General features: G+C 35.9%; 2 protein-coding genes across 4 annotated transcripts; one reads left to right on the top strand and one right to left on the bottom strand.

Moving 5' to 3' along the window:
* The first annotated feature begins 48,439 nt into the window (after positions 1-48,439).
* On the top strand, positions 48,440-50,536 carry LOC124631011 (probable DNA replication complex GINS protein PSF2). The gene is made up of 3 exons (XM_047165096.1): positions 48,440-48,803; positions 49,188-49,458; positions 50,316-50,536. Exons 1-3 carry the CDS (start codon positions 48,559-48,561, stop codon positions 50,394-50,396), a joined length of 597 nt encoding a protein of 198 aa, XP_047021052.1. The 5' UTR covers positions 48,440-48,558; the 3' UTR covers positions 50,397-50,536.
* A 999-nt stretch (positions 50,537-51,535) lies between these two features.
* LOC124631009 (TNF receptor-associated factor 4) lies at positions 51,536-136,713 on the bottom strand. 3 transcript variants are annotated; one of them, XM_047165094.1, is made up of 8 exons: positions 136,371-136,713; positions 123,246-123,297; positions 57,144-57,248; positions 56,438-56,599; positions 55,862-56,011; positions 55,268-55,444; positions 54,760-55,020; positions 51,536-53,976 (listed from the first exon to the last, which is right to left on the bottom strand). In XM_047165094.1, exons 1-8 carry the CDS (start codon positions 136,403-136,405, stop codon positions 53,623-53,625), a joined length of 1,296 nt encoding a protein of 431 aa, XP_047021050.1. In that variant the 5' UTR covers positions 136,406-136,713; the 3' UTR covers positions 51,536-53,622. The 3 variants fall into 3 exon arrangements, with proteins under 3 accessions (XP_047021050.1, XP_047021049.1, XP_047021051.1); XM_047165093.1 differs by lacking the exons at positions 123,246-123,297; positions 136,371-136,713 and adding an exon at positions 82,688-82,992; XM_047165095.1 differs by lacking the exons at positions 123,246-123,297; positions 136,371-136,713 and adding an exon at positions 57,522-57,622.
* Between the last annotated feature and the right edge of the window lie 7,466 nt (positions 136,714-144,179).

Genomic DNA, 144,179 nt, shown 5'->3' with positions numbered 1-144,179 from the left:
TTCTCTGTAAGAGGAGGTTTGTGATCTATATTTTTTTAACGATGGCAAAAAACTTCAAATGACCCCTCCCGCTGTGGGTTAACAGTGTTAAGAGTGTGTCAGACTTTTACTGACAAAAATAGTAGGCCTTTTATGTACCAGGGCCGCGGTAACTAAGAGGTCTGTGATCTGCAGTGGGACGATAAAAAGGCTGATAACGCTCAAGGTCTTAAGTTACAGGTGCAAGGGTCAATTATAAGGTTAAGTAGCGTTTGGTCCGTGAATGGGTCATCCACTACAAGTAGCAGCAGTTTAATTAGGTGTGACACAATGTGTTGCGGTTGCATCGGACTCCTAAACTTGCTGTGTTACACGACAAGTATGTTTGTTGCATAGTCTGAGCGAAAAGGTTATTGGTTACACATTTCGGTGTTTATTTTGGTCACTGACCCCCGCACTCAAACTGATGACTGGTGATTGGTCAATCAAAGAAAGTGGGAAGGTAAGGTAAGTAACAGTCGCAAGAGTTGTGCTATCTTTAAGTTGTAAGTCCGTGGATGGGTGACCATCTATGTCATAATGAACTCTTCTGTGTTCTGGAAGCATATGCATATTAAATTGATATGTCCTGTTTTCAAATCACAAAAGAAATGGCTTTCCAAAGATATGAATAGTTGAAAGCAAAGAGAGAAGGTAGGTAAAAGTTACCTTTGCAAAAAAATTTGGATCTCCAAAATTTTACTCTAATTTTTATGAGATTTTTTTGTTAATTACATGACATTCACCTAAAACCACTTCGTCGCCCCCTAATTTGTGTTGTCACCTCATTACACACTAAGACACGCTGGGGACATAAAGACTGGTGTCCACTAACGTGGTTATAAAAAGGGCAACAGTGCTCCATTAGTGACGTCACGGGCTCGGCCGCTCTCGATCAATTTGTGCGAAATCGCCCGCGCGAAGTGTTTTTTAATTAATTTTATGAGTGAATTTCGTTGCAGGACAATGTTGCGTGGAGTTGCTTTTTGTAGTTTTTTTTCGTGATGTCGTAGATGTTGGAGGTTTTTAGGCAAGTTAACTTATGGTTACATCCTAATTCGTTTATTTGATCGCCTGACGTAAAGCAGATTATTAAGGTTATTAATTATATGTATTGATTTTGATTTGATTATCCATAGCTTCTGCAACTGCATGTGTATATATTTCTTGAATAAATAAAGTTAATAAACAAGATAGCTACCACAGATTTTAACAATAATTAATTTATTTTCCACTCTCATCATAATTTTGTAAAGCAACAATAGCTACTCCTTAAACAAGCTTATTTCACCTGCAACTTTTAACAATAAACCAACCATAATTTTACACTTACAACCCAAAAATTCCCACCCAAAAAAATCACCAAACAACTCCATTGATCTCCTATCCGTCGTACAATGTCGTCGTGAACGCACTAATTCAATACGGCCGACGTAAGCCATTTGCGTTCGCGCTTGACGCATCGCCCGTGAAAAAATCAATTACGATTTTTTGATAGCTACGCTGACCGGCGGAGTGGTGTGGCGTCGGCTTTATGTTTTGGGTAGTTTTGCCTTACAAAAAAAACTGCTTTGTTGTAAGGATTTGGTTATAAACAAAGTAGTGAAAATTATGTAATTAAATTACATAATATTTTGTTTTTAATATTTATCCGATTTGTAATTAGGTATGTCGATGACCGCAACATTGCGTTTGCTTCCTTATTTTTTTTTAAATTTAAGAAAAACTGAGGGGAATGTTTAAATATTTATTTGGTTATTGCTTTTTTTCTATCTTTCTACCAATAAAATATGCCATATATATATCTTTGAGAGTTTTATAAATATAATAAAATAAGTTGGTAATTTTCCCACAAAATTCATTATTTTTTCTTTATAAGATCCTGCCAGTTATGTTTTTTCCCACAAATTTAAGCATTTACCTAATTATATTTTACCTGATTTCTATATTTAAATGCTTGTAAAAGGCTAAAGAAGTGACATGAATTACTTGATTTTAATAACCCTTCAACAAAAATATCCAAGCCTTTTCCACACCCCCTAACCCTCTGACTGGCCAGTGTATTTTCAATAACACTACTCTGTCAGGCGACAGTTGACACTTCAATTCGCTTCAATCTAAAATGTTGCCGTCACTGCCCCCGGGGCAATGAAGTGCCCCGACAAATATTTTTGGTTATTTTTTTTAAATATTGCACCTTTAAGTTTGATGGAATTTTTCAAAGGGCTTTACAGAAATAAGGGTCAATTATTGTCTTAAATAAGAGCGTTGCATGAAAATGTTAAGTTGGGTTTAGTTAGGCACCTGATACATAAAAATTTTGATATTAGATTAAGGATATTCATGCTAAAAACTAAAAGTGGGAAAAAAATTGCTAAGCAAAATAAATGCTAAAACTATAATGAAAATTTTACTGTTAATGAAAATATTTAAAAAATGAAAATAAAATTTTATCTTTAGTTTCCAAAGCATACATAATTATTATGTTACTGTACGTTTTATAATTCACCTACTGGTACATTGTTTAAGATTAGTTACAACCCCCAAAATTACAGGTAAAAAACCCACCAGAACCCAATCCCATCATCACTCGATAACAAAAACGATATCACTAAATCAATACTGCAATACCACCGTCAATTACAAACGCATACGACAATATATCGTGCGCCAGCGCATTAGGCGCACCTGCGTAGCGTTGATTTATGAAGCGAGTGCACACGCTAAATAAGTCGCTTGAGTTAGGGTGCGTCCACATCTGGCGAATGCGCCGCGAATGCGCAGCACGCGAGCCGATCGCGAGCTGTCCGCGAGCTGCGCGCGTGCATTTTTGTTCGTGCGCCGCTTCTGCGCCGCCCGCGCGCAGCTCGCGCGCGACCTAAGCGCCGCACGCGAGCGGCGCGCAGGCGGCGCGCGACGTCTGACATCTTCGATAGTACTGAGCCAATATACGGAACTGTAAGGGCGAGAACTGATTGCGCGCAGATCGCGCGCCGCTCGCGCGCCGCTCGCGCGCTCTATACGAGCCTTGCGTGAGTTGCGCTAAAGAGGCGCACCGAACTATTGCAGTGACTGCACGCGCGCAGCTCGCGGACAGCTCGCGATCGGCTCGCGTGCTGCGCATTCGCGGCGCATTCGCCAGATGTGGACGCACCCTTAGATGAAGATTATGAGAATAGGGGCCTGGATTCGATGATCGTCTGTTGTTTGTTTGTGTGTACCAATTTTGAAGGTAAGTAATGTGTTAGGGCCTTTTTTTTTAACGACTTCAAAAATTATAGCAGTTAGCAGCGGTGAGGGAGTGTCAGACTCTTACTGACTAAAAACCGTCGTGTTCCGTCATAGGCCTTTTATGTGCCAGGACCGCGGTATCTCTTTCGAACAACCCGCAGCATGTGTTAGGGCCTTGGGGGTAATTTTTGAATCCATTCAGCTTATGCCCAAGCACCATCCAATGGTATAAACAACATACATAGTTATTTAATACATAGTCCACGTATGTCGAGAAAAAGTTAGCAAAGCCCAGATTTAAGTAAGAAGCATGAGAAATGTGTAAAAAACTCTGTATGTACGTTTATGTAGGTATATTTTAACTGCTTAACCAATAAAGAATGATATACTTATAGAGATTGAAAAAAACCTTGGGTATATTTACAGCATTATTTTATCTGATGACTGTGAGTATCACGGAATAATCTTGTATAACTTCGCCTTGTTATAGGAACTAGTTTCAAAACGGACACAAACGAAACCGCACCTAAGAACTAGTTATGACAATCTCAAAATCAGCCTTCAAACTCCCATTAAAGTGTATTAAACGTTCATCAATATATTAATACAGTTGGTAATCACAAACTCGTGTCGGCTCGGCGCGTCTCGCCCACAAATTAATTCTCTTAGTCCTGGAAGTCGCATCACCTGGACCTCAGCCCGCCCTATATTTCTCATGACCTTGATATAGGGTACTGGATGTGGCAAGAGGTTCTACATTATTTTTTTCGAGACCTTTTACTAGGCTACTAGGCTAGGCTTTAATGTAAAATGGCTTCTTAATCATTGAAGTGTTGGGTACCTACCAACTACATTTTTAATATCGACCTTTAATAAAAATAAAATAAAACATAAATGATCGAATTAAGATCACCTTCTAAAGAAAGTTTTTTAAAATTAATTTTATAAAATGTAAAAATATTTTGGAATAGTAACTACGTGGGGAAATATTTTTTTTGGCCCCAAACGGTAGTCATCTGTAGACAAAAACAGTACAACAAAATACGAACTTTTGTTTTTCAAACTGGTCACACCGAGTCAGACAGTGAGAAGTCCACAATATTGGCAATAAGCCGAGAAACTACTTAGCAACTTGTTAGTAACCAAAGAAAATATTACAAGTATGAAAGATCCCCACTTTGTCTCCCATGCTATGTGTCAGACAAATATAAAGTTTTATTTTTTTCGGAACATCAGCATTCCTTACTCGCAAATTCGACAAGACTAATTTATTCTTTCCATATTGAGTATCATACTTATATTCTTATACATATTTAGTTATTTACAAATACAGAATAGCAAGGCTTGCAAAGCTGAGCAGGTAATTTCCAATCGGTCATCATCTCCCGAGCCTTTTCCCAACTATGTTGAGGTCGGCTTCCAGTCTAACCGCTGAGCTTCAGCTGAGTACCAGTGTTTTACAAGGAGCGACTGTCTATCTGACCTCCTCAACCCAATTGCCTGGGCAACCCAGTACCCCTTCTTTGGAACTTCCAAAAATTCCAAGAACTTCCAACTTGGAGACTTTTTTTATTTTTATAGACGTCTTAAAAACTGAGACAATAATGTAGAAATAAAGACCTACCATACAAATTCCTAGTACTTATTCGAAAATACGTATAGCCTCCATTACCAGCTTAGGGTAAATGGTCGGTTAATCTGTCTGGGAGTTCCAGTTAACCACTTGGTCGTAGTTCATTGGTTAAGTGATCGTCATCAATAATTGCTGACACCGCCGGCATGTGAACACTGTCGCTTATTAGAGGAGGAACTCACTTGATCTGTTGCGATAATATGTCGGTTAATACTTTAATTGTAAGGTTCTTTTGTGGTGTAAGACTACGTTTTGTTAGAAAAATTTGCAGTGTTAGCCTTTTTTTTCCGACGTCAAAAATCATCAAATGACCCCTCCCGCTGTGGGTTAGCAGCGGTGAGGGAGTGTCAGACTCTTACTGACTAAAAACCGTCGTGTTCCGTCATAGGCCTTTTATGTACCAGGGCCGCGGTATCTCTTTCGAACAACCCGCAAATTCGACCTCCCTGTAACTAAAATCTATTTTATTTACGCATATCAAATTTCTAGTATCTGTTGAGACCCCCTCACTTATCTAAAATACAAAATTTCATTAATATACCTATTGTAGTTGTAGTTTTAATAGATAATTAAATACTTGATTCATGCGTTTAGTAGGTTTATAACAAGGTGTGTGAAAACTTGCCAAGTAACATCATTAAAAAGTAACTATTTTTAACTGAGGTATGTGTATGGAACTTGGTACTTATTCAGATCTCACTTCTTTTATAGGCGAAGCATTCCCATATTATCGAACTTGGCAGTCTTTCACATTTTTGTTTTGGGTGGTATTATTGACAGCTCGTGTTTGAGAAATATAACTTTAACTGAGGGTAGAAAGAAAAAAATCGTCCTTCATGTATTTTTTAAATTAGATTGCAGCTGTAACTAAGATAAAATCTATGACAATGCGATTTTTGTTTTAAAATAACTCACTAATGACGATTAATTTGTTTTTTGCCGATAATTTATTTGACATTACATTAATAAAATCAATTGTTTTAACAGATGTGAATGTAAAGGGTAAAGGAGTATCGATTTCTTGCAAGTTTATTATAATTTCACAAATACATAGAAGGTAACATTCTCAGTACATTGTAATTACGTCATTTAATTAATTAATGACGCGATATTGTCGAACTGTTGCAATATATTTGCATACACGCCGAATGCATTGTGGGTAGTGATGCTCCTTTTATATTCCTTTAGGTATATTCCAGTGTAAATAAGGTATTCTTGAGCTATGTAACAGCTTTTTTGGGTGATCTATAGCGTAATGTTGGCGTGTCAGACCAAAGTAAAAACTCGCGGCAACTGAAGGCTGCAGGATATATTGATCATTTCGAAAAAATAATTAAAATATTATTTACCATGGTAGATTTTTTCCTTTAGAACACCCGAAAGCCTTTAGTAAAGGGCTTAAGAAGCTACCTGTTTTTACGTCAGCTTTATAAAATATTTTTAGGAAGTTGTTATTTTGTAAAGGTGCAATTCCTCAGCGATCGCGATTTAACTAATTTAAAAAATACAGTTCTACCCACATTTCCTGTTCACACATCCCATCACTAAAACAAGAACGTAACACTAAATATCTAGCGGTTTTAATTTATTATCAAACTTGAGCACTTTGTCGCTTGCACATGGAAGCCAAGTTTCGATACACAGGGACCATAAATTGATAAGATTATGTGCATTCGGACTTTGATTTACGAACTACAATAGATAATTGGGACGAGTTTTAGAATTTACTGCACAATAGGTTTACGTTAGAAGTTCGGGGTCCCTCGTAGATGCATATATTATCGTATTAGGAATGACCAAGGGAGATTGTGGTCGCTATATCATGTTATTTATTTTATATAGCAACATTATTATTTGCTGCATAATGCTGAGTAATTTTGATTACTGCCTTAAATGTACCGGTTTCGATTGCAGATTTGTTGCATTTGTATTGGCATTTGTAGCAGACTGGGTTACAAAACAGTACTCAAAGATAGACAGGTATTTTACACACATTAGGTGAAAATTAATTTCACCCGATTATTGCAATATAAATGCAATAACATCAAGGCCATCATATCATAGAAAAAATATTGAAATATTCACGTTTCACACAGTACCTATAACAATGCTTATCAGACATTTGGTGCCAATCTTTTTCAATTAAATATTGCTTCTTGCCTGGCCATATTATTCAGGACCTTTTTTAAAAGCAATTCGGAAATACATATTCACGATTCTCATACTGCTTGTACCTATCACCATCAAACACATACCATACACACAACATACCATATGTATAGCAGGCCATATTTAACGCTTATTACCGCGGAGTATCGCGTACCCACGTGGGACAGTGAGCGTCAACGTGGTTGTTTATGATGCAGGTAATTATAGCTCGCCTCCACTGTACGAGGTTGCTCGGGTTGTCTGATAAATATGGGGTTGATTGCAGTCGAGGGTTGGTCATTTTGATTACCATTTACGCAACGAAAGTGTAAAAAAAAATTACAGCAGTTTGTTTGGAAAAAATCAACGTCGAGGTGTTGATGCAGTAATAATTTGTCTATGTTATAAATCAAGTTTGATCTCTCTTACTCTTAAAATATCATAGTGAAACTATGACATATCGTATGGGAACTAGAAGTTAGTAACTTTAGTGAATTGTAGCTAATCGAATATTCAAAAGACAGGGTCAATTTAATAAAAAAAAGAAAAAACATAATATTACAAAATATTTACATAATAGGTATATGTAGTAAGAAAAACCTACTCAAAAATGTTAAGATGAATGATTGCCAATTCTTGATAAATCTGCAAACTACGACCAACTGACATACTGATCAATGGTACTGCTTCTGTGAAAGTAACCCCTTACCCTGCAATGGGTCACTTGCTTGAGAGACTTAACCTTACCCTCTACAGTTGCTATTAATTGCACCAAGAAGGGTGACCATAGTTTTAAGTGGACATACATGTTTTACCTAATCAATTGTGTCCATTTCTGTCCACTTTGTGTCAACTACCCCAAAGATACAGTCTACTGTGGTCCTACTATTAATGTGTCTGTAATTAGGAGTTCAGGTCAGTCCGGACTATTAGTCATAGTGACACACCCTAGTGTCAATTGTCACTGAGTGGGTTTTTGTTTGGCGATCTTTGGCTTTAGATCTTGTGACATTATTTCAATCAATTACTGTAAAACAGGATGATTTTGATTAGAAAAATACCCGAAACTGTTGCGAATATTATAAATACGAATGTGTTTACATTTATTTTTTTTTCAGTTTTTATATAAATTGGATCAATTGGAATGAAGCTAGAAATTGAGGTGGATGTTTTGACTAATTTTACTTTATTTGTAGTTACTTTCTCTTGTTTGGGTGCCAGCAGTAGCTTTTTGGAATGCAGACGATGCCGCAAGAAACAGATGATCCGATGAAGGAAACATTTCATAGAGTGACAGAGAGCACTCACGAGACAGTTATACACTACATTCATCAATTCATTCTGAAAATAAAAAAAAAAACACTAGGTGAGTACCTACATTATTACCCGACTGCCAAAGAAGGAGGGTAATGTTTTTCGAGTGTATGTAAGTATGTATGTATGTCTGTTCCTTTGTGACCTCCTGTAGCCTAAACGGCTTGATGGATTTTGATGTATGAGGTATCGTTAGATTTGTCTTGATTACGGGAGTGTCATAGGATACATTTTATCCTAAAAGTCCCACGGGATATTTTTTCTAAATTTCCCTTTAAAAAAATATGTATGCGGTATCATTAGATTCATTTCAATCACGGGAGTAATAATTAATATAGGATACGTTTTTTCTCAAAATTCCCACGGGAACATGTTAATTCTGCGTCAACGCAAAGCAACTCATGCGTTAGCAAGCAAAAAGATAGGGCGTGGCCTGGCATGCGGCGCGCGGCGCGGTGCGGAGGGGGATATGCTCGAGTATACAGCCCGAATGCGGGCACACGCATAAGGGCACACGTCGTTGACGGTCTTCAGCAGTAATGACTCACCTAATTCTTTTTCTTCTTCACTACCAACAGTCCAGATTGGCGGTAAATTTATGTTGCGGAGTAACATCACTCGTAATCTAAAGCCAAATGTCGTCGAAATAATTTAAAATGGTACTTACATATACATAGTCTTCTACATCTACAACATTTTCGTTAAATAAAAACAGCTAAAAAGTTATAAATAAAAGAATTATTATTAAAAAAACAAAATACCCGACTGCACACTAAAAAAAGAGTAAAACAAGCCCCACAATAATATTTAATTTATAAATATTGATGGAAAGCATCGCAGGCGGGGACCACCTTGACCGCCACCAACGAAAATTCTGCTAAATGGTGCACAACCGAAATGACTATAAATAAGCCTCTGTTGGTCCCCGCCTGCGATGCTTTCCATCAATATTTATAAATTAAATATTATTGTGGGGCTTGTTTTACTCTTTTTTTAGTGTGCAGTCGGGTATTTTGTTTTTTTAATAATAATTCTTTTTTTTCATACACACACACTATAAATAGACACGCTTTTAGTGAGAGATAAGGGTGTCCATCTCTGCTGTCAGTGGTGGACAGGGGCCGGCCGCCGCGTCACCAGTAATCCTGACGAGACTTTTGACGTCGCAAAATGTCGCTGATATGTCGTGACGGGATAAGTCCTTGTGACTTTTGGAAATCACGTAAAGAAAATCGTGTTTGTGTGTTCTCGTTTTGTTTGGTATTTTGAAAGTAAAAAAAAAAAACTTTTTTTTTTAATTGGTGTGATTAAAGAGCTCAAAAATACAAAATATTGAGTGCCCGATAAAGTATTTAAAAACTTATAAAATTAAATTAAACGAACTTATCGTTACTGATTCCTTTCTTACAAATGCTTCAGAACATCCCATTAAATATTAATTTAAAAGAACAGTGTGCCACACACAGATGACACCAACACGCAAACTTACAGTCGGTGGTTAAAAAATACCAATAAAAAACGTCTTTCCAACACAAAAGCTGACTCACCAAAATCAGCCAACAATTAATCACTAAACGTTAATTTTTGCTACTTCCAATGAGCACTAGCCACGATATTAATCTAACGCCTAACACACTAACACGACACGGGTAAGGGTGACCATTCTTCATTAGCACAAAGGAGTCAGCCTTTTGTCTCCACTCCATTCATTCGCGATTGTTCACTACTGAGTGAGGAGTGAGGTGACTTATTCTGGACGCTTGTTTTGATAGCTGTTGGATGTTAATTTGTGGCTATATAAAAATAAAATATTTAGATTTTATTTTTATAATTGTAGTACCACTTGCCAATACCACCAATAGGACTGTTATAACAACAGATAAGTCATAGTTCCTTAAAAAAATACTCATCGTGAGCACTTTTACTGTCAAAAATATGAATTTTATTTTTTCAAGAAATCATTCAGCTATACTGTCAAAAACAAACTGTTATGTAAACCAATTACTCTTAATTTAAATAATGCAAATACGTTTCTTTTAATACAAATGAGTAGTGCAATGTCAAAATAATAACATATATCCACAGGAAATTTCACCAAATCTTACACTTAAAAGAAATCACTACACAATTTAGTCCAACAAAACACTTCACATTACGAAATCAGCCACCATCCACGAAAGAAACGGCCAAACCCACATCAAACTGCCAGAATACGGCCGCTGACGTCCAGACGTGATCCCTGTCAACAAATCCACAATACAAGCTGACTCGTTGTCACCCCAGTTCAACAATGCTGTGATTAATGGCTTCTCCTTGTATTTTACTATCGGACGCTTCGATTCAAATTCAGTTCACTTGTGGATTTTTGGGGACAGATGCTGCTGTAAAGGACCAATGTTGATAGACTAACTGACCGTGCCGTCTGGTTTTATTGCTGAAAACTTCAAAAAAATTTCAGAGCCATTTTTCGTCTTCCTTTTTTTTTCTCTATACGTTCTGATCTTATACTACGTCAAGACGATGCGGTTAAGAATCATGAAATAAAGTTTGTTTTGTAAGAAAAAACAGGTGAAGGTATTGTCTATTGTTAATACAGGTATTCCTTTCAAATCCAGACAATCAATTCAATTAAACTGTGTACTTTGAGTGTGAGCCCAACTTGCTATTAAACGGAGCAAGTGACAAAACAAACTTAGCGCCGTGAGTTGGCTCAGACCGCCTTAAACTGGTTTACGTCGGTTTGAACCGGTTTATACTGGTTAGGCTCGATTTAAACTTGCTGTAAAGTTATTTCATGTGAATATGATGTAAGAAATGCGTTTTCATAACTTTTTGGTGTGAAGAAAACAGTTTCATCTGTTTTTGAAAAATAAGCATTTATAATGGATTTTATATTCTAACTAGTGTATTAAATATTTAAGTGTCCATACGTACGTTTAACAGTATTGCAGTATAAGCCGATCCCACCCAAAACAAAAATGTGAAAGACTGCCAAGTTCGATAATATGGGAATGCTTCGCCTATAAAAGAAGTGAGATCTGAATAAGTACCAAGTTCCATACACATACCTCAGTTAAAAATAGTTACTTTTTAATGATGTTACTTGGCAAGTTTTCATACACCGTTATAAACCTAATAAACGCAGTGAATCAAGTATTTAATTTTCTATTAAAACTTGCCAAGTAACATCATTAAAAAGCAACTATTTTTAACTGAGGTATGTGTATGGAACTTGGTACTTATTCAGATCTCACTTCTTTTATAGGCGAAGCATTCCCATATTATCGAACTTGGCAGTCTTTCACATTTTTGTTTTGGGTGGGATTTCATTTATTTTTGTAAGGTTGTTTATTTTTATTTTTTCTTATGATGAAGTTAGTTAAAGAAATGTCTCATTTATACTATCTTTTAGATTTTTTTATATGCACTATGTTTCTTACAAAGAAATGAACTAGATTAAATAAATGGACTAGATTTACCAACTGACTGACATGACATGTTATCATATATTATGTTCGTGTATCAAAGTTACACATTCGTTATTTTCGAAAGTGATTCACACTTGGCCGTTTTCAGATTTTTACTTTACTTTGACTAAATACAAACCTTTGTACCATTTGAAGATATATTATATAAATATAGATAAATTTAGTAGTTTTAGTTCCTTAGGGGTATAAATTTACACCGGGTATAAAACACCTTCATTATTTTGAAACCGACTCACACTTGGCCATTTTCAGATTTTTCCCTTTACCTTGACATAAAGACCTACCTCCATGCCAAATTTCAAGTCAATACGACCATTGGAAGTGGTCTAGGTTTTTGATGAGTGAGTCAGTGAATCAGTCAGTCAGTGAGTGTATAGTAAAAATAGCTATTTTCTGACGTCAATATCTCAAGACCTACAATAGGTATATTAATGAAATTTTGTATTTTAGATAAGTGAGGGGGTCTCAACAGATACTAGAAATTTGATATGCATAAATAAAATAAATTTTGAGTTACAGGGGGGTCGAATTTGGCCCGAAATGGTTCGTGTAATATAACCCACGGCCGGTGTGTCGCTTTTTTTGCTCGAACTTGGCGGACACACTGCCGTGTGTCTAGATATGCTACTAAAAAACTAATGATCACTCTTAGAATGGCATGTTTAGGCTATTTTTTATTTAGGTACATACGATATGCATCCTTCAAGACGCGGGGGAAACTGCTAGTACCATCGTCCAGGTTTCCACTCATATACAACAACTATTTACTGTTACCGTCTCAAAATTAACTCCCATATCCACAGAATCTTCGATAAACTCCAATACAGACCCAGCTGCACTTAACACCACTTTATGTAGTCCAACGCCTGTCTATCTGGTACATCGAACTTTGCAAAGCAACAAAGATACCTGCGATGCAATGGGCCGCGGCTAACATGGGGCATTAAGCCCGCGGCGGCAATCTTTACCGAGGGACATTCGAATACATTTGGGGACATTCGGTGACATTTGGGACTGTACAGTGGTATTTGGGTAAAGGGTTCGGTGATGGGTTTTTAGTGAAGGTGGTGTTATAATAAGTCTTTTAGAACCTCAAGATGGATATTAAATGCAAAATAATACATATTTTTGGGGAAAAACCTCAAAGTTTTGAATAGTACGAAGAAAATTAGGATTTGCGGAAATTGTTTTCATGAACCTAGTAAAAGTCTAAAATAAGTTGCTTTATACTTATTTTGAAGCAGATATGAGCCTTCAAAACCCTAAAACTCGTGGTCCGATTACTTTTTTACCCCCAAAAAACTTCCAAAAACCGCGAAACACACTCATCACTTCAACCAATTACCCACAAAAGGGCAGCGCAATAACCGGAATCCATTAACAAATCGTTTACAGACAACACGACAAGTGGCACGGCGCGTGTACCGCAAAGCAAGCATGACAGAACAAAGTTTGTGAACCGGATTGCGCCGGTTCCGGGCGGATTAAACCGGTTCGTGCCGGCGCGCGGCGGTTAGAGGTAGTTAGTCAGGTGAGATCTGAGGCGCGCCGTGGGCTTACTATCGAATTATTGTCTTTGTGCAACTAGGCGTTTTGTATGCCAACGGAATTTGTTTTTAGGAACACTTTAGGTTTCTGTTGCAGTTTTGGGGGTTTGATTGTTGCGGATTTTAGTTTTAGTTTGAAACTTGAATTAAATTACAAAGATGCTGTTTTCTAATTATAAAGTTGTAAGTACTCTTAATGCAACATAATATCATAATCTTATTTTATTTATTGAAAAGCAGTACCCATCTTGAAGGTTCTTACTAGAACTTTTGTCTTAATTTACTACGCAATTAACCATTTTTGTTTTGTTTTACAATCTTTCCTATCTAGATAATATTTCCATCAAATCCAAACCACACGAATGCAGTAACATCCCAAGCCCACCAAAGACTCAATTGTCATTGCTCAATGGTGTCCAAGAGAGATTAGACCGTTCTAAGACAGAGATCTCGATGACATCAATCTATGTAAACAGGCGCAACACAGCTCTTAAATCAATAGGTCTTTGTGCAGGTACTTGGAAGACCATCGGAGGCTGTTTGATTTAATATAATGGGTATGTGGGAACATTAGACGATCAATTGGCCATCAATTGTGCGGTTAATTTGCAATAAATACGCGGTAATCCGCTCGCTTGTCTGGGATGGATTTGACAATGTTATTGCATGATTGGTGCTGGATTATGGTGGTTATGGTGTTTTTGAAAAAAGTGGGGGGATAATTGGTGTGGGTTTTTCATTGAGTAATTAATACAACTGTTGGCTTTATCGTGGCTACGTCTTACTATTTGGGTTTGTTTTCCGAAAACTATAACTGTACGTCCTGGTTCTCGTTTCTGATTCAGATGGTAATTTTTGTTGGACTTTAAGCACTTTACAAAATTACCATTCAATATTTATTTGCTTTAAAATAATTAGAATAATTATTACACTATGTATGTTATTTATTTTGAAGAATAAGAAATTTTAGGTAATATGTATTTGCAATACAGAGAGAATGATCATCAGAGGAAATTGATGTTATTTTGATACTTTACACCCAATCCAAAAAACAGCGAAATAACTTGAATTAAAAAACCCCCTCAAAAACAAATTAAACCACCCAATTTTTCGCCATAAAATAAAACGGTCCAATTAATTGATTACCGCTAATTCTGTTCTGCAAGCGAGTACAAATTGCCCAGCTATATCTCAAGGCGACAACATCCTATCAATAAGGCCAGTGGTCCCGGCTTCGTCTTGCCACGCAGGCCGGTAAATTGAACCGCCCGATTTACGAGCCACTGCAAGACGTATTAATTTACAATAGTCAGTGAGATGTGCTTTCAGGCCTTACAGTGTACGAGTTGATGTGTCATTGCAGTTTTTGCAAGGGAGGTATAATTGCAATTTTTAATATTTTAAAGACGAATTTCTAATGTCAGAGCCGACAATACCACTCCAAATATTACTTAAAATGAAAAAAAATAATTTAATTTACATCCACTCGATGAAAAAATAATTCTTATCCACGTATGAAGGTGGTCAAATATAAATAACTAAGGGTAAAAGGCAATTGAGACAAGGTAACTAAACTGTAGTCTCTCAAAGAGTTCGCAAATACAAATTAAACATAAAAATAACAATTCAACCCCTAAATATAAAATTAAGACCACAACAATAACACTAAACAACGAACTTACAAACGTACCAACAAACCTTAAGCTAGTATTACTCACAACAACTTGTTTGGCATTAATTTCCATACATATACCTCTATAGTATGTATGTTGTACGCGTCGGTACGAGCTCGCCATGTTCGAGTCCCCGGCCGGACATATTTAAGCTATTTTATTTATTTTGAGATACAAAAGGCCTTATCGGCGGATATATAGCTTAACCGGGTGTTCAGACTTGGGGACTGCATTTTGTAATTTTTGAAAACATGCGTTAGTTATAAAGTCAGAATATTCAACAAAAATATTTTTGAAAAAATTGAAGTAAAGCTGTTGAAAAAGATATAATAATTATTTAAAAAATGTTTTACAGAGAATGGTTAAAGAATTAAAAGTCTCAATTTAAATGTTTGTTTTTCTTAATTGTTTTGATTTCTTAATTTAAATGAAAAATTATGAAATCAAAACAATTTTTTTTTTCTCAAAGTTTATATACAACTTTTACAATTAGCAAGTATGCAGTGAAAAAATAACATACGGCATACAAAGAAACTCCAATATTAACACAACAAAAAACACCAAAAATATTCCTCACTCCCCCAATCCGAACATCGGGACCCAACTGACATTCTCTCAATAAACAAGGCTTCTCATACTACCCCCGTTATCTGACTTTGATGGGACGGTCGGCGGGTAGTTTTAAAACGTGCACAAACACCGGTAGTTGTAAATAATTATGGGCTTTTGTAGTTTTTGGACGCGATTATGCGTAATGACCGGTCGCGTACATTTTGAGATAGTTAACCTACGTTTATTTACGCGGTCGAGTTTTGTTCTGTAGCTATTTTGTTTTGTTGTAATCTATTTGTTTGTTTGTGTTTTTGGTTCATTTGAATAATTTTGGTGGTTGTTTTTTGTTTGATGATAAAGATGAAGGTATCGTGAATTTTAATAGTTTAACAGATGTGTTAGTTTTTGACTAGAGGTAGATTTTATATTAGCTCCAGTAAAATGAGCAATTCCTATCTCCAGTAGGTTATTAAAATAGTCTGTTATCACTTTTGCATAATATACATTCATATAAAATGGATTTGTGCTTGACACTGGATTTAATCAATTCAAAAAAAAATCTAAAATATTAGAACCTTAACTATTCTGGTACATAAAATGACCTGTCAACGTTAGAACGAAAATAATAAAACTGAAATAATGCTAAGAAACACAGGCATTATTAATACAAGCAGTGGGCAGAAGTAACGACATGCACTTGCTACGCCGTAGCAGACGGCCGGAACCGTAGCTCGTAGCTTTGCTACGATCTCGATCAGTTCAAATTATTGTTACAGCTGCTTTATGTAGCAATCTGGTCATTTGTTAATAATTCTTACTGCATTACATTTTTCAATAACGTAAATATTTTATGTAAATACAGAATAATTTGATGTACACAATAAAAGGCTAGGAATGGATCAGTTAAAAAATATTGTTGGTGTTTTACATGGAAGTACAGTACACAAAATGTATGCCAAGACACCTATACTACCTATGTACTTGAAAAACATTTAGTTACGGACTTCGGGAATTTGTGGCTTTTAGTTGCATGTTATTTTTTATCCATGTTATAATGTATTTTATGAACAATATATTCAGCTACAAACTTTTTACAATCCGATAAAATAAGATCAAAGTCAAACCAAAATATTACCAAAAAAAAATGAAATCTATCCAAAAAACCCCTCATACTACATCAGGCTACCCCTAAGGACAGTCCATACTTCGATACGAAAGGCTATAACATAAACATAGGGGTACACTATTAAAACTTGGACTCGTTTTGTAAGCCAAAATATTATACGGACTACCTTCCTTCTATCTGCGGGGGTAGGGCTGCCAGAAACATTTACATTTTTATTTCAACATATACAAGATATGTTCGTGAAATGTTATCTCGTTTCAAATAGTTTTTCGTCAGTTTATAGCCGGTTGGCAGTTGGGATTGGAAAATGCGTTTGCTGCAAGTTTGTACTTAATTGTATTTTGGGTTTGTTTGTGTGATTATATTTTGTAAAGATGCGGTACTAAAGTTATACTCACCATCATAAACATCTTAGAGAAGTAAGTAGAATCCGGTAGTATCTCCACAATACCTATTTGAGAAACATATCGTCTTACAAAGTGAAGGCTGCAAGCAGAAATGGTACCAGTCAAAATACGATTTTTAGCACAGGTTATGAGATTTATTTACTTGGGTTGCCAATTATGTATTACATTGTGTTTATGATGACTTAAATGTCACTTGAGGAGGGGTTCGTGCAAACAATCTTTTATTCTTAAACATCGGTTTACGCATATTTTTAACAATTCTTGCCGGCCTTTAAGACTCAAGCGTTTAGCAATTTTTTTTAATAATTTATGCTTCTTTCCAACATTAAATAAATATATTGGACAGCAACGGTTCTTATAGCACCACAGCACTATGACAATACTTTGAAAATAAAGCCTTTTTACATACATACACCGAGCACTAACCACATACCCAGACCACCTTTCTCCGTCCGAAGCAGCCCTGGCCAGTAGTCCGGCAGTCCGGCTGCTGTCTCATAAACATGCTCCCGTATCAGCGCGTAATCTACCGGATTTGTCGATCAGGCCCGCTATCCACTGGCCAGATTTGTAAGGGGCTTTCGTGCCGATACGCCACATACATTTTGCTTTTCTTCTGCACTGTTTATGCTGTTGGTTCGTCATTTGTTTTGCTTTTTTATTGGCCTTGATTGGGGTTGGTCTTGATGGAATTGCAAGGTTGAAGTTTGGAGGTATTGATTTATGTTGTTATTAATTTTTGTGTAGATACCTAATATTTACTAGCAATATTTACCGGGGAGATGAAATGGCAAAAGCTATAGACAAAAATTGTACGCTTTAAATTGATTGTAGATTTATTTACGCGCAAAATATTATTTTGTCAAAGGTCGTTGTTTTTTTTAATCTTTTTGAAAGAACGTTCGTAACATTATGTCCAAAATATTATAATAAATTAATGTCAAAACTTGAAAACCTATCTTGGTGTAATTCTTTAGTCGGAAAAAGTATTTTCAACCATATTGGCCATATGGTTACCATGATCTTAGAACTTAATTTATTTAATAAAGAACTTAATTTTATCACTACTTTACTTTACTAAGTACAATCTAAGAAACCAGCCCCAAATCCGACCTACAAAATCAAAAGAGAAATATTCAGGTTTCTAAATATATCTGATCTCATATCTAGAGCGTGGTGAATATTTATGAGTATTGGCTCGGGCGCGATGGCGCGAGAGTAATCAGATCGACGCCGTCCGAACAATTAGTTACACTTTTGATAGACTATTTGAATATCAGCTGTAGAAAATGGTGTATTTTGTAAGTAAATACATTTTATTTTATGTGACATCTTGCCATGATTGCTCATCTCGGTAATAAATAATATCTAGTAAGCAAATGTGCATAAAATCTTTTATGGTCTCAGTTTTCTGCATAACATTGTTTTCCAAATTAGTTCAATCCATTGGCCATGATAACTTGTAGAACTACCTAAAAATATCCATAATATAATATGGTAGAAAATAAATAATTATAACCAAACTTTACCCCAATCCAACACCCTGTTTGCGAAACATCACACCAATACCAATTAAAGGCCGCAGCAATAACAATAAAAATAAAAAACTTTAATAAACAATGAAAGGCGACGCTACCAGCGAATTCGCCAAAACACGGCTCGGCTATAACTGCCCTTAACTCGCTATAATTACGGTCATTTGGTGTCATCTTGCCCTTAACGAGATCATCAACACAGCATTATGTTGAGCTACGAAGATTTGTGAGCGTTAGAAGGAGGTTTTGTATTGTTTTTAGTTTGCAAAGTTTGCATTGAATATTTGTAGGAAAACTAAATATTAAATTACTTGGCAGTTTTAAATGGACAGGGTTGCTGGACATAGTTGTGTCAAACATGTTGAATTAATATATTACTTACTACAATATTTATTTTTTTAATATGTTGTAAGCATACTTTCATTCTTGCTGATGTGTCGTGTGGTCGTGTATGTTTGTGTGTGTGTGTATATCGTGTATGCAATTCCTTGTCTCAAAGTGCCCAAAATAATATGTAAGCAGGCAAACATGGTGAATAGATATATTCTATTATATATCAGTTTTCTTTACACAGTGTGGCTTACTTCAAATTGTCTTAACAATTTTCTCGAACAACTCTTTACTGGATTTTTTAAATATTTTTTTTGTGTCACCTCCACTTTTTCTAGGATCCCTCATCATAATAAAGCTTCAAACTATAAATAATATTTTAAATTAATGCTAACGCTGGTTCACCTAAATGCCGGGTAGACGATATAACTCAAGGCAAGCGACGCGAACTGGTTAATGTACGAATTTGCCGGAATATTTGCCCTTATTTATTATGATTACCCGGGTAAAGGTGTGATCGATAAGTAGTGCGTCGATTTATTGTTGCGGTTGAAGTGTTGAATGTATAGCTGTGGTTGAAGGGTACGTCATAGTGGGATAAGCAGAATGGCCCATAAATGGCAATTTGTAAGCATTCAATTATATCAGAAACTTCAGAGTTGGTTCGCGAACTAATCTTAGGAACTGCAACACCACATACCCATTTGAAAAAGTCGATAAGTAATCGAGCAATAAGAAGAATATTTATTTATCTGCCGAATTAAAATCGTTCTTTAAATAAGTTGAATGTATGATTTTGCAACAATTAGAACTTTCAGTTTGTTTGCATATTGCATCCACTACTCGTATTTATTTAGTGTGCCGGAATCTTAAAGACAGTTTACAATGTTTAAATACATTTTCCTTACCATTAATAAAAATGATAAATATTCATTTTTATAAAATACCATCAATGAATCGACTCGGCAATCGAACCCACACACCTCACAACCAAAATTACCTCAACCCCCCACTAACCAAATCAAACTAACGAAAGCTCAACCCTCAAATGCTAATAGCAAATCAAACAGAACCGCGGGTACAACCGACCCAACCCCCCAACTTGAGTTATTTGCCCAAGTTATCGGCCCACCGTTTATCACTAAAATGTCACATTTAATAATAATTAATGATAATTGCCTTCTAGCTTACGACAAAGGCGATCGGGCGATTCACATAAGTTATTTCAGTTTAACTTAGAGAACACTTGGAATTTGAGTAGAGAACTGTATCTTCTGTAGTTCGGTGTAAGTGTTGGATAGGGGGTGGAGTGGAGTCGCATTTATTTGGAACTAAAGTAGTTTCGATTATAATTTGTTTGTGCGTGCTTCGGAAAAGGCTTGTGACGGTTTTCTTTTACTTTCTAAGGTATTGTTGCAAAAAAGTAGTAGCAATCATAAGAAATTAGTACGTCAAGAAACTCAACAATTTAACAGAAAATTTTAAGATAAAGTAACATGTATGATCTTAGAGGCAATATACTGTACATAGCTTAAATATATACTTGTGTGTGTGTTTACGATTAAGCACACAACAAGTGTGCTTCACGTGTATTAGGAAACGTGTGTTTTATTTATTAGTTTTTCCCTGCTGAAAGAAAACTCATCCAAATTGGTTTATCCGCTTAAGAGATACATGGCTACAGACAGACACACATAGTCGTCAAACTTAACCTCTCTTTTTCTCTCTGTATCTTGGGGTTACAAAATGAAATTCACGCACTGCGACTCCACCCCACTCCTCGTTCGAACTAGTATTCTTAATCACTTAGCATTGGTAAACGTTCTCGCGACAAGGTAAACAATATGAAGGCTGCAAGTTGAACTATAACTCTTGTTACGTATTAAGTTCTAGGCAAACGCTGCATTGTTTGAGAAGCTGACCGGCACACTGGTGAGCTGTGAGGCTTATTGTATAGCGATGTATCGCTGTTTTGGGCTTCATTTTATTGTTAGTAGGTATATAGGTGTAATATGTAAAAGGTTGGCAGCTATGTATTTTGGTAGGTTTCTCCAAAAAATATCCTCAGAAATAAGCAAAGATTGAGTCTTAAAACGTATATTTTCTGCACCCTGTTACTTTAGACTAGTTATAGCTGGAAAATCGCCACCTTCAGGTGTTGTCCGCCTAAAACTCTTGACAAACTTGTAGCCCATATAATTATTAGAAAGCTTATAAATGATCAAGCGGAAAAAAACGCTTTTTATATTGACAAACAGCATAGAACTTTTTAAAGCTATCTGTGCTATTATTATAAGGCTGAAGAGTTTTTTTGTTCGTTTGCGTTCGTTTTAGTGCTAAGTAGCCCATTTGTTGAAGAAGCCTGTAAGCTATTTTTTAGTGAGTTCGTGCAGACGTTAAGTTTTAAGCTAAAAAAAATTGCTTAACACATTGTCCAATTACCTCCACCATCACATCACCACTTAACTCCCTATCATCTTAACAGCAAAAACAAACGCACCTCTTTAATTCCCAAACGCTAGCAGCTCAAGGGTTAATCGATTAAACTCGATCAGAAGTCCCCCTCGATATTAGCTGGATGTTTCTCATTGTCCCAACAAGTTACCGAATGAAATTTGTTCCAAAACTCGGATGCTAACGATTGCGAATGATAAAGATCGAAGTTAGACAACTGGTTTAGAAGTGGCAGGTTTGGTTTATCTAGGAAGACAATATTTTAATAGGGAATTTGTCTTCTTGTATGATAAAGTTTAATGCGAGAATTACTGCTGTTTAAATAAAGAATGAAAATTGTATAATTTTTAAGTTGTTCATCCATCCTCCGAGCCTTTTTCCCAACTATGTTGGGGTCGGCTTCGTAGCGGATGTTGCTTTTCAAAATAACACTACAACTTTCAATCGAGACGTGGTTATTTTTGTTTCATTTATACAGAATGACATTAAAGTACACAATGCAGAATGATGAAAGGCAAGAGTTTTAAGGGCTATTTGTCTGTAAATATTTAACTTCAAAAAGTGCCGATTTTCAGTTTACTTTAAATAAACTACTGTTTTATCCTATCTTTTAATGAATACTCCAAAAAAATAATTGCAACAACCCATAGTTATCCCAAAAAACTGCAAGTCCAATGTGCCAACTCTAAATATTGCTAAGTCTATAGTTGTCAGTCGCGAGGTGTATCGGCGATCTCTTTGTTGGTCGCTCATATCGCGACTGGATTAACTGGGACTATTCGATACCTGCTAAAATAAGGACAACATTGATATTTATCAAACTGGATGAGACTGGTTTAACCCACGTCCAAGGAGAACCACTTTCTACAGTTGGACAAAAAACAGCCTACGTCCTTTCTCGGACCCTTTCTGTGAACCACATTTTATTTCATTCGGTTCAAAACTTCTAGCTTGAAAGTCTGACCAGACGGAGATAATATATTACTTTCGCATTACCTGGCTGTTTCCCGCGGTTTCACCAGTGTCTCAGGTAGCGGTATGTACCTGGATAGTACAACATAATATGTCACCTATGGATAGTGTAGGTTTCTAACAGTGAAATATTATTTTTAATGTTTTCAGTAGCCTTTAGGAGAAACAATTAAAACAATTCATTCTTGTTATTTTACTTAGGTAAGAAGAACCGAAAAATTTCAGTGCATTATTCCGTATGTTTTCCTCCCAATTTCAAAGCTTCCCTTCCAAATTCTCTAGCTCCATCATTATTGGCATTTTGGGCCTTTTAATATGAGATCGACGAAGTTATTAAGATTTTATCATCACACCTTGTACTGAGGTGAATAAATGAGTTCTCTTGCTTAACAAACTTGTATCTACAATGCTTTGTGTTGCTGAAATTTGTTCAGATTAAGATAACGTTGATATTGAGTCGCTTTTGATTAAGTTTTGTGAATCTGCTGATTGTATTTTGGATTACGTTTTTGTGTCAGGTTTGTAGCAGCAATAATGGGTCCCTTTTTGACGATTTTTTGAATATCTTGATCGGTTTATGTTAACTCTTACATGTGTTCAAAAACTACGTGTTAAGTCGACTATTGAAAAGATTATCGACATAAAATCACATCTTTTATTCGTGAATAGCACTAATTTACACACTCATTTCCTATTTGGGCACATTTTTTCTAATCTATTTATTGCTTCTGACAAGTACAAAAATTGACAATTCAATACTGGATCACAAACTCAGAAGGGGTAGTAGCTTTTCCACACCCGGATTTTCTTTGAATTTTCCCGCACCTAGAAAAACTGAGTTTAAAATCTGCAAATAGCACATACGATACGATTACAGAGTCTTAAGTTATTAACAATTAAAATGAAGTGTTTATAGTTTATATCTCCTTTCAGTTCGCAATTATTAAATTCAAGTCTTTCTAATATTTAAATTCGTCTGTAAAACTTAAAATTTCTTTCTAAATTCAGTGCTAATAATCTAAAGATGTACAAAAGGTACAGTAACAAGCTTCGTTAGAGTGAGGGTAGTATTACAAACGGACGCGCGTTTACATTTCGTTGTTTAATTAAACAGTAATTAGTTACCGATTAACAAGTGTTCGTGTACCAAATAATGCTGGGTTGCTAGAGTGGAGAAATGCCCTTTGTTTTAGGTGAATTAGTTTTTACTTTTGATTATTAGAAAGGTACAAATTAATGGGGAAAATATAAATACTTACTTAGACAAGCGCTTTAGATTACATTATTAATTAATATTTTTAATTTTTACTTGTTAATGTATTCATAATTGGTCTAATGTTTTTAAATTTAGATGAGGTGATGGAGACAGCAGCCTCAGACATTTAGACATGAGGACAACAGGATGTAACATCGAATATATCACTAGCAGGAATTAATAAGACTCCACTGTTTAGGATTAAGGCACTCATTTTCCAATAAACTATCAAAATACGTATGCAGTATAGGTACCCATCAAATATACTTTACCAAACCAACAAACTTTCATAAATTCCACCAAAAAAAAAAACTCTTTATCAAAAAACCAAAAGATTATCCAGTAATTTCCCCGAATATTTCTTACAACAAATTAAAACTTCCCCGGGAGCCGATCGTCTTAAGGCTGGCAACACCGAAGCTACTTGTTTTGCGTACCCCGGCGCTCTTCGACAAATGAGGTGATCGCGCCCTGCTACAAATTGGCCACATTAATATAGACAGGGTTGGAGGAGGTTCGAAGGGAAACGGTGCAGTGTTTTATTTGTAAGTTTTTTGTATGGGAAGAAAATTGGTGAGAGTTGATGTGAAATTGAATGTTTTTTTTTCTTTATTTATTCGTAACTAATTAGTAACTATTTATTAATTTTTGTGGTGGCTCTGAAAGTACTGTTCCGATTTGATAAGCTCTTTGAGAAACTACACTAAAAACGATGAAAATTCTAGTAATTTGATAAGTTACTGGCTGGAGAAGACTTAAGCACTGTGTACCATCCATGATTTCTGGATTTGAGCACCATGTATGAACCAAAAAGTATGTTACAATAGATAACTGATATTTAAGCTGGTTTGTTTTTCACAATTTTATGCATAAAATGGACAACAACTATCATATTACTCAACCAATGTTAGGAATAAATATTTTAATCTTCCCCTTTATCTATTTAAAAGTTTCCCATCAACTAGTCGTATGGACTGTAATGTGTAGGATGCCTGTGTCGATTCGGTAACGGAGCCTGTCGAACGCTCGTCTCGCAAGCGCGCCAAGCGTCGCCTCGGGGTGCAGTGCCGAAGCAGACGAGGAAAATTGTCGCAGTGGAGTTTAAAATAGTAAAAATTACTGTTATAATAGACGCGCAGGTTGCTAAAGCCACATTTAATGTAATTTGTATTTCTTGAAATACAAAAAAAGCAAAAGTTACCTTATGCTATTTTCGTTTGGAAGATCGAAAGGACGGAGCAAATACTGACCAGCAATGTACGGGTGCTTAAAACGATTATGTTGCTTGAAAAACTTCATAATTTCTTGGCTAGTTCTCAAAAAAAAACGTTATCATCTAACTCAAATATTACCTACAAAGAAATACCACAAAACTGCGCCACTCCACCGCGCGCCCCCGTCAATAAGTGCCGAAGTGATATCGGTTTAATTCGCGCGTCTTGACGCGAGCCGAGGTCGAGGTGAGCCGGAATGTTAATTAAACAGACTGATCGCCTGTGTACGCCATTTCTCTGCGGAAACACTCCGGCGAAAGAATGATAGGTGAGGGAATTGGGATGTCGAAGACGCCGTTCGATTCGGCGAAAACGCTGATGTCTTTGACTTGGTTGCGTTTGTTTTTCTTGGGTTTGGTATATTTTAGGTGTATGTTATGTGTGGGTAAATTAAGAGATATTTATAATTTTTGGCTAAAGCTAATTGAGTGTAACCCTCATTGATCACAATCTAAAATCTTTTGAAGACAACAAAAGTGCCACGTTGACGTATCAAGTAAAATATGAGTCCGATAAGCGTAGGTACACTGTACAGGTGCCTGTACACTGTACAGGTAAGCTTCTGCTTCAACGATTAGAAGAAAAACAGATATAACGACAAATTAAAATCACTATCCTCAATTTCCATTAAACACCAGAAACCAATACCCAACAAACAAAGAAATTCCCATTGCACTCAAAAAAAAATCATCAAGTCAATAATACTCAGTCCCAATTACGTTCGGCAATACTAAAAGGCAACAAAAGGATAGCAATAGCAATGGCGATACACAACAGTCTCTATCGTGGACGAGACAATGCAAAAAGGCGCTAATTTCCCGAAACGAAAAAGTGGTAACGATTATGCGTTCCAGCTACGTTTGTCTCGCGATAACGTGCGCTTACAATTAGCTGGGACGGCGTTGTGCTAGAATGGGAATTTAGAAATTGTAATGGGAATTTAGTAAAATGTTAATGGGAATATGAAAATATTTAGGTAATGTACGTAAGTATATTTGTCCAGGACCTTGCTTCAAGAATAATAAGGTTGTTCAAAGTTTTGATAACACGAGATTTTCTGAACTATGTGTGAAGTTTTCCCGGAATTTATATTATGTACCAATGACAAGCAATGAAGAAGTTCATAGATCTTGTTCCACAAAAGTGGTACATAATTTCATGGAGCACAAAAATCAGGTCTCCTTTTTGCCCCGTAGGTAGAAAAAAAACTAGATTAGTGGTAAATGAATAAAAAGATAACTTTTTAATTTTACTTTTAAATATTTTGAGATGTAATAGCAACAAAGTGCATACTCCCATCCTCTTTCGCAATTAGACGTGAGGCGACTATAATCGTTAATGTTTAGCACCGGTCACATATTTCTGTACCTTTGCAAATGCACCCTCCGTCTAGCACCTCGCCGACCAATCAGAGCGCGCCTTTATTGTAACGTTACTAGCTTTGATAGAACGTTCCTTTTTTAAGATTTTCAAATTGGAATGTTTCGTTTGGTTTTTCTTGTGTGTGTGGGTGGTGTTCGATTTTTAAATACTTCGGCAGAGTAACTTGTAACTAAAAAATCAATACTATTCGGTTTTAAATTGCGTTTCACAAAATAAGTAACAAAAGCCATCTTTCTTTTAAAAACAGAGAGTAAACCAAACCACGTAGGTATTAACCGTCGTACCACACAAACTTTTAAACGTCTGTTAAACACTTATCGTCGTCCACCAACAAGGTGGACAGACGACCTTATAAAGGTCGCCGGAAGACGCTGGATGCAGGTCGCCTCCAACAGGTATCTGTGGAGATCTAAGGGGGAGGCCTATGTTCAGCAGTGGACGTCCTATGGCTGAGATGATGATGATGATGATGATGAAACACTTATCTAAAAAAATGTCAGATTATGTCGTTGAAATAGGGTCCGTTTTACAGCCACACTTTTTTAGACAGGTGTTCAACAGAAGTTTAAGTTTTTGTAGTAAGGCCTTAAGAGTTTTGCGTAAAATTCCGCTTGAAAATCACCAAAATAAATTGATAGATACATAACAATGTTTTATACAGCCATCAATCAGGCCTAAAATCCATGTTTTACAACCTCATTTCACTTCCACAAGTCAAGTTTAAGAAAATCACAGATTCCACAATCAAAACAGAAGGAAGCATACGATTTTTCCTCAATATTTTAATTATTCGCGGCAATATAAGCAATATTTACGTAGCTAGCCTAATTAACAGCGGCACATATGGACTCGGCTGATTTCTCTGGGGCTCGCCTACCGTTTCATGGAGACTCCCTAGCCCTTTTATTTGTTAGGCCACGAAGAAAGCATATTGTGTAATGAAAATACGCTTTTTTTTAAAGAGTATACTATCGTCAAACTAGGGTAAATAATATTAAGGCTTGTAACTCTATTCAAATATATTTTAGTCTGTTAAAAACCACAAATGTGTTTTAATAGATGGACCTTATTGCTATTAAAATAAGTTCAAATAAATATTTTTTCTTCTTTTAGTTAAAGGTTTTGCTAAGAATGGCGACCTTTATTTTGATCGCTAGCCGGGATCATTGATACTTACGTACTTTATCTCTGCTTTACACTTAAAAATTTAAAACTAAAAATAGTTCCTGTGGCTGCAATACTGACTGGATTTGGTTTTTATTGGAATTCGTTGAAGAATACCTTAAATTATGTGATGAGATTGATGGAGGCCTATGTCCAGCAGTGGACTACGATAGGCTGATGATGATGATGATGATGATGTGATGAGATTTAATTTGATTAGGTATGATACACCCGATATAACATTATATTATTTCCTTGACTATTTTTCGATTATTTCCATGTAATACCAAATATTAATTCTTTTTGGTCAATTAAGAACTTTAATTATTGTGAAGAAGGAAAAAGGTTCATAGGTAAATTATTTATAAGAAAGTTGATATCAAAATAACGTTGGTTTCGTGGCCCGGTTAACACAAACTAACTTTTCTCAGCCAAATAAAATATACAAAACTTAGCATTTTGTGGGTAAAATAAACAAAATATTCGACTTATATTTGCGTCAATATAATAGAATCAAATAAAATAATATTATTCCCCTTCTTAACATAACAAACAAGCAATGGTTTGATTACATTTTTACATTGTGAAAGCAAACAACTGCTTCTAATTCTTGAACCTACTATATCAACTTTTAGTCACAAATAAGCATTTACAATTTGCTCATAACGTTCTTTACATGTATCAGGAACTAATAATTTCTTTCTTATTGCCTCATTGGGCTATGAATCGCTTAAAATTCTACCAACAGTAAAAAGCATTCTACCTCTTAGCCTCGTAACATAAAGCCACGCCCCTTTACACTTGCGAGCACAATTTTAAACGCCATCGTGGTCCAATTAATCCAGCGTCTTCAGATATGTTCAATTAGGTTTTCATATCGTGCGCCGTGATTTCTCTTAGGAGCCACAGCCTTCAAACTTATGTGAGTGGGTGAGAAAAATTACAGCTCATGTAATTTTGCTGTTTTCTTTCACATGGGTAGGTCGATATTTTTATTTTTTATTTCCAAACATGTACATAGTTGTGCATCTTTCTTTGTTAATTGAATTCAAAGTTTAATGTTTAAGATTAATAAAAACAATCTGGATTAAAAAAACATAATTCGTTACATAATCTGACGAGTAACAAAAGAAATAATAATCTAGTCCCACGGTGGGCGCCAAAAAGGGAAGCCCTTAATATTCATGCTTCGTGAAAAGTTGAAGAAATCACCGCGGGACCTCATCAAATTATAACTTGAGTAAGCCATGGCCTCTGTGCCAATAATAAGATACTTTGTTAAATGAAGACCTTAGAACTAATCAATAAATTAATACTGCAATAAATTCTCAGAACTAGTGCAATGCGAAAGTACATAAATAAACGTAGCTCTATATCAAAGCCATCGAGGTTCCCTGACATTCTAGTAATCAAACTATTGGCAGAACGACCGGCGCCGTCGACCGCTCGAGGCCAACTGACAAACTTTTAATTTCTTCACCGCAGACATTGACGTTCGATTGCGATTGGCGGGAAAGTTACATTGCACAGATAACGCCAACTTTCGAATATAGAAGGTAGAAATGTAAAATGGATGCGTTCGTATTGGAGTTTTGAAGTGTATTAAATAAATCGGTTCGGTTTTTACGAGGTCAAAGTTTTCCGATTTCTAACATCCGTAAAGGTTTGAAATTGGAGTTTGTTTATTTTTAGTATCCTTTATTTATTTTATCCATCAATAGCTGCCAATTAATTTTGTTTAAAAATAACTCATTTTACATTTGTATTAAGTAGCACCCATCTTTAAATTAGTAACTGCAAAAATAATTGTAGTCTCACAGCAAAGGAGAATGAGCGTTTTGGTCTACCTCTCCTCTAGCATTAAGTGATACATCAATAGCAAGCTCATTTTATGTTAAGGGTTTTCTTATTGGTGCTACTGTCATTTGTTAATATTAAGGGAGTTAGGTTAGTACGTGTTCAATAAAATAATAACTAAACCTAAAATCTGCTCCAAGTTACAAAGTCAAGTTGCATTAAAATTTGGACTTGTGAATTGGGTTATAGTGGACAGTTTGCATGCTTGTCTGTTGGAAAGTTTCATCAAGTACAGAGCTGTAAAAGTAATATTGATTAACTAGAAACAAGAAAAGCAAAAGCACTCTTATATATTCCTCCTATGTACTCCTGTTATGTACTCTCTTATGTACTCTCTTATGTACTCCTCTTATATACACTCTTGTGTACTATCTTATATACTCTTTTATGTAATCTCCTATGTACTCTATTATGTCTATTATGTATTATGTATTCTCTTATGTACTCCTCTTATATACTCTCTTATGTACTCCTCTTATATACACTCTTATCTACTTCTCTTATGTACCCTCTTATGTACTCCTCTTATGTACTCTCTTTTGTACTCCTCTTATGTACTCTCTTATGTACTCCTCTTATATACTCTCTTATGTACTCCTCTTATTTACTCTCTTATGTACTCTCTTATGTACTCTCTTATGTACTCTCTTATGTACTCTCTTATGTACTCTCTTATGTACTCCTCGTATGTACTCTCTTATGTACTCCTCTTATGTACTCTCTTATATACACTCTTATGTACTCCTCTTATGTACTCTCCTATATACTCTCTTATGTACTCCTCTTATGTACTCTCTTTTGTACTCTCTTGTGTACTCCTCGTATGTACTCCTCTTATGTACTCTCCTATATACTCTCTTATGTACTCCTCTTATGTACTCTCTTATGTACTATCTTATGTACTCTCTTATGTACTCCTCTTATGTACTCTCTTATATACTCTCTTATGTACTTCTACCACTTCACTGTCCACGATGCAGACACAATAGTTAAACAATCGGTGTGTATGACATGTGACTCATGGGACAGGGAAGTTATTAAAGTTACATAAAAGCAACTTTTCTCCCAAAATGGAGACGCAATCAAGGAGAAAAAAAACAATGTCAGTTATTAGCCGGGTCAGCGGATCGCACTAATGACGCATGTCGGATTGCTAAACAATGTTTTAATGTGAAACACCCTTACGCAGATGGCACGGGTTATTTGCTTAGGACAACCAAACTGCCGACCGTTTAGCGACCGACCCGTCAGCGGACTGAGTTGTGAGGTATAAGCTGTAGCGAGAGCGATTTTGGTGGTTGTGTCTTTAGACTTGTGATAAGAATCGTAGGATCTATAGTATTATTTATTACATTTGGCATCGCTTGCTCGATTCACGATGGTGTAAGCCCCGCAAGTCCAACTTCACATGCCCGGTTAAAACGTAGCCTTTCGCAAATCGGCTTGAAGTTATTTAGGTTTTTACACTAAAGGAATTTTTTGGTTATTGACTTGCATGGGTATAGTGAAAGAGGATAAAGGATGGATTGTGAGGAAGACAATACGGCTAGAATAAATGTTAATGAATGGAAGAATAAAAGTTAGAAAATAAAATTGTGAAAAGTGCACGATGAGAACACAAGTTGTCCTTCGCACGAGTTGAAGGACCTTCTTTCAGCAAGTTAGTCATCGTCATCTACCTAATAGATGCCGCCGTTCTTATATTTTCAGCTTCAGTAAAGTATATTTTTGAGTATCAATTTATTTTGTTATTGATTTATGCATTAGTGCCTCTTTTTACTTGAAAACACATATTTGGCTATAGAACGGTGACAAGTCTAGTTAAAACAAATGAAATAAAAACTTTACCACCCGCTAGCACACTATAACTCACACCACCCATATACAGGCTGATACAGGTGCGAGATTAAATGGCCGCCGTGTATACAGGGTGTTCATTACGATATTGCTGTGAGTACAACGAATATTGCGAGCGGTTTTTATTAGGAATGTCATAACGTTTTACTTTTTGTGATGAGAATTGAAAATGTGTTTGATCTGCCGCTGTAGGGACACAATGTCATTGTTTATCACCCTGTATGTTTGTTAGCGATGATTTTAAAGGATACGTTAATTTGTTTCGATTTGTTTTCTGATGGAGAGCTTTAATTTGAATCGTGATTATGGGTTATCGGTGACAGTTTAGCTGATTGTTGTTTTTTTTTTTGGTATTTTGGTTTTGAAGGAATCTTGAGTTATGTATATAGTTTTTTTTATAAAAAAGCTTGTCTGCCTTGGTGCATTGTTCATTTGTAAAGATCGTTCCTTTTATTACGAAAATGGTAGAACATTATTTTCTGGCCACTACTGGGGCTACTTTCTCAATCTCAAGAACTAGTGGCCCAATTAGAAAAATCATATTAGATAGCCCATTAGCAGAGGAAGACTATGGGCTACTTTTTATCTCGATGCAGAAAATAGTTCCCACGGTACATGGTGGAAACTGATGAAACAGCTAGTTTCCTTATAATAACAAAAAAATAGAAGGTACAACACTGATTCCTAATCCCATATTTACCCACCGAAATACGTACCAGATAGGTGATCATCCGATATTAATTTAGTAAACTAGGGTAACACAATATCTGTCGTTACGGCGTGAAATCCGGACGGCCAGTAAACAACTGGATGGGAACCGTTACCCACTATTATTGTCGTTTATAGTAGGTATAAGGTTTTTTGTGTTAGTACCCGAATTTTGTTTGGCGTTATAGTTGTAATATGGACCTTATCTTGGTAATAATAACCTAGTTAGTCCAATTTCAACTAGTTGTTTTAAGAAAACTAACGTAATATTTTGATTGGTTTACTTGGACCTGATTTGTTTATTAACCAAATTACGTTCGTATTCAAGGAATAGTTAAATGCTAGATTTTGATAAAAACAGGATAGGAATATATATCATTAGCGCTTCCACAGAAGTTAAGAAGTAAGTGTTCGATGTTTCACTTGTCACGACTTATTCTTAAGACACTCAGATAATGATAACTAAGATAAGTCAATTTACTTTTCAAAAAATTGGACTGTCTAGAATCTGCACATTTATTTAGCAACCCTTATCCCTCCCCATCACCACCTTAATTTGAACGACACCATCACCCATCACCAATCACCAGACATAATTATGAGCAACACAAACAAGCCATAAACTGAACAGGCCTGTATGATGACCGTTCACTGCACATCTATTAACCGTAACAGGTGGACGGAACGACGCATATGATATACTGTTATATTTATGTTCGTATGTTCGTTCTGCACTAACTCAAGAACGTAGTGCATCGATTTTGCGATCGCCGCTTGTTTCGGGAACATCGCAGCAATTTATTGGCAATACGTGCTTTATTATTGATAGTGGAGACATGTTTTGAATTTTTGGGTTGTTTTGAATATTTTTGGGTGTGTGGTTTTTAATTTGTGTACAGGTGTTAATTTGGATTGAATAAAAAAGGAAAAAATATGAATCTTGAGAGGAAAAGTAACAGCCGCACGGGTCTAACGCCTGGCTTGCCTGTATTTTGGAAAAGGCTAGGCAGATAATGATGAGGCAGTCATGTAGTGTCGCGTAAAAATACGTAAAGTTGAAGCGACAGGTTTAATATAGCTTCTACCGACAAAAATATCAACTGATTACTCCATCTAAAAGTTCAGAGCAGAAAAAGAAAAGCTTATCAAGCAACACATCACAACCAAATTAAATACACATCAAAAACCGCCAATACACAATAAAAACCCCACAATTATTTTCAATCTCAATAAACTGAACAATAATCCAAAAATATTTACAAAACGATATTAAAAGCCAATTCAGAAACACAAAAACGGTAACATTAACAAAAATGACAAAGACACAGTCGTTTAGAGTGGGTTTCCACTAAAATTTTAATTAAATATATCGAAACAAAATCATAAATATGGCGGGACGTAAATTCGTACCTTTATTAAAGCCATTAGGAGGGTACCGGAGTATTTCTACTTCAGATGATTGGAGAACTGTAACGGCGTAAGTACGTGGGTGTAGCTTTTTAATTGTTTAAAAATAGTCTCAATATTAGGTATATGAAAAAATATTTGGAAGTTATTTATTGTATTATTTTATTCTGGGGAAAGTTAGACCATCTAGAACTTTAACCGGGTATTTACTAGAAAATAATAGTACTCAATGATATTTAATTTAAAACATATTGTAAACGTCTGTACGTACATGTTTTAAATAGCATCGAGCATCAATAAGAAATTACATTAAATTGTAAATTTTCTGTACTTGAAAAAACAGTTTGCTACTCAAATCGCAAAAGATTAGATGCTTATTCAAAAGAGAAGCTGTAATTATTTTACTTATGTGCAGCCGTAAAATCTAGTTAATTCATTGAAGTCAGTAATTTTTCAAGGATTGTCATCTGAAGTTGCCTGCATTTTCATTTCAACGTTTTTTTTTTTCTAGGTTTATATTACCATTTATTTTTCACTCATGTTGTTTTTCGACTTACACCATTATTCTTCCAGGCACATCATATTCGTGTTTCCTCGCGACCGCCGTCCCTCCGGCCCTCAGTAATTCGCGAGAGGGACTTTTGGTCAATACAATTAAGGGAGGGCAAGATTTCACACGTACAATTTGAATTTTAAACAATAGTTTGTCATATAAATTTAATTTTATGCCCGTCGTGTTTGTGTGTATAGGGTGATGTGGGGAGATGTACATAGATTATAGTTGATTTTGGTTAAGCTATTGAATAGGTATTGTAGGCAATGTGGATAACTGAATGTATGACTGTACCTTTGTATTGATCTACTTCAGTGAGATACAGATCTCGGGAAGGAATGAACTTAACTCAAGACACTTGCCTTACTTGAAATCGAACCTGCACAATTATTATATCTGAAAGGTTGATTTTCTGACCACAAGGTCACCATGACTAATTTCTTCGACACTTCTAATATTCAGACAAAAGTTACCTTATCTACAGCCATAAAATAGAACAACAAACACGTGTACCATAACGAACATCCTGTATAATAACCTCGACTATAACCGAAATAAATTGTCGTTTAAAACTAGGGATGGACGAGGGTTTAAGCAATTAACTCGTGTAGCCGTTAAGAATAAAACATTCGGATTTGGTCCGACACCGTCACTATGGTTGCTTTCCAAACTATGGACGTAACTTTTCACTGTTTAGGCTTTGATGTCGGTTACACTGTTTCTGTTAGCAGTCGGTTAGTGTCGTGTTCAATGGTCAACTTTGAAAAAAAGTTACTAAACGAATGATGTAACTGTTTGTTAAAAAAATAATTTACAATTTGAGTTGCCGTGGTGTAAGTGAAAACGCGCAAAATGGTGTCTTATGTATAAAAGATATCAAAATTTATATATATATGTTTTGAAATTTCTACTTATTTCTGAAAATAAAATTGTGTTACACCTCCTATACCTACAGTACCAGATCAAGGTTTAACATTTTAATATTCCTAACGAAAGTTAACATGACAGTATCACCCGCCTCGGAACGGTTGTTACTCCACCAGTTAACGGCTTTTATAGCTTGTACAAAACGAGTATAGCCACAAAATACTAATTCTCCTTTCTCAAAATGTATCAAACTTTTCTAATTACTGTAAATGTGATGTCCCCGCGAGTTTTTGCGATTGCAATATCGTCAAAGTATGAGCGTCTGGTTAGTTCGTAACGGTACGGTAGACGATATATCTGCAGTCTTTATTTTGTATTAAATTAGGGAAAAAATTGTATTTTTAAAACTGCCGTAGACACTGATTTTAAAGAATAGTTTGAAAGATTTGCTCGACGTGTCGTCTAATTTTGGAGTCAAGTATAGAAGTCAATAGTCAAAGATTTTTGGTTCAATTATACCTAGGTACAGGTGCTTACGAAACATTCAAAGCTAGATGATGCAATTACTGGTAGATTACATAGTACGATTAATAAGATCAACAGCTACCCATGAAGAGGTTTCCTGTACTAAATATTGCCATATTTCTGGAGTATTCCCTATATTCTACGATCACTGATTACAATACCAAATAAGTTCATAACTAAGTCCCCAAATTAAGACAAAAGCGTATCTCCCAAACGGGAAAACCGTTCCGAAAATCAGAATGACCAAAATTAATTCAATAAACAACATCACAACATATGCAACGTTGGACAATAATTCGCACGCGTGTATCGGAACGGTCGTGTGACCCGCAAGATGGCGGACCGACGACCTTTTGGCGGGAATCGGTGCTGCCATGTCCATGATTTTTTCTGAAAGAGATAATTTCTTTTTTAGTACTAATATATTGTGGTATTATGTATATTTTTATAATTTAATAAGAAGTAATTTTGTGACTTGGTTTAATATCTCATTAATTTCGTTATATAAGAAAGTAGCGCAAGGTAACTTTAAACAGATCAAATAATTGTTTTTCCTTGTCCTAAGGAATTCAAAAAGAAATGTTAATTCCCAAATCGATACTACTAATGCACTAATTAAATTCGAATTCCTAAATATATTAATCCGACATTTTACATCTGAGAGGTAGCAACCCCAACAGAAAATCGGGAAGCGCTTCCTAATGGCGTCTTTTTACGCTACCTGCCTGCTAATTAGAAATTAGGAGCCTAATGTGTAGGACTTTAGTTACAGCCTCTATTATTATTGCCGAATCCTATTAACCAATGTTTTTGTCTTTTTCTACTTATTTGATTATTTTGGTGACTAACGTTAATGGGGGACCGGGTCATTTCTGAAGAGATTAAGGGCCAAATAAAAGTGATTAAAGGTTATTGAGCTTTTTTGATTAGACTAGCCTTTTTAATGGGTGGTTTTATTTATTGTTAGCTATTTTGGCAGTTGCAGATGAATAGACAGGCTACCAATACTTATTTTTAGAATTAAATGGGCATATAATTTGAGGTTATAAGACCAGTGCAAATTGAATTTGTCAAAATTAGAAAACATTCTTCTTCCACCCTTTGTCTCCCATAACTGAGTACATAAACGAGCCACATTTATTAACAAAACAGTGCCTTTTAAGCACAATACTGTTAATATCAAACAAAAATAAACAACACAAAACAGTGGCCTAATTAGATCACCTATGAATATAGCGCAAGATGGCGCCGCGTTACCGCCATCTGTCGGTTGTAAAACGAATTTATTTATACATCTAATTGCTCCGTACAGCGAATATGCCACGCGTATGCACTTAATACCTTTAATATTACGCTTAAAACGCTATTCTGCTTTAAACAAGGATTATTTTGAATATTGTCATCAAGTTTTATTGGCGGAATGATTGCAGTGGCATCTGTAATTTTGGATGTATTTTTAATATTTTACGTTTGTCGATGCTAAAAAACTGTTGTATTAGTATGCTGTTAACATTATAGTACTATTCAATTTAAATGTAGTTTCCGGTCTATTTCAATTATGTATAACGTTGCCCAAAATTGTACAGCGACTTTTCTTTTATGATGAACTTACTAAAAATAAAAGTACCTTTCATCTACTTTCAGTACAAATCCTTCCATGTCGTACAAATGAAACAACTTTTAATATAAAACAGGATGATCACACAGTTTAGCTACCTCACGTCAGTAAGTCTAATGTCTTCGTAATCTATCCCACCATACCCCAACCGTGGGGTTCCGTGGGGTTGGGGGCCGTGGGCATAACCGACGCTAATTATGTTCAACGCGGCAACTCGGATTTGCATGCCACTAAATCTGGGTTTCTGAGATTTACTCGAGGACATAAGGACATATTTCTTTAAAAAGAATTGCGATTTAAATCCCCCCCTGTTTTAGGGTACGGTTGTGATGTGAAGTAAGCTTTTAAATGTTCTGTCTTTAGAATAATTGCTGTAACTTTAGAGGTTAGGTAAAAGTTTTAAGAAGTAAGAAATACTTATTGATAAACAATAAGTCAAGTAAAAACTGTTTCAGGCTTTATCTGCTTTTGAAGAAAACAAAGTGATAGGTATTTTTTGCTGAATATTTAATGGTCTTAAGGAAATTACAACTAGGTATGATTAACTTAATAGTGCTGAATATCATAGTCATGAATTTCATCTCTCACATTAACAGTATTTGAGCAGTAGCATTTTTATTTGGGAAAAGAAGCTTATTTACAAAGAAAAACTTTTAAAATATGACACAAACACTAACAAAAAGGAGCGTTACGACCGTCAAGATGAGACGTTGGCAAACCAAAGGGGGAAGCTGGGGTAACTCGCGCAAAACTATAAATTCCAGTTTAATTACCCCCGGGCAGCGTCACATCATGGATTCCGACAGTTTTATGACGATTTACGGCACATTTCGACGCCGGGACTGGCCCGCTTAGGGATTTCCACCGGCCACCCAAGCAAGACCTTCCCAACCCCCTCTGCGGCGTACAAATAGTTGGGAACCGGGGGAATCGTCGGGATATATGAGGGCTCTTCCAAAACTGGTCGGTATTCGTCACCTTTTACACAGCCGGGGGGTTTTAAGGCTTCCAGTTCTTTATGGTAATGAAATCTGAGCAGGGTGACGTGGCGAGGTGATGGCTGCGAGAGTTTTTGTTGTGCCTCCCCCCCTCTTTATTTATTGTGCGTTTGGGGTGCGGAAGTTTTGGTCGAAGTTTGTCGAATAGAATGTGTTCTGTGCGGTGTTGATGATATTGAGAGAAGGAATTGTTTTTGTTCATTTCTATTTGGGAAAAAGGTACAATAGGTTCGGTATCAGCGGCAATAAACAGATGGGCCGGTTCGGTGATTTGTGAAAACGAGTTAGACTTTCGTTTGTCTGTTTTTGTTGAAGACTATGACGTAATGAAGATGTTACTCAGATGTTTGCGTCATCGCTTTATTCGGCTATTCTTAATATTTTATCCTAAAAATATATTGGATAAAAGATTTTTGACACAAGTTGATGCTTACAGTTCTTTCGGTAGTATTTGTACCTTACTTTGGTATTTTAAAACTTTTTTAACACACATCTCGAGCCAAAGAAATTTATTTTATTATCAGTACTGCCAAACCAAATTGCTGACCAAAAATAATAAACCAAATCTTTAGTAAACGTCAGCCAAACAAAGTAACTCCTCACGAAGACAAAACGAAAAACCCAATACAAAAGAGATCCATATAGAAAAGAGAAAAATAATTGTCATTCCCAACACAATCCAGTCGGGATCATAACAGTTTAACAGGCAATTTTATTTGTCGATACAAAACGTAAGCTAACGAGACTTTATAAGCAATAAACGTACAGACAGACGTTTTGGTGTGACATAAAATCAAATCAACAGTTATCCTGCGAGCCTACATCACAATCGGGCTTAATCGCGTATGTGACAAGTTAGCTTGTACGAGCAAGCGACCAGTGTGTGCTGAACTCCGATAACTTCGCATTTGTATCCCGCGAGCTCCCTTTTGCTTGATGCGAGGGGGGAATGGGGGCTGTAGGGAAATTTGTCGGTTTGTAACGCGCTCAGCGCTCGCTCCGGCCCGATATCGCCTTGAGTGACGGACAAGTATGCATTCAAATGGGTTACTTTGGCCCCCTTCTCCCCTTTATAAACATCGTGGCTAGATCCTCCTCCAATTTGGTACAGAATTTGTTGTGGAATGTCGAATGCTTTTTGAGGGTTAAATTGCATTTAATTTGCAATAAACAACGCGACTGTTTTGATGTACATTTAAATGTTTGTTAAACGATTTTTAGAGTGTTTATAGGTTTAGTGCTTTTGCTGAATATTCGCTTGATTATTTTAGTGCTGGCTTTTCTAAAATGATTTAAATGAAAAGTTTAAATTGTGTATTATTTTCCAAAACTGTTGGCAAGGTTAAAGTAAATTGATCATAAGGCATAATTTGTGATTTGCACAATTTTGCAAACATATATTCTATCGCTTTTTCAACGAATGATACCGCCACAAATTAGCTTATAAAAGCATATCTAAACAAAAGCCTTCTACCAATATTCTTAGACATATTTTCCTCAGAAATGAAGCCCACGTTATAATCGAAAACAATATCCATCTCCCTTCAATCCATAAAATGATATTAGGAGATAAATCACTGACGAATGCACCTCGCGCCCCAATATAATGCACAGACGTACAGACACACAATATATGTGACGTACCCTATGGGGTAGGCTGGGTAATAAAAACTGTAACTCGTCAGCTACGGGAAGGCTGAACGATTTATGATGTTTGTAGGTGCTGGGCGATTGGGGATAAAAGGTGTTTTGTTAGGCGAATATTATAGTGGCTTGCTGTGGTTTCACCCACGTAAACTACTTCGTTCACCCGGGCAGAAAGTATCCTATAGCTAACAGTGTCTAAACTGTCAATAACATGTGTTTCTATTTTGCTTATAACTTTATATGTTACACAATAATTAATTTTTATTCACAATATTATCGGCCCAATCTACATATATTTTGTGTTAATAATAAAAAATCTTGTCCTTTTAGTTTTCAGGTTAATATGAATCTAAATTGGGTAAAAGGTACCTACTATAAATATGTAATACAGAGTTTGAACATCACCCTTGAGAAATAACACCATCAATTCCCCATAGACTTATAAACTGCACCGTCTGCACTCACAAACACCATGATATCCTTAGCAGTAATATTCTAATGTTTTTAATGCGTATTATGGGTTTTTATGGGACATTTTATTGGTAATGGGGTCTTACTTCAGAGCTGTTGGGGGTAGTTTCTATATACGTGGAAAAATTACGAAAATATTGAACTGCATGACTTATATTTTATTAATCATATTCTTACAAAGAATGATAATGGAGTTGACTTTATCAAGATAAAATATATCGTACAGGAAGACATCGGCTACGCCGTAGTACGGCCTGCTACGGACTACGCGGCTACAATTGTGTTCTGACATTGCATTGAGTTTGAGTTCGAGTATTTTTAACTTAAAGGCAGAACTAGACAAATAACATCAAAGTCATATAAACTACCACTTTTATATATTTTAGGCAAGCATATTTTATATTAACTTCTACCAACTAAATAGACATACATTTAGCATGCACTCAAGGCTATGTTCTGCAGAAAAATAACACAAAACAAAAGAAAAACAAAGCATTTTAATATGACCACAATATCATGAGATCCTTATTTATAATAGCAATAACGTGTTCAATAATGACGGAGTCGCGTCTAGCCAGTGTTAGTCGGCCTCTGCTGGAGGAAGATATTGTTAGAAAACATCGAAAGGGGTGTTGCAGAAAAGATGATTATGAATTTTGCTATTTATCGAATCTAAATGTAAATAGGTATACATTTAGTTCCTGAAGACTTTATATGTGTGCAATCATCTAAACACACAAACTTTGACAATTATAATATAAGCAAAGTATACTTTTTCGGTAGTTACCTCAAACACAGAACCCAACATCTTTCTCCCAACACAGCTCATCTTACACCAGTGCACCGAGAGATTTATCCGAGGGTCACCAGTTCGGTTCCCGGTCACGTCCGCGTGTCCATCACAAGTGATACGATTATTTGCCCCGATGACGCTGTCCGACACCGTCCGTCCCTGTTGGGTTCCGTATAAATATAAGAATGGATGTTGTGGTGACCTGGTGATTAGAACTATCTCAACTAGGTATCTCAATTAGAAGTATCTCAAGTGTGCGGTTTTGATTCCAGGTAAGGCAAGTAACAATGTGACTTTCAAGATTTTCTGTGCATATTTAATTTTGCAAAACTTAATGCACATTAAAACTAATTTTATGTATACAGCTCAAAACTAACAAAGTGCATCAAAAAATTATACTTCATAAATCTTAGAAACCAGTGTCTGAGAATAACTGAAGAAAAAATCTTGAGGAAACCTGAATCGCCAATCCGCTTTGAGCAATTAAGCGTGGTTATTTACTACTTATTATAACAATTATGCTTTGTACCATGTTTTACAAAATAAAGTATCTTTATCTTTATATCAACACTTATTCTTTCTCTGTATGAGAAGAGGCTTGTACCATGCAGTGAGATAAATAAAAAGGCGGTTGATGATTGAAATTCATGGAAACTGCAGTTTTATTAAATCTTAAACCACAAACGAACTTACAGCTGGAAAAATTCAACAAAGTGGTTTTTCCTAGAAAATAATAAAGTCGTTTCTGGGTATTTAATGACAATACACAAGAGTAACTTTTTCTTTTAGAGCTCTACCTCACTGGGACGCCATGGCGACGTCGCCAGCGGCACAGGTCTGGCTACTTCTGGCATCCAAATGTCGCCAAGTCGAGTGGCCATGGGGCGTCTCGACAGTCAATTCTTTACGTCGTCGCTGAAGAAATTGCACGCTGACTGGCGACCACATTGGCGACTGTGTGAGGGAGGTGCGCTTTACCGTGTTCATTATACTGGCAACTGTGGCCACGTCGCCAAGCTGCCACGGTAGCCAGAAGCCACGTAGGGAGCTGTAGCTCGTGGCCACGCCTCCAATTCGGCGACGTTGCCAAACCGTCGCCAAGTGAGTTAGGTTCCATACATTTCAATACTAACTGCTTGGATACGTAGCCGGCGACGTCGCCATTGGCGTCCTAATGAGGCAGGGCTCTTAGACTCAATTTCATGGAATCGGTGAATCAAAGTCCCATACAAGTTTTTGCGACTTAAAATACAGCTGGTGAATTAAATTGTTTTTTTTTTTTAAGACAGAAATTACCCTTTTGAGATCACATCTCAAAAGTCACCACACGGGACTTTTTAAGAAAAGGTGTCTTTCTTATCGTTGAAATTAACATAAGATTTTCGTGTAATTTTCACCCAAATAAGAATTTCCATGGTGATTCATAATTTTTTCATTTCACGAAAAAACATATTATCCGGACAACGTTCACAAAAAACATTAAAAAACAAAAATCACCCAAACCGAAAGACAATAAAACCTCCTTCATTACATTAATAACACTATTATTGGGTAAGTAAGAAAAACTTGAGCCATTAGCCACCCTCGACTTGCCATGGCTTCTGTAACGGGTCATATCGCGAACAGCTCAAGCTGCACGACGTTACTCATAGGGGAACTTTCAAGTTTTTGATAAGCGAGTAAAGGGTTAAGGAGGTAAAAACGGTGGGGGGTTAAGGAGAATTTGTGTGGAGGTCTGATTGGTAATGAGGAGAGGTGGTGAAGAAAATTTGGAGATTCTTGTAAGTACATATAGCTTTTCCCCCTTAGCCTTAACCTGAGTCTTAAAGAAGCTTCTTTTTGTACCTGAACAAAAAAAGTAGGGTCATTGTGAAATGTAGGTTACTGTTACTGTGAAGTTTTACCCGGGCAGACCGATACCCCTTTGTACTACTAATTGTTAGACTTACTCCGGCATCCTGATAACCCTTGGTACTTCTGCTTGTCAGACGATTTGGTTGCTGACTGCATCACAACTTGTCAACATCGGGATCAAAAATATGACGTGCTTTCCCAAATACAAAAGAACTTGATGAATACAAAGATTACAATGACATATATAGATGGACACAAATCCATTAAACGATTGCACCCAGGACTGCTTTATTTCGACTAACAATCAAAACCCAATCAGTTGTTACTAAGCCATGAGCTCCTCACAAAAATTACAAGTCCCTTTTAACCCTTTATTTGATTAAGTCCGGCGTGACGGACACTTATTTAATATAAATCCTGAAAAGTTTTTATTTAATTTTCATCGATTTCTAATCTATTAAATGTTTATTTATACCATAAACAAATAGTAAAAAAATAAATAATGATTGTGAAAACATTGCATATGTCAGTTGGGACGTAAAATGTCAGCGAAAAGGCGGCCACCTGTTTTGCTCAAGGTAATTATAATTGTTTTTCTTATTTTTTGTTCAAAAATTAAATTAATTTTAGATTTATTTATTAGCTAATAGACATTTCAATCGTTATTTACAAAAACATACGCACTTTATTACATTTTTGTGATGTTTTTTGGAACTAAAATGTTTTGTTCGTCACAGCGGACATTGCTAATTGTATAGAAAAGTGCCACTTTATTACTGTGGCCACTGCGGCGGACTACGCCAAAATGTGTATGCTTTTGCTTATTTGGTTATGGTGCTGATTTTGTTTTTTTTTTCTTTGCTAACAGCCTAATCGCTCAAGTAAAATTATTGCTTTTGTACCTAATGAACATTCACCTTCCGATGTTAGCAAAATATCTGATTCGGAAACTGAATTCCATGATGCACGTACTAACTCTTCCACCCCGCTGTCCCACCATTCACTGCATCTTCCCTTGCTAACCTAACGATAGACATATCCAACGACGAAGAATCAAACTCCGGAGATGTTGATATTATACCAGATTCTATCGTGCGTGAAATTCGCGACTCACTTTATGAAAATGTTCCATCCCTATCTGCTATTCCTTCTTTGCCTGCAACGCCTATAACACTAATCGCTTCTTCATTAGCACCCCGAAAAACAAGATCTAGAAAACTACCCACAATCAAAGCCAAAAGACCAAAAAAAGCCAAAAAAATTCAGCCGACTTACAATTGGAGAGTAGCACAATTCCGTCACCAAGCGACAATAGAAGAGGGTGAGGATGATGATAACATAGACCTGCCAGAAGATGATTCACCTTTGAAGTCCATTAAAATACGACAGTACAGGACATTTCCCTTCGACCATGGAAGAAGGACGCTGCAGGTTCTGTTGTAAGGTATGGAGTCGTGTAAATGACTGTAGTGCAAAATAAAACTGTCGTATATTGCATAAATTATGTTTCGTGACAGGAGAACCCCCAGAAATTATTTTTTAAATTATCATACAAAATAAACTGTACTTCGGTATCAATTAGTCCTAAAATGATCCTTTCTGTATTTTTCTTTGATTAAAAAAACATAAAAATAATTATGGTTTTTATTTTCCGTACTTTGGCAGTGTCCGCCTCAGCGAACATATAAATCTGACTATTAATTTGGCAAGGTCCGCTGTGACGGACACCTGTTTTCCCAGCAGTGGGCTATTGTAGATTTTTTTTTTAATTATTTTTCCGGGACTCTATACCAAACCCCTGAAACCACAAAATTTACAAATTCATATATTTTGAATATTTTTATCCGTGCCAAATAAAGGGTTAATTCGAGTGAGTAATAAAGATATTTTTTAAGAAAACGAATAAATCATCCAAATCGGCTTTCCTATAGCAAACTGATGTTAGTTTTAAGTAGTAACTTATCTGGTTGCTAATTGCCCCCTTTGGCTTAATGCTGCAAGATTTCGCCGCGACTTGATAACTTTGGGCCTTTGTCTATGGTGTGAGATGGTAAAAGTTTGGGTGCATTTCGTTTTTGCCCCTTTTTTAATTTTGAAATAAGTAGATAGGTACATTTTTATGTACCTACGTCCATCGTCCGAGCCTTTTCCCAGCTATGATAGGATCAGCTTCCAGTCTAACCGGATTCAGCTGAGTACCAGTTGTTTACAAGGAGCGACTGCCTATCTGACCTCCTCGATCCAGTTACCCAATACCTCAGGCTTTCAGGTACATTGTTATGTGCCTACATTAAAATATTTTGCAAAAAAAAGGAATTAAATTGAAACCCTTCTGCTGTAGAAAACAAATATTTAAGGATATTAAAAAATTACCTGATTCAAAGTTCCTTTTTAAGGCTAAGGAGTACGATAAGATTCTGATTTTAATGGTCTTCAGCTAATTGTTTTGCCACGCAATATAAAAGCGATTGAGGAAACGTTGTTCTCACACAGCGAAAGAATGCGCATTGACCTACGCTTGCTCAATGTCGAGGCGACCATCAGACAATGGTGTCCAAATACCTAAAGAAACCTATTATATTATTTTAACTACATATTCAAATGCATTTTGTTTTCTCTTTTTTTTTAATGAAATAAAATCCTCACAGTTGCACTGCAAACCAGGGGCCGTAAACATTTATATTAAAAACAAAAACATAGAGATTCGCGGGGGAAACTTTAGCGGCCGCAAGAATGAGATAAGTGAACTAAGTTGTTCTCAACTGGCAGAGGCTAAGTGTAATTATAATAATTCACTTAATAACTGACTGTGAAACTGTGCTGTTATGTAACTTGTAATATAAGTTATCTTTAAGTGGTTAATGAGACTTTTGGGATGGGAGAATTTTTGGATGAGATTTTAATTTCGAAAAGTTGATGCTGTGCTTTCCTACCTAAGGTACATAACTACCTACATATAAAAACATGTATGTACGTGGGTTACTGTTATCAGATATGCAAAATGGGAGAAGATGACATGCTGTACCCAGTACCGACCACAAATAAAATTGGAATGAGGGTTTATGATATTACTACTGATTGGTTAAATGGTAGGTATGTAGGTGTAAACAATAACAATGTAACAGAGATTGTCTTATGAAAGAACAAATCTGTGCATTTATTCTTCTCTATAAATTAGTTATGAACTATTGTACTAGCTGTTAGTTTTCCTTTATATAAATAAATAAATAAAATAAATAAATATAGGGATCACCTTGATTTCATTTATCTATACTAATATTATAAAGCTGAAGAGTTTGTTTGTTTGTTTGAACGCGCTAATCTCAGGAACTACTGGTCCGATTTGAAAATTTCTTTCAGTGTTAGATAGCCCATTTATCGAGGAAGGCTATAGGCTACTTTTTATCCGGTACGGGAAGTAGTTCCCACGGGATGCGGGTGAAACCGCTGGCAGAAGCTAGTATGTATATAATTCGATACCATGTCGCGATCAGTAACTTACATTTGCTGGAAATATGATGCATGTTAACTAAACTATGATATGTAAGAACAATGAATATTGATAGTTTGTTCAAAGTACCTAAGTACGTACCAGGTTCCCACAAAACGATTTCATTTCGAACAATTAACTATATAACTCAGGTACTACCTAAACCACTAACCAAAACAAAAAAGTACCCGCAACTTGCCAAAACTTCAACAAAATATTTCAAAGTAACTTCCAAAGCAAACCATTCGTACATGAGTGACAAGTAGCGCCATCTATGCACGAGAGTCCGTGACTAGCATACTGATCACCGCCGCTAGATGGCACTACATTGCTACGTGTCACGAACGACATATTTATGGCCAAAAAAACAGCGCTCCCGCTTGAAACAGAATCGCTTTTAAATGACTGGGCGAATTTGCGCGAGATCTCACGAATTTGTATGCAGATTTAAGAAGAAAGATGTCTGAGTGTGTTTTCCATTCGTGCAGACGGATTTTGTTATTTATTTTGTTTCGGTAAGCTGTTTCTAGATCTGCGTATCGAAATTTATGTTTGACAAAGATTAAATTGATTTTTTTACGTATTTTTGTTTGGGTTTAGTTTTATCTTAATCCCTTAACATATAACAGTAGAAACATAGATAGATTAATGTATAAAAACCTTGATTCACTTCACAAAAGAACATTATTTAACTTGAAAAAAAAATGAGTTGCTAAGACTTAATTCCAAGCTCAAATGGGAACTGACTTTAACTTACTGAACAAAAGCAAACTCCATAATATAAATACAATCAGTAAATACATACATGAATGTATATTATCACATACCTTCGCATCTTCGTTCGGAGTCTAGAAAACCAACGACAGCTGCATTATTCATTAGTTTCTTTCTCTGAGAGCGAACTTTAAATGTAAATATCGTCTCATGTTGATAGGAGTGTTCTTGAGTTCACGAATGTACTGTGTTTTAGTACATTGTGTGGTATTATTGCATACATACATACTCAGACTGTTAAATACTTGAGGATAAATAGTATTTGTTGGAGGTAGCAACAGTGAGCCACGGTTTGACTGCAACGTGTCGATGAAAAAGTTATCATGTATAAAAAATACTGAAGTTGTGCTTCTTTTTCTTTCAGCTTTCGCTGTGTTAGGTACCTATACTTAGAAACATATTTATTTTTAAATCCTAGGGTATGTATCTTAACATTATTAAGATCTCAAACACAAGAAGAAAATTGTGGCCTATTGAAAGTTACAAATATCACAATCTAGACTTGATGCAAAGCAATACCAATAATACCCAGCTGTAAAAATCCAATATTCATTGCCCAGTAACAAATATCGTACGTTTTTAATGTTATTAATAAATTAACATACGTGGGTAGGTAGGTGCTTATATTATTTCACTAAAATTAAAATTCGCCGTTCGAGTGACAGTTAGGTACCTACTTTTTAAATGATTATAGTCACACAATCGCAACATAACAATCAGTCACCATTTTTATTAAGGAAAACGTCTATAAATTAAACTTTAACTAAGTTACGACCCCAAATTTTTGGAGTAGCGTGGACTCAGTTCACATAAATCGACTGGCCTTCATTAACACGCATCGCATAGTTCAGGCAGATTACAAAACTCGAATATTTTGAAATAGGACCGTCGATTCAGTTCCGAAGTCACATAAAACGTTAGTAGTATGACAGACATGGGGGGTGGCAAAAGTCCGGGCCCCGCCAGCAAGGCCTCCCATAAATATCAACCGTCTGAGACATTGTCAACCGGCCACCCTAATTTACGGCTAGTAATTAGGAGTTTGCACTTTGCCAAAACGATTTGCATCGATCGCTACGCTATTAATTTATTGTTATTCTAGAATTAGCTTTGGCTAGATGTGTGCTAATTTATGATGAAAAGGATCGGATGATTGTAATTTAGTTAGGACTTTTGAATTCAAACTCAAAAGTTTTACAGGATGTTTTCATAGAATAAGCCTAGTAGCGACATCTACTAATAGTTTTCATAAACATTCATATGTGTATCTAGACATTTGTCAACACTGACACAGTTGTATAGTTGCATCTACAGATGTCGTTAATAAAAGCGTACAACGAATGCTGTAAAAAAACGATTTTTGTTTATAAAATATCAATCACTCGAAATAATAAATTTTAGTGTGTGTGTAACGTGTATGTTTATGTTCATTTAATTAAGTAAGTTAGGTAGCTTGAGTTAAATATGCACACTATGGTAATTTTAATCTGAATTATCTGTGCCCATTTTCGTTTCGTTTTCCCGCACTTTTGAACGTCAAAACAAAACTCGTTGATAGACTTTTACTTTTGTTAGTTTTCAATAAATGTATTTACTAGCAAATTTTTTACAATCTCAGTAATTTTTAGCTCAAAGATGGATCCTTACGAAGTAGAGTTTATCGGCGAGAATAGAATCATCAGTGTGATACCGAACTTTTCGTACGACAAAGTTTATTTGATTTGCGGCGAATTCGGACCATTTCGTGCTGGTTTGCCACTAAATGTGCCATTGTGGCTGGCTATGATGCTAAAGCAGAAACAAAAGTGCCGTATCGTGCCCCCAGAGTGGATGGAATTGGATACTTTGGAGAATATCAAAGAAGAGGAGAAAAGATCTAGGTTAGTTTTGTGTTTTTGTTTATTTCAAGTGTTTTCAGCTGTAATTCTTCCGTAATTCTCTAGTAATTAGTAAAGTACCTTCTTAAGAGTTAGAGACTACAAATTGAACCTAAAATTAGGTAAGTAAATGTCTACCTGTTTTTGAAAAATATAATCCAAAAGCAATCAAATTGTGACTGTAGACTTTTCATCCAAGTACCTCGTGACGCTGGTTCATGAAAAGCTTGTTTCTCAGTTCAGTGGGCTATATGAGTATTTCAATACCCATGCTATAATACAACATTATATTATTCCTCTATCCTATTTTAGACTGATAGCTTAAAAAAACAAAGAAAAAAAAATATTCCTATCAAGTATATTACTCAAACAATAAAAATATTACAGGTTCTTCACAAAAATGCCAAACGAACATTACATGGTTGAAGCAAAACTTATTCTCGGTGCTGCATCGGAAGACGTGCCCAATGCTGCAGAAATAAAGACTATTATCAAAGATATTTGGGATATTCGCATGTCTAAGCTAAGAACCTCTATGGATGCGCTCATGAAGTCCGGAGGAGGATACGGTAGACTGGACCATTTGACCATGATGGAGATTAACTCGGCTAAACCTTTGTTGCCGGCTGCTATGGATTATTTGCTGCAGATACAGATGGTAAGTTCCTTTTATTTTCATTTATGGTGCCTAAGTTAACTTATTCAAAGATGGAAATGTAAACTGTAGGCAGTTTAGTAGTAAAAATTTAAATTCAAATCATTTATTTGTGACTAGCTTCTGCCAGCCGTTTCACCCGCATCCCGTGGGAACTACTTCCCGTACCGGTATAAAAAGTAGCCTTCCTCGATAAATGGGCTATCTAACACTGAAAGAAATTTTCAAAATCAGACCAGTAGTTCCTGAGATTAGCGCATTCAAACAAACAAACTCTTCAGCTTTATAATATTAGTATAGATACACAGGTACAATAATAGGTCTTAAATATAATATGTTCATTCCGTGATCTGCAAACCTTATATACTTCTTTTTTTATAACTTATTATGTTTTATAAACCAAATATTCAGTCACAGAGTTTTCAAACTCAACATTTTTATTTCAAATAGGCCTATGAAAGCTCTTTCGAAACGTCAAAGTTAGGTGCACGGCTCCAAAGAGTTGGTATCATGGAGAAGAACTGGCAAGAAACTCTATGGACACTCTTTTTTAAAGAAAATTTAAAGTTCATTAAACATGAAAGTGGAAATAGTTCACATTATTGTTTATGTTGGTTGGGTATATTATTCTTGTTATATAAAACGATCTTTGAACTACTTATACTACTAGGAACTAATAATGTTTTATTAGTTCCCACATCATAGTTCTTTTATAGTCTGAAGGAATCTTATGATAAAATGAAATGCAATAGCAATAGGTGCTGTTTCCCAAAATCAAGTGCTACGTTTAGCATTAAAAGGTGAATAATGCAGTTGCTAGTAGTGGTAATACACTAATAAGAATATTACCCTAATTTCAGAAAGCCCAAAAGAAAGTCCAACAGCCGTCAGCCCTCAATACCTCAACATTCAGTCAGTCCGGCAGCTCACAGAGTACCTAGCACAATATCTACTGTAAATGTGCAATATAAACTAAATATTAAGCCTAAGATAGCAAGTAAGTTAATATTTTTGATATTAAGTACCAAACTAGCTGATATTTTCCATTTGTACAAAGAATTACATGTTTTGTTATTTACCATTTGTGCCTTTAATTTCTTGCAGTTCACTAGTGTATAAAGGGAGTTATTCATTGTGTCATCGGCTATCTGCCAATGGAAGGCTCATCAAAATTGGTTTACCCATTTCAGACATAAGCCTGATCAGACAGTCTTTTTTTAAATATAAAAATGTCATTTTAATACCTGCAAATTAGTAACTCCATGTAAAACACTGGTACTCAGCTGCATCCTGTAAGACTGGAAGCTGACCTTAGCATAGTTGGAAAAAGTCTAGGTAGATGACACTGCCATCTAACGATGGTAGAAATATGCTTTTATCGTTTTTACTCTTGTATGTGAATAAAAAATCTTCAGTTAGTAACATTATCAAATACGTAATGAGCAGCCAAATCTCTGCCCTACTAATTAGAGAAAACAAGCAGCTTGATAAATGAAGCAAAATAATAGTAAATGCAATTCTCTACAATCTATTACTTGGCGTTAATGCTCAAACATTTAATTATCAACAATGTTTAGTGCAGTTAATGTTATCTAAATAGGTTTTTAGTTTAATGTTGATTTATTGTCCGTTTCGGCCAAAGGTGGGTAGTAAAAGTTGGTAGATAGTATTTTATGGTCTGTTCTCTAGGAAGTAATATTGTTTATTATTTGTAAATCTGTGTTATTATAGACTAGCAGTTTTTCAGCGGTTTCACCCGCGTACCTTAGGAACTACTGTTCGTACTGGGATAAAATAGCTTGTGTCTGTGGAAAGTGTAGCTTTCCAACAGTGAAAGAGTTTTTCAAATTGGCTCAGTAGTTTCAGAGCCTCTTGGGTACAAACAAACAAAAAAAGTTTATTGATAGGCTATTATATTGTTTCGCTTTCTTATAATTTTTTTTTTTGTTATGAATAATCCAGTAGTTAATTGATGTTGCTGTAATAGTGGACCTAAAACAGTCTTGTTTGGAGAATCATCAATTTTGAGTGTAAAAATTGTTACTCATGGGTTGGTAGGTATTGTCCAGTAAAAGTCATATTTATATCGGAAAAATATTATATTTCCTCTTATCATCTACGATGGGCCTTTTCCTTATAAATCTAATGTGGCCTTTTTCAAATTATGTTCATTCTCTTAGTCTACTGTCCGTTTTGCGAAATACTTAGAATTAGCTTAAATCTAGGCTTAATACAATCTGTTTTTACTTTTAATGTTAATTAGTCTTATGTTAGGTACTAAGGTTATATTCGAAATAGCCTAGCCGAAAAACTACGGTTTATAGAAAAGGTACAAAGAAATGAGGATTAATTGAGAGACTCTTTTGTACAATTTTGCTGTTTATTTGATTTTATTGTTTATTAGTGTTCTCTCAATTGCACCTAATGTCTAGTTGTAATAAAACAAATATTACAAAATGGCTTCCAGGCTTAAAATAATGTTTTTTACTGGAATGTAATATTACAGTTGAGATTAAATTATTTTAAAAAGCGTTTTAGAAGAGATCCAAATTAATGAAGTAATATTGTGGAATTAGCCTTTTTTAATAAAAAAAACTGCAAAATCAAGAAAAATACTGTACAATGCTGTTAACTCAGAAATGTCTAACGTCATTTAGTACTAAAATTATTTTGAGAAATCTTTTAGATCGAACTAAAAATAAATTTGCGGTACATTTATGTATAGAAGTATACGAAAAAACAAAAACTTAAACGTATATCTATAGAGATAAATATATATAACTTACATACAGCTTTAGCCGTGTTTTTAAGTTGATATACTTTGCAATGGAAATGTACATAACACCATTATCTTTTTGAACGCAAAGCAATCACAACACTTTGGTTTAACTCCAGCTTAACGAATACATAAGAATTTTAGATTAAATATTAATAATTTTAATAAAACATAGATTTTTATCTACAACGTAGGCAGTATGTACAGAAATAGTCAACAAAAAAAAGTTATAAATTATTATTTTCGTAAAAACAGAAAATATATACAAAGATCTGCCGATATAACTAAGCTGGGCATTTTTCAAAGTATTTTTTGACAGTACTTTTAAAATAGAAATGTCCAAAGCATTTTTCAAAAAGCCTTCGATAATATTCGCTTAAGGCAAACAAAAATGCGTTCTGAACGTATTTGGATAGCTACACACAATTTTTGCAGGCTACTATAAAAATGTGTGTATTTATGCTGTTCGTTATATTTTTTCTGGCCTATAATATTACCGGATAAATACCATCTTCATCCTCAATTGGGATTGATTAGTCATTTTAGTAAGTTAGAAAAAAAAGACTGAAAACCTATCGATACCGAGCAGAGGGTTTGTATTAGAAAATTATTATGTCAGTAGAAGCTGAACATTTTAAACCAATTAGTGGGACAGGTATAAGCTCCCATGATGAAATCAGTTTCGATAAATCACATCGTCTAAGTTACAGGCAATATTTTTTGAAGGCCAAATCAAATTAAGTAGAGCATCCTAAATATCTGCAAATAGTGCTAATAGGTAAACATACCTAATAAATATGGCACAGAAAAGCAAGTCTCGTTAAAGTAAAAGAAATATGTACACTATGACTAAAGAAATAAGGTCAAAAATACTTTGAAATGATGCTGAACTTGTTACGTTCTTCTGCCGGCAATGAAACTCAAGAGATCTTTAGTGAAAGGATAACAAATGCGTATGCGCATACTAATACTAATATTTACAAATATGTACAAACTAATCTAAGTATAAAAATACTATTTACAGCTAAAACTATGACTTCAAGTTACTTAGTACTAAATAATGACTATAGAATACACATAATGTGTTAATAACTTAAGTTTAACTTGGATTCAGCCTGAAGTTAGAACTATGTTAAATCTAACCTTAACATTCATCTAACCCAAACTCTACGATTAATCATTTCATTGTAAAAATATACGTACTACATTTGAACATTAGAAAAATATTTCAGGTTTATATTTAACTTGATAATTCGACCTTATATGAAAACTATGTATCCCAAAATACAAAATGTACAATGTTACGATTCAAATCTAAACTGGCAAAAATTTTGAAAATAATTTGTCTTGACATTTTACACTGTATCCAAACTTGGGCTAAACTTAAACTACTAAACAGCTACAATCTTACTAGGGTCTACTTTGACCCTTAAGAACATAACATCATCCTTGATAAAGTTCCTCTTCTTCAGCATTTCATGGGAGACGAACCTTGGGAATCCGAAGCCCAACGCATCAGGTTCCTTTGAGGGTCTTTGGAAGTTCTTCCATGTGGGGTCGGGGACAAAACTTTCTACGATGTTGCAGGCCCTATCAGGACTTGAGCTTTGGTCGAATAGGGTGAAGGAGACTGTGTGGGCAAAGGGCCAGCGGAGAAGGGCGTCATATTCTCCAGGCAGGATCTTGATGTAGACCGACATGTGGGTAGCTTCACCTGCACCGTTGCCGTTCAGGAATAATGAAGCCTGGAAAGAAAGAAATAGAGGTTAATTTTGAGTACAAATGTTTTGTTGATGTCTTTTACATTTGCCAGATTACCAGAAATCTTTTCAAATTAATGGGTTTCTTGAGATGTCAAACTAAAATAACACACCTATTTGCTAGTCACTCAAATCCTCAAAAGGAAAAAAATAAACGAAAATATTATAATTAACAAATGTCACAATCCAAAAGGAACAACTATGATTTATTACCCACACTTCGAAATATTACATTACACACTGAGTGAGCAAGTGTCTAATTTAGTTGCCGTGGGGACCGGGTTTAGTCATCATTGACTCATATACATGGAGCGAGGTTTGTTTACCAACAAATGTAATACATGTGGCTTTATCGCGAAGATTTCGCGTGGCAACGCCAATTTTTTGCGTAAAGAGGTCAGCAATTGAAAATAAACATGCATTGGTCATTGCATCATTCTCCCTTCGGGGCAATAAAAAGATTTGCAGTGATCCACAAATATTTTGGCCACGTGGCAACGAGTCAGGTATTTGGCAAATGGGTAGTTAGACATTAGTGAAGCGTGAAAATGGAACAAACATTTTTTTCAGACTCCACCGCAATTAGGAAAGTTTTTAGAAGCATGACTAATGCATTATTTGTTTGAAACCAGGACTCTATGTACTATATTTTCTGGGGAAAGTGAAGTATATTTTTGGACCTAAAGTGGAGGACCGGACAGCATGGTCTTTTAGGTAGGACTGACCACAAGAGGAAATAGCAGAATGTAAATAGTTTTCGAAGCTCACCTGCAACTTATATTCATACTGGCTAGTATAAAAAGCAGGGGAAACCAGCTCGACGCCATCTTTGCACTTCGCTTCCGCCATCTTGGCGGCCCAGTCGCTGATGCGCCACACGAGAGCTCCGGAACAGTTCACCGACAGTCGCGCAACTGCTGCTCGGAGGGAGTCCAGCTGTCTTGCCTGACGACTGGCTAAAGCTGACACTAGGGCTAGGTGCTGTTGGCAACTTTCTTCTGTATGCTTTTCCAGAGCTTGTCTAGTTCCCTGTGTAGTAAAATCAATGTTAGTTTTGGGTTTGATGAGAGGTAGTAATAAAATTGAAGGCAAGTTTTCTTAACAGGCGGACTGTTGACTGCAAGCAGGTCAAAATATTTAATCGCCTCTATTTTTTCTTGATTTGTCGAATGCTACCTACTTAGTATTGACAGGGGAGATGGATATGATGTATCCTCCTTCTTCTATTGTACCAGAGATTCTAACCAAACTGCAACCTTGTAAGGTAAGAACCTACCTTAAATCTACATCCGGCGTCTCTAAAGGAGCAAGGCAGAGCCGCAGCCGCGGCGGCGGCGGCGTGGTCGCGCAGGTGCGCGGCGAGGTCGGCGCGCGGCACGCCGGGCGCGCCGCAGCGCTGCGGGCACGCCACGGGCGCGCGCGCACATGACGCGCCGTGCGCTGATACTGTGTCCTGGAAAAGGAAGGTGGTGGTTAGATTGGTGATAATCGTAAAAAGCTTTTGTAGACAAGTCAAGAGTGGAGTATCCACTTTGATAGTAATTTTGTTTCTTCTCCATTAACTAGAATTTAGGAAGTTAAGTCTTTACCATCCATTCTCTTATGTTAGCGAATTGCCTATCTGGCTTTTATGTCAGAGTTAAGCCCTACTACTGGGTCATCTGAAAGCACACTGTATGTATGACTAATTTACAGATAGTCGAACTCTTGGATAGGCTCTCAAAACCGTAAAATACTTAAATAAACTGGATGGACTTGAGTGACTTGAATGGTCAACAATATCATACACGGATCAAGCGGACCTAACACAGGTGCCCTTGAATCCATGTATTGTAAATTTTATAATCCTAACATTTTCTCATCTCCATACCTGAGTATAACTCTGTCCGCAATGCTTGCAAGGCACGAGTCGTTTACTGCAGTGCTGCTGAATGTGCTGCTGGGTATGTCTGCGCTGCACCTTAGCGCCGCACTTGTTCTCGCAGTACACCGGCTCGTGGCCACAGTTGCCTTGGTGCTCCTGAAAATGGTGTAAGGATTGATAAGTAAACTGTCAGAGGTAAAAGCGGGTTTTGGGTCAAATTTAAATGTGGTGGTCTAGATATGAAGAAACTTTCTATCAAGCATGACATGACAATGCTGGTTTTAATTGAGGTATATGTGTGAACCCACTACCTAGATTCTCGACTTTTCTGTATGCTTATGTAGATGTGAAAATCATGAGCAGTTCCTGGCAGTCAAGCAACTTTGATCCTTTGCAGTTAGCGTTAAACGTATATAACGATATATTTAGCCAACTTTTGATGTAAAGATAGACACAAAAACTGCGACTGATGAAGATGACGCTGGTATGTAAAATTAGGATCCTTTAGATTTTTCCTCCAAATCCTCATTAATGTACTTATATCAACGCTTTCGCTACTGTAGTTAATAATTCCTAGCCTACCTCCAAAGCGCTTCCGGAGAACTCCTTATGACAATGCTCGCAGTTAGCGCGACGGCGCGGACAGGTGTAGCGCAGATGATCCTGCATCAGCACCCGCGGGATCATCGCGCCGCACTGCGCTGCGCAGAGCACCGCGTCATGCTTGCACGTGTTCAGGTGCGCCTGCGCATAGGGAAGGAAAGTTTAGGGAAATGGAATAATGGTGATCTTTGAATATGGTAGAGATTTTTGGAGGTGTACAATATAGATTTATGTATTTTTTTATGCATTTTGTGTAAATTAGTAGTCGTTTTGTAGTACAAGTAAGTTGAAAAAGTCTTGGTGCTTTCTGGTGCGGTGCACTTGAAAGACGTAATGTATGCAACGGAGTAATTAAAAATAAAATGATTGTCAATGAGATTTATTGCGGTAGCAAGTTGTAAAATCTGCGGTCTATGTGTTAAAAAACTTGACAGCTTTTGTAATTAATCATAAGACTTATTATTTGTTTTTAATTCAAGCTCTCATTAGACAAATTAGCGTGTTCACGCTAAATAAACTTACGAGCATTTAATTTTGACTGGCAACTCGTACTTGGCATGTCATAAAATATAGACTATTGTCGGCCAGAAAAATAAATGTGTCGCGTACCGCACGCAGATCGATCGATCTAGTTACCTACTTAACTTAGGTATAAGTAAAGCAAATATTTGGCTTTCTCACTCACCTTCAATTTGCGTAGTTCGTCGGACCACTGGCATCCTTCTTTGTGATGAATGCAGTACACCACCGATCCCATAATAGCCTTCTCCGATTCCGGATCAGGATAAATCTGAAACAAAGAGACCAATATTTAAAATCATATTCCAAACAAACCAAGCACCCATCCATAAATATAGTGACCTTTTTTATCTTTGAAATAATGTATTTAAGCATTTTTGCTGAATAAATTTTGGTTTAACAGAAAACACGACGTCAAAAGCAACGGCTACCGTTGAGACTGATTGAGGCGCTTGCCACACTCGCATAACGGATTAAATAGGACAACGCGATTAAAAATAAACCACATTTCAAAGAGAATATCAAACTGGCGCTGTATACACACCGTACTCTCGAATATGGAACACATCGTACGGAAATATGCAAAATGGCCGACTGTTTTTCGCGCGTAATTTATTCAAAGTAAAGACGCGGGTGCGTTCACCGCAAACGACTGATACGTAGTGAATGCGTTCCCGTTTGTACATTTTCGTTATCTTTATGGGTGCAACGAACAGATGGCTCGAGCCACGGACCACCGTTCCCTATGTTTGTGCCGCGATAAGCGTGATTTTTCACTTCCCAAACCAGCTGGGTAATGGAATGATCAAATACGGGCGTCAGATGCCTTTAAACAGGTTACTTTCACATGTTCAAGCTAATTTTTCTTTGAAACCGATACGGCGAAGACTGAAAAACTTGTTTGTTGACTAATGCTTTTGTAAAAATAGGGAGTGCGTCCCGAATGCTAAATATTGTTAGTAAACAAAGAGAAGTTTGTGTGTTTGCTCCCGAGATGTCACTAGTCGTTGCATAGATCTTTTAGAACCGACGCGACGCCGCAGCTCGATTCGTTCAGTCAGTTTTCTTGAAAGCCGCAGCATACATCGAAAGTTGTGCCTTACTTCAAAAGTTTTATCTGAAGAAATCAAGCGATGGACTGAACTCATTTCGAAACAGAGATCAAAGCTGCTTCATAGTACGCTGTTTCTATTTACAAACATTGATGCATGTGGTCATCGGCATGGCTGCTGCGTAACGTACCACCTTAGCATATTCTATTCAAGTAAAATTAAGTACCTTATCCTATCTATTACGGCTACTTAACTATGAGTTTTATCGCCGAGGCATAAGGGTGCGATTGCTGTAACATTTCGCGAAGCCCTAGGTGCTTTCGAAGCTGGTGGTGTATAAATTTACAAATATAGAATGTTATTTGTGTCGTATTCTAAAAAGATGGACCGCGATGTGTTGAGCTCTCCCGCATCGCTCAATTATAGAACTCGTTGTATCGTAAATATAGTAGGAACGAAACGTAACAGGTTGCTGAAGTGACGCGGTTGTTATGACGTTTTGCCGCGGAACAACCACCAGCTAAAGGATAGATGGAAAATGAGGATGTTACGCTGCCATTTGTAAAATATCACGGGCCGAGGTGCGAGGACATTAGACAGCAAGATAATAAATGTAACACAATAATGTATTACAATACTTTAAATAATTCTTTCATTTGACTAAAATGTATGACATCTTTAATCTAACTGTCAAACAGCGTTTTGTTTTTCTTGTAGACAATTTTAAAAGTAACATAAATAACACTTGTATTACCATAATCGGATTTTTTGTAGACATAGTATCTATATTTACATTGGAAATCATTAGGAATGTGATTAATCAGTTATTTGACAAGATACATGCAAATGATTGCCGACAAAAAGGTTACGAAACGGACCGAGATAACAAGAGCCTTAATAGGCAGTAAGACCTTATCCTCCTACGTGCGAAGTGTGAATTTAACTATTTTAATGGCTTTTATAATTAATTAAATAATAAATATAATATTGTGACCGTCAAATGCGCCATTATTCATTACTTATATAATTAATTTTGTTATGAAACTTTTATTTTTCGCTTGCAAAATAATATCTGTAGTATGAGATATTACTTCACAGAACGCATGAAGCAAAAAACGTTTTATCTTCCTAATCGCAAATGCAAAGCTTTCTCACCCAGCCGCGCTCAAGAAAATCTAAACAAGTTTTTTTGACGAAACACTTAACAAAATCATCACGTTCAACAATTCTCACGACGACAACTTAAAGGAAGGTAAAAAACTTAAAAAACAAGGCTTCAAATCTTATATGGCATAAAAACATTATCTAATTACAAGGTAACTTCATACGCCTACAGTGGACGGGGTTGCATCACATCTCCCACGCAACAGTCAGAACTGCCTTCTATTGGTGTTAGACCTTGAGGAAATATACTAACTATTAGGCTATTCGATTTCATTTATTTAGAAACTAGATTCGCAGCAGAAAAAGAATGAAACTTGGCAACAAATGAAGCAGAGCTGCAACTCTAAAGATCTTGCTTTGATTGGTCCCCTCAGTTCAAAACTCCAACAATATGCAGCATGATCAAAAACATTTAAAAAACTTAGCAAATATAAGCTCCTGTTAACGGCCAAGTTATTTTAGTCAAAACAATTGTCGTGTACGTCACAATCCACTTGACGACCGTGTCCGGCGGCCGACGAGTCGTCGTGTCTAATTTGTTACGACCACATTCGGGGTGATTGTTAACACAGTTCCCTGTGTTTTATTGGGTATTCCAAGGTTTATAAATGTGTTTAAGAGGGGACAGAATATATGCACATGCTTTTTTGTTTAACGATTTGTTTTGAAGACAAAAAAAGAGGTTTAGACTCTTTTTAGCATAATATTGTGTCTCATGACTAACGGTAAAATTGCTATTATTCAAAACATTACAGAGAGGTTTAACTTCTATTGACAATGACAAATACACCAATTTCTAAAATGTAAACTCTTCTGCATAAAATATGTCTTTCCTAAAATATATTTGGAACTTTAAAAGAAAAAGTTTTCAACCAAACGCACCCATCATCATTTAAAACGGAACGCACCATATAAATTATGGCGCGAACTTTGCTGTCATTTGTGTTCTAATTTAGAAAATGGCGGGTGGAGTGGTTCGGAAACCGTTATTTTTTTCTTACTTCAATGTTATTCTTGGTACACTTCTTTAGTACAATTTCTTTGACGTTCCTACACTTCTGTTTTCATCAAGTCACACCGCCAGTTGATTGACATCCGACTGTGATGTGCGTACAAGCCACAAAATTATCTAAACCTTCTCGAACGATTCTGTAGTCTATACTGCTTTAGAAATACAGTTGATTTTTGCATGCATGTTTTTATCTTTCCTTGATACAATTTTGTTTTCGTTAAGCTATCGACACGCGCTGACGTGGGAATGTAAACATTACACCAAAAATATATCTAGGGATTATTTTCAAGTATATCCGTAGTAAACTGAACTCGTAGTAAGGTTGAAGGGCCATGCTTGAGACATAATTTATTTCACAATTTAGTTTTTTTATTTTTTTTTAATTTCATTAATTTAGAAATTATTGAAATTGGTCTTGATGATGATTTGATCAACCTTTCCTTACTACAGTCAGTGGCTTCAAGTCAATTTCTGAAAAAGAAACTGTAAAAATGCACAAATAACGATAATTTATTAGTAATTAGCTATAATAACGATAGTTAAATAACACTATTATTATCAAAGAGCATAGCTTCATCTTAAACACGTAACTTAATCAGTAAAAATGCCCCTAAGGAATAACTTATACGTGTAAAGTTAAAGCCATATTTCCCGGCGTCGCGTGCTAAGCCATACTTATTTAGTTTTCAGCGATCTAAGTTAAATTAACTTGGCTTATTTGATTTATTAGCTAAGTTAGATGTGGTAATTATATCTGCAGTATTGACCTGCGTGCCTGTTTGGTTTTGTGCTAGATTATTGGAGTTTCGTTTTGTGATTGTTTTAATGTAGTTCCGTAGTTTATAAATGCCTAGGTAAATGCCTTTTCAGTTTAAATTTAATTGAAGATGTTTAAATACCCTAATATGTATGGATTTCATAGACAATGTTTTTGAGAGTGTATACCAAAACTTCAACCAACAATGGTTTTTTGATGTTTGTAGGGACTCTTATTTAGGTAAATGATCGTAGTTCAAAATAAGCACTACGTACAAGTAAGTAGGTATTTCATAAAACAAGCCACCACACCATAACAACGGAACTCAATATTCATAAGAGCATGGTATTACGAAATTTAAATAATAAGGCTCGATGGTTATCACCCGTGCGCGTGCGCAGCGGAAGCGGGTTCGATGCCCGCCAGCGGAACGTTACCGACGAATATGTAATGATGTCTAATTAAACGTTATGTAAGATAATGTGTGATTTCTGGCATTGTTTTGTTAGTATGTATTTAATGGCAGAGTTTTGATAAAGAAGCTACCGCTTACGATTTAGTCGTACTATTGATGCTACTACATTATAACGCTGAAGTTACTATAAAGCTGAGTTTGGAGTTTATTTGTTTGAACACACTAATTTCAAGAACTCTTCGGCCGTTTTGAAAAATGCTCTAATCACTGTTAGATAGCCTTAAGAACCAGGCTTCTTTATATCCTGCTCCCACGGGACGTGGGTTAAACTGCTGGCGGAAGATAGAACCTATCTAAGCAAATCATATTTTTTACATTAAACAGCACAGCTCGTTAACAAGAAAAACGCAGTTTCTTATCTACAAATCAATGCGTGTCTACGTCGGAAGAACTACATTACTAACGGACAACTCATTTAGATGCTTACAATGCAATTGTATTGTTACTACTTAGATAGAGATATTAGACTTCTTTAGTAATGATCTTTATCTTAAACACGCGTGTGATATAACGTGGGTAATTTTGTTTTTTCTGTGTTAAGAAGCCAATGATTTGCTCATTATATGTATTTTACTTCATCTGAAAAAAAATCTGAAAAACTTGTAGATGGCTATTGTAGAACTTTTTGAATGTTCTTTTTTTTAGTTTCAGGCATTCGCACACTTGATAAACATATTCACTTTTTTTAGGGTTCCGTAGCCAAAATGGCAAAAACGGAACCCTTATAGTTTCGTCATGTCCGTCTGTCCGTCTGTCCGTCTGTCACAGCCGATTTACTCGGAAACTATAAGTACTACAGTGATGAAATTTGATGGGAATATGTGTTGTATGAACCGCTACAAAAATATGACACTAAATAGTAAAAAAAAGAATTGGGGGTGGGGCCCCCCATACATGTAACTGAGGGATGAAATTTTTTTTTTCGATGTACATACCCGTGTGGGGTATCAATGGAAAGGTCTTTTAAAATGATATAAAGTTTTCTAAAAAACATTTTTCTTAAAGTGAACGGTTTTTGAGATATCAGCTCTCAAAGTCGTAAAAAGTATGTCCCCCCCCCCTCTATTTTTATAACTACGGGGTATAAAATTCTAAAAAAAATAGAGGTGATGCATGCTAATTAACTCTTTCAACGATTTTTGGTTTGATCAAAGTATCTCTTATAGTTTTTGAGATAGGTTGATTTAACTGTAATTTACGGAACCCTTCGTGCACGAGTCCGACTCGCACTTGGCCGGTTTTTTTCGATGTTTTCGATTTCGAACAGAGATAAAAAACATATAAGGCCTTCTTGCTATACAACCTTATAAAACTCTGGTACTCAGCTGCATCCAATTAGACTGGAAGCCGACCCCAACATACTTGGGAAATAGCTAGGCAGATGACTATAAGTATAACGTTGCCGTTACCATAACAATTTTCAAACACGTAATATTTGAACCACCCACAAGCCTCACCAACGAGGCTTTCTACCAAACAGTTTCACTATCGTCGTGGGAGTAATATTGAACTTCATTCATAAACAAAACGTAATTCTTCAATGGACTGACATCACGCTGATCTGTACGCTAATGCATTGATTGTTATTGTTTACGCAACGTCAAATGATAATCGTGGTTTTTAATCAACGGATCGACATAACAGAATCTTTTGATGGATTGATATAAAAGAATCATCTGCCCACAACTGCTGTATTCACAGTAGGAATTTCATCATCTATAAAAAAATATGATCTATGTACAAAGGGGTTCAACCAACAATCAACACAACAAAAACATCGAAAAAGGAGGAGGTTTTCAACGTGGGATCTTTTTCTATGTATTCATCATCCTCCGAGCCTTTTTCCCAATCATGTTAAACTAACCGGATTCAGCTGAGTACCAGTGCTTTACAAGAAGCGACTGCCTATCTGACCTCCTCAACCCAGTTACCCGGGCAACCCGATACCCCTTGGTTACACTGGTGTCAGACTTACTGGCTACTGACTACCCGTAACGACTGCCAAGGATGTTCAATGACAGCCGGGACCTACAGTTTAACGTGCCATCCGAAAAACAGTCAATGGTGTCTAAGATATACTTAGAAAGTACATACAAACTTAGAAAAGTTGCATTGGTACTTGCCTGACCTGGGATCGAACCCGCGCCCTCATACTTGAGAGGTTGGTCCTTTACCCACTAGGCCACCACGACATGCCCAACCATCTTTTTCTATGTATTATTTCTCGTTTATTAACTATCTGTGCCCAGTATAAAATCAAGACGAATAAGTTCTTCGTCAGACCAACTAAAAAAATCTCAGCTTTAATTTCATTGAGCAACATTTTGATCTCCCATTCAACACGACAAGCCCAACTTACAGATTACATTCTTACACTTCTAAGTAGTACTGTTTTTCGAAAATAGACCACTTCGTTAGAAGCAACACGATATCAATTAGGTTGTCCGTCATCGAGGCACGTATCCAGTTGCCGTCGAATTCTAAAACCTATCCCCCATTTGGGATACATTAATTCATCCATAGTTTGTTTTGTTTAGATGTTAAAATTAATTTGAAATACGAGTTCTTTTTGGCTGTCAAGTTTTCTTTGTTTAATTAAATGAAAGAAAAATATGGTGTATTCGTTTCTTGCTATTAATGGAAATGGTAAAAGTTCTGTAAGTTTCAAAATACGGATTTTATTCTACTAAATCAACGTCAAATACCAAAGAGTTTACTATAAAATACAGCTTAACCGCGTCCTAAAAAGATAAATTCTAGGTTATTTAGACGAATAGCATTTCCCGAATGCCTACGGTCAGCAGTGTCGTTCTGTCACGCCACAAATTCCAGAAGAAACCGCAGGCATGCGCGTACGCATCCGAAACGTCATTTTGACACGTACTGCCTCGTGAGATGTCAACCGTTAGAAAAGACATATCTGAACAGCTAGATATGAGGGTGGTTTCATTTTGTTATAATCTAATCTAAAATATTAAAATAAATTAGGTCTCATGTTTAAAAAAAATCTTTTGAACAGTGTAGATTTGGGCGATCATAAAACTTTATTGTTTAAATCTGGTGGTGATTATAAAACCCAGAAAACCGAAACCTCAATGTGTAACAAAAATCACGCTGCAATCATTATCACTATATACCAGTACCATTCCACTAATAAATGCCAATAAATCACTTGTAACTTGCGCAGACGCACCGGAAGCGACAGAGGTCGGCGTGTCAGCCGTCGCACGCGCATCAAACGATAGCTTTCGTAATAAAATGGACTCGATTGTTCGTTGTGTAATTATCGACTCGACGGTAGACAATGTGGGGCTTTGATTTCTGATTTATTTGAGGAAATATATGAATTTTCGTTTAAATTCAGACTTAGGTATATTTCCAACAAGACTTACCTAGGTGTAAACCAGGTTTTGACATAAGTGTTAGTAATAAATAAAGCTATCGTCGATTCCGATAGTTTTAATAAAATCTAGCTACATAAGAACAATCAATTGTATCTTGTATATGTGTTATGCGTTCATGCGGTGACAGAGCGGAACTGATTAAAACTTTTTGAAATAGATACCTAAATCAATATTGGACAATAGTAAGGATGCAGCAAAAACCCAAGAAAAAGTTTACTAACACCCAACTTTAAAGGTGATCTAACACCCGTTCCTTTTAATTTAAAACAACATAATCCTAGCTAATAGCTCAAGACGTAATCGCTTCATCAATTTATTGACCATCCATTGTTTTACAAAACAATTGCTAGATAGGAATCTTGCAATCTCTAACCCCGACATAGCGAAACAATCAGTTCAAATCGGTCCTAACGAGTGGTACCACGGAGTAGGGAAAGATAAGCAGAGATTCCAAACATCAGGTAGGTCAGGCCTTCTTGTAGGTCAAGTGACGTACGGTAGGCGTGATCCGTTACTAAAAATAACGAGGCTTTTGGGTTCCTTGTCAAATCAGAACCAATCTGTCAAAGATTGGTCTTGATTGATTGGTGATTTTATTTTGCAAATAATGTGCGGGTTCTGGGGAGCTAGTAAAGTTCCTCGTCCCTCGGACACCTGCATTTTGGCGCGCTACTTTCTTCGGAGATTTTGCATCAAAACATCTCCGGTAGTTATTTGTTCTCCATGGCCCTAACGAGTGGTACAATTGAAGTCACCAACCAGTTAACTCAATTGGATAATACGAACTCGGGGAACCGTTTTCACATGTGCAAGCGCAGATTGATCGATTGCCGGATATCACTATTTTGCATCTGCCACGAGTCCTACATTGCAGTTTTAAATCTTTTTATTTACAGTTCGTGGAGCTCCGAAATTCTTTATATAGGACATGATAGTAAAATTGTTTATAGATAGGTAGAAATGTGTTTTGTTTGAATGACGATCTGCCTTGACCTAAATGGGGCCGCGAGATTTGTCGACTAGATTTTGGTGATAGTGCTGATAAAAATCGAGCTCTTGATAAACAAAGGCCTGTTAGTGATTGATCAATCTTGATTTAGGTAAGTAGGTACTTACTCCAACGGTAACATGTACGTGTATACTTATATCATAGAAAATGTGCCCCATCTGCAAAATTGCGATTGATCTTGTGACAAAGATCAATTTCCAAAAAGATGAGATGAACTCACCTATAATAGAAATGTTATATACCAAAAACAAGCTTTAATTACCGAACTATAAGTAGGCACACGTAAATAGACATAAAACTCATTCTAGCTTTCCATCTCTTTCAAACACCATACGTTAGAAAGTGAGAAGAACAAAAATGGCGTCGATGACGCATTGTGGTAAAACAATCTAGTTATAGAATGCGTTAAAAGACTTAATGCTTCAGTTAAGGTACGGATAACTCATTTGAAATAGTTAACGGCTATTTTAATGTTACTAAGAAATAAATAAGCACGTATTAGGTGTGAAAGGGTGTGATCTACAGTTTTAAATTCATTAAGTTAAGGATATTTGGTCGTAAATTACAAATGGAGTCTTTTTATGGAACGAATTCCAATGTCTAATCAAAGCTACGTAATCATTTTATGTGTGGACCGTGTCAGATATTTGGTGAACACCGAATGGATTATCAATGGTTCCCGATTTGATTGACCATGCTTGAAATCAAAGAAAATAATAACTACAAATTGTTTGCAACTTGTTTTACATAGGCTCTACTTTTGGGACTACAAAAGGTGCAAGTGCAAGCACACCTAACCACTGTGTAAGCACAAGTTCGCAATTTTATTAACCTAAAATAAAATAAGCTGTTTTTTTAACTTTACGTTCTGTGTAAACACATGCCACAATGCGGCAAGCATCAGGCAACTTATCAATGAAACATTTACTGGTGATGAATAATCGCATGACTCAGTCTCAATGGTGGAATATTTGTCATACTACACCATGATGCAGGTTACTAGGTCTCGATACTATGGGCATTTTGTGCATAGCTGGGATTTTGTACTGGCCATGGGAAAAATGGATTCACAACGTGCCTAGTGCTTTCAGTTTGACTAACCAGTTTGGTTTGTAGAATATATAACTTCACAGAGTATGTGTACGTCGATTTAGGTACAGATATTTAATGTGTTAGGTGCCTGCATGTCTGTTTGTTACACTTTTACTTGTTGAAGCCTGGAATAGGTCCCTAATAATGTAAATTTAGAAGCGACCATTCTACACACTTTTCGGAGAACTCTTTTTTGCAGTGTGTGCTAGATGTCCAAAAGTAATCCATAACATATTCAACTTCCTCATGTTAACTGTTAATAAAACCGATAAGTTCCCGATAGATAAATAAAGCCGACATGACAATCTTTTGCGGTATTTGTGCGTGCGCATCCCACGATAACGCTTCGTCACTTCCGATTCCGACCGATGGAGGCTGCGATATCCGGTCAATAAACTTGTCATTTTGATTTGTACTTTCATAAGGATATCTATTTCTTTATTAAGACTGGAAGTCACTCCAATATAGCTGGGAAAAAGGCTCGGAGGATGATGATTTATTTCTTTATTTTTCTTATTTACTAACTGAGCTACATATGTCCTAAGTAGAAAAAAATTATAAACCAACGTATGAATGTGGTCCTAGATACGACTGCAGGACGCATTTACCCGTCGTTATATTATGTAGAGATAACAATTTGTGGGATTTTCCTCTATCTACTACCTACCTTCAAAAGTTCAAGTCGAAATGTGTCTAGTCAACGTAGACAAGAATATCCAGACTATTTTGACTCTCTATTTGTACCTACTATTTCTAAGTATCTACTATGACTCAAAACACTACCTCACATTGTAAATTAGTCATGTAACAATAATACATCATTTAAAAATGTTCCCAGTGCGAGTTATCTGTCACCATCGGAATGTGACTTACATAATGTTTTTGTTGACTAGCGGTTTATACTCAGACGATTAGATAAAGGGCTCTTTAAACGTTTAATATATAGCTGGAATTTTTATATAGTTATAGGTACACATAGGTATGTAACTTAGGAAAAAAGGCCAAGATTTTCGATTGCGAATAACTTAAGACTCCTGAAATGATTAGGTAAGTATTCCTTGTAAAATTATGATTCTTGCATATTTCCTGGTAAAAGATGAATTGATTGTAATTATAAATTTTTGTAATATTTTTATAAGTTACAAAATATTAATCCAAAGTTATTTTACTTCTAAGTTAATAACGTGGCCTTTGAGGAAAACATAATATTTACGGTTATTTAATTTTTGTTACTGGTAATCTCAAACAATTACCGTCAAGTATAAATCTCACAAAACGTAAACCGCTCAAATGACGTGGGAATAGATGCCTTATCTAACTTAAGTACAACTTTAGATTAATTAATTATACTAACTACTTAACTACTAATTGGTTGTAGTTCTTAATCGTAAAGCGTAAGTAATTTCTTTATCATTGTATTTGCGTAGTGGCGTGGAAACTATTTTTGAGTAAGCAAAAGATTGTTTTGTGAACGTGAAATGAAACGTGGGGTAGTTTACGTTGTAGTACTGCTAGATGGCGTTGATAGTAGACAGATTTATAAGTACTGGTGATAGAAAATACTTCCTAAAGCTTTGTATTGAGACTGATTAGATAACCTGGAGTGAAGGAAAATTGATTGATTAACACAAAGTTTTCATGCCGTAGATACTTATTTGGAAATTGCTAAGTAAAACTTAAATACATTAGCGTAAGGTAAAGCCTAATAAGACCACGATATACAGGAGGTCCCGGATTTAAAATCTAGTAATATTTAAAGGTTTAGCTTTCTACGTCTGACAAAAATAAATAGATTTCCACAAACTAGTCACACCATCTGACAACAGATTAATCCAGGAGCCATAGGACCATTTACTATTCATCGTCAAATTACGCAAAGACAAGTTGCCGACCCCAGCATAACTACATTCCTATGATTTCCAGATTACCTAGAATGTTAGGACTATTTTATTCGGTTGCGCAAACGCATTTCGTCTGGCAAGCCTTGCGTATCTTGAACATCTATGGTAAACGGTAAAAAGATGTTTGTGGCTCGGTGCGATTTTTTTATCGATTAAGATCATTTTATCAGACAGTCTAACTAGTTAGGGAATCGAAAGTATAGTTGTTGAATAGAAATTAATTCTAAATGTTTCGATGATATGGAATCCGGCAAAAACGCTAACAGAAAAATACCCATTTTCTAAACGAAACCTTAAAGGTGATTAAGCTAAGCTTAGCTTAGCTTATTCTATTCCAAAGACACAAATAACTTTTGGCAGACAAAGAGCAAATACCTAAGTACATTAGCAAATGACCCGTTCTCTTGTTCAGGAATCCCCCTAATAAACCCGGAACTAACCTCATTACAAAACTAATGATCGTTCTCTTTCCTTAAAACCAGTTACCAAAATCATTAAAAAACTGTATAACACTATTCAATGAACAAAGAAAAAAATATGAATTAAATTAAAGTCTTCTTTAGGAAGTATCAAGCTATAAGCAGTTCTCGTCTTGCAAGATATTTTGAACATGTCTGAACATGTTTGAGAACTACTGGAAGTAATAAAAGGGGGGCAAGGACTAGCTCACATGGCCTTATAGAGAGGTTTTATTACTTACATAGAAATTGGGCTATGATGGCTCTTTAAATAGACTGCTAATTAGCTAATGAACCAGTAATTTTGAATGTGCAGACACTTTTTTATAAGCGTCTATTAGGTAATGTTTTTTTGTCATTAACTAATACATGTAATTAGTTAAATAAGGAAACTGTCTATTTTATGGTAAAAGAAAGAAACTCACAGTCTTTGAAAGTCGCAAATTAGAACCACTTTGACAGAAAAAATAATTAGGATTTCAATTTGGCTGATCAACTCTACGAACCCATGAACATGGGTAGGTAATCTTACAAACTGGAACTTTCAGATGCAATATTTTTTCTTCTATTACAATAAACGCCAATTTTGTTCAGTTAAGTAGTCACCGTTGATATGACAAGTTAATTCTATAAGATAGCTTTATTAGCCCGTTTCATCTAACTCAAGAACACATACCTACTTAGTTATGACAAGCCAGTGAAATGTTTTCTAAGAACCCCATCCTAAGTAGCAGATGTAATTCGACGTCTGCGCACCTGTTTACTTCTTGTAATGGGTATATTAAGTTGGTACTTATGTTTCAATGTTGGCCCAACTATGACCAATGTTATTTTTGAGGAAGTTGGTTGTTGGAGCCAATGTTGGTGTGAATTTTGGAGTGTCATTTGTTTTTGTATGAAAGAAATGCGTAAATGTAATGTGGGGATAGAAATTATAGCACTGTTATGTTGCATATTCCAAAATAACAAAGGTTTGTCATATCACTTTATGGGAAACCACAAAAGAAATATCAAAGAAAGCATTGATCTAGTGTCAATGAAAAATTACATAAAAAATCTTACCTCTAACAAATCGTAGAGAAACTCCACATAACTCATTATCGTGGTGATTAATTAAATCGTTAAAAATAACTCACTATGAACCTCACTGCACAAAGTCTCTTGTCGGAGTGGCAACTGCAAAATATAATTTGTTTATGCTAGGTTACCACACCTATGCGCCTACGCAGTTTTTTTGAGACACCTGCCTTTCTATATATGGATACTAATCAACAGATTTTTATTTTACATTGCCGTTTTTTTATTCATAATTTTTTTTCGCCCGCCATCTGTGTCATTGACACGGCAGAAAGATTGCAGACATTTCTTTTAATTTCAAAATTTTTGGTACTTACCTATATGATTTACTGTAATTTCGAAACTTTGATAAAATTATAAAAGTATTTTCTCTATAGTAGGAGTAACCATAAATGCTTAGTAATTATCAAGATTTAAAAAAAAATGTCAATGTACCTAAGTGTGCGAAGCAGTCCGCGAATCATCGTCAAAACCGGTTTGAAAAGTAGGCTTTCAAAATACAGCTACGGTGTTAGTAATCATGCAGTACTGTGATTTCTCGGCGACAAAAAACTAACTTGACTGTAGATTATAACGTACAGGTGCAATAAAAAACTAACAACGCCACGACAACTTTAATACAAAAAGTAACGCGGGAAAAGACCCAAACACTCCATACTTATGTCTTCAATTTCAAGATGCACAAAAGAGGTTACATAATAATAAATCACGCTAGTTACACACGTCAAAATGCGCTTACGCACCAAAACCACAGTTAATATACACTAATGATAGAGTAGTGCTGCCTCAGCAACCGACAATCAAACGAGATTCAAATGAAAGCAGTTTCGTTTGGCTCCTTCAGAAACACGCCCGAGGCGCGGATGCGTCGAAAAAAAAACAAAAAAGCTACGGTCGCGTTCGCGTGCACCATCCGTGGGAACGTTGGAACAATAAAAAGTATTTAATCGACTCGATTATCCGGAGTTGCTATTTGCGAAATATTCGGACATTCGGACATTATACATGTACGGCATAATTTAAATTTAATATTACGCTGTCTTCAACACAATAGGTTTGCGGTGCGAAATTGCGAATGCGACAGCTTTTGTTGTTAAAAAAAGATGGCGGATGTAATTACAGCAGTAGATACGAAATTTTGATTGTTAATGGTACTTGTCGTTTCGATACGGTCACTATCAAGAGGAGGTAGCGATTTTTCGCGGATAGTATTTTTGATGTTACTTAATTGTTTAGATTGTACCCAGTTATTTGGAATCGAGATTTGAATGAAGGTTATCTTTAAACTAATGTCTTCTATCCATCATGTAAAAGTTTTCAAACAGAAATAATCAGTACAACATGTAAAAGGACGCAAATAATATCAAACTGTCAGACCCAAAATGTCATGTCTCTAAAATCTTTCTACAAAGTTCAATAACACAGCTGATTTGCATTCGCCAAGACTTTGAAACTGCTTCGTCCTGAGAATCGATAAAGACGATCGGATTCGCGCCGAGAATTTCGGATTCAGGTCCGAACGACCATATAGGTCTAATAAATTAAGAGTCGACCTGCGTGCGCGCATTACAAAACGATGACTAAACATCGTGCAATCTTGTACAACCTGATTTTTGTCGTGACTAATGCGAATTCTAATTTTTAACTAAATAACTAATTTTTCGTTTGTTTCGAAGATTTTCTAGAGTTTCACAAACAAATTGTTAAACAAATATTTAAATTTAACTATTTGTTATTTCTTCGTTTGAAACTCTTTTGACAAAATCACCGTTTTTTTTTTCTTTAATGCTAGTTAAATCAACAACAATGCAGATCATTTGTGTGGATTATATCTTTGAATGCTCCAAAAAGACTATTAAAAGTATCAAATGTCGTTAATAACACATTCTTGCTCACTCACCCGTGAAATCACATAAGAACAAAATTGCCCCTAAGAGCCCAATTACCATAACATTAACTAACTAAATTAGGACATACAATCTTTTAAGATTCCATAGAATTTGTCAGTCTGACTTGTTAATATTCTTTCTTAAAAGTCACGGTTCAGAAATTCTCCCACGAACAACAAAATACATACATAAGTCTGTCAACTATTAAAGACAGTACATTTAAATTTAAACTATATAAGTAGGAAGTAAGTTTGATATTCTTTTGCGTAAAAACTTGAAGGCCACCGGAAATCAAGTGCGGTTGGATTATTGGGATCGCGATCACAGTTTAAATATGGCCGCGCATCCGGTCAATTGAGTGTCTATTTTTACTAATTAAAAAGGCTGGATCTGTTTCCAATGGAAACAAGTAACTGTATAAAATTAAATAAAGGATACGTCTTATAAAGACAATCACATTGAATTGGACACAGTTAGTTAATAAATAACAACACATAGCAAGAATTAATGCCCAAAAAACAATTCAATTCACGTTTAGTTACTGTAAGGAACCAACTTCCATAAAAAAAACTAATCAAAATTTACAGCCACCATCAAAATACAATTTCTGTAAATGCCCACTGGACTTATTAACTAAAAGCACCATGATAAGCATTTCTAACATGCAACCATAATAGGATTATCCGTTTGTCCATCTGATAACTTAGAATGACAAACCTTCCGTGATGTCGAAATAATTAAGATTCCTGATAACGTTGTATATGTTAATTCGTTTTAGGTAATTAGTGAAATGGGATCGGTTATGTGAAGACAAATTATGAGTAATATGTGTATTTGAATAGCTGACACATATGGTAGGCAATTGCGGAATACCCAAGTCAAGTTTTTCTGGGAATAGAAGTAAAAGTACCTATGTAATTTTAAATGTTTTACCTATGTAATTTTAAGTATTTTTTGTAAGACTGCATTTTAGTTTTAATTCAATGTTAATCGAACATTTTAAGACACTAAACCTGTAATAATATTCAAAAGGGTTATAGTCCAAAAAACTGAAATTACTAAACAATCCACATTGACCAATTTTAAATGGAACCCTTTATCAAAAAAGGTTCTTTTCAAATCCATCCATCAGATTCGTATAATTATAACAATCGTATATGGCAACTCTGACAACCTGTAATTGATGCGTTCAAATTTAAAAAAGCGTTCCAAAATCGATGGTAATCATATTCTTTGATTTAATTGTTGTTAGGTTGGTAATGTTCGATTCGAATCCGTTATAATTTGAATAATTGAATGATTGGCAGTTTTAAGCTTAGGCTTATTAATAAGGGTTTTTCTCATGAGTGTATTCAAATAAGTCCAATAGGCCAACAATAGACTGTTATTTGAATAGAGAAAAACATGAACGATGATGTCTAAAGAAAAAAGGTTCGTTATACAATAGTTCTCAAAGCTTTGGAATTAGTGAGTAGTTAATCATTTCTCAGTCGCCATTCTAAATTGAAAAGGTTTTAAAATTACGTCCAATTAAATCTACACTCAATTACTTTGAACAAGACAGCTGTATTACAAGATACACGTAATTATTCCACAGTCATAGTTATTTAAAAAACAACACAACACCGGCCCGTCTAGTCCAATCACCATAATTTGTCTAACAACATTCAGGCCCATTTCTTTAATACAAACTAATCGACTAAGAATAGTGAGGGGACTTAACTAAATAAAACAGTCGATCCCCACACTATCAAAGGCTGATGGCTCAAAGACTGTGTGGGGAAGCAAAACTACTCAAAATGGACATGTAGCAATAAACAGTAGGGCTTCAGATAGAAACCAGACGTCTTAACACGAAGGGCCCTTTGTTTAGAACATTCATAAATAAACCTTCAAGTAGTGACCTCTTTTGTGTTAATATTGGAATCATAATAAAAAAAAAAATCTTATGTTCTTCATTCGAAAAAAGCGTAGGAGTATTTTTGTGATCGGCCTACTGTGAAAGGCATAAATAGAAAAACAAAAGCGATCAAGTTTGAAATTAACGATTGTCGTGTGTCGGCCATAAATAAAGCTCAACTCAAAAATTCGGATATTCAGAAAAAATAAGCCATATGTCGGTATCAGCTGATCGGCCTCCATTATACCCAGTAATGCCTCTTAGGACAGGTAAAAGTTTTTTGGGTGGCAACTTTCAACAGCTGTTGGAGTGCGTGCACGCATTCGGAATCCCGAAATTTTCATACAATTTGAAGTTTCGTTAATGTATCCGAACATCTGCTCAAGCAGGTGCTGTCCCGGAATTTTCGAATTTCGAACACTCCTTGTATCGAATTATTACTTTTTGCCTGGTTATTGATGGTAACGGACGTGCTTACGATTATTTAAGATGGATTTTATTGGTTTTTATATTTTTAAAAGGCTGCGCTTTACTGCTAATTAATTTTGGTGTACTTTATTTAACGTTCATTTAAGTACACATAACAAAGATATTCCCCTCCTTTCTTTTACCATACAACCTTAATTCAGTCAATATCCGCAAAAAAGCAAACAAAATCCTTTCCCCTTACTAATCATATTACTTTGCGTTCCATAACCGGATATGTCATTTTATCAGTCCGCATTTTTTTCGCGTCCGCATCCTTACTCGATTCATATCGATGTTGGTACCGATTACGATATCTCGGATATCGGATGTCGTATCCGTTCAGTTGATATGTCTCGAAATGATTTTGCTGAATCTGTATGTAGCTTCTGCGAAAGATAAGGGCTTGTTGTGTCTGTTTGTGTGAATGTTATTAAGATTGACTGACGAATATTTGTACTCAAATAATAAGTTTAGATGGTAATCAAAATCATGAAGTACGTAATTTTCTGAAAGCAGCTTACTTCATTAGAAAAAACATGTGTTAAAATTAAAAAAGTTAGTTAATTACACACTCAACATAAATTACAATACCTAATTTTGCATTCATGAGCAAAATTAAATTAAAAAAGCTATCGATAAAATAATTAAAACTCTCAAACCACAAATTGCAATTAGGTACCCAACCGTATCCACCATATGAAAATAAAAGACCCAAAAACATACGTTAGGTATATAAAATAGGCAACAAAAAATAGAGATCCGTAGAAATCTCTATTATTTGCGTCCTTTGTACGGAACACCCCGGGTATCGTGTTCGCAACAGCTGACGTTACAAAAACTACCCTTCTTCCTTTGTACAACCATAATATTCAATTTTGAAAACACTTTTGTACACTCATATTGAATACGCGTACGTCTGTCGTTTCGGAATTTTAAGTAAGTACCTAATATTACCTATCAAACGCATTAAAAAATTAGGGTACTTTTGAAGGATTCCTATACACGGCAAACTTTTAGTCGGCCGATTATTTTGGCTCATATATCAGTATGAAGTTGAATGGTAGGACGCACATTAAAATGATCAGGTATTTAGCCGGTAACAGACCTACTGAAAATATAGATTGGTATCAAGATTTCCTTTAAAAAAAAGTACCTATCACCGAGTCAACTGATGGCGGGCTATTTAGCTAGTTGTGCTCTTAGCCTACATTTTTGGCAAAGTAAATCAATGTAGTCTTAGTTATGAAACCTTATTAAATCGCCAAGTAAGATTGAAAGATAATCCAATTGTACACTCTGTGTATTTTGTTTCAATTAGTTGTATTACATAACATGTTCTCTATGTATACTTTGCTAGTACATATAAAACGAGGAAAGATTTGATTGTTTGTTTGAATCAAATATGCTCCGGAAGTAATAAGACGATTTGAATAATTCTCTCACTTTAATGAAGCTACATTATAGGCGTTGAATATGGGCTTGTTTTATCCGGGCACGGGAAGAAGTTTCCCCAGGACGTGGGTGAGATCGCATAGCAAAGGCTCTTCTTTCCCTTCAGCCTTCAAGTCCCAAAGCCAATTTTAAACTCAAATTCTATTCATTTAGGCCTAATATATTCCTAGGCACGCGACATCCACCAATAAAAATCTAACTAACAATAATTCTAGCACATTCGATTACCAACAACGTTTTTTTCCCGCCTTTTCATGCACGGTTCGTTTCCCAAGCTCGCACATGGCACACAGGAATTTGACACGCAGATGTTCCACAGACAATAAAATACCTAATAAAGATGGCCGCCACTGAGATGCACTTTAGGATATTATATTGGTTTGTATCATGCAATTTTATTATTGTTTTTAGTTGCACTTAATTTAAATGATATGAAAGAAAGTTATTTGGATAATTGGATATTTTGAAGCATGTAAATTGTCTGTTTTGTTTATATTATATTCTTAATTATTGCCTAATATTAAGTAAACCTAAACTTGCACATTATAAAAATTCTACATAAAAATAACAAAACAAAAAAACAAGAAAGCTGTAACATCCATTAGCGCATGCGCGTGTGAATTATCATGCGCTCGGAAAGATCATCATTCCATTACTAAATGTCAAGCATACTATGAATGTTATATACCTACTTTATTGCGTATTTATTTATAAAATACATAATATGAATTAAAATTAAGTAAAATGAGCAACTTAAAAGACCTAAGTATATACCTAAGTATGTTAGTGGATGTCACTGGAAGGCTGAAACGCGCTGAAACTTTAAGCGCAAACGACTTATCGGGTTTTTATGAAACTAAATAGTAATGTAACTCATATTACACTAGAATAACTCAGGAAATAGGTGAAACCGATGGAGAAAGCTGGTAAAATAGTAAAAATACAAAACGTGTGTTGAAATGCATCAAGCACCCATACAGACTTGGAATAAGGAACAGGCCCGCCGCTAGCTTTTAGTTCGCCCGCGTGCAAAACTGATTATGCCGCCCTACGACTGGGTTTTGTCAAAAAAAAAAAGAAAAATTCGTTAAGATTATAAAATATGTATTTTTATTAGGTACAGTAATTATATTTGTTTACTGAAGTGTAAAACTAAGCCACATAATCCTTACAAAAACTTAACTCTTTTGTGTAGTGCGCCTGGTGCATTTGTTCCCAACGAGTAACACCCTCAAATGTCACACTGTTACTCGATGGGAATGTTTTTAAGAAAAAATTCCCAACCAGTCACACTGTTACTCGATGGGAACTTTTTATTACTAATTTCCCAACCAGTCACACTGTTACTCGATGGGAACTTCTTATTAGTAATTTCCCAACCAGTCACAATATTACAGTAGTTAATGAAAAGAAGAATCAAATCGGTTTTTACTTTAAAAACATTTATTCGTCATATTGCTGGTGATTCTCCTTTGAACGTTTTATTCTTAAATAATTAAATAAAATTACAATACCTAAATACATACATACATACATAGACTCACGCCTGTATCCCCGAAGGGGTAGGCAGAGGTGTAATATTACACCCACATCTCGCCATCTATATTTAAGTCCCACGTAATAAGGGGGGGGGGGAGGTACCTAAATACAATCAGCTTTATATAATATATCAGAGTAAATCATCATATTTTACAACAATTATCAGTTCTAATTTCTAATGTTAATTTGAACTTTAAACAATTTTCCAAATACATATAATTAGCCATAAGTATGTTGTGACAATTAAAATTATGTATAGCAAAATAAAGTTATGATAAGCCGGCAACATCAGTTATCGCGAGTGTGTAATGGCGGTTATTTTCCATGCACATTTAATGTAAAAATACTTTTGCATCCCTCTTCCCGCGGCCCCGGCGGCGGCGGCCACGTGTCGTAAGTGGGGGAGAGGGACGCAAAATGAATTAGTCAGAGTTAGAATTACTAGCAATATGACGAATGTTAACGTTTAACGTCCGTAATTAAGTAACTGTATTTACCAATGTTGTTATTTTGTTGATTTTAATAAAAATTTAAAAAACCGATTTAATTCTTATTTTTATTAAGTTCTGTAACAGTGTGTTCCCATCGAGTAACAGTGTGACTGTTGGGATTTTTTTCTGAAGAAATTCCCATCGAGTAACAGTGTGACTGGTAGTGTGACCGGTTGGGAATTTTTTCAGAAAAAAATCCCATCGAGTAACAGTGTGACATTTGAGGGTGTTACTCGTTGGGAACAAATGGCCTGGTGCGATGCAAGAAGAGAGAAGCAATCGTAAATAAGAGCGAGCGAAGCGAGCGCTCAAGTTTTATAGTTTATGGCCTAAAAAAGTAATTGGAGCCAAAGGTGTCTCTAGCTAATTTCCGTAAACGAGCTTATGTAGCGCCCTTGTGCAATCATTACCCAAGTGGCCCCTATGTATTGAAAAATTGTGATCAATAGGTACCAACATATGTATATCAAAGTGCTTAGAACAGATTATGGGTAACTCAAACTAACGAAAAAAATATCTATGACAATGTTTAAATTCAGTAAACTATGTTATTTAGGGTTTTTGGTGGGTATCCCGTTGAAAAAGTCAACGCATAAGACACATTTCACATGTAAGGAAGCGCGAGCGAAGCGAGCCCGAAAATTTTTCAGTCTAAGGACACAAAACAAATAAAAACCACTGTAAATTAACAAAGCAAAGTCAAATAGTAAGATATGTACAGAAATGAAGTGCAAATATGTATACGCAGCCGCGAGCGAAGCGAGCGCGATTGTCTCCTTAGAGTTTTCATGAAGTAAACATGTCACAAAAAGCCAAAGTGAACAAAAAGCCATAACGGACGTGCGCGAAAAATATTTTTTCGGAATAGAATTAAACAAAGATTTAGTTTAGTGATACCTATCTGACATGGAGCCGCGAGCGCAGCGAGCGCGAATTTTTTTGGGGCCTCAAAGGGTAAACCCGTCAAAATTGACAGGACACGACTAAAGCGAGGGCGGCTGTTTCTGAAATTTTATTGGTAATCTACTCATCTATTTTTATTAAAAATATTTTTGTTACGTAATTATGGTTTAATTTTGCCGTATGGTTTAATTTGCCGCCCCCTAAGAAAATGATCTTTCAACAGATGCAACTGAAACCGGCAGTGTAAGTCATATTCTTAGCGCTATTGCTGTGTTCGGAAATATTGAAATCAAATCATTGGTAAAAAAATATTGTATTTTTTAAATATTACGTGACAAGTCGCTCGATTTGCCGCCCCCTAGGACGTGCCGCCCGCGTGCGGTGCACGCCTTGCACGCCCGCTTACGGCGGGCCTGATAAGGAAATACTATTACGCTTTACCACGAAAGTTCAACAGGGTCGTATTGACCCCACGACCTATTGATCTAATGTTTACTAGCTTTTAGTCGTAGGGTTAATGTAGGGGCCTTTATTTAGCAGGGGCGTGTTAATATAGGATTGACGGGTTTCCAATTCCCAGTGGTAAAAAAGGGTAGAATTTTAAGCAAAAAACTCGCTAATAATTTAGACCACATAAATAAATGTGAAGTGAGAAGAGAAAGAGAAGTGAGTTAAAAACTTTAGAAAAAGTATTAGCTTTTTAACCAATTTTAAAAAGGAGGCTTTCAAAACAAACCAACCATCCTTTAATTGGGTACCCAATTAAATCGTGTTTATTACAGTTTAAAAACGTAACAAGCGTATAAAGAATGTGCGAAATCCTGCTTCACCAGCCGAGAGCGTATATTACGTGTATTTATGCGCAATCCGCACTCCGAAATTGCACTAAATGTATTACCTATGTATTCTTCGTTATGTACTAGCGATAAAGTGGCTTATAAGCAAATAACTTTGGCGCCATGAAACCTGATGCTTTGCAAAATTTCTTTCTAACTGATACTAGGCTCTTAGAATATTTATAGCTTGATATTTTGCTTGCACTTTTGCAATTTATTCGTAAGTTGACATTCCGGAATTCCAATAAAAAAAACAACATTAATAAAACAGATAATTAATTTAACCAAAAAGTTTTTAAGCAACATAACTTTATCGACTTTTAAATTTGGAACACGTCAAAAAGCGCGCTATAAATCGAAAATGGCGCCTTGAGAAAGCCATCAATTTGATTTTACGATGATTCTTTATTGCGAGTTTTTTTTTTTTAACGTTCGGGTCATAGCCGTTTGACATTTTGTAGCTGGAAATACTAAAACGAAATAATTTTTTATTGCGGATTGTCCTCAGGTCATCGGTTAAGATGAACTAATTCTTTGATTAGTTTCGGTAAAAGTAATCATGTTTTTTTACTTTGCAGTTTTTTGCTCTTGTTAATGTATTAAGGATTTTTACAGCTTGACAAAAATGTTACGAATAAAGAGGACGGATGAAGTTCTTCGGGATTATGAAAATCTTATACCTACAATATTATGAAAAATTCTTTGGTTATGTTAATAAGTATTTATGTTTACTTACTAGGTACCTATAGGTACTAAAAACAAAAACCGTTGAAGTATTTTTATACCAATGGTAAAATAGCACATTGTGGGTTTGAGTACCTTCAATAAAATCTTAAACATTTTAATGTTGACATAACGAAGTGTGATTTACAACGCCTCTTCACATAAACAATAAATATTGGGAATTTATTTACATAGTTGTAATTCATGACGACATATTAAAAACCTAACTGCGCTTATACGAAACTTTTATTTTAAAATATCCAATGAAAATATGTTAGAAAAAGAGTCATATGCATTCGTGAAAAATGCTTAAAGGTTTTTTTATGCGCAATTTAAAGAATCTACTTATTTTCCAAAATATAAGTTAGTGGCTAAGTATGTTTTTGACTTACTTCACTTCTACATAAGACACATGATTCTCAAATCTCAACAGGAATACAAACGCGGTAAATATTGCAACATCTGCAAAGCAAATTAAGTAAAATTCTTCGTCCTCCGCATACCGTTGGCGTACGTGTAATCTTGCATATTTGCCACTGGCTTTTGCATAATATCAGATACAGATAACATATCTTTGACAAGTAGGTCACATGTTTGATCAACGAAAAATTTCATAATTTCATCCTTTATTTAGAACGATTTATAAAAAAAAAACTTAGAACGTAACGAATTTTTATAGAAAAAAGTTATTATTATTTAGAAATTCTAAAGCATCATATTGTAAATAAAAGATACAAGAATGCATATAAATGCAAATGTTTATAAATAAATGCATTTTCTTCAGGAAAATGATGAATAGATGGTAAAGATTAACTATCAATTATATTCAACATTTTCTAGATCATCTAGTAGTAATCTGCATTGCTATCTGATCATAATAACCCAGATTGTGAAGAGGTAAACATTGGTATCGCGATTTTAGACAACGATAAGTATTAGTGGCATTCAAAACATACCTTCAGGAGAAATAAACAGTTAACAGAAAGAAGAATTCGTCTCTCGTACATTCTTTTAAATCGCTGTTGAAACCTGTACATATCCGTTTCATTGAAACTTGCCATCAATGCATCGGTAGCTTCATTCAACCAAGCATAAACCTACTTAAGAATTAAACCTAAGACCTGAATTAAAACTTCAGTATTTAGAAAGGCGTCTTAAAAGGTGAAAGTCATGCTTTCATGCTTCGCAAAAAACTCGCATCTCGTCGCGGCCTTGCCAAGGTAAGTGCAAGGGGGACATAACGGTGCCTGCGCGGGCGCACCAGCCGCCGCACGCTACCAAACATTAATTTTCATACACCATCGCCGACTTCGGCATCCACCGAACGTTCCCACAGTGTGTCTCGTACGTGAGACACAACATAAACAGCAATGGACACGCTTGACACACGTGCCTCGTCGGAAATCAATATGACTTTTTGATACACTTCCTTTCGATGTCGTACTTAATGATCGTCTAATATGGTGTTGTTCCATAAAATACTGTTCAAATTTCATACGCGTCACGTATGCCATCGGTTATGGGAAAGCTAGGTAACGGTTGCTAGCCTTATTGAGAAGGACTGTTAGGCATCCGCGATGGTATTTGTAAACAAAGGTGTAATTCCGTAAGAGTTATTTTCTCCAGCTAATAAGATATTTCATAAGGCGTTACGTGGTAGTGTCATCAGCAGTATCCATATTGTCATCGCGCAATAAAATCTGGGTTGAAATCTTATTGTTTCAAAGTAGGGTAACTATGCTCGCTGTTTTTTCAAGGACGTTTTAATATAATAACAGCCCAATTAAATAACTGAAGCGTGTACGATGGCCAAATTGATAAGGCTTACAAGGACATTCCTATTAAGTATTGCAAAATACAACATAAATACCTATGTAGAGATGTTTTGCAATTTCTGACACACAAATTTTAAATACCTAATCTTATGTATTCGTAAAGTATTTTTAGAGTCAGTTTTCCGCGAAACACCTTACCGTAAGTTTTTGTACTTAATGAACTATTTGTCATTCAAAACGCATACTTGAACTGCAGCTGCAACTACACAAATGTCCCCTCTCTAAGAAATAACTCAACGGAGGGACTTGCCCTAATCAAAAAGGGACACTTACGATTTGGCTGATCTCCGTGATCGGAATTGGTGTGATGGTTTTATCCGAGCTCTGGGGGAGCGACGATGCGCTGGGAGTTGGCGAAACTCCTGGGGAGGATGGGCCATTCCCGACGCTCTCCTTAGAAGTGCGGTTGGGTGACAGCCTCGCTGGAAAGCTGAGGGTCTTCGTCCACTGCGATAAGCTACGCACCATCTTGACTGTTCATAAGCACAACACTCGTTCACTGAACTCTTTATGACGAGCGACACGCGCGCTCGCTAACACGGTCCGCGGGCGAATGAGGAATCGAGGAGGGCAACAAAACGTACAGCCTGTGCAAGTTGCGACTTGACCGGGTAGAGGGGCGTAGGGTGGCGATGTGTGCGTCTCGATGCAGTTCCCACTCCGGCCACCTATGGGTTTTGGGTCGGATTTTCTTTTGTTTATCGCATCGCGGCTACTTTGTAGAGCAAAAAGTTTGAACGGTCACCTCTTGTAATGAATTGGCAGTTAATTTACAGTTTGTTGTGTTGATTTAGTTCGTTATATCCGATTAGTCATACAACTAGTTTTAAGGAGAGGCGTTATAGGTATTTGCGGTCCGTTGGAATACCACTTTTTATGACCCTTTCCCTTTCAAACATGCTTTGTATTTATTTACCGGTTTAAATGTATTATTATACCTACTGTAAAATACATTGATTTCACATACCGATAAGTACGTTATTGACAGTTATTTCAAAAAAAGCCCATTAACTCATGCACTCAAAAGTGCATTTTAACGCAGACTTCAAACCCATATACCTCACACATTCATTAGAATTTGCAACGCCCTATAAACGCAGAAAATAACTGCACGTAACGAGGGTGGCACCCTTCGTACTTGGGTAAAACTAAAACGCCAAGATATGTGTGAGCCGACTGCAAATATAGACCGCTTGAAATATTTGCTCGTATTGTTGTAGGTACGCAATAAACAAGGACATTACGACGAAATAAACATCTTTAATTATTATAAAACATCTGAATCCTTGTTGCTGGTGATTCACGAAGACTTTCTTATAGAACTAAACTAAATAAAGAATTCTTGCCGAGAGTCCAGAAATCAATCTTAATACACTCCAATATTGGAAACGTCAAGTTTTTAATCGCTGTACAACTCTACCTAGTTTTATATCTCTCCAAAAGTTAATATTAACAAAAAAGGTTAACAGTAAGCGTCTGGCCCAGGATAAGCAGGGGTGCATAAGACGCGAATCCGACACAATGGCTGCGCAGGATTGCGTGACAACTTCCTGAAGCCACGTGCGCGCGCAGCTGACGCCCGCAGCGCATGCGCAAGAGCATAAAATTCGAGGGGTTCGAAGGAAACTGCGAGTGGAATAGTAAGAACTCTATTGTTTTTTGCTTCCTTTGGCATCCACTTAGGTAAACTTTTTTTTACTTAACACTCTAGTCCATACAGACAATGAATTTTAACTTAGGTACAAGTCTTCGTCTATTAAAAATTCCTTCGCACGTGTCATGGCGTTTTTTCAATATACGTATCTTATCTAAGCCAATCAGCCTAAACCCGGACAAGGTCTTCATTCATATTCTAACTTGACGACTTTATCTTTCAATATCGAATTTAGTCCAGAGTCCAGACACAAGGACAGAGGTATTCTATTCAGGACTAAACGTGATAAGGTATATCCTAATTACATCTAAAACTGATAAATATTTTTGCGTGAACGAGAATCAAATACGCATCGAGCCATCCTAGTTCTTCGCTTAAATATTTGTCGAAAGTAGGATGGCATATCCCATTAAAGACACTACCATACACAAAAAAGGGGTCATTACTGCCCTCGCTATAAATAAAGGGGTCCAATCGGCCCCTGGACCACCCTACCCTACCAGTCTATTGTTCATAGTGATGGGGTTGTTCTTACTTGAAGCCCACTTAGATGCTTGATGTTGGCACGGTTTTATGTAAGGGTAGTTTGAGTAGTTTGTTGTTTGATATTTTTTGTGCTGTTGTTTTGAGATAAAAGTTTTGGATTATGATCAGGACATCAGAAAAAAAAAATGAAATTGGAGATTATTTTTCTAAGGGTCTATGATACCGCGGCTTTCAATATGATGTACTTGTAAAATTGAAACCGGATTTACCTATGCTTTATTGAGTTAAATAAAATAATACTATAGGTAAGGATACTACAGGCTGAAAAAAAAACATAATTAAATAAACCTTGGATAATTGACTAACAAAAAGAAGTAAAAATAGATCTGTACACAAGTGTTGTGTCCACAATGCCCGCCAAGGTGACAACAATAAATGCTTTAGAATTCAAAAAAGCATACCGTTCAATTGTATCCAAAATGACTCATTCGAATCTATAATAGGCATCGACAAAAGGTAATAGGCAAAAGAGTTTGCATTATAGCCCATAGTTCTATGTACCGGATACTTGAAAACGTGTCTTGAATTTTAACTAAAAGAATTGCGCAAATCAAAACAAAATCTATTGACATTTGTTTCCCCTTTTTGCCATTTGATAGGCGTCTACAGTCTTTTATAATCGTTATTTATGTCACTTCCTTGTTAACGCTTGGGAACCACATAAAACATTATGGGAATGAGAAATGTTTCTAATTAAGTTCCAGTTTAGATGTTCTATAAATATTTAGATTGCCAAGTAAATCTGATTTAGAGTATCAATAAAAAATAACGTGCCACTTACCTATAAAGTGAATTTTCAGCTTGTATGTGTTGCTTGCTTAAAAACGAAAATACTTTTATTCATTATTTTACTGCATAACAATAAGCTTTACACTAAGCATTGTTTGAATAACATCTAAAAGACGCAATACTAAATACAATCCCCATGTTTTGACATACGATGGCCTCTTTGAAAAAACAACTGAAAATCAAAATAAATATTACGCGAAGAAGAATTTGGTTACGCAATTTTTAACTCACCATATGGCACAGAAAAACATCGATTTGTTACGTCTTAAGGGATTAAACTAACAATCCAATAATTAATATGCATTTACATGTGTTTTGTGCCGACAGTTATTGACGCATTTAAAGTCAATTTGCTCAGTAAAAAAGCAAGCTATAAATAAAAACTTAATCTCAAGTTAAAACAAAGATGTGTAAAATGTCACTGTGATTTATCCGCGCTTTCGAGGAAAGTGTGGTGACTATATTTTTTGAACTTTTATGTTCTTGTCTTTATTAAAAAACTAATTTAATTGTCTCCTGTTTTTAACACAATCTGAATTTATTGCTTAATTCAGACTAGAGTAAAGTCTAGTTGTTATCGATTCACATACAAGGGTCAACCACTATTGTTGTAAATACTGGTTTATCCCAGTAGATACGGAAAATCCATATTTTTTTTAAGCCGGTGGCAAAAAGGTTATTGCGTATCAACACATTGTTGTATTCACGGATTTCTAGTTAAAACAAAAGAACCATAAACCAAGATAGACACAATTCACACAATGCCTATAGTAATACCTATTTTTTTATTTATTCACAAAACAAAATCAACCATTAAAAATTCTGTTACATTTATATTCCACCACATAATTCACACTTTTTTCTAATACCATTTCACTAAGTACCAACCTAAACCAGGACTTATCCCTCTAATCCCAAAACGCATACCCACCCTACATTGTTAGACAAGGGTTCCATAATATTAAAAACTAGTAAACGCATGTACAAAATTAGTTCACTGTCAATCTGCCAAGCTATTTCTGAGCCTCGTAAATTACTTTCCTATACCGTAAAATACTTAAGCAAGACCGTATCATGTTAATTAGTCTTCTGAACTTAGTTTAAAATATTTTGGAAAGTGATTTAGTCAATACATGAGTGATTGATTATTTTTGTTTAAACAGAACAAAGGAAGGTAAACGGTTGTCTGTTGTGACAAGCTTTAGCAATTAATAACTTAATGAATGGAGAAGTATGAAAACAAATTTAGACATAATGGTAGGTATTTTAATCTTTGTCGGATTATCATGTATCACCCTAACATTTTATTTAAATAGCGGTCACAAAGGAGTTCATGCTTCTCTACCCTTCAAAAATGTTGCTCCCCAAAAGTCTGACAATAGAATTGACAATGAAAGTTTACTAACATATTGAACATGTCCCATACCTAGTTACCTACTGATTACTGTCGAGTACTCCAATGTATAATTTGCTGGTTTCACACTGCATATCCAGTGTTACCGCTCCAATTGCAACCAACAGTTCAAACAAAGCACCTTATTAAATGGTTTCTAAATGGTCAATATGGCAGCCATGACTGGGTTAATAGAGCAATAAAGAATATTCACAATTGTTTGTTTAAACGCACTAATCGCAGGAGCTACTGGACCGATGACTGTAAATGTTAGATAGCACTTTTATCGAGGAACGAAGTAATTCCTACGGGACACGGATGAAACCGTCGTCTGTGGCAAACGTTACGTGTAATCAGAAGCCAGAAAGTAAGACAACCAGTTTTACCATGGGGTATTGGGTTGCCCAGATGAGAAGGTCAGATAAGCAGTTGCTCCTTGTGAAGCACTAGTACTCAGCTGAATCCGCTTAGACTGGAAGCCCCAACATAGTTGGGAAAAGACGAAGTAGATGACGTAACCGCTGGTGGAAACCACTGGGTTATAATTAACATACCCCATTTGGAAATCCCATATGCGTGACCAATATTACCCAAAAACCGATTATGGTCATAATACCCTTATCTCTTATTTAACTAAACTCATTCCGTAAAATAAGGGTGAGGATACATTTCCGGCTAAAACGGCCAGTTTTCAATTAAGGACAATACACATAATCGATTTGCCCGCAGAATAATTCCTCATTAAGGATGTTAGAAAAAATATCAATTAGGGAGTTTAAAGTACCGGGAGTTTCGTATTTTGGGGTGTCCAGCCGTGGGAAATGTGTGCTGGTAAGAATTTATTGTTTTTTTGTCTGTTTACTTATTTAGGTATAGGTACAAAAATAAATTGAAATGAAAACAACCATTTTCATTTTAATGTAAAACAACTTCAACGCGGTCGGTTACCCTAGCCCTAGGTAAGCTATTTATTAGCTTGTGTTATGGGTGCTAACACAATTGATGAATTACTAATAAATGAAGAAATATAAAATCATCTAATACATTTTCTTGACAAAAATATAAACAGGTATTTTGCAATTTAGTTTTGCAAATGAAACGGTCCTTGGCTAGGATGAGTAAGCACATTTCTGTACGCAAGTTGGACTTGTTTATCACAAACATGATATTGCTACTTAAACAGGCTTCAATAAGCTCTACAAGTAACTCTGAAAATATGTGGGTAGAAATAGAGAAAAGGGTAACCCAATTTCATATGGCGTTCTATGAGAAAACAAAAACACAGCTCGCTAGTGTTTTGTTCCTACGTTTACACTATCGTGAAAGTTACCTACCTGATGATGCCTTTAAGAAGACCGTAATTGCAATCAGATACCAATAAGTACTATAAACCTTTGCCCTTCATTCGAACAGCCATATTGAAGCCATAGAAGCTAATAACTCGAATAGTTAGCAATTTGCAAGAAATCATTAAGGAAATGCACTATTTATGGTGTTTCAGAAGTATGGGTTTATTATAGAAATGTTATTGGTCTTATAAATACTAGAATTTCGTGGTATCGTCTACCAAAGATATACATGTTAATAATATAAAATTTCCTTCCTTATTTTGAGTAGGTATGATTAGCAGACTTAACTTTAACTTAGTCAGGACTACAGTTCTCTCAGTGACATACCCGTTCTCAGCAGTCGGGTAATAATGTAACCATTAATGAACGTCAGCCATATTTATCCTGACTAAGTACTTGGCGGTAAATTCTATTATCACGCCTACTTACTACTGATCATAAGCGTGACAATAACCATGTATGAAAGGAATTTCAATTAATTCATGGCGTGCATCAGTTTTCTTTGTTTCCGATGCCCCCACGTGCATCTGCACCCCTCGTCAATGATGGTGTTATTCTATGGGGAACGCTTTGTGCTGAGCAATAAATTTTTGAAAGCACCCAATAAAATAATTTTAGTATGAGAAAAGCAAATAGGGATGAATTTACATCATAATTTTTATGTGGATGATATTATGTTGGTTTCATGTGGAGACGGTTTTATTACAGAAGTTTTTACATTTGAACCTCGAAAGATATTATAGATTATTTCATAAAGTTGACATACTAAATTGAAGTTCTGATCTCGTCGAAACATCAATGCTTGCAGCCTTACAATCAAGATCCAACTTAAAAATTAATGACCAAAACTCCAGACGATTTGACACCAACTGCCAACGAAAACCACACTCCCAAAATCAATTAGAACCACACAAAAACCAGACCCAAGCGGGCCTTTTAAACTTTAAGCCCATTGTAACATCTAACTGCCCTTCAGTCAGACTCCATATGTGGCACGAATCGATAATAAAAACAACGGAATGACCGCTCGCATATGGCGTAAAACCCGGGACATCTTACAGCCTAAGAATATATGCACATGTGGACAAATAGGCCTTTTTTCTACCTATTGTGTTCCAGATCTTTTTGAAGACTGCACACGTGTCTCGGTTTTGTGACCCAAATTTTGTGGAGTCCTTTTTAGAGGTGATTTTACGTTTTGGGTCTTAAAGCTAGTTCAAAAGGGGTGGTTTTGCCATGATACTTGGAGGAGGATTTGCCACCTTTGGGGTTAGTTAACTTAAATGCCAGATAAATTGAGTTCAAATGGCGTTCCAGAAGTGAATTAACCTTTTAGTAAATAATTCACATTTCTTAAACTGGAAAAAAGCTTCAGTATACTTACGTTAACCATTCTTTTAACTACTCGGTCTTGAAACACAACTGCTGACCTATAAGCCAACCAATAATTAAAATTCATTCATCAACCTGTGGTCCCTTCGATGAATGCAACGAAGCCATGAATGCTAAACCCAAAGGGCTCCATACAACCTGTCCACATGGCATATCCGTTCAAAACACCTGAACATATCAATAAAATATGACATAATAGGAAAAGTCGTGTGTCCACGGCACGAGTGTACCGAGAACTGATTATTAACCACCATAACATGACCTCATTGGCGCCATTTTATTTTTGATTGTCTCGTCAAACTATTGGACGTGCTCACGCGGTTGATGATGGGACGTGACTGATTTGAATTTGGAAGCTTTTTCAATTACTTACTATAGATAGAAGCATTTTTTAAACATCAAAAATTATATAAGGAAGCCCCCGAAATGCCCACCATATACCACTTGTTACTACTTGTTTCAAGTAGGAAGAAGAAGTGGCACAACAAACTCCCCAGTCTTCATGTCATATAGCCACATGAGTAAAGCTTTTGTCTTTCTTCTCGTTCGTGGCTTACCTATGTAGTAACTAAGTACAAAAATTCTCAATCGAGTTCGTATGTAATCTATACATATAATAAATCTGTAAAAAAACTGTGTCTGTACATTGAATATATTAAAAAAATAATAATTGGGTGGGGTTTAGAAACAGTAATGGAGCACAAATCCAAAAAAAAAATTCTGTCTGTTTGTCTGTATGTCTGTATGTCTGTATGTCTGTATGTCTGTTTGTTTGTACACGCTAATCTTCCGAACTACTGAACGGATTTCAATGATTTTTTCTTTGTTGTATCAGTATTAGGCCTGGTCAACATATAGGCTATAATTTATCTTCGAAACTTGAAGACCTGATGCAGAACTCCAACAGACCAATAAAACTATAAGAGATACAAATATGGTGCCGTGGCAAAAATTGTTTCATTTGATGAGCATTTTCAGCTGAGATTATAAATTTTAAGATCTGGAACACCTGATGTGGAACCCCAAGAGCCCAGCTTCTCTGTACCATATACAGGTATGCCGTTTTAGCAAAAGTTGTTCAATTTGATAAGCACTTTCTATTGACTTATACAAATTGAAGATCTAAAACACCTGATGTGGAACTCCAGGGGCCCAGCTAGACTATAGCATATAGAGGTATGACGTTTTAGCAAAAGTTGTTCAATCTGATAAGCACTCTCTGTTGACTTATAAAAATTGAAGATGTAAAACACCTAATGTGGAAACCCAGGAGCCCAGCTAGACTATAGCTTATAAAGATATGACGTTTTAGCAAAAGTGGTTCAATCTGATAAGCACTCTCTATTGACGTGTAAACATCGAAGATCTGGAACACCTGATGTGGAACTTCAAGAGCAATACTACACTTGAAATGTATAGAAATGAATGTTATGAAATAGGTATAGTGAATCAAAATAAGTAATTAGTCCGTCTTTTAGATAACCCTAAAATAATGGACACGCATTTTTCTTTTCTCTCTCTCACAAACAAATAATAACGAAGATACAACAACGCTTGAATTTCGTGTTAAGTCACTGCTTAGTACAAATTTTACATACCTAGACGTGGCGTCACGAGCCTCCACTCTCTAACTTTGTTGCGTTTTATCTTCATTATTATTTTGTATATCTCTTCCAGACCTCGGGACTACAGAGTTCCAAATTTTTGGGAGGCAAACGTGGGGTCGAAGCCAACACGCTGAAGCCCTTTTGAGACAACTTTAATGAAATGGTGACACAAAACCGACGATTATCCCTTTATACACTATAGAAATGAACCCAAGGACAATCCCCGGTGGACGTCGTTAAAAAAAAGACAATCCCCGGTTCTGTGCTAAACTATTGCTAACTATGGAGGAAAACTACTTGGGCTATTTTGATGGGATGTTAGTGGATGACAATGTATTAGGTACATGTAAAAACGGCAGGTGGAGACTCGCCACCTCACTTACTGTAACCAGTCACTGAATAGCAACAAGAGGGCAATAGGGACATGAGCGGCTGAAGGGTGAGGATACCTCGGCGGACTTTAAACGCGGATTACGCGCTCCCTGTGCTTACCATGAGGCACCTACCCTCCGAGCAGGGCCACTAATCCTGCTCTAGCGACTCCACTCTGGACGGCCAAGCCAAGCCAGAGGCGTGAGACCTACCCCCGTCATGGTTCACTCCGACCGGCCGGAGATGGGGGACAGTATACTCTCCCTGGAGAACTCAGTATATATAGCCCCGCGGGGTCGCTACTCCCCGTCATCAGCCTCAGATGTCTTGCGGTGCATATATCTCATTATTATTGTCGTTATTATCTCAAGAGCCTTTGTCCCAATTATGTTAGGGTCGACTTCCAGTCACGATGCAACTGAGTACCAGTGTTTTACAAGGAGCGACTGCCTATCTGACCTCCACAACCCGGTTACCCCTTGGTAAGACTTACTGGCTTCTGACTACCCATAACGACTGCCAAGAATGTTCAATGACAGTCGGAACCTACAGTTTAACATCCCCTCCAAATAACGGTCATTGGTATCCAAAATATACGTAGAAAGTACATACGAACTTAGAAAAGTTGCATTGGCAGGCACTTGCCAGACCTGGAATCAAAGACGCACGCTCATACTTGAGAGATTGGTTCTCTACCCACTAAACCACCACGAATTCCACTAAGTCACCACGACTTTGTCATCTATTTAATGTTTTTTTACGAAATAATACCTACGTGTAATATTTTTGCCACACACAACTTAAATGCGGTCTAATTAGAATCACTACTTTTATCCCTATGGTCACGTCTATTGCGACTATTCAGATCTTTGATTTTGCTGACCCCATAGTCGCTGGCATAAGGGACAGGATCCGCGTACGAAGTCGCGGGCAGAAGCTAGTGATAAAATATTGTTACATTAAAATTTAATAAATCATCGCCATGACCAAGAATAAGGTCCCTCCCTAATCCAATGGATGCCACAACTTTGTTCCGTGACCATTTCACAATATTGCAATTAATTGAGACGACCCAACACGTCAATGGTACGACATACTGCAAGTTTTGAACAGATTGTGCAATTTGTTGGTACCATTTGATAAATTGTTATGGTACATCCCACAATATGGTTACCAACCGCAGTTGTAGGTAAAGGTACCCATTGTGTACAAAAGTTCAGCCTAGTTCATTGATGCCTCAATGAAAATGGAAGTATTATCTAGTTAGTGGCGACTGAACCGATGTCGATGTTTGTTACTTTGGATACGGAGAACTACTTTTTTAAAAGGTATTCAAAATATTGAGGACTCAGCTTTTACGGGAAAAACATTACCTATGATAGCTATAGGGAGTTTGCTGCGCCACTTTTCCTTCCCAGTAACAACACATTGGAAGTGGTGGGTATTTTTGGGGCTGCCTCATGTAATTCTGACGTTCGAAAAATGCTGTTTTTCAGCGTACTCTGAATAAATTATGTTTGATTTGATTTGCACATGAAGTTACTATTCCACACAGACGAAGTTGCGGATTTAATCTATTCTGAACATAAACAAACCAACAAGCAAAATTCTCCCACAGAATCAGCTATTAAATCAACGATATCTCAAAACAAGGTAGCCCCTAGCTGGCCGCCATTTTCGTCACCTGACCGAGCTAGGCCTTTTAAGCACAATATTCTAGAACGGGTTTGCATCCGGCTTGTGCAAGAGCTAACAATATTGAATTCTTATACGAATGTCCCACCTACGTTGTCGATGAGAGTTGAGGTTCGGTTGTTGATAAGGCGAATTATGTGCAGTATTTTAATATGGACGTCAAATCTGGTTCACTAATCGTAAGAGGGGATTCAAGTTTAATAGATTGAAGAATCATCTTCAGAACGGATTAAAAACCAGCAACATTTTTTTTTTAATTAATATGGTCATGTGACTGTAAGAATGTTCTTTTCGCTCTTAAACTCTGTCCTACATAAGTCGAAAGAAAAGGGCTATTTTAGGAACCTTTGACCCTACATGACAAAAATAAACAAAACTAATTGAATTCGTCTACTTCATTCTCATCAATCATTACAACTAACACTAACAAATTATTAACGGCCCAGCCGCTTCATCCCATTACACACTAATTCCAAATTCAAACAAAGAAAGGGCACAGAACTTTTAAATCATGTAATAGTGAGGAGACATTGACGCAAGAAAAACAAAATAAAGGCAGTGACACATTTATTAGGCCTGTCATTCGTTCCTACTTACGTGTGACAGCTCATAAGTTTTAAACCTTAATTTGTGATAAGCTAAATGTGTGGACGAATGGATGCTACCGGATTTCAGCTTTCACATTTCTAAAAGTATTGTTCGGTTATCGACTATTCAAATTGGGTCTTTTAGCGTCTGCGTCGATGGTTTTATGGTTACAAAACAGTAATAATCCGATGGTATTTCATCATATTAACGATAAGTTCTTGTTTAAAGCGAGTAGCTTATGGGATACTTAAGTGTTTTTTAAAGTAATAAAACCGAACTTAAAAGTAAATTCTAAAGATAATAACGATTGACTCACAAACACAAATGTCACTTAAATTTACGATTCGCATAAAATCTAATAGAGTAGTTACTCGATACTAGTTTCTATATCCTTAACTAGGCAAAGTTAGCTCATTGGCGGCAGGTGTTTCAACTATCTGTGTTTGTAGATACCAACGTGTCTATAAATAAATCAAACTAACTACCTTTATTCCTAAGTCATGCTTGAGCCAAAGAACGACGTTTGAAACAAAACAAAATAACAAAACACATCTCCATTTTATATTTAGTAACATTTATTGGCTTAACTGAACTAATTACGAGCGGTGACAGCGTATTTCGAAATTTGAATCGACTAATTCGTCAGACAGCATAATCGTAATCGTGGTAATGCGCGTCACTATGCCATCGACAAGTTATGGCGCCAACAGCACTTCTTCTATTTTTAAATCGTTGACACTGGCTGAGTTTGTAATGCATTAAATATTACTTTATGGGCATCATATATTTTTTTCTTTTACTTTTTAATCTTGTATGTGTTGGGAAATCGCTCTGATGGTCTTTAAAGTGACAAGTTATTAATGATTATATGTAGTACCTATATAGAGCAAATTCAATGCTTAATGGACATCACAAAGGGTCGCAAAGTCAAAACTATTCCTTAGGAAAAAAAACCTACCTACTAATTGATGCTGTTAAATAAAATTTACTCAATAAATTGACTTACCACTAAATATCTCAGGCACTTAAAATATTATGATTACGATACACATACAATATGTACATCTTGTTTTGTTGCTAAGCTATATTTTAATAAAGGTCGATTCGATATGTATCCGCCAAGGTACCTTAGGATGCGCTTATGTACAATAACAGGAAATACCGCAAATTGTGAGACGGCCAGACGGAGCTAATTTTAACATTTATGTGGAAATTATGTGTACGTAGAGTGTATATTTTTCTTCTTGATGTGCCTCAAAACAGATACCGATACAGATTTATTACTTTTTTTTAGATTATAGAGTGTATTAGAGTTATTATTTCCTTTTTTGTCAAATTATCAAATGCAGCGATAAGGTAGGTAAACGAGTAGGTAAGTCTGACTCGTTCTGACTTAACACCGTTCGTCTCTCAGTCTAACCAGAAGCAGCCGAGTACCAGTTTTACATAGAGCTACTGCCGACGACACACTGACGAACTCGACATGACATAGATGGTCAGGTCAACCAATGGTCCACTGGGGCCCGATTCTCCTAATTTTACTTAAGCGACATACGATTCACGTTCGACTCGATTCGACTGAGATCCGATCCCGACTCGATTACGATTGAAGCGTATGTGGCATTCCTCTATTTTTTCTTTGAAATAAACGTTTTTATCCTTTTCTGTCATTCAATAATGAATCATTTTGTCTACAAATGATTTACGATTGCAAAATGATTGTACAGCAAACTACCGTATAGACCAAAATTACCAAAATAGCAGACCAATCGCACACCAATCAAATGTCAATCGAATACGATTGGTCTTTTATTAGTAGCAGAATGCCCGATATGGTTTGAAACTGCTATTACGATCATATTGCGATTCGATTTCTATTCGATTTTGACATTATTAACTTAGGAGAATCGGGCCCCTGTGCTGACCGTGCCAAGGGTCGCTTAATCTTATGATTGATAGACCCGTACGGCTGTTACATAGCCTATTACTTAACTCAACTTAGCAACTACATAACATTAATTTATGATCTAAAAACATAACATGCAAGTCTGTATGTACTTTCTAAGTATATCTTAGACACCATTGGCTGTGTTTCGGATGGCACGTTAAACTGTAGGTCCCGGCTGTCATTGAACATCCTTGGCAGTCGTTACGGGTAGTCAGAAGCCAGTAAGTCTGACACCAGTCTAACCAAGGGGTATCGGGTTGCCCGGGTAACTGGGTTGAGGAGGTCAGATAGGCAGTCGCTTCTTGTAAAGCACTGGTACTCAGCTGAATCCGGATAGACTGGAAGCCGACCCCAACATGATTGGGAAAAAGGCTCGGAGGATGAAACATAACATGCAATTACCTCATACGTTTTTCAGAACCTCAAAACGGAAATAAATACATAATCAATTAATATCCTAGTATATTAATAATGGCCGACTTTCTCTCACGCTTCATAATCTTAATTAAATGTATATTTAATGTTGTAATTACAAGTTTACAACCGGGTACGGGTAATAACAGTGAAATAGCCGGAAGAAGCGGTTAGATCAAGAGACGATATCCGGTCAAAATTTGAATGGACGGTCGTTAATGATACCAATGTAGGAAGTCGCGTAAGAACTTTATATACTTCGAAATCCGAATCCAGATAGAAATAAATAGATATTCTAAATTCTTAATTTAACTTAACAGTGTTAGTCTGCGTCAATGGGTCGTCTGAGGGCCCTCGATAAACGGGCATACTTCATGAATCTTTCAAAATCCAACAGTTCTAAGATAAGCACATTCAAGCAAACAAACAAGCTTTTCATCTTTATGATATAATGATATTAAGTAGCACCTATAGATTTGTGCAAAAGGACACAACTTTGCCAAATGAGAAAGATTTTCACATTAGACCATCCGCAACGATTCAAACCTTCTGACAGTACAGACCTTCCAAATTAAAATAACTCTTGAACAGGATCAAATTAAGATTTACACATCAGTGACAATTCATCAGGCTTGGTCGTCATGCTGTCTGTTGTAAAAACTCTGAAATCTTGAACACGAATCGTGGAAGGATAATAAAACGTATATTTTTGGCACCATTCCGGACTGTTTCGTTAACGACTTCAAGTTTTATGATATTTTTTGGTTGATGCTTACGAGTTTATTGTTAGGAATTTTGAAGACGTCTTTATAAATAGGTGGTAAGGGATATGTTTAGATCTTCGTTCGTATTGCTATGAAAAATACATGGTCATTATGCTCGTCTATTTCGTACACTGATTTGGAAGTAATTTTTCTGTTTTCTAAGGTACTTTTTTGAATACTGCATTGAATATAGAGCTGAATTCAGTAAGTTTTATCAGATCTGATGATTTGGAACTGGGATGATCTTTAGCCCGGTACCTGCGCAACTTGAAAACATAACATCATATACAGAAGTTAACTCATACCTACATATTTTATCCCGTAGAAATCACCATACCGATTCACCACAAAGGCTTTCAAAATAATTCGCTTCAATTCAACGCATAATCCCAACAATTCATTCGTAGCTGGAAATATCGGCAGTTCAACAACAAAGCGACTCCCGCGCAGATCGCAACAATGGCAGACGACAGATGCGCGCTCACCACAATGCGAACTGTCAAATATCAGCTGTGATCCGCCATCTTTGATTTGGCCGTTATTATTTGAAAGAGGACACCTAGAGGTTTGAATTTTATTGTGTGCGTTGAAAGCAGGGACAAATGAAATAGAAGGGTTTTTGAAAACATGGAGTGGTATTTGAGCATTGAATGCCGTATCGATGTATTTTTCGGTTCGATTATCAAAAACAATACTTAAACGAGTAATTGGACTCTCTTGACAGTCTTTTGTTATGGAACCCCGAAAAATTGCAAATAACGAAATTAAATGATCGAACGCGAAATAATTCACTCCCAGGCTATTTCATAAAAGCAAGTCTCTACGATATTAAGCACCTGTTACATTCCCATAAAACGACTGTTTTCAAAACACCAAAAATTTCAAAAAGAATAACCAAAACGTCATCTTTTGTCAACAACTAAATAATACACATTAAAGACGGCACTTTATCTCGTACTAATCTCTGGCCCAATTAAGTTCTATTTGTGTAACTTGGGGTGGTCCAAAAAGGGAATAAGTTTGAACATTTTGTTGTACCGTGGCACCGTACGACCTCCGTCAATTAGAATATGTCAGTTACTGTATTATGTCACGGAAGGCTACCCGAAAATGACAACACAGTAGACCCTTTTATGATGCATGAATAAATTATTGTCTTAGTACCTACAAAATTGTAACTTGGAGAAATATTGGTAAATAGATTATATACCTACCTACTGACTTTATATTTTATTTTTTGCCCTTAGCCAGAGCAGGAATCTACGGTGGTCTACGATAATCTCAAAAGTTTTAGCAAGGCTGCTCTTTAAAATACCCCTATGATAATTATGTATTTCAGTAGGTATTATAACCCCTTTTGTATATGACAACAACGCAGATCTTTCTCTCAACTATTGCCGTAATCAGTCAAAAGATCAGCATCAAATCTCCCAACCGTACCGTAAGTCCACACGGGTTGTGTCATATGACGTACTACCCGTCGCAGGCGCATTCCTCACATAAAACAGCCTTGCGCCTCCATGCCTCCATTGTCCAACTTTACACTCGTTTTTTTACTAATAGCTTCACATCCGAACGGTCATAGTATTGTACTTAAATTTAAAATTGATGTCATGGAATACCTTAAAGATTTTTATTTTATGTCTCATCACGGATTGGACGTCACAGCTATTCTTGAAAATATATCAAGAATGATTCGTCATTTGGGGATTGTTCAATTGAGAATAATTCATCTGGTAAATTGCTACTTTCACGTTCAAAGCTCTTTTCTTGGCCTGTAGACTTCTATATTTCAGACAAGAACACCATCATTTCTCGGAGAACTACAACCCATCGACCCATCTAGAAAACGTTTATTTGTTTTGGAAAGTTCCGTAGCAATTATTGACTCTCAAAAACAAGGAAAGTCAACGTTTGTCCTACACACAACATGACTAACAAATTCAAGATGGTGACCTTCTATAACATCTTCATTCATAACATTATACGAACCACCAACAAAAAGAATATCAAAATCAAAATTCTTTATTTTTTACTGAACCTTACTGATCGTGTTTACATTAGAAATATTTGTAGTGTCTGTCCCTACATCAGGAAACTTATTGGAATTAATGGAATCTGTCGGTTCCTTTTAGATACGAATCGACGGATAAAGGTGGTCTGCCGAAATGGAGTTATTTTAATGGTTGTTGATGTGGATTTTAGTAATAATATTAGGAGCGATATGATTTTGATTGAATAATTATTTAATGGGTGGCGTCCTTTTGTATATGATGACATTTTGGCTACCTAGATTTTAGTTCTACCTGGTTTCGACGGACTATAAAGGAACATATTGATCAACAGAAAGTGGTAAAGGGTGGGCGTTTCGGGAGCAGTCTTTTGTTATGACTATATGATTCGGATTTTTTTTTAATTTTCACGCTGATACATTTCGTCTATATCACTATCATTTGCAGCATACAATCGCAATGAAATGCATCAATTTTTTATTATGTATTTAATTGCTACGATAAGCACAATTGTAAACATTTGTATTTTTATAAATGATAATGAATCGTATGATCGTTGTTGTGTCAGAGGTAAAAATAACAACTTTTTTTGTATACCAACTGATATTCTTGTAGGCTAAAGCAATTAAAGGATAGTTAAAAATAGATATGGTTTAATGTTTAGACTAAATCGTTATGTTTACAAATTGATAATGGCGTTTTTAAAACAAACAATGCTGTGACAGTTGTAGGTTATAATGACAATTTCAACTGAATGTAATTTTTCGAGAAATGAGGAGTACTTTCGTCTAGGGTCAATTTTGAATGCAGGACCAGATCAAGTTCTGCAACAACAATTGCGAATGATAACAACAAGAATTATAAATACTTAGTTTAACTAATACCACATTTCTATAATTCGGATTTCGTCACCAAAAAACCTATCAATCGCCGTACTCTCCATTTATTGAAACCCAAGTCCCCCATCATAACCCCATAACGTATATAAAAGGTCAATGAATACAGGTTTAATAACAAAATTGATACCGTCCATCCGTTAGCGAACTGGTATCGGATCAGCTGTTCGCCGCGCCCGTGAGCTTGTTCCACCGGTTCTGATGGTGAACTAGTCAGATTTTGAACTTGAATTAGTTCGTAACGGAAAACAAACGGAAGAGCCTTCGGGTTTGGTAGTAACAAAGATGTGAAATTAATTAGATGTAGTTAATGAAGAAGATAGAATTTTAACAGTCGTTAAAATGAAGACGATAGAGATGAAATGAAACATAATGTTTCATTTCATCTCTATCTCTATCTTCTTTATTACTTTTAACGTTTGTTTAAATGTTTCAAACATATGACAATGTTAAGTATATACCTATATGAATGGACGGAGAGGAAGTTGCAGATCGAAGAAAAAGTGGATAGAGTGCCGAAAGATAACATGAATAAAAGGGGACTGAATAGTAGCATACTGTTGACGGTAATTATAACAAAGTCACATAAAATCGTCAACAGCAATAAATGTTGCTAATCGTAAGCACCAGTAGCTACTCCCTGCGGTTCTACCTGTGTCCCTAAGGAACTGATTTCCGCACCCGAATGAACTATAGCCTATGTCTCTTCATCATCCTCCGAGCCTTTTTCCCAATCATGTTGGGGTCGGCTTCCAGTCTAACTGGATTCAGCTGAGTGCTTTACAAGAAGCGACTGCCTATCTGACCTCCTCAACCCAGTTACCCGGGCAACCCGATACCCCTTGCTTAGACTGGTGTCAGACTTACTGGCTTCTGACTACCCGTAATGACTGCCAAGGATGTTCAATGACAGCCGGGACCTACAGTTTAACGTGCCATCCAAACACAGCCTATGTCTCTTCATAAGCTCCAAATTATTAAATTTCCAAAATTACATTTAGATCGGTTTAGTAGTTTTGGCATGCTTTTCGTTGTATTAACGGGCTTGTCAAAGTAAACATTATCTACCAGATATAAAACCTACATAGGTATTTAAATCTAACCGACAATTTCAAATTAATATAGCCGTTAATCACAACACTCCTACGCATTTCAAATCGGAGACACCTTTGTAGGGTGAACGCGACAATAACCGGTCCCAAAGTTCTCGCGGCATCTTTATGAGTCATTACGGGAACATCCGAATGTGCAAACATCGACGTATAACATCGTAAATACTATGCTTTATTGGTGACTATAAAAATGTTGATGGAAGAACAAACTATGTTTAGGAGCTTTCTTCGGAATTTTGAAAATTATGTGTTTGTGGAGTAATTTATTATTTGTGTTCATGATAATGATTGTATTGTAAGCTATAGAACGCTAAAATGTTTTCCATAGTTCCGTTAGCATCCTGCTTTATTTATCCAATAAACATTTTCTGAATATCTTAAGCTCATGGGCTTATCTACGCAAATTGTACCTCTACATTAGTTTTGCGGTTTATTGGAACTTAAGTATAAAAAAGTTTGTATTATCATAATTGTGTCAAATTCCACCATAATGTTCACTCACACTGAGTCATAAATTTCTCAGTAATACCGAAACCATGTGTGGCCAATTCGTTTTAAAAGCAAAATACTGCCGCTAAAACCGAAAACACCGACAAAAACCGTAATTTACGTTGTCAACATTCGATTGATTCTTTACTCGCATTACCGATGCCGACTGACTGACAATTGGTGCAGTTACCTCAATTAAATTCACCCTAATGTTATAAGAAATAGAGTCGATATTGAATGCATAAATAATTTTGTAATCTTCAACTATGGTGTTCTGCCATTAACCTGTAAATTTCTGCTTGACACCTTATTACTTCACTTAATTATAACCAATTGAAACTCAACCCTATCGCTTCAGTCACAACGTTCAAATTCCCTTAACTGCACACAAGAAAACTGGAGGGCAATTCTGAACTTTTTACTCCTAAAAACAAAGTTGATAATTGCTTGTAAATAGTTTTTATCGAGGGAGGTGCATCGTATCAGCGGGGTGGCAAGCGGTACGATTGAGATATTTCCACTAAATCCAATAGATAGTATTTTTGTTTGTTTGCGCCGATATAATGGGGGGTCCGAGGTTCTAAGTAATGAAGATTGTCGGCTAAGGGTGTCCATAATGATCAAGGGAGGCGACAGTTGGATTGTTCGACTACAAATGATAAAACTAAATAATGATCCGAATGTAAGTTAAAAAAAGGTTACTTAAAGGTCCCGACAATTTTTGGTTTTTATCGTAAAAGATACAATTTTAAACCAATTTGTAGGTATGTATTTAGAAAAGCTAGAAAAAATACAATCATACGATATCTTGAAAAAATCATATGAAGATCCAAAAAAAACATTAATGAAGTGATTAATACTTAAAGGTATTAATGAGGTGATTTCGAATCAGAAAATAATTTTAGGATAAGAGAAGGAATATTATAAAATAACCAGCCAACCAAGACACAACACAGTCACATGCAACTTTGTTACGGCAGAAGAAATAATCTGCAACAGAACTTCAAAATCAGCCATGACAAAGTCTTCAAGATTAAATATTGTACCATTTCAACCCAAACAATACCACATCACGGCAATCAAGAACCAAATAGATCTATTTATCAGCTTCCATCTCAACAGCGGAACGAAATGCGTCCGTACATACATAATCCTTCTTGTCTCTGTGTTCGTCACACCTTTATTGTCAGACAAGAGACCACCTCTATTATTTTAGTCACCTTTTGTTGTATACGCAATTTTTCGGTAACCTTATTGGTGGGTCGTTTTGGAGAAATTGGTAGAAGGAATAGTTGGCATTGTACTTTTTAAGTCTTACTCTTTCTATTTTTTAAGTCTGAGGTGATAGTTTTAATTTTTCAGAGTCTGAAAGTCAAACCTTTTACTTCACTCTACGTTACGAGAATTAAACGTGAAATTCCTAGAGTTTCTTGCCTGTCCATGGACTTAGATAGAGTATACCTAATTCAATAAAAATTAAAGAACTTTTAAATCAACTTTGACCATACCATGACATTCCAACATATTACATTCTTTAAAACTAGAACTACTGTATTTTTACTATCCAATATCACTTTCGACTCCCGTTTGTTTTACAAGCAGTTTATTGCCGTCAACAGTTTCTGCCCACCCTTACTTAACAGGCTTAACAATACACCCCATTGACGTGTTTACGGTTTAATTGTCTACCTGTAAAAGTCATTATGTCCCATAAAGAAATACATCGGTTTACATTTGAAACCACTCACGATGAAAAGGAACTTCATTTTGAAGAAGGAAAAAATATAAAAGAACCTGTGACTGGTAGTGACGTAACTAATTTAGAATTATTTGCTGTAACTGTCGTCTATTGTGTTGGGGATGACGATAATTGTGTAGAACAGTGGTTTTCTAACTGGACTTTAAAGAAAAGGAAAGAGCTGACTGGAAACTAAATTTGTAGACTTCCTTATGAAGTAAAAAAAACTGAGATAACAGGAAAAATTAATTTAATTAATGCACCACAAAAAACATTGAATCACAAATATGCAAGACACCTGTAACTTTTTAGTGTCATAATTTATAATCGTCATTCCAACAACTTTTTATATTATCATACGATACTTTACAAACTGAATTCTCCCCAAATTTTGAGAATGACATGACAAACATGCATCGAAAGACCCAAATTGTAAGTACAACAATCAAGCCTTCTAATAATACACTTATAAGTACTGATTCCCTATTAGCTGCTTCAATGAACAGAAACATAGGAACAGGTTGCAACAGGTAACCAATACTGGACAAACAAGGGTTGTGACATGTCAATACTTGTCTGCTATTGTGCTTAACGACGCGTCACCGGAAGCTAAGATAAGAAAACAGGTACTCATCATTATGGAGACGATAGCGGTGGACACAAAGTTAAACACAAAGTTTAGGAATGAACTATGAATGAAGAATTCGGTTTAGAGATATGATAAAAGAAAGTATTCAAAAGTACTACGAGGAAGAAAGTAAAGATTTGAAAGTTTTAATGACAACAATTTAACAAATATTAAAACAATCATTAGATCTTGCTACAAACAATAATTACGCCAGTATAGTTACAAAATAAATACTTAAGGCATTTAAAGAATGTTCCATAAGTCTGCATCCTTAAACACACTACCGGACCTAACCGTAAATCTTAAAAACAAGAAAATAATAGGTATTAAGCATCAGACCAACATTATTCCACTTTTTATCCCTATACAAGAAGATTGCTGCTCTTAAAAGGTTACATTACACTGATTTTATCTCTTCGATACCATTTTTTTGCGCTACATGATCACCAGAAGCATATTATTTATTATACATAGTAACACGATACTTCAATCGAGTCAGTTTTTGTGCAAATAGTGGACCGGTGCATGCAGCTACTTTTTGCGATTTCAACAACCAGCCAATCTTGGTCTTTCCTGATTCTAGCTTGCCGAGCTTAAAGTTTGCAATAACGGCTCGTGAGAGTACGGTTAGGGGTCTTGATGTCTGGTCGTCAAAGGCGAATGTACGACCTTGTTGATTGTACGTAGAAGTCGGATCTGAATTGGTTGTTACAATTCGAAGATGAATGATTTTGGTTTTGAGGAATATGTTGAATGAATTGCAAGAAGATTTGGATATGATACTGCAATTGTTTGGATGATTTGTTAGAATTTTGATAGTCATGGTAATAAAGCTTCTGCTTTCTCTTTTCTATAGAAACAAGACTAGTTAGTCTTTGTTACAACCTGAAAGAAAGTTTTATTTGATGCAATTCCTGTCTTTTGCGCATAGAATATACTCTTTGAGGTAGAATTATGCAATCAGATCATCAAAGATAGCATGTTCAAAATTACAAACACTGTAATTTTCACTATGGATTTAGGAAAAGCTCATACTTGAACAAACACAAAGCATCATGAGCTTTTATTATTAGTGCGTATAAAGACATACGATTATGATTTACTCTCCATGAATACAAAACACCCTTTGTTTGATAAGTCGCAATATCGTATCGTTCATCGAATCGCAAAGGCCATCGATGCCTCCAAATATACCTTGAACAAGTCGAGACATGTCTAAAGTCCGGATTAAAGGCTTATCGATAAAAAAAGATTCAAACAAGACATGATTAAAAACAGGAATAAACCACACGCGCCCAGTTAAGGACAGGAAACCGTGAATTTTGAACGAGAACACTTATTTACTATTAGCTAAGTTTTATAGCTTTGCATATATTCGAGTTATTCTTTGGTTGAGTCCTTGTTTTATTTTTGGAGGGAAAAGCTACATTTCAATCTTATTTGACCCTCAGTTTCAAGGAAAATAAAGAAATATTGAATTCTATGAGCATCATAATAAAAGAAATCCATTAGTATCAATGACACATATAATCACTATTAATCCTTTTGAAGTGACGTAACAGAATTCGAGCCTTTGTCTCTCATAGTTCTTGATATTAACACAGCCTTATCATCTACCTTGATTTAATCATCATCTTCCTCTTTAACAGAATCTTTTATGGTCAGCGCAGAATTTCTTAATTTTTTATTCGACAGAAAACATAGGAAGGTACACGCATTGGTTCTCATCTACTGGAATAATTTCAATATTTCAATAATCTTAAGGACATAAGGCTAAAATGAATGCTTCTTACCTTCCCTGAAGCTCTTAACAGCAAATCCGGTCTCTAATTCTTCCTAATCCTTTGTTTTCCGTCTACAAACACACTGCTCTACCTCTGCCTCGAAGTCTCAAATAAAAATTAACATTTACCGCTCCGCTTTCAAATCGAATTAGGTTATTACCATCAACGGATCTCTTTCGACAAGTAATGACGTGTCTCCTATCCAAAACCTGTTATTCACGACCTTGCTACGACCTAGACTAAGCAGGATTGCAGGTCAACGCACCTCATCTGTCTGGCTAAAGATTAGTGTATGCCAGATTAAAGCTAGATTTTATTCACCGCTTACTTTTATGGAAATTTATTTTTGTTTCTTTTACTTCGAAACTCGTTTGTATTGTGAATGTTTGGCAGATATTGGTTGTGCATTTATTGATCTTGCGATGTCTGTATCTGATTTTGTTTTTTTTTTGCATTTTTTATGGCTACCATTTTTTTGAGTTTAAATTTCGCACTCTGTAGTACTTCTTAGATAAAAATATTATCAAGTTTCTGAAGATGATGAATTGGTATAGCTTTAGCAACTTCAATGATGATTGAGACATTAAAATTATTGTGCAATTCTTTAAGGAACATACAAAACAAGACAAGGCAAGACTGACTGCTACCCTGTTAAGACAGGTGTGTTTTGTAGAACTGCCCTTATTGCAGAAAAGTCAAGGATTCTCCAGATTTATGTCACCATAGTTTGACTGTTAAACTCACAAAGGTTTAAGCAAATGTGTTTTGTTCAGCAGTTGGTTAAAAGATACGAAACCCTTTGAAAGGTGTTTGGTAATAAAACAATAACGATTGTAGTTAAACAATAAAGTTATTGTTAGTCAGCGTCTTCTTCATAATTGGTGAATAGACTAGTGAATCTATCAGTGACCTTTCTCCTTCATCTAAGTTGAAAAACCACATAATACTGTCAATATCCTTTTTTATGGCATTTTTACACAATAATCGTGCTAATGGGAACAAATTAAGAAGTCAACGACTTTGTCGATGTTACGTGAAATAAGACTTAAAAATTAATTAGCTTATTTTTGGCACACTTCTTAATTGAAACCTGTTCATCAAATTATGAACAATGATCTTCGAAAGCTTTATTGTTAGTCTACCTGATTCAAAATGTCCTAGAGCAAAAATCTTCAATTCATCATGCTACCTCTTTTACATCACAACACGAGGACATGCACCAAGGGGCTTTTATGTTTCCCCTGATGGCAAAATTAATCAAATGACCCCGCTGTGGGTGAGCAGCGGTGAGGGAGTGTCAGACTTTTAGTGACTAAAAATCCATCGTCTTCCTTCGTAGGCCTTTTATGTACCAGGGCCGCGGTAACTCTTTCGAACGATCCCGCAGCCCGCCAAGGGGCTTCAATCGACCTTCACAAATTAACACCATACTATCACCCTTAAAATTACATCAGAGCCTTTCCAATAAAATCATGGAAGCATTCCTGGGTCCTTCGAGGGCAAAAATAAAACAAAGTTGCCACAGTCCACACGTGCGGCCGCATCTGCGCAAGGTGCGCGCGCGCAGCTGTCCTCGCCAACCACCGCCCGCGCACAGCGATCATAAACATTTTAAAATCTCGCCGCAACGCCCTGCACCTTTGCTTTCTGTCAAATTGTAATAATCGACCACTAAGTGACAGTTCTTGCTCAAATTCTGTAATAATTCCTGTATTTAAATTGTGCTGATGAGGTGACTCCTCATCATCATTTTGCAGTTTCAATTTTTGAGCACTTTGCAACGTTATGCTGCATTTTTAGTAGCTTTTAAGAAGGTATTTGGTGAAGCTTTTGGTTTTAATAAGCCCTTAAAAGGTACATCTGATTATGTTGATGAGAACAAATTGCCAGCTGGTAGGCATGTGGTGAAATTGAATTAAATAATGAAAGTAATTGAGCCTTACTCCCAAATTAGTAGTTAATCTGTTGCACTAAATTATAATATTAAAAACTAGCTGTTGCCCGCAACTTCGTCTGCGTGGGCAATATAGAATAGTCAAAATACTACTTATCCCGCAGGTGCATTCTTTCACGTGACAGTATAATTAGGATTAGCACTTAGCAGTCGCATAGATTCATTGATCAAGGTTGTGTTGTGGATGTGACCATTTATCTAAACAAAAGAAGTAAAGTTTGTGACGTTGTGAATATCTCTGGATCTAGTCAGCCAATTTGGAAAATTATTACGTATGGTGCGTAAGTAATTTTCACAAGAAACAGTTATAATCTATGTCTATATGCTTTGAGTCTGACAAAGCTGTCATTTGTACATTTTCTGCAGCTGCTGCGACTAATCAGAAGCCAGAAAGTCTGTCAGTCTTACCATGGATATCGGCTTGTGTAGTTGACTGGATTGAAGATAGGTAGATAGGTAGTCGCTCCAAGCAAAATATTGGTATAGATAGTTCAACTCAGATTTGCGCGCGGCCCTATGTGTGCGTCGGCTTGTAAATATACAACTTTCATTCGTGTGACAGTGACGTCGTCCGAGCATGACGTGTTCTCATCGCTTTTTGTTATGGGTACAGTCGTTTACGAAAATGTCTAGTTCTTCACGGAGAAAATGTTTTAAGGAGTCAGGTAGCGTTTCAAAAAAATGAAACAACATTCAAAGCTTTTTATTATTACATTTTACAGTTTATCATTATTTTCTCATACGGCTTTTCAAATTGACATTGACAGTATCTAAGAAATAAATGAAGTGAAATATCTAAGATGAATTAAATACTCCTTACATATTTTCTAGCTCGGGGTACGCGGACAATAAATAAATGTGTGGACTAAGAATGTAAAAGACCTATAATTTAGTATAATAATGGAAACAAAATGTGTGGGGAATTTTAAAAAATTATATTGCTTCGCATAATGTCGACCAAAATAAGACGGAAATAATGAAACTCATAAATGAACGTTTAAGTCAAATTGATGAAGGGATGTTGGGTAATACTTGTCGACATGTACAAAAGAAAAAAGAAGAATACTATAGACATTTTGACATGGAGTCAGAATTTATAATTAACATTGGTGAAAGTAGCGAATCCGAAAATTCATCATTTGATTTTTCAAGTAGCGATACAGAATCATTATAAATAAATAAACTAAATAACGTAATAACTGTACTTTAAACAGCCGTATACAACCCCTAAATAACTGTATTTGTACCCGACTGTACCTCTTGTCACGCACAAAAAGTCACTGTATATGTACAAGGGTTACCCACACATAGGGCCGCGCGCACGACTGAGTTGAACTTACTATACTCAAACAGATTCGGTGACTGGAAGCCAACACCAACATAGTTGGGGAATAGCTGGATGGATGATAAAATGAGTCATCATCATCAGCAGGCGCATAGGGTAGGATAGTTTCACTACTGGGGAGAAACACTTGTATGACGGGGATTTTCTGTGCACTTACTCACTATGGTAAGGCTGACCCCACATTAGGCGTGCGCGATCCTCGGGCGTGTGAGTAGCGCGGGCGTCGCGAGCACGCTGCATGAACGTCGCGTTTTGCTGCCCTGCGGCATGTGTGAAGAGTGCAAGCGACGCGCTCGCGGCGAGCACGCGGCGCTCGAGTTGCGTTCTTACCCCTTCGCCTGCTATCCCCGCCGCCCGCTAAACGCCTTAGCAGTTAAACGTCAAGGAGAACGGCGCGTGCGCGCCGCGAGCGCGCTGTAGGTAAATGCCGCAGGGCAGCAAAACGCGACGTTCATGCAGCGTGCTCGCGACGCCCGCGCTACTCACACGCCCGAGGATCGCGCACGCCTAATGTGGGGGAGGCCTAAGCCGGGACTCCACCGAAATGTTTGCATTAGTTCACGAATAGGCAAAATGTACGTATCTGTGAGAGTCCACTTCATGTTTTGGTACTTGAAACCTGCAGTTTTGCCAAGATTTTCAAAATGTACGCTTGCAATTTGTCATTTCTTGGTGGAGCCAGCAAATCGAAAGGAACATAAGTGTTGTATACTGTGCGTCACTACCGCACACCGGGAAAATTTCGCTCTTGCGGAGGACGTTTATATACCATATTTTGTGTCACCCAGGACGACAGTAAGTATCCACCGAAACGCTTTCAAAGATCTGATGAACGAACAAATCAGACCTGACTTGGTCACCTGGGGCCAATCAGAGCTCTATGAAGCGATCATATGCTTTGGCTCCTACTGTTATTGTGGTTTCTGAAAATTTATTCACCTCATTCAACGATGAATGTAATTCTGATGGTACTATTAAGAACACTTGCTTAGCGCAGAAGCTGACGTTGGCAGGTCGACTCTTTTGACTTCTCGAATAGGATACCATTGGTTTTTGTGCAATGCACACCTGCAATGCATGCTGGATTAGGATAGGATACAGGTGGATAGGATTTGCAACAGAGAACAATTCTGTCTTTGTGATTGAATGACATCAAACGTAGTTTTATATAAAAGGTGTTTTTTTAGACTTGGCTCGGGTCTTACTGAGACTGTTCGTAATCGTGACCAGTGTATTTGCGATCAGAAGTTGAAAGTAAGCATGTCTCTGGTATGCGACGCGCAATTTGTACGTTTTCAGATGCATAAAGCATTTTACGTGTGTATGGTATTAAATCGAGAAAGCTCCCATTTCTTATCTGCACTTTGTATCTGGGCTTGTTCTTAAAGCTACAGAATCCTACATTACCTACCTACCTCACGCTTAGCAGCGCTTGCGAGAGACAGATACTCCTTTCTTCTAGGATTAAGTTAACATATTTTGCATCAGAAAAAATAATGGAGGTCTACTTAATACTACTCACTCAAAGTAATTTGTTTTAAGGCCACCACATTAGTGGAAGATAAGCTAAACTATGTTTATGAAAAAATCCTGATATAAACTCCATCTGTAACTTTAAATGATAATTAATTGTTATACTAAAGTCATCATTTTTGACATAATATTCAAAAAATAATTTAGATGGCACCGTTTTAAATTTGGCTGAGAACTATTATTTTCCTTTCATCAAGGTAATAATTATAATTGGATTTTGATGTGGCTCGGCAAACTGACAAACACTATTGAAATGTCTATCGAAAAATTACACTACGTGTTAAAATATGGTGAATTACGGAAAATACACAACTCCATCTGTTGAAATAATAATCCTCTATAAAGAATGTATGGTAATTTATTGTCATTTACCACCTCGCTCCTTTGACAAATTTTATGTATTTTATTTAACACAGATTACCACAGATGGAGCTACTTTAACCTTGGCTAAACACAATTTTCATTTTTTTTTTCTTCCGAATATACTTATGAAGGTGTGATTTTCTGTGTAAAGGTTAATAATAGGCCGATCAACTAATATAAGTACAACATTCAAATGTACAGTTTTGACAAACAGATTGCGTGTCGTAATATTTTACATCTTGAATTCACAAAATTAATCATATCTTTTGATAGAGTGAATCGATTTCGATGAAACAAAAACTAAGTAATACCCCAAGTTACGTAGAATTTTTGTATGTAAGCATTGTCTGCATTGAATTCGTAGATTTTAACAAACAAACAGATAAACAGACAAACAGACAAAAATGACAAAAATGATGGAAATGGGTTCTGTTAGTTATCCTTTAACATGCTGGCTATTTTTTTTGCCAATTTCTTCAATGTACAAAAATTACTTTTCTACAGATTTATTATATGTATAGATAATTATTTTAACTTTGAAATGACGCTTGAATACCAGCCATATAAAACTCTACCGTAGGCAGAAACACAAAAATGCGTTCTTCTTGTAACAAATATTTTTTATACATGAAGTTTTGACTTCTGAACGTAACCTTACTGTATTCAAATCAGTAACAAATTGAAGAGAAGAAATATGATTTGGTTAACATTGTATCGTAGCTTCCAATAGGTGCCTACTATAATGAGCTGAGGTCACTATATAACTATTAACATTAATATTATCCATTCAATTACCATGGAACTTCTTTCCATAACAATCTTCAATCTAGATCCATAGATATGTATGACCCTACCTGACCTCTACTGCATTTCCACCTTTCTACTAATATGCAAAGTCTCAAGCCTGTCTGTTTGTTTGAAGACCCATATCTCTGGAACTTCTAGTCAGATTTGCATAATTCTGTTTGCATCTGAAAGACAAATTTTTGAAGCATGTTTTAGGCTTTTTAACTTTTCTGTCGGACTATTGGGAGCCAAGTAAAGTTGATCAAAGTAAATGTGTTTAATGCGGTTTTGGAGCGATGTAAGCGAATGAAACCGAAGGCTATAGTTAGTTGTTTAAAAGCTGATGTTTGTTGCATTCTGTACGGCAGTAAGTAATGAATAATTCAGTTGAATTTAGAGTACGTCTCATTTGTTAATGTTTTTTGTTGTATTAGTTATGTTAGGTTGTTTATGGGGTCGCCAGAGGTCCAGGTGTTGGGAAATTTCGAGATGTATCGTGGTGATCATTAAGAGCACATTATTTGGACCCGTAACTGTGCATCTCAGATTTTTGTGAGTGATATCATCGACCAACAAATGAAGGGTCAAAATTATCGTTAAATTGGTACATACCCGGACGAATTGAGAACCTCCGTCTTTGGAGTAGTCGGTTAAAAATATTCATAAATCACTTATGCGCTAAGAAAATTAACAGGATATCTTTACATCGTACGTACTCCGGTTTGGGAAGTCGAAGTGCTTAAAGACTTGAAGAAAGCTAAATTTTGACACATCAAAGTACACATACTAACTGATGTTGTCAACTGCCCAATTTAACCTCAAAATCTCAATACGATACACCCTCAATTAAGTACAAGACAGTGTAATAAGACTCCAGGTGTATAATATTTCGACAATAAGCCTTCAAGCTCTCGATTGTAGCACATCTGGTCAATACTGCTGATATGAAAATAAAAAGAAATACCTACTTACATATCCATCACCTGCCTTCATCTTATGCAAGGTGGTACTGAGATATATCTGGATACTGATTGTGTATGTTTTATTGTGGGTAGAAGCTGAACCGATATGTTTAAATGTATTCTAGTATGTAGTTGTTTTGTCTGGGTTTTGTTAGAATCTTGAAGGAATATTTCTTGACATTACCTACCTATTTATTTTCATTATTGACTGTCTCGACTTTTATTGATTACCATTGTTATTATTGTACCATTAGTATAAGTTGTCTTAATCTTGTATTCGACATAAATGTATTTCTGTACAGAATAAACATACAAATATCCAATTTATGTCTCTTGCCCCTGACTTCAGTGAAAAATTTGCCATCATTGTGTGCAGGAAAAAGACGCAGGAAATAGGAGACATAGGCATTCGGTATTGATAAATACATATACTGATTGACTTTTGCTTTAAATTTTGAGTTTTTCTTTTTGAGACTGTTCTCTTCATCCCGTAACTCCTTTATTTTCTCCTCAATAAACAAGGCTATCTCCAAAACCATAGATATCAATCAAAAGAACAGTTCTATAAAATATTTAAAAGGATACATCACATTGTCACGTGAGGGTGACCGTTTATCGTCCGTAATCATAATCCATCTTGCGTTGGAAGGGCCGTTCAAAATGAGTGCAGCGTCAAAAGGGATTAGGGCTATTCTTTGAAATTAAGAAGGTGGTGTTTTGATTTTTGAGTTTCTTGTATAGTGTTTTGGTTAGTTACTTTTTTATTCAAAGAATTTTATTTTGAAAATACACCAATTTTAATTATTTAATACTCTGTTTATTACTTTTTATCTATGTACTTACTCGTACATGTGCTGAATTAAAAAATACAAAAAATAATGCATTCATTCTCTGAAACCAAATATCTTTAGATTTTTGGAAGTTTTCAGGAATTTGGGTATGATGCGTAACTATAAAAAATATAGTTTATTAATGAGAATAAGCAAACAGATTCAATGAAAATACTCACAAAAGGATATTGTGTTTTTTTTTTTAATAAAAAATCTTAGATAAAAATTACCACTATACTTTAACAGAATAGCCCATCAAATTGTCTAATTCCCATAGACACGGGACAGTCATAGATGTGTGACCTATGACTGCCATGATTTACAGTCAATACTCTATGGCGTGTCTATGGAATGCACTGTTTATATACTGGATAGTGTTGTTACCATTATGGGCATATTGTTGGAGAAAAAATAAAAAACCGATCTTTTAATGACGATAAAAAAATATAACTGTCTAAAAATGAGCTTTACGGTAGAAAAAAAATGTTTAAAAAGTAGTAGGTATGCATGAAAAAGAAAAGTGCAAGCTGTGAAAGTTTTTCTGAATAATTCACATTCCAGAATAGCAAAATATTTACGAAGATTCAAAAGAAATACAAATATAGAAGAAAGAAATAGTAAGTGTATTACATTAAACTTCCCACTATGACAACACTATGTAACAATCGCTACAATAATTTATTATTGTAGCAGATCTTCATTGTATCACTAGCAAAAATATAGACAGACAAACATAGGACTTACTTTTATACCATGAAGTGATAAAAATTCCCTGTCTATCATACCTTCCATAATCACTGTTCACTGCCCAAAAACATTTAAAAAATGCGCTTATCGAATAAAAAAAAACCTAAATTAAAGTAATACCAAGTACCCACACAATACATAATCAGAACACATCTCTAAAAAACTTCAAACAAATCTAATCGTAAGCTTCGGTCACTACAATGACTTTCACCCCTGCGCACACGCATGACAAACCCAACCTAACGTGAGAAAGTTAAGATAAACTCCAAATGACCGTTAATGCTGTATTTAGATAAAGTTTATTGTTAACTTCTATGAACTGGGTTCAAAGTGAGGTAACTGTTGCATCACAGTGATACCGGCATTTAAGTAGTTAGTTAACTGTTCTTAGTAAAGTTAGTGATATTGTTTCTACTTTCTAATTGTTTTGGATGTTGGGGACAGTTTGAGGAAGAATCTGGATAAATGAAACGATAAAATATTAAGTCCATCAAATCTCTCCCAGTTAAAAATACCTAATTGGTGTGAAGATCCTGGGTCTCAATTTTCAATATACCGTCTTTTTAACTATCCATATGGGAACAAAGTCAGTCGTGATGGTTTGCCTACTGAAAAAGCTATTGAACCATTGAAGAAAGGTTTTGGGAGCAAACTTGAGAAATTCACAAAGCACATAAAATCCAAAACAAATGAAAATCAGGATGCAATGGACCTATCAACAAATTGATGATTGATACTCCCTATTCTATCCCATCTTTGACAATATAATATGACTCAGTTTGAACTTATGAAGACACCCTACAAAACGTCACCAGTTTCCCAGTCCTTTGTCCTGTCGGGTGACCACACGTTCCTTCACGTACGAACTCATCTTACGTGCATTGTTCGCACCTACTTTACATCATAATGTCCTGGTACCCGGTTTATATATCGTTTAACCTCCTCTCTAATAAAAGGAGTATAAAGGTCTTCATACATTAGGGTGTAACGTACGTAGTTTTGGTAGATAATGCGTTTGGTTTGCGTAGAGTAATTTGATCTAAGGAATTGTGTTGGATATATGGATATTTATAAAATAATAAGAAATGAATTATTATTTTATATAAAGGTTTAAAAATTATTATGTAGGTCCCGGTCAGTTGCCCGGGTGACTGGGTTGAGGAGGTCAGATAGGAGGTCTCCGTAAAACGCTGGTACTCAGCTGCATCCACTAAGACTAGAAGCCGATATAGTTGGAAAAAGGCTAGGTAGACGATGGAGAAATAACTAATAATAAAAACATTAGTACTGATGACATATAGTAGGTTATATTGTGCATAAATTAATAATGTCTGCGAAAATTTTCATGAGAAATTTACCTATCTGATTAGATGTCAGTTTTTTGTAGGTTTGAGAAAACTCTTAATTAAGAATTTGATAGATATCTACTTGCGTGAACTAATTAAAGAAATATTTGCGTGAATGACGCAATTATTGACGATAGAAAGAATATCGTAATTTGTAGGTCAAAAGGTGACAATAATAAAAATGTTGCGAAATATTGATGCAATAATCAGCAGGATCCACTCGGAACAAAAAAAAATGCAAGAACGAAATAAGATTAAGTTTATAACCTCGCAGGTTATTAGCCTGAATGAATTTCTTGAGGCCTTATTTTTGGTTAGGAAAAATATGCCCCTAATATTCCAAATTAACATTTTTTGTTTGTAATTTGCATCATTTTCTATATCTAGAAAAGTGTTCGTCATATTTTTTTTCTTAAATCTCAATATCATTCCAAATAATATTTTCATCTACGTAAACTTGGACTTCCAAAGCGACTCCGATACGTACTAATGTGACCCAACCCTTATTCATTCTGAATATGTCCAAATTGGGTCGTTTGAAAACGAGGTCATTGATCCCTTACCATTATTATCTTCTACAGATTAATCTTTAATTTAAATACTTCTATACAAAGATCTAAGGAACTTATTATGTATGTGATCGCTTAAGAATGCAATGTCTATGACTTATGGGATATGCATTGAATGCATTTGTGGCTCGATCATGGGTAGAATTTTAGTGAAGGAAATTAGGATAATTGATCTATTTTGGTATGATCTGTAGATATGCTTCTTATTTATTTTTGAATATGCCATTACTTGGTGTGTATATACTTATGTACCTACTACGGTATTTTTTTGACTGTTGCATTTAATGTACCATGATCAACAAGGCAATGTCTATTAAAACTTTAAGCGATCGAATTGAAAATGATTCCTTTTTGGGATGTAGGTTTTATTTTAATAAGATAAAGAAAGAAAAGGTTCACTCAGCCCAGAAACTTGCTCAACTAACCCTTTGTTATTACTTGGTTGTCACTTTCCCTTAACCCTTACCTCTATAGAAACCCCAACCATGTCATCTACCGAAGAGTATCATTTACTCATCCACAAAGGGCCAGGAGATAACAACAGCACAAAACATGACTACTCTTTTCACGCATGGCTAACTGATAAGCAATCAAGTTGGTCGAAACTACATCATTACGCCTTTTCATACCAAAAGGGGTGAATAGATTTTGGTCCTATTGTCCCCATGACCAACTCTTTGGGAGTCAAATTTCTTTTGAAAAAGTTTATCTATTATTTTGATTTTCAATTTTAATAACCGTGTGATCTGCCTTTTTATAATGTCTATGGGAATAAGAATATTCAGTTTCTTTAATAAAGGAAACGTCATTTGGGGTCCTTTCAAATTTTAATTGTTTTTTTTTTTATAGTTTTTGGGATGCATGCTTTGATATTAGGCAACGGACTTTTGGTTTCTTAATGCCTATAGTATGATTTACTTTAAATGCTTGTAAAAGGATGTTGATGTAATATGTAGTAGTCTTTAATCAATTATTTAATTATTTTTCTCTATGTAAAGACATTTATAGTTAATCAAAATCTGCGATGCAATTAGAAATCTAAGTCAGCAGGCTTATTATAACAAACGAATACGTAGAATCGAATATTATATGAGACTTGATACTCACATAGTTGCTTACAGGCCCGCTGTAAGCGGGCGTGCAGCGCGTGCACAGCACGCGGGCGGCACGTCCTAGGGGGCGGCAAATCTAGCGAGTTATCACGTAATATTTAAAAAATACAATATCTTTTTACTAATGATTTGATTTCAATATTTCCGAACACAATAGCGCTAAGAATATTACTTACACTGCCGGTTTCAGTTAGGTACATCTGTTGAACGGACATTTTCAAAATTAAAGATTCTTAAAAACGATTTAAGATCAACCAGTGGCGTAGCGTAGGGCAAATGCTATTTAGGGGGCGGAAAAATTAAACCAATAAAATTTCAGAAAAAGCCGCCCTAGCTTTGGTCGTCTCCTATCAATTTTGACTGTTTCACCCTTTACATCCCCAAAAAAATTCGCGCTCGCTGCGCTCGCGGCTCCATTTCAGATATCGCATTTTATCTTTGTTTAATTGTTGAGGCATTCAATTCCGAAAAAACAATTTTCGCGCACGTCCGTTATGGCTTTTTATGATATGTTTACTTCATGGAAACTCTAAGGAAAAAATCGCGCTCGCTTCGCTCGCGGCTTTTGCACATCACTTCTGTGCATGTCTTACTTTTTGAATTTGCTTTGTTAATTTACAGTGGTTTTTATTTGTTTTGTGTCCTTAGACTAAAAAATTTTGGCGCTCGCTCCGCTCGCGCTTCCTTACATATGAAATGTGTCTTATAAGTTGACTTTTCAACGGGAAACCAAATAACATATTTTACTGACTTTAAACATTGTTATAGATATTTAAGTGCGTTAGTTTAAGTTAATCACAATCTTTCAATACGTAGGGGCCACTTGGGTAATGATTGCACTGCATTGATGCCCTAAGCAATTGCTTAGTCTGCTTATGGGCTAACCCAGGACTGCTTAGGTTACTCTGAATATTTCAAGTAAATAAAAAGTTATGTGTAATGTATGTTATGTATTGCAATAGTTATTTATCCAAAAGTAGGTGGGTTTTCTGCAATCAGAGCGGTGCATGTACATATTTTTTTCTGGTGGTCAAGGAAGATGGATATGAATGGGCGGGGGGGTCCGGACCCCCTGGATCCGCCCCCCCCCCCCCTTACATATTTTTTGACAAAACGTATGTAGTCGTAGGGCGGCATAATCAGTTTTGCACGCGGGCGAACAAACAGCTAGCGGCGGGCCTGGTTGCTTATAAGTAAAACTGCCAAGTAGGTTGATGAATGTTGTCCTTAGCTAAAGTACATAGAAATAAATGACTACTTGGGCAAAACTTTTGCACGATAGCCAAGTTATGTTTGGATCATGGTTATCCATAGATACTAATATTATAACGAGGAAAACTGTGTTTGTTTGTTTGGTTGTAATGGATAAATTCAAAACTACTGGACCGATTTTAAATATTCTTTCCATTAGAAAGCTAGGTATATTATCTGTGAGTAACATAGGCTATGTATTTTATCCCGGTGCGGGCAGTAGCTCCCACGGGACGCGGGTCCCGCGGGAAAACGGCTAGTGTCAAATAAAGTCATTAAATTATTTTATAACAAATCTGGACCAAAATAAGATAAGTAGCCAGCTTGGCATGAGTGATCAAAAATCCACTGACCACAAATGCCGATCGAGAAATAAATATTTTGACTCAAACATTATTTGCTAATCTCCTCATCAAAACCACAAATAAACAGATACAATATTTCTATAAAATTCCGTTACAAATACCAAACTTCGAGACACTCCCAGCGTGTCATATCTTGTATATCTGACTGACATTTACGTCCTTTGTCGTGTCATAAAACAGTAATTATCGTGACAATGACGAACATAAAGTAGGTATGCGACATTGACGAGTATTGGTCACCACGTGTTAGAGGATTTTTATGACAAGAATATGGTAATAATATCAATCTGTCATTGATGTTACTAGATTGATTTTTATGGTCAAATGTATGTCTTTGTGCAATAGAGATTGTGATAGTAGAGTAATCTGCCTTTTACGTTGCATTCAAAATATGGTTTTTAAACATTTCGGGTCATATAGCCCGTGGCGTAATCTGTTACCAACTAATCGGTATCAATAATATTGGTATATTAAAATTAAATATTTTTGAAGTTATTTATTATGTCACTGAAAATTCTAAGTTCTCACATTGGGGTAAAAATTACGTAGCAAAGAGTTTGTTATTTTACTGTATGCCATTACTGCCAAGTTTCATAAAAATCCATTCGGTAGTTTTTGCGTAAAAGAGTAATAAATATCCACACTCCAACTTTCACGTCTAAAATGTAAATTTATGTGACTAATTTGTTACCTGGGTACTGTCATCAACCAAATTACAGGTAGGTACTGTACCTCACTATGCAGCGAAAAAGTTAAAAAAAAGCTTAGCACAAAAACCATGATATCAAAGCAATTTCATCAAGTGAGCGAATGTTATTATCCAATGGATCATAGATCGCAAACTTGTTCCGTACTCACTCGCGCCGGTTCTCACGCCCTGCGCGCGCGCACCCGTAAGATTGCCCGGTCCGACACACGGCATCTAATCGGACATTTGCACGTCGATGACCGATTAATACCTATATTTAAATAAAATTCTTGCTGGTTGGATATTTCCATCGTGGACTTTCCTTGTATGTAGCTGTCAGTTTCACAATAGGAGCATAATTGGATATCTTGAAAATCCAGTCACATAATAAAAACTGTCAATGATGGAAATGAAAAAATCTCCTTGAAGCATAAGAATATCTTAGAATAAGAGGCTGAAAGTATAAATCATATATTAACAATGGACAACTGCTAATAAGCTTACATTATTTTACATTCCGAACAAATAAGTATCGATATCCCTATTGATAGTGACCTAGCTATTTTACTATCGAGAATTAAGCGCAAAATTATCCCAGAAACTGAATGGCTACGAGTTTCCTAAAATATTTCAGTTTCAATTATAACAAGTCAACATTGTTCGTTATCATATGAAGAAGTTGTTTTATGAACGAGTGACACGCTACGAAAGTACGTTACCGTTTAAGCTACGCAGCGCCACCTAGTTAAGAAAGCACGAACTAACAACAAAACGTCCTAAAAGCTCCTCAGTACACCACACATTAAACGAAACAACCGTACGGGTTTGCACTGTTAGAACGAGATAGCAACACCACATTACGACCGGAGATAATCGGGAGGAGAGAGACAAAAACACTGTCGCGTGACTGGTTAGCATTGCAAGGTCGTCGAGAGAGGTGACTGACACCAATCCGTGGGTACTACCTTCATGCTATTTTAGACTCTATTATTATAAAATTAAGGTTGATATTTGTGTGCGGGGTCTCGTGAAGCATGGTGCGTCGGCGCATTTTGCGTGCCAAATCGTCTTGTTTTGATTTCGTAGACACAATTGGTGTTTAATCGATGAATTAACGATGGATTACGATTGATTCGATATGAGCGGTGCCTATAATTTAGATGCTGTGTCAAATTTGATAATTCCTTAACAACAAGAGGAAGATTCTATTGTGTGTACTTTTTTGCTGCGAAGTTTTTGGCTTGTGTGAATTCTTTTAGCTTTTGTATTGTTGTAATAATTTGTTATGTTATTAGTGTCAATTAAAAAGCATAATATTATGTAGTTAAGTACATAGTACATAAGTACGAATATATCCTAAATATAAATTTTAGGATACTTTGTGGTAAACCACATTCTCTACATTGAGATAATCTTGTAAAAAAGCTTGGTCAAATGGCCAAGCTTTATGGTAAAAAGCATGTTTCTCAACAGTTTCATCATCAAAATAAACAAACCTTTACAAGTTTCATGAAGAAACTTCAAATGTAAGAAATAGATATAAACCTAGCAAGAGTCCATTACTAAGTACCAATTGCTTTAGGTGCCTCTACTAGGAGATACAATTATTGCGTAGGTATATCCCCCCAGGATCGTTTTTTATGTCCATCTGGGGGGGAGACACGTGTTCACTGTTTGTAAATGTTTATTTTTGAACGTACGTACTTACTATAATAGCTTCATTGAGGAAAGAAAAATATTTTGATTCAATCTATTTTTGTGATAGTTGTAGTTCATCGTCATATCATTAGTGGTTTTTTTTATAAAGACACTAGGTATATAGCTTTAGGTACTGTAGCTGCCAGTGATTCGACTCGTGTCTTGTGAGAACTACTTCACGCAACCGAATAAAAACTAGCCTAGGTATATTCCTTGTCGAAAACTGGGATTTCTAAAACTGAAAGTTGTTAACAAAGCCCTCCAGACATTAGCAATAGGTCCTGGGTCTACAGACGCTAGGCCTGTACCTGTACCTATGCTTCATCCGGCATTGACATTGGATTGAGCCACAGATTATATAATTATCAGGAGGAAGTGTCGGCCATATTACCTACTATTTTATTATTTTATGCATATATCTACTTGATGATTTTCTCCATGCCAACACGAACAAATTAGGTATTTTATTCGCAACTACTTACATGTAGGTAATTTCAATCATCATCAAATCATGATCAGTTTCCTCATCATCAGACGTTGCTATAAAATCGCACAACTTAATGCAGGTAATTGAATTTGAAATAAGTCCGCGTGTGTAGCGATGGCATGCGCAAGCGCTGATCTATTTGAGATAACTGCAGTTTTATTGCTTACTAGATGTTTTCCGTGGTTGCACCTGCATTTTTGAGGAAAATACTTTTCAATAACCGCATGGAAAGTCGCCTCTATCTCCACACAAAATAAAATGTCAGTAAGTACCTAATACTGAATTTGATTTCCCAAGCAAACTTAAGTTTATTTTACTGTAAAAATTTGCCTATATCCTTCAACAGTTTTAAACCAATCTCTGCACGAAAATTCATTTTTATTTCCCCACCCATTTTCTCGTGAAAGCGTTCAGACAAACCGACAGAGTCATTTTCTGATTTATAATATTAATGAAGCAAGGATTTTCTTGCAATCATTGAATATCATCACAACGCTATGAAGCTTGATACAAGGAATTTTAAGCAATAAAATCTTATAGAACGATATCGATTTATCGAGAAATGCTTTATCATGCAGTCGTTTTTATTACCGTAATATAATTTAATATTCATTATCTCTCTCAAGGAATTTAATGACAATTAATTAGCGTTAAGTTAGCGTTTATTGCGGAAGGAAAGTATTTAGCACTAAGTCTATTGCGAAAACATCAAACCCTTAGCAATATAACTCTGTCTTTTTTTTTTTTTAACGACGTCAAAAATCATCAAATGAGCCCTCCCGCTGTGGGTTAGCAGCGGTGAGGGAGTGTCAGACTCTTACTGACTAAAAACCGTCGTGTTCCATCATAGGCCTTTTATGTACCAGGGCCGCGGTATCTCTTTCGAACAACCCGCAGATATAACTCTGTCTGACTTTATGTCCGACTTCCTCAGCAAAAGTATTGAACCAATTTAAATGAAAACTGGTACATAGATAGTCCAGAGCCCGATGATGGACTTTTGATCCTGTTGCAGCAAAGTATTGGGACGAGGGAAATAGCTACTAACATAAAGAAAAAACCTACATTAAATTACAAAAACAGTCTTCACATTCTTCACTAGAAATGATTATTTAGACAGACAAAACAATTAAAATTGTTTATAAAACAGATTCTAAGAAAGCTTAGAAACGATAGTTTTATGGGCCAATAAAATAAGTTTTAAAGTTTGTTACAAGTGATGTTTGACCGCAGTTGTAAACAGCGCCATCTAGCGACAGCCAGTTGAACTTTCAGACCACCCGCGTGTTGTCGGCGCGTGCGCACGCCATAGAAATGTCGTTGATGGAAGCACTGTGCTTATTGTATGCGTTTCATGTAATGGTGATAAAAGCTGTATCAACTGGGTTGAATTAAAAAACTTTTTATTTACTGCTTAGTTTTAAAGGGTGAATGGATTACTTACTAAAGTACTACATAAATAATTTGAAGAAATCTTATATTGTGAGGATTTAGAAATAAATTACCCATTCTCTTTTAGGCCTATAGAAAGTTTTGTAAAATAATTATTATTACTTACCTACATACTTAAATTGTATTCTTCTCAAAAAGAGAAGTGTTAGATCTATGAGAGATAAAAAATATACCTTAGCGTAATCAACAGGAGACGCGTTGACTGGACAAGTAAACAGTCCCTCGCTGTAACAAAGAAAATTTCATTAAACTAAAAACCATATAATACGTGCTATAGAATTTTCAGTAAGAATACATAAAAAATAACTTAGTCGAATTGAGAACCTCCTTCTTTTTGGAAAATCAGTTAAATACTTTAAAAAATGATCATCATACCTACACGTAGTTAAGTATCAAAGTTCACAAAATAAGAATATCTAAGTAGATGTAACCTTGGCATAAATGAAATTAAATGTAACCTCCAAAAACGAGGCAATATTTGCAGAAAACTAAAAAAAAACCATTTTCGTCATAAAACCTTAGCAGTTTGTGAACATGGCAAGTTGTAAAAGAGTTATAAAGAAAAATAATTAGGTATTAAGATAAACACTAGCATGGTTATAAACAATTATTATAACAATTTATCGCCTGGCTTGCCGTCGGCATAACAATTATTAATGTGATATGTACAGTCAAGATCAAAAGTGCTTTTTTGACAGCTGTCATGAAAATAACTTTTTATCTTATAAGATTAATGGGCATGCATTTTCATATTAATTCTTTATCAAACAAAAACGAAACTGACCTAATATAAGGCACATTCAATATTTAGGTCTTGCGTCCGTTGTGTAATGAAAAAGCTTCACAGACAAAGTAAAGATAAGATTAAGAACGCTAGCTCATCCGTACTACTTCCGAATTTTGCAAAGACCCTAAATTCAGATTTTGAACTCAAAGTCCCACAGAGTCGCCATTAAAATTACTAGACATTTTTTCTTCTCTCTAAACTGACGTTTAAAAAAACACTTGTGTGCTCGTCTGTACAGCTGGCTAATAGTGTCGGCCACCGAGAATAATCACCGGAACAACAGACGGATACTGTCTGGCGATAAACCCATTTGCATAGTGATTCAGTGATAGATCGCATAGTATTTTGTTGCAATAATACTGTCATGTTCCACTATTTATCGTGTCTATCATTTATCTTTGGAATTGTAACAGCAAATAGTAATTGTATTGTAAAAAATAGATTTTATGGGTGTGCAGGTTTTTAAGTATGTTGATTTCAGGGCACCAGTTGAAATAAGCACTCAAACTTGTTTCTAATAGTGGGTGAACATAAGGGCAGGCCCGCCGTAAGCGGGCGTGCAGCGCGTGCACAGCACGCGGGCGGCACGTCCTAGGGGGCGGCAAATCTAGCGAGTTATCACGTAATATTTAAAAAATACAATATCTTTTTACTAATTATTTGATTTCAATATTTCCGAACTCAGCAATAGCGCTAAGAATATTACTTACACTGCCGGTTTCAGTTAGGTACATCTGCTGAAAGGACATTTTCAAAATTAAAGATTCTTAAAAACGATTTAAGATCAACCAGTGGCGTAGCGTGGGGCAAATGCTATTTAGGGGGCGGCAAAATTAAACCAATAAAATTTCAGAAAAAGCCGCCCTAGCTTTGGTCGTCTCCTATCAATTTTGACTGTTTCACCCTTTGCATCCCCAAAAAAATTCGCGCTCGCTGCGCTCGCGGCTCCATGTCAGATGTCGCATTTCATCTTTGTTTAATTGTTGAGGCATTCCATTCCGAAAAAACATTTTTCGCGCACGTCCGTTATGGCTTTTTATGATAATATGTTTACTTCATGAAAACTCTAAGGAAAAAATCGCGCTCGCTTCGCTCGCGGCTTTTGCACTTCGCTTCTGTGCATATCTTACTTTTTGACTTTGCTTTGTTAATTTACACTGATTTTTATTTGTTTTGTGTCCTTAGACTAAACAATTTTCGCGCTCGCTCCGCTCGCGCTTCCTTACATATAACATGTGTTCAAATAAAACTACTTTTACGGATTTTATCGCGTTATATTAATATAATTTAATCCCGACGTTTCGGATCCTTTACAGCATCCATGGTCACGGGCAGACTGCCTCTGACTGATTAAATAATATTAATATAACGCGATAAAATCCGTAAAAGTAGTTTTATTTAAATGTCTAATATTCGCGTAAGTGTCAGAAATCAATATATAACATATTTTACTGACTTTAAACATTGTTATAGATATTTAAGTGCGTTAGTTTAAGTTAATCACAATCTTTCAATACATAGGGGCCACTTGGGTAATGATTGCACTGCATTGATGCCCTAAGCAATTGCTTAGTTTGCTTATGGGCTAACCCAGGACTGCTTAGGTTACTCTGAACATTTCAAGTAAATAAAAAGTTATGTGTAATGTATGTTATGTATTGCAATGTTTATATATCCAAAAGTAGGTGGGTTTTCTGCAATCAGAGCGGTGCATGTACATATTTTTTTCTGTTGGATAAGTAAGATGGATATGAATTGGCGGGGGGGGGGGTCCGTACCCCCTGGATCCGCTCCCCCCCCCTTATATATTTTTTGTCAAAACGTATGTAGTCGTAGGGCGGCATAATAAGTTTTGCACGCGGGCGAACAAACAGCTAGCGGCGGGCCTGCTAAAGGGTAAATAATTATAATCGAAGAACACAAAAATGGCTGTCTTTGTAAAAAGCCTAATCCAGCGTTCCTAACACTGCTGAAAACTATGATAGTAAACAAAATCATGAAAAAAGAAACAATAGACGATCATTTGAAAATATCGTTCATGTTTGTGGAGGAATTCGGAGAGCTGTAGTTTTCATGTCTAACAACGAAATCCTCAAGCATCATTACCTACATGGAAGATGCTCTTAATGAATGTGTACGGTAACATTCCTTAATTCTTAAACAAACATCTTAGTATAGAAAGCCATAAATCATCTAACAATTAAATGGTTTACCATAGTGTTATCACCTGATCGTGTCTAATTACTTTAACGCCTAAGAAGGTGCTACATTCACAGCTTCGCGAAAATCAACTCTAATTTCGAGCTCCAAAGTTGAGTTTTGAGTGGACGTTAATCCAAACGCGATATACAGTAGTTCCCCACAATAAAAACGTTTATTTTTTCGTCTGACGTTTGTAATTAGTCGGTAATGCGAAGAAAATTATGTAGCGCGTCTCTTTATATGCGCACGCGCATGAGATATGGCAGTTTTTGCCGAGTGATGATCTCGATGTTTCCGTCCGAGTGTTTTGCTTAATAATCGGTATAATCGATGCAATGGCTCGTGAAGTGGCGTCGATTTATTGGTGGCGTGGCGTGGCGTGGCGTGGCCGTGAAGATATTTTGTTAAAATGGTAATATAAGTGTATTAGACTTTGTGTAAATTGCTGCGTTAATGTGTCGATGGCATAGTTATACGTTGTAGAGTCGTCTTGTTACATGAGCAGACTATAATTTGCGTTTGAATTATTGCAGTTGAGGTTGATGCACTACCATTCGAATTGGTTACATTTATTTAGAGGTACAACGACACTCTATTAGGAACTGCTTTCTGTTCTTATCGATAAGTTCAAAAGTATAACTTAGCACAACAAATCTAGACGGGTCTCCCTGACTCTAAAATAAAATTGAAAATTGTGTATCCCCTTGCAAGCCTAGGATCAAACAAACTTGATAGCACCTTATTTCCCAGAGTTACTAGACCCAATCGAGATGCATCACTTTACTCACAAATTCCCACTCGCAAATCACAATCACCTTAAAAAGAAATCGCCAATAAATCAGCAACTGTCGAAGGAAAAACATGTAAATAGCGTGTTTCAGTTCAATGTACCATCACGCCGCTAATTATGACGTCACGGGCATTTCTACCTGATCAGATAGCTACGTAACATACATTATCATAATAATACCATTAAGAATATCCTGCAGACTGCAGACTAAACAGTCGGCCGATAGTTGACCCGATAGTTGTCATTTTTATTATAGAAAATCATGTTTCCAATCAAAGTTGTCAGTCGTATTGATACCACCAGCTAAATACCTGATCTCGTACCATTCATTTTCATACTGATTAATGAGACCAAACAACGACGACGTTAAACTGTAGGTTCCGGCTTTTATTGAACATCCTTGACAGTCGTTACGGGTACTCAGAAGCCAGTAAGTCTGACATCAGTCTAACCAAGAGGTATTGGGTTGCCGGGTAACTGGGTTGAGGAGATCAGATAGGGCAGTCGCTCCTTGTAAAACACTGGTACTCAGCTACAGCTTCCGGTTATACTAGAAGCCGATCCCAACATAGTTGGGAAAAGGCTCGGAGATGATTGAAAACAAACCAACTATCGGCCGACTTAAAGTTTGCAGTTTGCACGTACTCTAGCTCTAAACAGTCTAGTGGATTCGCCTTATTTAGTACATGTGCGTGCAAACTTGTTTGTTAATGTGTATTGTCATTTGCATGTGAACCGCCATTTTGGATTAGCATGCGTCGGCCATTTGCAATATTTTTTCTAATTGTTGGTTGTTTCTCGATGTGATCGGAGCAATGGCTGCTGTGTTTCGCGATTTATGGATATAAGCGTATGTAAATGAGTAATGTTAGAGTAATTTATCTTCAATTAGTGATTTGAAGTCGTAGTGACATAGCGGTTTGAGCACCAGCCTCTCTAGTACCAGTGTGCGGATGTGATTCTGGCAGACCACATTTCTGTGAGATCATACAGGTAATACTGTAACTTTTCTAACTCAGAGGAGTTAGTAAAGGTAAAGGAAAAAGTCTTGACGAAATCTGGACTTAAAAAAATAGCAAAAGTAACCAGCGGTTTCATTTGTGTCCGTGGGAAGTATTTAGTGCATCCACCTAGGTGCAACCTTCCTCGATATACGACCTATCTAACATTCAAACATTTAGTAGTTCCTGAGATAAGCACATTTAAACAAACTGTTTTATCTAGATAATATTAGTAAAGATGGTCGAGAAAAACTGTGGGCGGATCGCAAGTATGTAATAAAGAAAATACTCCGTATGAAGGCTTTACGGTAACCTCGGCGTACATAACCGTTATAGCTATTTCCGACTACCCGCAATATGCGTAATTATTGCGTCTCTCCATTATCTAATAACATAGTGTTATTAAATAGCCATAACGTACAACTGGATGTTGCATGCGATGAGATTTTAGCCGACTGTACAATAAATGGTGTTTACATATAATTTTTATTTGCTTGCATCTTTCTTGGTAGTAGAATAAAGTTGTTGGGTTTAACTAAAGTATGCTAAAATTTAATCCACCAGTTCTGCACTAGGGCGGCGCTTTAAAGAACTTGGTAGAGTCACTGAAAAAAAATGGTTGTATTTAACCATCATGAAACGATAATATCAACTTCTTCTTACATTTCGTAAGAAAAGTGAGCTTTATTGATATTAGATGTTACAAAATTTTTGTCAAAACTGGCAAACCACTTTCTTAGCCGTCTGTACCTAAACGGATCTGAAGAAAATTCTCTATACATATGTCTTTCTGTAGCTTCAATCTACGAACTATAGAGGTCAATTCTACCGTTGTACAGTGCAAGAGTAAAGCTTGAATAGCGACACAAATGTCTGACACAAATGATTATACCTACTGGACACACTTCGACACATTCGCATATTAGGATTGAATTGGACATAGACAGTTCAATTCAATGACTTAGCTTTTGCAGAAACATTCAATCAAACTGACTATTCAATTCAGTCCCTATGCCTTTAACACAGTTAGAGGACTCGCATACTGCAAACTTTTAGTCGGCCGATAGTTTGTTTGGGCTCATGAAGATGACTGTTGGAACATTACAAAAATCTGGTACTTTTCTATAGCCCATATCAGACTGACTGAAAGCTCTGATTGGAATCAATTTAGATGAAGATTTTTAGTTTTTTTTCTTCGGAAATCATCAAATGACTCCTCCCGCTGGGTTAGCAGCGTGAGGGAGTGTCAGACTCATTGTCTTATATCATGTTCCTTCTTAAGCCCTTTATATACCAGAGCCGCGGTAACTCTTTCGAACAATCCCGCACCCCTGGCTTGAATTGTCAACCATCGGGTCAACTGTCGGCCGACTATCGACTATTAGTTGTCAGTATGTTCTCTGAGTACATATTCAATAAACTGTTAGTAACAAATCGATTTTCTCGATTGAAATACATTGTAGATGTGAACATTATTTATGTATGCGCGTATGTATGTGTGTTTCTGTATGTCGCAACTGCAGTAGTCAAATACATAATGCAGTCGCATACATTTGACATACTTGCATCTGAGAGGCGACGCGTGTGGGACTCTGATAGTGATGTACCATGGTCGAGATTAATCGAGTAGTTTTATTGATTGAGGTGTCAGTGACTCGATTATCTTGCTTGAGCCAAGTGTTATTATCACGGCAGTAGACCTAAAAGTCCTATGATTTACTGGTTGACATAAGTACTGCCAATGGACCAGCTTCCGCCAGCGGTATCAGCCGCGACCCATGAAGACAATATCAACACTAATAAAAAGATGTAACCTATAGCCTCCCTCAATAAATAGGCACAGGAAATGGGTGTTATATGTTCTATTTCCTGAGTTTAGAATGTTCAGCTTAATTATTTTAATTCAATATCTTCTTTTCATATATTTTAACCGTAGAACTCAACTTCCGAACTAAACAACATCAAATCATATAAAAACTAAAGGAAAAACATAAAGCTAATAAAACTTAAACTACTCATAACACACGTTAATAGGAAGTAATCTTATTGTTTCAAATTACAGTTAGTTCCCTCGGTTAAGTCTTTGTAATTAACGCGTTCAGATAAGTAGCGGATACATTAAAGGTTGAGCTTTAACTTCCAGATTTAACGATCGGTTGATTGTATACCGTTTACTGGCTGTTACGATAAGAATTTTGAAATAAATCTTCACATATTCTTAACTCTACATATCTGTAATAAAAAATGAAATAACGTAAAAGATAAAATGCTCATTACTTCCAGCAAAAAATGTGTTACTTGACAAAACCTAAACTGCATTTTAATTATCTCATTAAAGTTTACGTAATCCCTTACTGTTGAATTCTAAAAATAGTGGAGCATCATTCAAAAACAACTATATCAGAATTATCCCTCGAAAATCTAAATAAATATCTGGTTTAAAATGCATATATTAAATCGATAGTGTACAGTCGAATACAAATAAAGCTTTTAATTCGCAGATTGATATCGATTCAGCAAGTACGTATTATTCAAATACTTTCCACAGATTTGATTACAGTTAGATAAGGTAAACATTTATAGTAAATAGATACATACATATTGGTTTGTGAAGCCTAAATGAGGTTAAGTTGTGGTATCCGGGTGTATACTTTAATGAGTTAGTGTGTTGTTTAGTTAGAAGACATTTTAAGTTGTAAAACATAAAACTACCAGTATGGTTGTACAACAAAATATTTAAAATGTAGTTTGAACCTTACATTAGTTCATTCATACCTTTAGATATTTATTTATTTTCAGTACATAAACAGATAAAATTCACCTACTGACTGACTTGCTGAAATATATCGGTGTCAACCACACATTTAAATAGCTATATAAACAGAAACCTGTAGGCAATAAAGATTTTCCGGCAAACCCTTGACCACCCTCAACCTCAACTTAATTACGAACCAAAGCCTTAGAAGTTACCAGAACTTAATTAATCCTTTCCCCTTTGTTTTAGCAATCAATAAATCCGCAATTTACCAGCTAAGTAACAGAACAAGGTTGTAAAACCGCAAGTTTGTTGTCATGGGAGTTGTAAGTGATATCGATGGGAAATTGTGGAGCGTCTAAAGGAATATCATGTTACCTGGCGTGTGGCAGTGGAAGTATGAAGTGGGTAGAAAGGGCAATGGAAAAATTTGAGCGTCGTTTCAGCCGAAAGGCAAACTGACACAAAGAAAGAAAAGAAGACTGGGCAAAGGCGTCCCGCAAGATTGGCTACTTTTCGCTAAAGGCAGAACACATACTCGTATTCAGCATGAAAATACATACACTATGAAATAACAATTAATGACATTGCACATGCAAAAAATATGAAAAATATTAAATTCTCAATTATGTAGGTGTATTTTATGTCCATGACAAAGTTGCGAACCAGACAAAAAAACTTTTTAAATGTTTTATTCTTTAAACTGCTGCCCGGCAGTAATCATTCCTTGTCTAAACCTCTATAATTCTGTGGAAAGTGAAACATTATTAAATGACCATCCAATTTATCAAACACTGAACGAAAAACCCATGTTCATTATTATCAATCACATAACAACAGATCATCGACATAGCCAATAAATCATAAAATTATATTCACACCCTATTATAGTTCGGCCATTCAGAGAATGCGTTCCTGACACGTCGCGATTGAACTGACGACGTAACTTTGCAATGGCGTTGCAGTTACGATAAAAATATTTTTGCTGGTTGTTTACCGTTTTAACAATTGAGGAGCATTAAAACAACATTATTATATCAATAATCAATGAATGTTATAATTTTGTGCCAAACTGAGTGTCAAATAACTTGGTAAACAATATTTTTCTAAATCTATACTGCGCTATTACAAGGTTATGTCAGCGGTTTATATTTTGTAGTGCTGTGCTAAAAATAACAGGCAAGTATCGTAATCTGTTCTTATACAGTTATAATATAAAATAATACGTTTTGATTTTCTTTTTAAGAATTGGAAAATAATGGACTATAAGACTTAATTATAACGTTTATGAAATATAAAAATAAAACTATGACCAAACCGCATTTTTATACTTAGATTAAAAATGGTAACCCCAAATGGCGTTATGGGCCGCCATTTTGTGACGCTAAAACAGTCGTCCGTTGTCGTTTCGTGCGCATAGACCACGTTTTTCAAGTGTTTTCGATCTGTTTTTATTTGATTACCCGGCTTTTGTTAGACCGAGATATCAGGATTGATTCTGTTATTGATAATAATATAATTATACATGTAGGCGAAGATGATGATGAAGACACCACCTCCTCAAGCAAATCGGAGTCTGATTAATATTCTGTTCGCACATTCAATTCAATGTACTTGTAACAAAGAATAAATAAAACAATTTTATTATATGAATATTACCTTTTTTTGGTTTCCACTTAAATAACTAAAATATAAAACAAATGATTCCGCCAATTTAAAACGAAAATAATCTTAAAATAATGCGGCGGTTCATTTTGAAGGAACGGTAACGAACTCAGTGTTATGTTGTGCCCATCACTAGTCGTGACTAACTGATAGGTGTCAGGAACGCATTCTCTGAACGGCCGAAGTATAACTTAGTTAATGAGCGAATGTGTGAATATGTATTAGTGTTAAATAACTAACTATTCGAAGGCATGCGGTTATGTGCGAGTTAGTTAAACTAACTTACTATGTTCGACGATCGAATAGTGCGCAACTGGGTAAAGTTTTCATTCATAAATTGTTGAGTAATGGAAATAGCTGTTATTTTAGTATTTTGTAGCTGTTTTTTTTTGATTGTCAGGGTCGAAAATTGTCTTTAAATGTGATCAAGACTTCTAGATCTTTGAGATGTAAACCAATTGAATCATCATCATCTGCCGAGCCTTTTCTCATCTCATCATGTTGGGTTCGGCTTCCAGCCTAAGCGGGTGCAGGTGAGTACCGGTGTTTTACAAGGAGCGATTGCCCTATCTGGTCTCCTCGACCTAGTTACCCGATCAAACCCAATACTCCTGGATAAGACTAGCTGAAAGATTTACTGGCTTTGGTACCCGCAACGACTTGAGAACGTAACGACCCGTAAGATTCATGTAATTTCAAATGACAGCCGGGACCTACAATTTATCGTGCCCTCGGAATATAAACCAATTGAATTAGTAAGGAAAATAACAATAATTATAACTGGATATACATATTTTAAAATGATTACAAATAATATTTATTTGAAACGGCCTAATTAATGTAATATGAGGAAATGATTTATTTTTCTTCCTGTTTTCCTGTATAAACATTTTCTTGTTACAGAAATACTTACTTATTCATTATTCAGTTTTTTTTAAGCCTGTAGTGCTATTAAAAAAACATGTTTTCTATCGTTTCATTGGATGTGTAATTCATACCTAAAATTAGATAAAGTTGATCGCATGATCTACAATTTGTTGCGGATCAGCAGAGGCCTAGGTGTTTAAAAAAGACAATACCTTTATATTGAAAAAATACTGGTTGCTCACTATTATTTTAGCAATGTGAATTTGTATGTAAAGTGTTGCAGGTTTTGTGGTTTTGTAATGGTACGAGGGGGTTTTCAGGAAAGCTGATAACAATACTTTAGGTATCTTTCTGGGAAGTTTGTTCATTGCTATTTCTTCTTTTCAGCTATAACTTGGAGCTGGTGAAAAGGGAGCATTTTTGAAAAAATACATAATTAATTGGTCCAGTTTCGAAATACAATTTATACTTTCGGCATAATTTCATAAATCAATATAATTTTCTCTTAATATATCTATTGATACGATTAGTAAGTAAAAACCGGCGCCACTCCGTCAAGACGTCCGGCGCCCGCGCATGCAAGATATCAAGTTAAGTAACATCAAATAACCGTTAGTTGACAAGTAATTAGATCTTCCTACAGACTGCCCTCTAAAGGCATCGACTTGTAGTCTTGGCCTTACTTGTGGTAGGGCTGGCAAAACTTAAAAAAAAAACATCAGTTGAAAAATTTCAGAATAGAAACCATAGATAAGAAGGCTCCGAATCAGAGTTTCCTGATAAGAATACTTGGAAATAATACGATTTTCAAATGTTTTTTTTTTAATCAATTTAATAGTCTAACCAAGGGGTATTGGATTGCCCGGATAACTGGGTTGAGGAGGTCAGATAGGGCAGTGATAAGGCAGTCGCTCATTGTAAAACACTGGTACTCAGCTACATCGAATTAGACTGGAAGCCGATACCAACATAGTTGGGAGAAAGGCTCGGAGGATAATGGAATAAATTTAATAAATACTTCAGATATTGCTAAGTACAATAGGAAGGAGATGTACAACTTTTTTTTGTAATTTTACACCTTTAGTTTTTTTTTTCTCTTTTTTTTGTGGAAATACTTCGATACGCTTCCTTGCCGATGCTAGCTGCCTGTTATCTTTCTACCAAATTGATTTATTATCCTGCATGTCAGTGTGAGGTCACACTGCCCTCTTAGTCAGTCCATGGTTGGGTGACCACACCCTACACAAGTCTCTCCATGCATCAGAGAACACGAAATAAGAACCAGGTGATACTTTAAATATCTTTCATGAGTGGTTAAATGCCCCAAAATTAACTCTGATCTAGATAAGTTGTGTTCTTATAATTTAAGAATTAGAAGAAATGGAGACTGGAAATTGTATTAATTTTATGCCAATGGCAGTGGATGCATGGATAACCTACACTTGAGTCACTGGCAAATGGAACAGCGAAATTTTAACAAAGCTTCTACTTAATTCCGTTTGAAAACTGTATGAAAATCCGTACAGATAGACGCAATGAAACATTTTGGTTTTGGTATTGTTTGTGCATTTTTTAGACCAGTGTTTCTTTGACAGCCCTAATTAAGGTTTATTCCAATCAAGTATACAAATACATGGAAATTGTAGTTTGAAATAACTTCACGCTGGCACCTTTGAGCGCAAAAACCAAATACGCTCACCATGCGCATGCGCGTGCGCTTTTTGTGAGCTAGGCAGAGTTCTAGCTAGTAACTGTAACGCACGTGACTTAATGAGAGAAAGATGGGATTATTTTGAGAATTTAAAACGTCTTTGTTCGATTTCCAAAAATCATCAACGGCCTAGCCTTTCTCCAAATATATTGGCGTCAACTTTCAGTCTAATCGGACATAACTGCGACTGCCTGTATGACCTCCCCAACTAAACCAGTACCAAAGCCCACCCCTGGTATCCAAAAATACTTGATTAAAATAAACAGTTTTACAGGCTTGCTTTAAATCTAAAATCACCACCTCCACGTCAAACGCAGTAACAGACCATTTAAAAACTTGAAAAAATAACAAAACGCGTAGTTGTAAAACAATTAAAGTCGATCACGCACGATCATGCTCATCATGACGAATCGCCTCCATCCATCATGTACCAACTGGGATTTATTGAATGGCTACAAAACGTGGGAATTACAATGTATTACAACGAACAGCCTGAAAGGAGTCTTATATTACAGTTTTCATATGTCTTGGCTGGCAAAATGTAAAGAACACTTAACGACTGAAATTTTGAAATATTAATGTCATTTTAGTCAAGTCTGCGAAATATTCTGTAGAATATGTCTTCCTTAATTTTTAAGGTACAGGGGACCTTAAAAGTTCGTCTTTTTTCAACGAAAAAATTATATTCTCTCAAAATTTCCTCTCAACTATTGGAATGTCCTATTCAGGCTAAGAAAACGATTCGAACTTCGTTAGGTTAGTTGACGATAATTTTTTTTTTACCAAAAGTTTTTTCTTTGTTGACAATTATTAGCGCGTAAGAAAATTCCTATTTGGAGTCCTAAATTCTTTTCACTTAGTTACGTTATAATTAAACTTACGATATATCCCTAACTGTGTTTGAGAAGCAGTTTCTTTCCCAAGACATTCTTACGATAAAACTTGCAATGTTGCATCTTAAAGCGAATTACTAATTAATGATCATGTTCTTTAATTAAATCTTCATATAATTTATATTAATTAACATGTTGCTAACAGATACCCGTTTATAGAGAACTGCAGCTTATAATTGCATACGAATGTAATTTAATAAGTTTTTGTTCCTTATTGACTCAAAACGTTCTTGGTTAGGTTAAATATTAACAAAAAAAACTTCCAACTTTTTTTCATGACAATCTGACTGTGCAGTACAAGTCACTGCAATATTTTTAAAATGTTCACTTATTATGCAGGTTATAGAGCAATTTACCAAAAGCCTTTTTCCTAAATTAAACATATGTCTCGCATGAAAAACGTCAGAAACCAAAAAAAAATTCTTAATAACATACAGCAGCTCAAAAGAAAAATAATTACGCATTCAGAAGACGAAGTGATCAACAATATAATCTTAAACCAAAAGATTCCAAGTCGAGAGTCGCTCGAAACCATTACAATAGACACATCAGTAGAATAACAATGTGTACAAGAACACGTTAACACAACCCATGTTAATATTTAACGCCCATACAAACGAGACTTACCTGTTTACTTTAAACAGAAGTCCGACGGGGGTCATCGCGTACCAAAACTAACGAAACACTTCACAAAAAACAATAAATTTCCCAATTCCGTCACTTCAAAATAACAAAAACAAGAAAAAAATCTGAATTGGTAAAATAATAGGAATAAATTTTCTAATTCAGATTGCACTTCTATTTTTAAAATTCGAATTTATTGTTTATTTTTGCAGCACTTTTTTTTTTCTTTGTTCTAATTTTCAAATTCCGTTTGAATGAGGTTTTCCGCGTTTTGATCGATTCGTTTATTCTGCTCTGTTTTTCAGAGTGGGAGATCGGTCGTACGCGTGTTGGTCCGTCGACGCTCGACTTACTTCTGGCGGAGTGACAAACAATGGATCGGTGAAGACTAATTATACAGGTTCTCTTTATTAGTTGAGACAACAGGTGGGAACTCTGGTTACATTGTTGCTGGGACGTTTACTTGTATCTACTTTGAATAGATGGGTACCTAGATATCCGATTCTTATTGATATGCTAGGCTGTTAGGTTTCGATGAAAGTAAGTGGTTTGATGTGAAATGGGCTTCTGTAAAGGAAAAGGAAATGTTTGCGGTTTTTTTTTTCAATTTATGCATAATAAGTAAAAATATGACTTTAAAATCAGAAAATTCTTTATTTTACTCCGAGTTTTCATTATGGTTTAACTCTTCATGAAAACTTGAAAAAGAAAAATCTTTCATGAAAATTGCAAGGAATATGCACAATGTAGAATATGTAGGTACTATTTTGTAAATATGTTCGTATTAATATTATCACTACTTATCTTGTTAATTAAAAAAAAAAAAACATAATTGAAACATATTTTTTATTGTAATTGTGGCCCTCCGATCCGCTACAATTAAACAGAAAAAATATATCAATTCCTTCAGTATCCAAGAATAAAAATCTTCCTCTCAAAATGACATAAGCACCATAACTTGCATTACCATTACCCATAACCCACGTATTTTGAGGCTGTCGACTTCTATGTGCTTACATATAATATGGCTTTATTGCCGCCTGCCTACACCGCATCCGCGCAAGCGCACCACAGGATGTTACGATACACCAACTTAATTATGCAATCACCTTCACCCTTATTTCTTAGACAGTAAGGTCGAATTTGGAAAGGTTGGGAATAGGGTTAAGTTTGCAAAGGACCCCTCATGATGTCATGGTTCAATATTTCCTCTTTTATTATTAAAAATCATATATTTTTTTTAAGTTGCTGGTGTTAAAATATGGCTTCAATATGTAAATTTCTTTTTCTAACACAAGAAATATGAATGTAGATGCCAATCATTGCTAACTTGCGATCGCCTAAAGCAATCACACATGCCTCGCTAAATAAGATCAGAGAAAAGGCATGTTTTTTGTAAAATAGATTCAAATCTTCCTAAAAAGCTTCAAGGGACACTAACGACAAATGACGATGAACTGACTGTCGAAAAACAAGTAACTGAAGAAAATCTAAATGACTGATGACGCAAACCAAATGACTGACGAAAAACAAATGACAGTCAAGTCAAGACTTCTCCAATGTGACAATACTAAAACCGTTCCCCTAACGACCCCTTCAGCTAGGTATTCCACAAATAACCAATCATAAAGGATTGATTAGCCCGTGTCCAGGAACTAGGAAGCTGGTTTGTTATCGCAAGGGCCCCAGTTCGATTCCTGTTAGCATTCCTCGGCGCTCGTAAAGCGAGAACAATGCGGTGTTTGATTCTGAACTTATTGACGGGTCGCGTTTACTGCTCATTTGCATTCTTTTAGTCGGATCTTGAAGAATATTTTACTGTTGTTTGTTTTTGATTCATGAAAACGTTATGTTTACCCAATTAATCGCGTATTATTTTTTATTGATTTAAGTTAGTCGAATTCACTTTTATTTTTATTTTTCATCAACAATTTCACTTCTCATTACTAGTCATTACATTACCGACGATATTATTTACCTACTTAACCAGCTTACTCTGTTAAAGTATGTCAAGTTTTATACTATTTTGTCGTTCACTTAAATTGTCGTGAGTACCAATGTACAAATGTGTGTGTAAATGTACATTGTACATGGACATTGTCTCAAAAAGTAGTAGCTCTTCCTCAACCGGCAAATATCAAAGAACTCGCAACTATTTCCAATCTTCACAAACAAACATACATTACAGAAACTACGTCATTCATTCAACGCGTCAACTATTCACATAGAATTCCTGTCTTCAAAATTACCATGAAAATGACTAAGTACAAACTAACTTGCATAGTATTATGCATAGCCGGAGATTACCGATAAGAATGAACGTCCGTTTTGCTTTAAACAGCTGTTTACTTTTCAACTTGAACGTGAAAATTCATAGTGCAGTCTGACCGTTTTTTGGTACAGTTGACAGTTGCTACCAAATAAATTATATTGTCGTCAAACTTATCATCATCTCCCGAACCTTTTCCCAACTATGTTGGGGTCGGCTTCCAGTCCCACTGGATGCAGCTGAGTACTAGTGTTTTACAAGGAGCGACTGCCTATCCGACCTCGATAATTTACGGCAAACTGACAGCTATCAACTGTCAAAACATTCAGTACCCCTGCAAACACTTGTTTAAGGAAAATTGCCGTTTATGTTGTCGGTGGACTTAGGCCTTACTTGCATACCGACTGCTAACTTACATGACAATAGTGTTGCAACACTACAAGGTCGAATGACTAAGAAATAACTCTAGTACTTTGAACTTTGTTTTTACAGTTCAAACTGGGATTTTCTAACTTGGGTTCAAAAACTATTTTTAGGCTGAATACCTATTTTCTAAAGGTATCACACAAAAACATCCTATAACACCTTCAGATCGTTTTATTTCATTGTTCTAAAAAAAACTGTTATCACCAGGAACAAAATTAATTCTAAAATCAAAGAAATAACCAAAGTTCAATAACTTTTGAACTCATAAGAAAAATGTTTGAAGTGAATGAACGAATGAATGAATGGGTTACATCTTCAATACTTACACACGTTTTTGTGCTTCATTCAATCTATTCGAAAGTTTTATGAGCAAAGAAAACTTCGCATTTATAAAGAAACACAATAACTGTTGTCTAGCGAGCTTCATCCAATGCAATTGTCATCATCATGGTTGTAATGTAAACTGAAGTTACAGGTTTTGTCAAATAACTTTTTATTAATGAAGTTGGCAACAATTCAGTCTATGGGACATTCAAATGTCATACTGCAAGACTGTGGCCTCTTCTCATAATCAAAAAGAATGAGCGTTAATTTATTATTTATTTATTTAACCATTAGACACATTAAATACACACGAAAGAAGAAGAAGTAACATAAAATAGTACAAAGGAACTGCTTATTTCTAAAGAAATCTCTTCCAGCAGACCCGTAGGTAATAGAAGAGATTATTCACTACGATTGCTTAAGGATTGGTCTCTGGTATCGAGTAAGCTACCACTTTTAAGCACCTAACAAACTAGTGACAGAGGTTTCTCAAATCCACCTGAACTGAAATTTTAACAACGACTGCTACTGAACATTTGGGGCTGCTAGCTTTACGTGATCTCCAAGAAACGAGGGTGTAGGCTAAGGGCGTGTAAGCAAAGCTGCTTTGTTCCAAGCGAATATTTGTATCTGTATTTACTCACGTAATGACGCACAATCTCCTCAATTTTCCCTTAATCATGAACATCTAAGCAATACCGCTATCTGCGACATATGAGTACTAAAACAATAGAAGTCGGTTCCCAAGCGTTTCATTGTTAAGCCTGACTGCTCTTACAGTAATGTGATAACTCAGGTAACGGCGCCTCTTTAATTGATGCAAAATATAGATAGAACACAATAAAAGGGTTTGTGAAGTGAACTCGTGGTTAAGTCATAGTCGCACGGGTAGTCGAACACAAGCAACTTGGTGCAGTCGATTCTTAGATGGGTGACCATCTATGTTATAACGAGTTTCGGATGCCAACTTAAATTGTTGGGTTCTGGCTAAACCTTTGGCAGTTGTTATTTTGCGGGTCATCAGAAGCTAGAACGGTGACAGACAACCAGTTTGATCAAGGGATTTTGTGCGGCCTAAGTAGGTTAAGGAGGTCAGAAATCAGTATGTGGCTCTATGTAAAACACTGCTGAGTATTCAGCCGCATCCAGTTAGAATGGTAGCCGTTTAAAATTTTTAGGAAGAGGCTAGGCAGATGATAAAGTTTCAAGGGCTAACATTGTGTTTGCTTTACAAATCTAGCCCTTACAATCCTGTGCCAACTATGCATTTATAAATACGACTGCTACAATTTTGAAGCAAAAACTTTTGAAACCTGATGGGCACCTGTTGTCGCCAATTATGGGCAGTTGTTTAACTAGACATAGCGACCTTGGATGTGATGTGTTCAATGTCGTTTGGATGGTTTTGCTTTTATTTGTGTGCCATCGTTTAATCAGAATGTAGCAGCTGTCATTCTAAGAATTATACAAGGTGTTGATTTGCATTTGTGCCATAGTTCAGAAGGAGGACATACAATACGTAAATAATCGATTGGAATTACAGTAGATGGGAAATAACTAATATGCACTGCTTTTTTTGTCATTGTAATGTGGTATTTTAGAAGTAATCCAATTTTATGAATGAAATTTATGAGTGATCGTTGCGTATGCTTTGTGTTTGCGTTTGTGTGAGGGTGCAGCATGGTTTTAAGGCCAGTAACATACGCGCCAAGTTTAAATAAGGCTAGATGACATTTACGGAATTCCGAAAAAAAAAATAAAGAAAAAAATCTACGTACCAATATTTTATTGATTTGGGTCGAGAATCATTAGCATAATTACCTCCTTGAATATGGCACGGATGCAAATCAACAGCTTGTATGTTCTAAGATTGGTGTTGCAGGTCCTGTTTTGAAAGTATGTTTCTTACTACTTTACTTGACTATCAAATATAAGAATCTGCCTACAATCTAATCAAGATAACGCCATACCTACAAAAAATACATATAAGTACAAAAAATATAGGTAACTGAACGTTATTGTAATTGCATATTATATCATCCATGTCTGTTTCTACAATTTTCATTGAACTTGGGTGCACTAACTATTTGTAATAATTTCATAATATGAAGTATACACCCACCTTCTTTATGACAAAGCAAAGAAACTTTTTTTACAAGTACCTTCATATCTCAACAGAGAAACAAAAGACTCGCAATATCAAATCCCATGGATGGCAATAATGTATAAACAATACTACATACACCACCATTGTCAATGGGAAAATGGGAAATTGGTCACAACAAGCGTTCATAGCGACATAGAGAAACCCATGAGAAATAGCTTGAAGCTTTAGAAACTATTGACAGTAATAATACGTATTACTTATAAAGCTAATGAGTTTGTTTGTTCGAACCACGGAATAAGAATGAGCGGAGATGCCATGATACAGGTAGGTCAGGCGCCTTCTTCTAGGTCAAATTCGTACGGTGGGCATGACCAAAATGATCAGTTACTAGTGAATTAACGAAGCTTTCGGGTTCTTTGACACATCGTCAACGATTTTTGGTCCGTATATCAAAAAATGGTGGTCCAAAGAAGGGTATAAGGGTGAAAACAGTAATGTTCTGCGTCCCCCGCTCACCCGCATTTTGGCGAGCTACTTTCGTAGATGATTTTCCGTTATGGCACCTCCGCTAGTTATTTTGTTCTCCATGGTTTGAACACGCTGGAATTACTGGTACGATTTGACAAACAAACATAGACAATCACTTGTGTAGTATTTCCTAAGATCGTAAGTACAGAAGTTAACTGGCAAAGGGTAGAGGGAGATTGTACTAAGCAAAGGAGATCCCATAAATTGGTATGTAGGACTCGGTAGGTCAAAGTTATATACTTTCACTTTGATATTCACATACATAAATATATGGCCGATATTTTTTTCTAGAGGTACATAAAAATTGTATTATTGAAATCTAGATTCAGCCAGTAGTTTTAACCGCTTACCGTGGGAACTATTTCAACCGATCCGATAAAAAGTAGATAGCGTTTCTTGATAAGTAGGCTACCTATATTATGTAGGTATATGTAACACTGAAAATTAATTAATTTTTCAAATCGGACCAGTAGGCAACTGTTCAAGTTAGAATGTTCGAATAAACACTATTCAGCTTACTAATATTAGTAAGTATAGGTAGCTTTAGGTATCACATAAACACTCACTTCCTCCTCTCTCCTACTATTGGTTTATGATGAGCCCGACAGGGTCCATATTAATACCCAATACTACCTCCCATTGCAGCTATAGCAGATATTTTTATAGCACCTTATATATCAACAACTTGTATACATTATGGTTCGCAATTAAGACTTGATCATGGATTGAGTATTGAAGATTCTTAAGAGCTGATTTTAATTGATGTTAATCTTTTTGTATGTACAACTCTCTCTGATAAGACGCGCATTCACGGATGGTTCGGCGATACACTTCTAATTGGCGTGACGACACGCCACCAATTACCATTTTATATTATTTAAGTAATACTAGTTGCTTTACACGCCGCCATTGAACATCTTAGGCAGTCGTTGCGGGTAGAAGCCAGTAAGTCTGACAATCAGTCTTACAGGGGTATTGGGTTGCCCGGGTAACTGGGTTGTGGGGGTCAGATAGGCAGTTGCTCTTTCAAAAACACTGGCATTCTGCTGAATCCGGTTAGACTGGGAGCCACCAAAACTTAGTTGGGAAAAGGCTAGGCAGATGATGCTGATGATAGTTGCTTTTACACGATTTTAACCACGTCCTTAAGGAATATTTCCTATAAAAATCCTATAAACGTCTCCAGGGATTTCCATGGCAAATTGTTACTATTTATAAATAGGTTCCAACTTCCTATTTTAAAATTCACGCAAATTATAAAGTCATAAATAATTATTTAATTTAATACAAAATTGAAACTACGTGTTTTAAATAAGCGTGTGAACTGAATTAACATACAAATACTGACTTGACGCTTGAACCTAACAACGCATAAATAAAATAAATAAATAAATAATGTCGGGACACTTTTTCACACACGGTCGGTTAGCCCCATGGTAAGTTATTAATTAACTTGTGTTATGGGTGCTAACACAACTGATAAACTACATATAGCTACATATATACATATTTATAAATACATATTATAACACCCAGAACACGGCCGACAAGCATGCTCATCACACAAATGTCGACCAAACCGGGAATCGAACCCGGGACCTCAGGTTCGGCAGTCCGGCATGGTGACCATTGCGCCATCGAGGTCGTCATAGGCATAGGAATACTTAGCAGATTTTTCTCAGAATCTTCAATCACAATCTTTGTGTACTAATATGTTTGTTTGTTTGTGCCCTAAAGACTCCAAAACTACTGAACCGATTTGAAAAATTCTTTCACTGCTGGTAAGCTAAAATATCCCCGAGTAATATAGGCTATATTTTGTCCGGGTAAGGACGAAGTTCCCTCGGGACGCATAAGTAACCGGGTGAAACAGCTAGTAATATTATGATTAGAGAAGTTTGTGAGTGTGTTTATATGCTTATTACTTCTTCATGAGCAAGCCACTACACAATTTTGATAAAATATCGTATGTTTCCTGCATAGATTTTTATGCAAATTGTATAGATTCAATTGTGATGCTCTTAACATTGTAACTAATTCACATGGCTTTACATTTTATTGTGTTTTGTTTTGAGAATCTTCAGCCATGTTTATTTTTTATGTTCTAGTAGGTTCTAGTATTATGTATATAATTGATACTAGATTATTCCCGTGAGTA

Source organism: Helicoverpa zea, chromosome 6, assembly GCF_022581195.2.
Source record: "Helicoverpa zea isolate HzStark_Cry1AcR chromosome 6, ilHelZeax1.1, whole genome shotgun sequence".
Taxonomy (NCBI): Eukaryota; Metazoa; Arthropoda; class Insecta; order Lepidoptera; family Noctuidae; genus Helicoverpa; species Helicoverpa zea.
The sequence above is the reverse complement of the archived record's forward strand: the minus strand, read 5'-3'. Positions and strand labels throughout refer to the sequence as shown.

Bases quoted from the DNA above. Each gene is read 5' to 3' on its own strand.
- LOC124631009 (XM_047165093.1), bottom strand. From the start codon at position 82,882: ATGGTGCGTAGCTTATCGCAGTGGACGAAGACCCTCAGCTTTCCAGCG. The intron at 56,012-56,437 runs GTAGGCTAGGAA...CACCATTTTCAG, and splicing joins TCTCCGGAAGCGCTTTGGAG to GAGCACCAAGGCAACTGTGG. The intron at 55,445-55,861 runs GTATGGAGATGA...TTCCTTTTCCAG, and splicing joins GCGGACAGAGTTATACTCAG to GACACAGTATCAGCGCACGG.
- LOC124631011 (XM_047165096.1), top strand. From the start codon at position 48,559: ATGGATCCTTACGAAGTAGAGTTTATCGGCGAGAATAGAATCATCAGT. The intron at 48,804-49,187 runs GTTAGTTTTGTG...AAAATATTACAG, and splicing joins GAAGAGGAGAAAAGATCTAG to GTTCTTCACAAAAATGCCAA. The intron at 49,459-50,315 runs GTAAGTTCCTTT...CCCTAATTTCAG, and splicing joins ATTTGCTGCAGATACAGATG to AAAGCCCAAAAGAAAGTCCA.